The 136,831-nt window shown below is 52.2% G+C and overlaps 8 protein-coding genes and 1 long non-coding RNA gene across 11 annotated transcripts; 4 read left to right on the top strand and 5 right to left on the bottom strand.

Moving 5' to 3' along the window:
- The first annotated feature begins 28,719 nt into the window (after positions 1-28,719).
- On the top strand, positions 28,720-38,956 carry LOC136368690 (BPI fold-containing family B member 4-like). Its single transcript, XM_066331057.1, has 15 exons — positions 28,720-28,828; positions 29,539-29,653; positions 30,097-30,201; positions 30,445-30,600; positions 32,181-32,244; positions 32,600-32,663; positions 33,084-33,175; positions 34,197-34,370; positions 34,978-35,031; positions 35,593-35,760; positions 35,872-35,939; positions 37,023-37,065; positions 37,550-37,613; positions 37,965-38,041; positions 38,582-38,956. The coding sequence occupies exons 1-15, from the start codon at positions 28,720-28,722 to the stop codon at positions 38,603-38,605; spliced, it is 1,377 nt and encodes a 458-aa protein (XP_066187154.1). The 3' UTR covers positions 38,606-38,956.
- Positions 38,957-42,759: 3,803 nt separating this feature from the next.
- BPIFB2 (BPI fold containing family B member 2) lies at positions 42,760-48,338 on the bottom strand. The gene is made up of 16 exons (XM_066330435.1): positions 48,317-48,338; positions 47,575-47,691; positions 47,240-47,333; positions 46,869-46,976; positions 46,591-46,728; positions 46,116-46,161; positions 45,807-45,867; positions 45,471-45,562; positions 45,174-45,350; positions 44,760-44,801; positions 44,477-44,641; positions 44,119-44,186; positions 43,785-43,830; positions 43,456-43,519; positions 43,281-43,357; positions 42,760-43,005 (listed from the first exon to the last, which is right to left on the bottom strand). Exons 1-16 carry the CDS (start codon positions 48,336-48,338, stop codon positions 42,937-42,939), a joined length of 1,386 nt encoding a protein of 461 aa, XP_066186532.1. The 3' UTR covers positions 42,760-42,936.
- Positions 48,339-58,827: 10,489 nt separating this feature from the next.
- LOC136368300 (BPI fold-containing family B member 3-like) lies at positions 58,828-65,187 on the top strand. Its single transcript, XM_066330434.1, has 15 exons — positions 58,828-58,936; positions 59,226-59,898; positions 60,233-60,334; positions 60,444-60,566; positions 60,913-60,976; positions 61,422-61,482; positions 61,840-61,919; positions 62,524-62,733; positions 62,861-62,914; positions 62,995-63,165; positions 63,558-63,625; positions 63,918-63,960; positions 64,347-64,410; positions 64,536-64,612; positions 64,851-65,187. The coding sequence occupies exons 1-15, from the start codon at positions 58,840-58,842 to the stop codon at positions 64,923-64,925; spliced, it is 1,962 nt and encodes a 653-aa protein (XP_066186531.1). The 5' UTR covers positions 58,828-58,839; the 3' UTR covers positions 64,926-65,187.
- An 8,987-nt stretch (positions 65,188-74,174) lies between these two features.
- On the top strand, positions 74,175-79,112 carry LOC136368480 (BPI fold-containing family B member 4-like). Its single transcript, XM_066330709.1, has 9 exons — positions 74,175-74,254; positions 74,691-74,795; positions 75,208-75,354; positions 75,662-75,725; positions 76,341-76,401; positions 77,034-77,125; positions 77,222-77,264; positions 77,980-78,035; positions 78,202-79,112. Exons 1-8 carry the CDS (start codon positions 74,238-74,240, stop codon positions 78,009-78,011), a joined length of 561 nt encoding a protein of 186 aa, XP_066186806.1. The 5' UTR covers positions 74,175-74,237; the 3' UTR covers positions 78,012-78,035; positions 78,202-79,112.
- Positions 79,113-86,058: 6,946 nt separating this feature from the next.
- On the bottom strand, positions 86,059-93,337 carry CDK5RAP1 (CDK5 regulatory subunit associated protein 1). 2 transcript variants are annotated; one of them, XM_066330706.1, is made up of 13 exons: positions 93,319-93,337; positions 91,731-91,834; positions 91,241-91,275; positions 90,457-90,557; positions 90,090-90,300; positions 89,239-89,359; positions 88,725-88,955; positions 88,378-88,475; positions 88,210-88,265; positions 87,964-88,094; positions 86,966-87,115; positions 86,434-86,574; positions 86,059-86,302 (listed from the first exon to the last, which is right to left on the bottom strand). In XM_066330706.1, the coding sequence occupies exons 1-13, from the start codon at positions 93,320-93,322 to the stop codon at positions 86,222-86,224; spliced, it is 1,464 nt and encodes a 487-aa protein (XP_066186803.1). In that variant the 5' UTR covers positions 93,323-93,337; the 3' UTR covers positions 86,059-86,221. The 2 variants fall into 2 exon arrangements, with proteins under 2 accessions (XP_066186803.1, XP_066186802.1); XM_066330705.1 differs by lacking the exon at positions 93,319-93,337 and adding an exon at positions 92,401-92,689.
- Positions 93,338-93,667: 330 nt separating this feature from the next.
- On the bottom strand, positions 93,668-100,470 carry LOC136368481 (bactericidal permeability-increasing protein-like). The gene is made up of 15 exons (XM_066330710.1): positions 100,314-100,470; positions 99,541-99,640; positions 98,799-98,927; positions 98,202-98,357; positions 97,767-97,830; positions 97,250-97,313; positions 96,707-96,798; positions 96,359-96,535; positions 96,092-96,151; positions 95,800-95,967; positions 95,447-95,514; positions 95,183-95,225; positions 94,777-94,840; positions 94,206-94,282; positions 93,668-93,932 (listed from the first exon to the last, which is right to left on the bottom strand). Exons 1-15 carry the CDS (start codon positions 100,426-100,428, stop codon positions 93,885-93,887), a joined length of 1,425 nt encoding a protein of 474 aa, XP_066186807.1. The 5' UTR covers positions 100,429-100,470; the 3' UTR covers positions 93,668-93,884.
- Positions 100,471-104,425: 3,955 nt separating this feature from the next.
- Positions 104,426-113,365, bottom strand: LOC136368479 (bactericidal permeability-increasing protein-like). 2 transcript variants are annotated; one of them, XM_066330707.1, is made up of 15 exons: positions 113,237-113,365; positions 112,165-112,279; positions 111,418-111,546; positions 110,821-110,979; positions 110,381-110,444; positions 108,390-108,453; positions 107,823-107,914; positions 107,475-107,651; positions 107,208-107,267; positions 106,916-107,083; positions 106,563-106,630; positions 106,299-106,341; positions 105,885-105,948; positions 105,314-105,390; positions 104,426-104,701 (listed from the first exon to the last, which is right to left on the bottom strand). In XM_066330707.1, exons 1-15 carry the CDS (start codon positions 113,349-113,351, stop codon positions 104,654-104,656), a joined length of 1,443 nt encoding a protein of 480 aa, XP_066186804.1. In that variant the 5' UTR covers positions 113,352-113,365; the 3' UTR covers positions 104,426-104,653. The 2 variants fall into 2 exon arrangements, with proteins under 2 accessions (XP_066186804.1, XP_066186805.1); XM_066330708.1 differs by having other exon boundaries at positions 110,821-110,976.
- Positions 113,366-120,418: 7,053 nt separating this feature from the next.
- Positions 120,419-121,507, bottom strand: LOC136368477 (uncharacterized). Its single transcript, XR_010744851.1, has 3 exons — positions 120,853-121,507; positions 120,632-120,687; positions 120,419-120,529 (listed from the first exon to the last, which is right to left on the bottom strand). It is a non-coding gene; the product is annotated as an uncharacterized lncRNA (long non-coding RNA).
- Positions 121,508-121,551: 44 nt separating this feature from the next.
- KIAA1755 (KIAA1755 ortholog) lies at positions 121,552-135,190 on the top strand. Its single transcript, XM_066330697.1, is given in 14 exon segments — positions 121,552-121,743; positions 121,746-121,894; positions 122,375-123,671; positions 123,783-123,947; positions 124,480-124,603; positions 124,921-125,038; positions 125,677-125,763; positions 125,848-125,964; positions 126,291-126,389; positions 126,642-126,790; positions 127,720-127,858; positions 128,126-128,248; positions 128,811-129,002; positions 129,082-135,190. Coding segments are annotated over 14 exon segments (3,792 nt in total). The 5' UTR covers positions 121,552-121,697; the 3' UTR covers positions 130,069-135,190.
- The last annotated feature ends 1,641 nt before the right edge of the window (positions 135,191-136,831 follow it).

The raw sequence follows: 136,831 nt of genomic DNA, 5'->3' as shown, positions 1-136,831 counted from the left end.
CCCCTTTCTAATACTAAATGCAGGGCAGGACTAGAACATGATTTTCTAAGGAAAGTGCAAAAGTTTGATAGATATTTAGCAGAAGGATAAATACTCCAACTCCACCACAAGTAGGTGTTGGATTGCAGCTCCCCTCTGCTGTAAGGTCTCTCCATTTCCATTCTTGATTCTGTACTTCCAAAACCAAACATTTCTGATTCTTTAGGGATTATAAAAGTTTTCAGTGAGGTGAAATATAATGATATGAGATATTCCCGTCTCCTACTTCATCCCACTCCCAGTTGCTTTTCTTGGCCTTGTGTCTCTCTCTTCTTCATCCAGAGTGGAACCCTTTGAGGAGTTTTCAGTGTTTGCACACCTGGGTGCTGAGATAGCAGGGTCAGGACAGTGTCACAAGGTGGGAGTGTGCATGGATTGATGGTTGAATATGTTTGAGATAAATACTTCTTGTTTGTATTGCTGCTTTTCAGGAACTGAGATGGAAAACAAACAATTTTTTCATTAATTTCATAGGAGGATCCATTTAAACAGAATCATCTCATCCTCACTTACGTTCTTGCTGGCTGAGCGAAGTGCTCTAGGCTGAGCACGAGGTCACAAGGTTGGATTCTGGAGGGGTGCAATTGGACCCTTGATTCCTGTTTCTCTTCTTTTTGGCATCAGTGAGCTTCAAGCTAACATTGTTTGTAGAGTTTTTCTTGAACTTTTAGTTTGTCTCTAAAGGTTATTGTGGCTGAAAATCATTTGACTTACAGCTCTTTTGGGACAGAGCTCATCCGAGAGCAGAGGCATGAGGAAACCTGTTTGTCACTTTAGGTGACAGTGAAGTCTAGAGAGGCAGATGGTGGCAGCCTTTGCCTGAATTCTGAAACAAACTTGTTCTCTGCAGCCTGGGGACATTAATCAAGGGCTACATCAAAAAATGTGGGTCTGAGCAATGCTAGTTTGCTGTGTGAAACTATTGTCCAGAGAAGCTGTGGCTGCTGCATTCCTGGAAGTGCTCAAGGCCAGGTTGGATGGGCTTTGGAGCAACCTGGAATAGTGGAAGGTGTCCCTGGCCATGGCAGGGGGGTTGAAGCTAGGTGAGGTTTAAGGCTCCTTCCAACCCAAACCAGACAGTGATTCTGTAATATTTACAAAAAATTCTGTCTGTTCTGGGGCCATGCAGAGTCCTTCTTTTAGGGAGTCAAGGGAATGTTGCCTTTGTCAGCTGGTTTGTGATTTAGGGATGTTACCAGCACATCCAATACCCTCCATGCTGTGAAAATGGCTCTGGGTGCCTGAAGTTAAAAGTGTGTGAAGCCAGCGTGGTGTTACTCCTGTGTCACAGGATCTCCCTCTGCAGACCTGGCAACAAATTCTTTGAAATCTGTGACAACAAATGTGTCAGGATCTCCTCCCTCACTGGAGGGACAGCTGTGCCATGGCCTTGGATTACGAGTGGGATGCTGCTCTGAAGGGGTAAATGCCTCCTTTACACCAGGACTTTGGGAATCTGTGCCTTCCTTCTGAGAAAGGGGTCCCTGGGGATGCCCTGAGCATTCCCTGGTGTAAAGCAGTTCTGGCAGCTCCTGGGAACTCTGCAAATTTCTTACTGATGGAGTATTTCAGGTCACCACTCATTTCTCATCTGTGCTTTGCAGGTCATAAGTTTATTTAATTTTTTACTATTTTCTGGGAAGTGATATGTAGAGATGATGAAATATATCTAAAATATATTTATTTTATGCAGAAATTATGTTTATTAACCATTTCTAGCTTTCTCCCAGCCTTACAGCTATGCATTTATCTCTAGCCAGGGCATAATCTTACACAGATTCTCTCCAAAACTCTGGACTTCGAAGGCCTCATGTAAGATAGTGTAGCAAACTGTTATCGTGGCTGTGTCTCAAATGTTCTGTGAATCTTGTCTATAAAATTGTCCTTGGATATTTTTATTACTCATAAGGTACTGGCATAATACAAATACAGATAGCAGTGGATCAGTTGCACTCCTACTGCTCTCCTTGCCATGTACCTTCACATATCAGAAAGGGAATTGTGCTTTTCTGCTGATGCTCCTGCACCTTTGGTGTCCCTGGGAGATGGTGGCTGCACCCCAGGCCAGGAGGGCAGAGTCTTGGTCATGGTCCTTCTGCAGCTCTGGGCTCTACTCAGTCTTGGCACTGCCCCCGGAGGCTCGTGGATCCTCACACAGCCTCTGCTCTCTGGGGTGTAGTGGGGAATTCCTGGGGGAATGTTGCTGCTTTCATGGCCTTTCTTCATTGCTGGGGATGCACCTTCAGCTTCTGTCTGTCTCAAACTTCTGTATGCACAGAAATGCTGTAGCTCCTCTATTCCCATCTGGCTTTTTATTCTGTTTTTCCTTTCTCCACCTTCAGTGGTCAGTCCCCTCTACTCCCTCCTGTTTTCTGCTTTTCCTCAGACTCACCCTGTATTGTTTGTGTCCCGCTGGGCTCTCCTGAGGAAGCAGAAGCAGTGGACTAAACCAAATGGCCTCCCCTGCCATATCCTCCCCCAAAAGCAAGGATTCACAGTAACAGGCATTGAGGCTCCAACCACAACATCTTTCTGGGAGATCCTTCCTCTTCTGCAGGCGTTCCTTGGGAACTGGCGCCGCCAGATAAAGTTCATTCCTCAGCTTGACCTTGTCTCCAGCTCAGACACTGATAAGATCCGTGGTGCTTCCTTTGCTCCCATTAAAATCACACAGGCAGGCTCCTGCAGGACAGATCTGTGCCTCAGATCTGGGACCTCTCCTCTGCACAGTGCAATCAGGCTCTGCTGCTGGGATTTTAACATTATCTTCCTTCCAAGTTGAATATTCTCATACCAAACTTTCCCACCATTTGAACTTCTCTTTTCTTCCCACTTTTTTTTTTTTTTTTTTTAATTCACACTCCTTGATTTGCATCTCATTCCTGTTTCTTAGTTTTTCCCTCTCTGTCTCTGCATTCTCCCATCCCCCTTCTGTGCTGTTTTCAGCCATCCACCAGTTCTCAAGTGCTGGTGAGCTCCAGCAAGGAGCCAGCCCCATGGCTGCTATTTAAGATGCTAGGAACTGCCCAAACAGGGTCCTGTATCTGGGCTGCCATAAAGCTGGGAGATATCTGACCTTTTTTGTATCCACAGCTGTATTGTTTGTGCTGTTTTCCTTGCTATTTCCTCCCTGTTTTCCCTCTTTGGGCTGTGCTCTGCTGTTCAGCAAAAAAGGCTGAATAATGTGTGCCTGGGAACTGGGGGTCTCTGCAATAGTGGGTTCTACTGCCCAATTTTGCAATAACTAAAGATGGGAATGTTAAATCACTTCTTCCAAGGGTCCAAAATACTGATTTCTGGCACCTGGGCTGCTAAATGGCTGGGTTTGATGCTGGTGAGTAGGGTAATGCTGAGCCTTCTGTGGCTGCCATGATTTATCTATGTGTAAATTTTGTGTTATCTTCCTAAAAAAAATCCTTATGCATCTTCTCTGGCATCTGTATAGATGGACTCAAGGGAAATGACATGGGCAAGTAGAGTCTGCTTTGCATGAGGGCTTGTTGCCTTTCTCTCTGAAAAAATAATTTTCCCGTGCTGCCAAACTTGTGTTTTTTAAAGCCACAGCCCCTGGTGGGCCTTGCTGTGCAGGACTGAGCTTGACGTTGGTGTAACACCGTCTAAACCCGGCTTCTTTTACTCTGCTAAATGAATTTAATGATTTTTCTGCTTGTGGCTGTAGCAGAAGAGGATTTCCACCAGGTGGTAATGTTGGGCTTTGGTTTGTGCTCTGACCAGCCTGGGGTTTGTGTAAGGGTTTCAGTGAAGGAGCTGGGAAATGGGATTATATGGTGGGATTAACCTGGGTCATCTCTGCGGAATTTTTTGGGTTTGTTTTGTTATTTGCACATAAGCTTTGCATATGGGGGGACTTTCAGCCCATGAGCAGCTTGAAAATTCTTGAATACTTACAAATATTTAGAATCTGGCTGTTTAAATTGTTTCTTTGGGCTCGTTGCTGTTGTCAGTGTGTACTCCTGGATCCTTTCAAACCCATTTTGGGATTTTTAGGAACCGAGCAAACCTGGGAGTGTGCTGCAGGGCCAGAGCTGCTCCTCAGCCACCCCCCCCCCCTCTTTGTGCTCCATGGCAAGGGAATGGAGGAAAGGTCAAAACAGGTTCCTTTTAGAAATGCCTTTTCTGTTTGCAAAGCAGATTTCTCTAGTACAGGGAGGCACTGATTTCCAGGTATTTTGGTATGTGGCTGAGGTGTGAGCTTCTTGCCTGGGCCCCTTTTCAAAGCCAAAATTTGATCTTGGTTTTTAATCAGTTGTCCCCATGCTTTCTTCTCCATATACTTACAGCATTCACTTCATTTTTCACTGATATTCTTATTTTTAGAAGAAACTGTTTTCCTTCCATTAGAGGACCAGGTGCTGCTGATCTTGGGAGCACTGCTGGGTGTCTGAGCATCCTGCTCAGGGGGTGTCCAGGACCTGTAAGCCAGAGAATTCCCCCATCCCTCCTGGCAGAGCAGCCTGTTTGCTCCTGGTCATTCCCATTCCTTGGCGGGTCGTGGTGAGCAGCTGCTCTGGGAGGCTGGCAGGTCTCTGCAAGCACCATCACTTACACTGACAGGCTGTTATTTTTCTATTAGGACTCTCTGATTTTAGGTTGTAAATCACTGAGTTGCCAGAGCCCAGGCCTGGCTGCTGTCCTGTCCAAGGGATTGGATGAAGAGCAGCTGCATTTGACTTCTGCTTCCCAGTTTTTCCTGCTTGCAGGAAGAGCACATGGTGCATCCTTTTCCTGAGTGACCCTTTCCAAATCTCGTTTCTCTGCTGCCTTTTCTGTATGGATTATGGGATCATGCATTTTTGTCTTTCTTTCTTGCAGTTTTTAACAGCTCCCAAAATTCTACTGCCTCCCACTGCAAAAAGAGATTTCTTCTTCCTCCCATATTCCTCAGAAAAGAGAGCCAGCTCTGTGCCAGACTTCTCTGGTTTTTCCTTCTGGAAGCAGAGTGAAGGATTTGCACAGCACTTGCATGTAGCACTGGCTTTGCATGAAAGGAAGGCCAGGAATGGCCTTTGCTCTTCTGAAATCTTATTTAAACTGGATGTGGATATCACTGATTGAGCTTCACAGTCTAAATCTGTTTAGATCAGGGATTTGTCTGTGACCACTGCAGAGGCTCAAAGTTTGGATATTTTTATAAATTCCTCACCTCTGTTCCTTTCTTTGTCTCACCTTTTTAAAAATCTAACCTCTTCTCTTTAATATTCTCTGATTTTCTATAACTTTCCCTATTTTGCCCTCTTTATTTGCCCTGAAATTCTTCTCCTCCATGCAGCCTGTCAGACACAGGGACCTGTCCCACACAGGCTTGGCTGAGGATCTGCTCAGTGGCTCATGCCCTGCTGTCATTGTCATGCAGAGCTGGATATTTTCTCTGCTCATAGGCCATCAGTGATTGCTTTACAGAAAGGCATCCTCTGTTTTGATGGTTCCCCAGAGATGAATTTATTGGCAAGACACCATAAAAGTTCCTTTTTCTCCATTCTGCAGCTGAAACTGAACATGCTCATAGTGCCTATTATTTCTGGCACTTGCTGTTTTATTAGTAATACTGAGATTTGTGTCTTAATCAGTCAGTTGATGCTGGTCAGCATTCATGGCTGTACTGCTCTAGTAGGAGGGCAGAATTGTGATAAGATTGATAGAAATTTCTGCAATGTCTGCTGTACTGAGCCCATATTCTGTCAGGCTTCTCTTGTAACCTTAAAAATAATTAAGCAGCCTTCATGCAATTAGTTTTTCTGCCTCCTGATTCCTTGTCTTTTTGGCCTCACGATGTTTGGTGCATGTTAATGAGGTTTTCCTGGGCTGTACTTGATGGATCACTTTTGTCTGCAGATAATTCCTGGCAGGAATATGTTGGATCACTCTCTTGTTGTTGATGCTGGCTCCAGTACAGTGAGACTCTTTATGTGCCTCACCTTCCTGGTGGGAGAGGGACATGGGTGAGAGGTGAAATCCTTCTCAGTGTGCCTGCAAGGAGATAATGATTTAGCCTCTGCATGACCAGGATTTCAGTATGTGCTGGGCTTTGAGGGTCTTTTCCTCCCCATAAACACTACAGATAATTTTAAAGGAGAAAGGAAACAGTTACAGAGCATCCAGTCCCAACAAACTGCTTTTATGGGTCCCCTAATCCAGTTATTGTGCCCCTACACCTGTCTGATGGTGATCACAGCCTGTCTCCAGCAAGAGCCAGTCATGGGTTTGCTCTTTTTGCACATTTGTGGATTTGTCTTATGAATAGTTCTGAAGTTGTACCTTATAAAGACTCGGTTGTAGCTGATGGGATGTGGATGTGCTCCCTCCTCCTGGGGATGGCTCACCTGAGCCCCAGCCACATGATCTGTGAGGGATGCCAAGGCATCCTTTGTCAGCCCCGGATGAGCTGTGCAAGAGGCAGGTTTTCCAGCACTGGAAGCATGAGCTGATCTCCTGATGGCATCAGATGTGTGGTGACATCTCCCCAGCCCTGATGGCACAGGTACCTGCTCCCTCCCTCACTGGGCTGTGACATCACCAGCTCTGATGGGAGATTTGGTTGATTCAGACACTCCAGTCACACATTGTCCAGCTCATCAAATTACACTTAAGGGATTTGAAAAAATGTTTAATTTGGTTTTCATCAGCACTGATTTATACACAGAGATGATCTTTGCTACATTATGCTTTATCACTGTTTTTCAGTCCAGGCTGTCTCTGGCCTTGTCTGGGCTGGGACCACTGAGAATGTTTGTAGAGGTATTACAGAATCACAGAATATTTGGACCCACAAGGATCATCAAGCCCAGCTCTTAAGTGAATTGCCCGTATGGGGGATAATGGTTTTGGAGAAGTGCCCACTAGAAACCAGCTGAAGAGTGATAGGAAGGTATCCAAATAAAAGCAGCATGCATGTTAATACTGTTCCAGCAGCAAAGAACAAGCAGAATTAAATGGGCTGTGTTTCTAAGAAATATTTTGACTTCTAGAAGACTGAAACATGAGCTAAATCTACTCACACATCAAAACATAAACAGCTTGGTGTGGAACAAATCTCCTGCCACATCAATGGAACAAATTTAGATTAAAGCTCTGATCATGACTCAGTGCTCTGATGTACATGTTCAGAATCTCTTCCAGCTTCCAGAGGCATTGCCAGCACCTGAGTGGGGCTGTTGTTTGCAAGTGCATCCTGCTGTTTGCCATGCATTTCCCCAAACTGTTTATTTTGAGGGAAGTAGTGGGGGGAGTTCATATTCTCGGTATTTTAATGGATATTGCTTGGTTGTGGAGCTTATCCTGTGCTGAGCTGATGGCTCTGTCCTGTTCCCTATGGAGCCATTAGAAGCTGACTCCAATGGAAATGCTGCAGCCATCCAGCCACACGTGTCCCTAAACAAGGGAATTGACTTTTTTGAGTGCTTCTAGTAGTGGATTCTGTTTCTCTTAGTGCTCTTGGGGCCAATGGGTGGTATTAAATGCATGCTGAAAAATAGTAGAAAAAAAACAATAGAGGCTTTCATGATGAGACACGACTTATTTTCAGTGCTCAGACAGTTACTGAGAATCCAGAGGAATCCATGAGAAGTATTCAAAAGAAACAGAAAGTTTTTGTGTGAGCTGCAAGTGCTCTGGGTGGGCTCTCACAGCCAGACTCCCATTTCCTGTTTTTCTTCTGCAGAGACTTGGCTTTCCTTGCCATGGAAAGCCTGAAGGAGGACACTGCTCAGGCCAAAAGGCATTGCCCAGTGTGGTTCTGGGCTTTGGGTAACAGCTGGAGCCAAGACAGGCTCAATCCAAACCCTGCTCACTGTCCCAGCACTATTGTTGCTTCTCCATGAATCCTGCTTCAAGGAAACAAGCCCTTTCAGAAGTGAGAAAGCATCACCTCCTGGTGTCCTTGCCTCTCTCTCTGTCTTGTCTTGGACAGCAGTATAGCTTTCTAATTCTGGTTATTTTATATCCCAGTAAAGTTGCTGCAGAATCTGTCTTTGCATGACATTCTCTTATGCTTAATCTTGAAAAGAAGTAATGCCCCATCAGAAGTGCTGTCAGACTTCAAACATTTTGAATGTACTTCAGATAAAAGCAGGACTGTGATGGTCCATGGGGTGTGATTTGAAGTGTAGGAGCTTTAGGAATGTGATGATGCTTCTGACATTTGCAGACAACCCCACCAGCAGAAGGTGAAAATGTCAAGATAAGAGCTGATTCTCTCAAGACCCAGAGAGCTGCTGCTAAAGTTTTAAGTTGTAACAAAAACAAAATGAGCAAAACTGGCAGAAAAGTCTGAGGAGTGAAGTAGCAGCTGTACAAAAGGTGGTAAGTGCTGGTTCTGTGCTTCAGCCCACCTGCTGGACACCGAGAAAGGAGAGCAGACAGTACATGAGTCACTGCGTCCTCCCTTCCAGGTGATTTTACAAAAGACATGTGAGCAAAATCCTGGCATGACCATCCTCATCATCAGCACTGAGGAAGGCTGTGATCCTGTTCCATCAGTGAAGGAGGAAGGAGGAGATCTAATATTTTTGGTCTAATATTTGCTGTGAACTACAATCATTTGATATTGCTGTCTACTGCTGAAGTGATCAAAATCCTCCTTTTTCTTTTTCAATTTTTCTTTCTCCCTGCAGATCACTTTCTTGCTGCTTCTTAAAGTTGCAAAGGGTAAACTGTCAAGAATTCCCATAAATCATTGAGTTTGTCCTTAGAGAAAATCTTAAAGAATTAATTCTATCTGTTCAGCAGATTGCCAGTGGTTGGATTTCATCCCTTCAGAGCTCCTGAGATCCTGGAGGGTCACTTGAAGAACATATCTCACATTTTGTGTATAAAAAGTCTCAGGCTTATCATTACTTCAGCAGCAGCTGTGATGTCAGGAGGTGGAAGCTCCTGGGAAAAGAGGCAGGTACAACCCCACAGAATACTCACCTGTTAATAGGAGCTGGTCTTTTGTGGAGTAGGGCATTGGTTCTGTGGCAGAATTATCTCACCTGAGCAGATATTTACCTTCCAGTGTTTTCTTAGCTACTATAACCGGGTTCATAATTAACTTGTGATTTGTTTGTACTCTGTATATTCTTATTTGAAAGTGTGGGAGGATGCCTGGCTCCTATCAAGTGGTGGTCTTGGGTCTGTTATGGGAATTCAGGATCAGGACTGGAGCCCAGCTGAGGTACCAGCAGGTCCAGGGCTTGTGTAGACACTGAAAGAGCTGAAGTGAGGCAGGGACAGAGCAGCCCATGGCCCTTAAGGGTCCCTGACAGACCTTACAGTAGGTTTTTTTTTTTTTTTAAAAAGAAATACATAAATATTTAATTCTGTTTATTTTTAATCGCTTTGCCCCCAAAGAATTAGTTATTTTGGCCTCTGGCTTTTGATCTCCTAAGATGTTGCAAGATCTGTGTTCATGAGCAAACACATCTGGGTTCAGCCTCAATTTAGAGGCAGACACACTTTGGATTTATAAGAAATAAAAATGAACTACAGACTGGCCAAAATACAATTAAAATCAGTGTGAAAATGCTTCAATTCTTATCAGTTCACACTATCATCTTTGACCAGGAATACTTACAGGCAATTTTCATGTTTTCAATAATTGCAGCTGTTGATGAATGTACCCTGACCTGGCTGCTGAGCCCAGGGGGCAGGTTTCTGGAGCCCCCATCACCAGCAGACCATTCCCAGATTGCTCCATTGGGCAGGAGCCACTGCAGCCTTGCCCACTCCTGGCAGGGTTTTCGAGTGCCTGGTGTGGGTGTTCCATCCTCCCAGGGACAGAAGAGACATTTCTCAAAATAGATGATTTAAAAACAAAACTCACTGAGAACTGGCTAAGCGGGTTGCTCAGAGCTGACAAACTGCAGACATGACACTGCCTCTTGTCTGAGAGGGAATTCTGTTGAGGGCAGGTTCAGGATTGCTGGAAGGAGCAGAGATCTGAGAGAAAGAAAAGGATGCACGAGCTTTGTTATTTTTATCAGTGGCTAAAACATCTCCTCTGCAGTCCTCTCTGGCTTTGTGCCCTTCTTCATTTTGGTTCTGTGACGTTATGGGTGTTGAGGGTGATTGTCTGCCACAGCTCCATCTGATGGCACTGGCTCTGGAGCAGTCTGGGGGCACAGGATCTGAGGGATGAGACCCACAGGTGAAACTCAGGGCAGTGGGAAGCAGACCTGGCCAGACATACAGGGGAACAGCTGGTGTGAAGTGCAAATAAACCATTTTTTCAGGCTCATCATCCTTCCTCTGAGCACTTGATCCTTAGAATGCTGGCAGTTTGTTATTTTTATGGCCTAAAATCCCGAGCAGCTGCTCTGGTTAGGGGAAGGTGGAATGTTGGGTGCTGTTCTACTAATGCCTGTGGGATGCTGAGGCTTTGGGATGAGGTGGCTGCTCAGGGACCTGCAGCAGGACATGCTGGGAGGGCTGGTGGCCCTTCTGTGCCATCACCCTAATTGCCAAGGATGCAGTCGTGTTCCCAGGCATTATTTGGTAATTATACTTAGTAGACCGTGGGGGACAATTAGGAAAGCTTAAACATGTGTCAGCTTCCACTTCATCATTTCTGTAAGCAAGGCTTGGATTGCAGCTTTAAAAGGGGCAATGCAGGGGAAGGGGGAGCAGCTCCCTCAGCAAGGCACAGAGGAGCAGCTTTTGGGGGCAGGTGGTCACCCTGGGGGCCTGAGCTGTCTGTATGGTTATAAGGAAATAAAGGGATGCCTGTAAATGCTTTTAACAAGAAATTCATGTTGCTTTTTCTAATCTAAGCCCGAGCTTTACTTGTGTTGAACACAAAGGTAAACACCAGTGGTGGAACAATGCTGTGTACTGTGCCTTGGTTTTTTATTAATTCATGTTTATTGGCTCATTCTAGTGGGAGAGGGCAGGACTTTGGCTTGGTGGTGCAGCTGGGGAGGTCTGCAGGTGGCCTTGGCCTTTGCCTGGAGGAAGAGGGGCCCAAGAGGTGCCTCTGGGAAGGTACATTAGTTCATGGGCCTTGTATTCTACTTTTCCCAACATTTTAGGGCATTTTTTCTGATCTTTTTATGTTCCTCAGCTTTTGCACTGTGGAGCTGTTTGCATCCAGATCTTATCACTCATCTTCCCAGCACTAAACACATTTTTGTCATCCTTAGAGGTAAGAATAAAGCAACAGGGTGAGGTCTGTAATATCCTATGATGGTAATTATATTATTATGAATGTTTTGTACATAATGATCTTTCCCTCACCATTTCGGGAGCTGAGAATCATAACAGCACATGATGTCACACCTGCACAGAGGAGCATGGTGGGTTGGGTTTTACAAGGCACACCCTGAGTGTCAGTTGGGTGGCTGCTCCGTGGGCAGCTCTTGCCAGAGCTGGATTTCAGAGTAGGTGTCTCAGGGGAGGACCTCTGGCTTTCCCCCTCCGTAAGGGAGTGCTCCCTGCACAGACTGGAGTGTGTGAAGTAAAAACAGACTCGTGTTACTTAAACATGTACTTCAAATAGCAACTCAGAGCGGCCTTGTAAGCTATTTCAGTCCCTGAAATTGCAGATGTTGGGTGGGCTGTTCTAGAGGAAAGCTAGGATCCAGCTGTGGCACAGGACCTTAGGGAACACACCTGGCAGTGCTGGTGGTGAGGCTGGCAGCTGGGATGTCCCTGGATCCAAACCCTGGGCTCGGCAGGAGGCTCTGGGCAAGGATTTGGACCAGATTTTGGCTGTGACCTTGGCCAGCCACGAGAGCCTTGAAACAGAGCCTGGAGTGCTTGGTGTGCTCCCGGCCCGGAGGAGAGGAGCAGAGTCCATCTGTTTGCTGAGGCTGCCCTCTCCTGAGGCAGCACTTAAAAACACTGAGTTGGGTTCCGATCGTCTCCTGAAGAATTTTCTAATTGCTCTTTTCTGCTGATGGTTTGTTTTGTTCCACAGAAGTTCTGCTTTGTCTGCAGGCAGCAGTGTTGATGCAAGTGTTGGCAGCTCCTTTCTGATGACATTCCCTGGAGCCATGAGGAGGAGAAGAGGGATTTTTCTCATTCAGCTCCATGATGCAGCCATGGAACGTGAGACACCTTTTGCAAAGCCTCTGCTGAAAGAGGGCAGGACCCTGGTTTGTGTCCCTGGCTGTGAGAATGTCCCCTGCCCGGGGCTGCACCAGGAGGGTCCCTGCGGGAGCTGTAGCAGTCTGTCATACCCTGAGCCCTCTTGAGCATCTCGTGTTTGAGCAGCGTGTCACCCTCTGTGCCCCTCTCTGCAGCAGACCTCCCTCTGCCTGCACTGCTAATGAGCAACAGCCTCTCTGAAACTGTGTGACAGCGCAGGTGAGACCCTGCCACCTCTAAAAGGAAAACAATTAGGCCTGGGTTTCCTCCTGACTTAAGCTTAAATCTCTGAAATGCAATAACATTCTCACATTTCCAGCTGCTTCTGTATTGGACAGGGGAGCTGCTGTACCATGGAGATTGTAAATGATGCTTCTTTTCAGGTGTCCTTGTGTCCCTGCTGATGCTGGTGGGGAGGTGCCCTGGTGCTTTCCTCATCTGTTGGGGTGTGTGGTAAATGGATAAATGAATAAAGATTTGGTCTATTAAAAAGCTACTCCAGGGGGAGATTCCAAGACCTGTGGTGCGAGCTGTGAAACCACAACATTTGTAACAGAAATGACATAACCGGACTGGAGATGGCCCATTCATCAAGGATGGGCCTCCACGTCACAGCTGCTGACATCTGATGTCAATCTTGATGGGGGATCCGGAGGATGATGATCAAATCAGCACCCCAAAGACGAGATCCAGGAAGACTTTCAACGTCTTTTCATACTTACAGGAACCCCTTTCAAGACCTCGCTTGGAAATAGAGATACATGAATATTTGGATTTTCGATGGACTTAACCTCAGGACAAATAAACTGTATAAAAACCGTGCACAGAGACCCAGTGTGTGTGGTTGAGGTTGGACGGTACCGTTGTTACTGTCAGTCTGCCCACCCTGCATTCGATCGATGCTGTCCGAATTTATTGTGGCTTTTTAATTTGGTTTTTTTTGAAATTTGCTAAATAGATTCTGTTATTTTGAATTAGCTTCTTTATCATTTATAACAGGGTGTTTGCTATGGGCTGCAACGCTGTGGGCACCCTATTTGCAGTGTGCCTGTTCCAGCTGCACTCACACCATCACCAGCTTCAGGACAGAGTGTACCATGGCGGAGTGTTCACTGATTGTTTAGACAAGTTACTGTGTTTTGAAATGCTGTGAAAAACTTATGTAAAAGGAGGAAGGAGGGAATGGACCAACTTCGTGTATTTATATATATAAATATAAATACACATACACATACATATATACATAAAGTACCTTCCACAGTGGCTGTCACCATCCAGATATGTGAACAGCTAATTGTGGCAGTACTGAAACTTAGGCATGTAAACGTTCGCTTTCATCCTAGACTGCCTCCTTATTCTCTCTTCAATCAGTTAGCTGATATTTCTGATTTGATTTCGTGTGTAAATTGCTGAATCCCTGTTATCTAAATATAACTTTGAGATGAGCTATAAAATATCTGTCTCGTGGTACATGCAGTTTTTAAAAGTTGATTAAAGGAGCTGTTTTGATTGAGAGCCAAGCCTGCTTTTTTAAACTGGACTGAGAGGTTTTTTAAACAAATATCTCTTATATATATCAAGTAAACTTGTTTTGACACCTAATTAAGTTAATTTAGGTGGTTTAGTGTAGTTCAGCAGCAGCTCAAAATCATGGTCTTCCACCTGGGCTGATATATTGATTCTTCTGCTGTTCCCTCCATAAATCTCCTTCTGTTTCTCTGCAGCTGTAATTGCGTTTCAGAAAGGGGAAAGTATGTGTGTGCCCCAGCCACCCATAATTACTGCTCTGAAATGCCTGGGGAGGTGTGAGCTCAGTGTCTGTCGTGGGGCTGAAGTTTCACAACAGTTTCCTGACATTTTCTGCGAGCAGCTGTGTGAGAGCCGCTCCCAAAGGCTGGGGCAGGGGGGGACAAAGCTGTGACAACGCCAGAACACTTTCACACCAGCTCCTGCTAACGTGGCAATGATGTGCAAAGCCTTTCTCGAGCAACTCTCCTTCCTGCTGGATGTCAGGGGGGAGGATTGCAGCGCTGTGTTCTTGTGACTGGCCTAGAAGGTCATCTTTTGTTTTTCAGATGAGCCTCCTTCAAGATCCCTTGGGAGCTTTTGTTCTGGAAATCAATTGCAAGTCCACACGAATGTTTTCTTCCCTGATTGCTCCTTATACAAAACTGAAATTATACAAACCAAGAAGGGTTTGTTGGTTGGTTGGTTTTTTGTGTGTGGGTGGGTTTTTTTGTTTGGTTGGTGTTTTTTTTGGTTTGTTGGTTGGTGGTTTTTTTGTCGGGTTTTGTTTGTTTGTTTGTTTGTTTTGGTCGTTTTTCCTTTTTAAATTCCCGTTTTGGACCGGTCGAAGTGCCCATCCTTTGCTGTAGCAATTGCATATTGTATTTGTGTTGATTCCTAAAAGTCAAGCTGGGCATTAGGAACCTTGCATACACACAACCATCAGCTTGGCTTTAGGCTGTGCTGTTTATGTGCCGTAACAATGTTTCTGTATATTGTATGAAAATGTAGTTATCTTGGGGAGTGAGCAGTAAAATTCCAAACCTCTGATGTGTGTGTCTGCCTACACCTGACCCGGGTCTGTTTATCTCCAGATGATGCACCAAATCCATCTGTTTCTCTACGTTGAAATAAGATAATTTTACTAAGAATCGATTAAAGGCAGTCTGTTGTCTCTGGGGTAACAGTTCTGTGTTGTAACTGCACATCTGCTTTAGCAAATACAACAGAATTTTGTTCAATATCTTCAGTGAACCTTTCTGGCTCTTCCCTTCACCCTGTGCACTTGTTCTCATGAAATCTTAATGTGAGACTGGGGGAGGCCAAATGAGTGAAGTCTTTGTGTGTGTTAATTCACAGAATCTCAGAGGTGGAAAGATTCCATCGCTCAGGATCTAAGAGTATTTGCTGCCTCCCCGGTGCAGGTAATGCTCTGGGAGAGAGGGTGAATCTCCTCATTCTCTGTCCCAGAGAAAATGGTATTCTAGCAAAGCTCATTTCCTACAGACTTTAAATCCAGAGATGTGTGATGGAGCTCCAGGACTGGAGTGCTCTCCACCTCTGGAATGTCTGGCAAGTCCAGCTGATGTGTTTCCAACATCTGTGTGCCCAGCCAGTGCAGGACCAGCCAGACTTGGGAGGGTTTACTTGCACTTATTTGGGCCTTGAAAGGCTTCTTAAATTGTGTGAAGTTAATACAATGGGAAATGGATTTTTCCTGCCCACCTAAGCAAGCCTTTAGTGATTAATGCTGTAAAATAAAAACAACAGCAACAAATTCAGTTTTATAATGCGCTGTGGATTTCAGGTCTGTGAAAAATGTGTTTCATAAAAGAAATTTTTCCTCCTCCTAGTACTGTTTCAAAAACACCTTATCTCCAGAAAAACCCCTTGCCTCTACAGCTGCATTTGGATGCTAATGGGATACATGGCTTCATAATTCTTTGTCTCCCTTCCTGCATTTGTGCAAAGCTAAACTCTATTGCAGGGCAGAAATGTTCTGCTGGGGAAAAGCTGAGCAGAGGAGAGACTCCGCTCTTTGGTTGTGAAATGAGTTTTCTCATCTGTTTTTCTCAGACAGATGCTTTGTGTGCCACAACTACAGCCAGAAAAAAGGAATCCTGAGGTGCAGTGTGAGCTGCCACAACCTGCAAGAGGCAGCTCTGCGTCATTTGCTGTGGGCACAGCAGGACAGAGAGGCTCTCCCATGCCAGGAGCCATCAGTGACCTCAGAGCTCCTTAAGTGACAAATGTCCAGCCCGGCCAGGTGGGTCCCTGCCCCGCCTGAGCTGGGGGCTTGGCTCAGCCTTCCAGGGGTTTATCCCTAATCCACTGGGCTGGGTGTTAGCCAGGGCTTTGTCTGAGAGGTTTCAGGGGCTCTGTTCCAAGCTGTAGCCAAGCACATTCCTACTTGGAAATAATGGCACGCTGTGAGTCGGGATATTCTTCCTGCTTATGGAGCGATCCAGGAACGGCAGGCACGGATTATATGACTTGAATGCTGCACTATTTATGATGTGTGTTCAGCCACCTGAATCACGTTGGCAGTATTCGAGCTTTGCCTGGATAATTGATTCAAATGTAAATTGAATGAATAAATCCTGTACAGCTAAAATATGCCCTCTCTTTATCTTGATTCTTTTTTCTTCTTTGTGCTGAATGGCATAGAAAATAGGGAGTTAGAATCTCATAAATAGATATTTGACTTCCTTTGTTGGAGGCAGGTAGAGTGAGGTTTGTATGGTCTGTTTGGAAATGCTTTACAGTTCTGTTTATTGAATTATGAACCTGTTTATAACTTGGCTTCTGTATTTCTGGTCAATAATCTGCTTGTGGCAATGTTTGTGCTGCTCTTCAATAGCAAGACCAGGTGGTTATTTATTTCGGTAACTGCACATTAGTCAAGGGCAAAGTATCAGAGAAATTCTTTTTGTTGTTGTTTTTATAGCCTTCGACTGAAATATTGTGGGGAATGTGTGCCCAGCTGGCATCAAAGGCAGCTTTGGTTTGGGAATCTGATGACAGGGACTTGAACTGGCACCAGGACAAGCCTTTGTGAGCTTTTTGTGAAGGTTTTAAGCTGTTTTCCCTTAAGGCTTCCCTGTTTCATCAGACAGGACTGATGTGCTGACTAATACCAACAAAGAAGCGCTTTCCCCCAGCCTGGGTGTGTTTAATCAGCAGTTCCACAGATGGGAACTCCTGGGACTGGTGTCTTCCCAGTATGGTCTGGAGGCCCTTCACTCCCTTATCCCTGGAGACTGCTGCTCCTGGTTCTGCTTCTGGAGAAAACATTCAGCCAGTGTGTGGAATGAAGTGCTTGGCATTCCCCAGGCTATAAATACTGGGGCATTTTTCCTCTCTCAGAGCAGAAATTCCAGTGGTGCCCACACTGGGCACTTGCTGCCTGGTCAGGATTTTGCTCTGCCCTCATCATCTTACCCTTTGCTTTGGCATTAAAAGAATTAAAACACCCAGAATGGATCACCTCTGTCCCTGGGGACTGTCACTCCTTGCTGGCTGCTCCTGCTGTCAGGCCCTTCAGGGGCACCAGCACTTTGCAGCACATGTTGAAACACCCACCTGCCTCCCCTCACTGCTGGTGTTGGAGTCTCTGGGAGCCAGAGCCCACTGAAGTGTGATATCCATGAAATATGCTGCTGCTCCTGCAATGCCTCCCTGCGTCCTTTAGTGTCTGTGTGAATGTCCAGATCTCTTTTGCATCTCATCAACTCCTTGGCTTAGGAGCTCTCCTCTGGCAGAATATCCCACATTTTAATCACTGATGTGAACATCCACTTCCTCCTGCCAGTTTTCCAGAAGCCCCAAATTTCACTTCAGCTGTGTCTGCTGCAGTCCTGTTTGCTGGAGCTCTGCTGCCTCTGTGATTGTTTTTTTTACTTCTCTCCCTGCTCACCTCACCGAGGTTCTGGGGCTGCTGCCCTGGGGTGATGGTTTGCAGGGACATTCCATACCCTGGGGTGTCTGCAGTGCTGGGATGTGCTGCCTGTACCACTCCCAAAGACATTCCAAGATCCATCTTTCCATGACCCCTCCACTCTTTTCTTTCCCACATTCCAGTCTCCTGGCAGTACCCAGAACACCCAAAGCTCCCCTGAGTGTGCTGGACTCTGTTGCTTTTGCAGCTGTACAGAAAGAGCTTTGTCTGTGCCCTGTATCTGCTGCCAGCTGTTGAGCATCAATATTTACAGATTATTATTTTTTTAATACAACTTCTTGTTTGTGCATTTTGTTTATAGGTGGAACATTGCAAATAAAATAGTTCATGTCCAAACTTGCCACTATCCAGAACTTGTATGTCCCTCTCCTGTCTCTGCTGGGCTGTTAGGAATGGGAGATTTCGTGGCTGGCTTCAGAGACCAGCTTTGGCTATTTAGAAAATATCCATTCAATAAATCATAAGGGGAGCAGCTGTGGTTCTCTGCTGAGCCAAGGCACATCAGATAAAATATTGCTCATTTATTTGGTTTGGTAGAAATAAAGTTGCTGTAGTGGAACATCATTACAGACTGTTCTTAATTCACCTCAGGGCTATTTCTAATAGCAGCACACAACTCTCCTGTGACAGCCTGAGTGAATGAGATGGGTGTTTTGATGTCAAGCTGAATGTAAGAAAGGTTTTAGGAATCAAAGCTTTGAGAGAGAAATAACTACTGTTGGTGCTGTGATACTGGAAGAGGTCCTTGTTTTATTATTAGCACTATAGCTATTGAAAGCCCTGACACTTGTTCCTGGGGGATTTGAAGCAATTCAAGCCGCGAAATACCGTTTCAGCTCAGCCTTTTACAAGTCACTGCGTGTCGGTGAAGCCGAAGGTGGCTTTGATCGCTGGTGGAGGCACCCAGGGCTGGCGTTAACTTAATAATATTAGTTTGATTTTCTCAGCTGTGTGGCAGCTGGGAGCCCTGCAACCGCCCAGCCGTGGAGCACAGCAGAGATCTGCTGCTGGCCAGGCAGGAGGGCTGAGGACAGGCTGCCCAAAGCTTCTGAATTCAGACCTGCTGCTTTGAGCAGAGACAAATCGGTGTCACGCTCAGTAACGAGGCCCACGACATTTGTAGGGGTGGGTCCTGCTGGTCTGAAAAGATGCTGGAGACTGTTACTTTAAAAATAATAATAATAAAAAATCAGTCTCAGGATGTCTTATCTCCTCCTTGCATCAGGGCTCGGTGAAAACAAGTGAGAATCTTGTGGCTCTGAAATTGCCACTGTATTGCAGAGGGACAAACAGCCACTGCCGTGGTGTTTGCTGTGTTGTGTCCTTCATGCCCACTCACCTGGGTGAGGCAACAGGTGTTTCACCTTTGTTTGGTGTGGAATGCTGCAGAGGGGAGCCTTGGATCCTGCTCTGCCTCAGGGTGCTGCTTTGCCCTTGCTTGTCTTACTTATTCTCTAAAAAATTAGAGGCAACTGGTGGGAAATGTGTATTTGCTCCAGCTCCCAGAAAAAACAGCTTGTGTTTCTGAGAGTGTTCCAGCTGACAGTGCAGGAGCAGGGCTGGATTCCTGAGTGTGAGCTGTGCTTGGCTGCCAAACCCGTGCCCTTCACTGGGATGGAGGTGCAGTGCTGCCCTCACTGTCGCTGACACTTGGTCAAAGGCAGCACTGTCACATCTCAGCCCTGGGAGGTTCCTCACGAGCATCTTCACCAGTGGCTTTGCAGGGTCCTGTGTCAGAGGCACGTGGGGAATTCAGGATGCCCGTGGTTCCTGGGAAGAAATGGACAACAGGAGGGAAGGATTTGCAGGGTGCTGGTGTAACCAGAGTTTCACATGCAGCAGTGCTCCTGCTGCCCATGGCCGTGTTGAACACACTCCTCCTCTGAGAGCCCAGCTAGCCCCTGCTTACAATAACTTCTGCTGGAAGAGAAAAAACAATCGCATCCTGAAATAGCAAAGCTGGAGGAGCAGAGCTCTCCTGCCAACTGCTGCCAATGACCTTGATTCTGTGTGTGAGGCCTGCAAAGTGTCATAATTCAATGAGAATATTTATACTGAGCTGCACGGCACAAGCTCAAAGATTCCCAGCTCCTCAATTCCATCTGTCTAATTTCACAGGGCATATAGGGGAGTCAGGTTTTTTTATTCAGACTCTCTGCTTCGAGTAAACCTCCAGAGTGCTCATCTCCTGTACATAAAAGTTACTCAAAATAGTGGTGATGGAGCTGTTTAGTTCAGCTGTATTTCCGTGCTATCGGTGACTTTGTTAACAGCAGGCCCCTGCAGACGCCGTCCCTTTGATGCTGGGTGCTGTACGGCACATTAAAAATCCTTAACTTGGTTCTAAAGCCTCACTAAAAACCCTACTGGGACTTTGATGTTGAGAAGATTCCACTCAAAGCGCCCAAACCCTGTGAAGCTCCCCAGCCTTATCTCGGAGGCAGGACAGCGAGCGGCTGCCTCGGGCGAGAAAATATCACTGGAGTGATTATTTACGGTCTGAGCATCTGCAGTCAGGAGAGGCTGTTGGAAATTACCAGATCCTGGTGATGCCGTGAAAAATCCTGTTCTTCATTTTGAGGACAATTCGGAGGGCTGCATGCTGCGGTTCAGTGTCTGGGTGTCAGGGTGATCCAGCTGAAACACCTTGCTGGAACACGTGGTGATTTCACACACAAATTCCAGTTGTAAAACCTGTGCTCCCAACTGTTTACAAAAGGTGTTTCTTGTTCAGTGATGGGATGCTAAAAGCAATTGTGGAAGCTTATTCAGGTTTTAATTAGTCTTGCAGTGAGTTTTGAACCACAACACCTTCCTTGCTGCTGTGCAGGTGAGGGACACAGAATGTGGGGTGGTTGGGACCTTTGGCGTGGCTGTACCAATGAGTGTGTCCCTTCGTGCATGTGAGGAGCTCTGATGTGGAGTTTCTTAATGGATGTTGTTAACAGATCAATCTGTGCTGTCAAAGTTTTGCTTTTACTGTGTGAGTGAAATCGTCCTTGAGCCACATTGTTTTTGTAACTTAGAATCATAGAATGGTTTGGATTGAACGGGACCTTCTAAAGTCATCTAGTCCAACCCCACTGCCATAGGCAGGGACATCTTCCACTAGACCAGGTTTCTCCAACCTGACTTTGAGAACTTCCAGGGATGCAGCAGCCACACTTTCTCTGGCCAGCCTGTGACAGCATCTTTCCAACCTCATCATAAAAGTCTTCATCCTCATCTCTAGTCTAACTCTTCCCTCTTTTAGGGAACAGACCCTGCTGAAATATCTGTTCCAATCACCCTGTGTATCTGTGATGCTGTAGTGTGAGTTATCCGGCCCTGGTATGTGCCCCATGCCCCTCGGCTGTGCCTGTGCTCAGGGCTGGCATTGCTCTCCTTGCCATATGTCAGTCCATGTCAAATACCTCTTCTTAATGAACAGGGAATTAAATGTTCTCTCTTTATTGCGTTTGGTGCACAGGAATCGATCTGCCCGCACTGGGAGTCGCTTTAAGGAGCTTTATCCCCTTCATGAAACTTTTTCCGTGGAATCTTCCTAACCAGCTCATTTTCCGTTCCCGCTCCAAAACCTCAGGGTTTCATCAACACCCTCCTGCCGCCCCGCATTGCCCCGAGCCCCCTTCCCTCGGTCAGTGGGGGCGGCCAGGGTCCCTGTCCGAGGGTCCCTGTCCGGGGTCCCTGTCCGGGGTCCCTGTCCGGGGTTCCTGTCCGGGTTCCCTGTCCGGGGTCCCTGTCCGGGGTTCCTGTCCGGGTTCCCTGTCCGGGGTCCCTATCCGGGTGTCCCTGTCCAGGGTCCCTATCCGGGTGTCCCTGTCCGGGTTCCCTATCCGGGTTCCCTGTCCGGGGTTCCTGTCCGAGGTTCCTGTCCGGGGTTCTCTGTCCGGGGTCCCTGTCCGGGGTCCCTGTCCGGGGTTCTCTGTCCGGGAGTCCCTGCCCGGGATCCCTGTCCGGGGTTCCCTGTCCGGGGTCCCTGTCCGGGTTCCCTGTCCGGGGTCCCTGTCCGGGGTTCTCTGTCCGGGAGTCCCTGTCCGGGATCCCTGTCCGGGGTTCCCTGTCCGGGGTCCCTGTCCGGGGTCCCTGTCCGGGGTCCCTGTCCGGGGTTCCCTGTCCGGGGTTCCCTGTCGCGGGGTCCCTATCCGGGTTCCCTGTCCGGGTTCCCTGTCCGGGGTCCCTGTCCGGGGTCCCTGTCCGGGGTCCCTGTCCGGGGTTCCCTGTCCGGGGTTCCCTGTCGCGGGGTCCCTATCCGGGTTCCCTGTCCGGGTTCCCTGTCCGGGGTCCCTGTCCGGGGTCCCTGTCCGGGAGTCCCTGTCCGGGATCCCTGTCCGGGGTTCCCTGTCCGGGGTCCCTGTCCGGGGTCCCTGTCCGGGGTTCCCTGTCCGGGGTTCCCTGTCGCGGGGTCCCTATCCGGGTTCCCTGTCCGGGGTCCCTGTCCGGGGTTCCCTGTCCGGGGTTCCCTGTCCGGGGGTCCCTCTCCAGGGGTCCCTATCCGGGGTCCCTGTCCGGGGCGGGCTCCGGGTCCCCGCGGGGCCGCTCGCCGCCAGCAGGGGGCGGTACAGCCCAAGGGAGCCGCCCGCAGCTCCGGGGGCCGCAGGTTCGAGTCCTGCGGGTTCCAGCCCGCGCTGGGTGTCCCAGTCGGGCTCTCAGCTCCCGGAGCCTGCCCCGCGGCCTCTCCCTGGTGCTCCTCTGCGCTACGCGGGTGTATATCTCCAGCCGTGCGCAGAACCCTCCAGGCCTGTCCCCAGGTTAGCTCTGGGCCCCTGCACTGCGTGGCTGCTCCTCACTCCCGTCCCTGCTTTCCCTCTCCGGGAGCCGGAGGTCCTCTCTCGTCTTTTGCCTTGGAATGGCTCTTCGGTGGAACATGGGGACCCAGGGAGGATGTGTGAGATATGTGGCATCTCGGTGCATAGGACACGCGATGGGTGCTCACAAATACCAGCACCAGCTGCGGGAGTGAATTGGGATGGTGAGCCCCGTGGGGTCAGAGGCAGGACAGCCGCCTACCTGTTTGGTGTGACCCTGTTCTTTGCCCTCCAGCCTGCTCGGGATTTTAATGCCTCTTTGTCCTTTGATGCCTTTTTGTCTCCTCCTTTCAGAACCACGTCTGTTGTTTTGATGCTTCTGCCCCGAGACAGGCTCGACACAACCATCACCAAATTGATGGAAAGGAAAAGGCACCTGGGTGAGTTAGATCTTATCCATGCTCGTCAGGCTAATTAACTCATCAGCAAGGTTTGTTTAACATGAACTCACTCCCTGGTTTCAGCTGCAATTTCTTTAGAGCAGTCGGTGTCTTCCTGGATATAAGCATTTATTTCCATAACGCTGACTCCAACCCCTGCCTGCCTGCAGGGCTGTAATTTATCCCCTGAGGAGCATCCGGACAAAGCAGGGCACTAATTCTGCCACCTGTGCTGATGATGTGTCCGAAGAGACCATGTCAAGTCTCTATTAAAAGCTGTGAATAAGACAGAAAGCCTGAAATCTTTACTTCTGGAAGATGTATGAATGTAATATAAAGCTGCTGCTAATTCTTCCCAGGGATTAATGGAGACTATCAAGGACAATTTCACTCAATACTGCATTTCTTTTTGTAAAGGAAAGCTTCCCCAAACCTCAGGCAAGGCAGAAACATGACTTTGAGTCTGTGTCGCTATCCTTCAGTCAAATAGAATTAGCTGTCTTTATTTAAAAAGTCTTCCCTGGCACCACAGTGCCAACACTTTCTGAGACAACAAAATGGACAGAAATCCATTTTCCAGCCTGAGAGAAAGGCAAAAAATAAATTGGAAGAATGAAGAGTGAGGAGGAATTGAGGCGTTCACAGCACTCGCAGTGCGAGTGATTGGAAGTGATGGGAAGAAAGCAGGAGAGGGATTCATTTGCTTAAAACATAGAACTGGAATTGACTTTGAGGTGCACTTTGCATCACTGAGGAACCCAGGCTACCGTGGCTCTGCTGGGGGTGTGCTGCACAGCAGCAGGAAGGGAGGGATGGAGAGATGCTGGTGTGGGTCAGCTACTGCAGAAACCTGGGCTGGCTCTGGCCATGCACCCCAAACACAGGGCAGGGAGCTGTGGGCCCCGTGCTCCATCACTGGGGGCTCCAACAGGGAGGTCACAACCTCTTCTGCTCACCAAGTGTGGCTTGTGTGCGGCCAGCTGAGAAAGGATGCTCCAGGGAAAGCTGGAATGGGCCAAACCTGAAAGTCCAGATGCAAAATACCCACCCAGAAAGGTGCTCCAGGCAGCGCTTTGGCTGCACCTTGGTCTTTGCAGTGACAGATAAAATACTGCAAAAATTGATGAAGCCAGTGCCTCTGAGAAGGGATTTGCAAGGCTGCCCAGGCTTCCCTGGGTGTTCCTGTGAGCCCTCCAGCCTGTGCTGCAGTCAGTGTTGTGTTGGGGAGCTCTGGGCAAGGTCTGAACACACGTCTGCAGAAGTGCCTCTATTTTTACACTGCAGAGTGTCCAGCGAGTGGCACTTTTCAATGCATTTCTTTTCCATCTCACTGTGCTGCATCTGACTAATGAAGTTTGTCCCTTTTTGGGGGCTGATAACATTATGTTCCTCTGGCTCCTGCTCGCGTCTCAGAAGAAGAAAATTTCCTGTCTGTAAAATTGCTGGAGACATCGATTTGTGCTTATTTTGTGGCAGTGATTTTACTCGGCTTTGCTGTTTATGCTCGGCATTGCGGATGCTTCCAGAAATCAATGCTGCTGCTCTCCCTCCTCCTGACAGGCAGCGCCTGGGAGCTGCTGCCAGTGCCTCGGTGTCCTTCTGCCTCTTTTCCCTGCCTGGGCTCTCTTGCCTGAGATTATGTTCCTGCTTCTCAAGTTGCCCGTGTAGGAAACTGGCCGGCTGAGTGATCAGACAGGGGCACAGCTGGAAAAGGAGGGCTCTGATGTCTGCCCACTCTGCCACGGCTCCGGGGTTTGTGCGCCAAGGCAGCGGGCCCGGGTCAGCGTGAGCTTGGCAAGGCTGGGCTACAGGACTGATGGGTATTAATTAAGCTGCTCTGCCCTCCTGGGCTGCTGACAATGGGAGCTGCTAAACCAGCTGTAAATCTGGCTCTGGGGATTGTGGGTTTCTGTCAATCCTGGGCTCAAGTCGACTCCCAAAACTTGAGGAGGGTTTGAGTCCTTTAGTTCTTACTGAAACCTTCCAGGTCCTTTCTAGGAGGGTCTAGCTTATGTTTTGGCAAGTCCTATTGTAGAAATTAGTTTTGGAGCCTGGCTCTGGGCAGATTAATCCATCCCAAGCCAACCAGAACACAGGTGACTCTATAGAGACAGTGCTGCACTAATGCCGTGTTTGTGGTGCTGAACTGAGCGTGTTACACTGCATTGGGGAGCTCAGAGACAGCTCCTTCCTTCCACTTCCCTGAGCAATTTCATTAACAGGAGTGGGGAAAAAATCTCCCCTGAGCAAGCCAGCTCTCCGTGAGGCAGAAGAAACAGAACAGTGAGTGACGCTTTTCCATGTGCATGTTTTCCAGGCTCTGGACTGAGCTGCCCCTGGCCAAGGTGCCTGACCCCCACCCAGGGCAGATCTGCTGTGTTGCCATATTCCCCAGTAAAAAGATGGATGGGGAAAACAATTCTTCACCTGAGCTTCAGAGACCAGGCTGGGAGTTCACAGCCCAGCTGCAGTCAGCACTTAAAACTTACTTTGTTCCCTCCGCCCCTTTCCCAGTTTCTGCTCCAGCACAGCAGTTTGCTGTGTCATTTTCCTGCTCAAGTGCTTTCTCCTTCCCCTTGAGCTGCCACCTTCTTGTTGGCATCAGGGAGTTACTCCCATTGATGTCTGGGCTGAGCAGTTCATTAATGTGCACAGTATCAGTTTGGAAGCAGTCACAGGCTTCTAGGAGGCAATCCTGAGAGGAAAAAGGCTGAATATCTGTACAAAGCAGCTCCATCACAGGCTGCAAGTCCTGCCACCAGATTTAGTCTTTTCACCTCAAAAGCGAAGATTCAGTTTATGTATACTTTTAATAAGGGGTATTTGCCCTATTTTCCCATTAAAGAATTTAACACTCTGAGGTTATTCCTTTCAGTTTTAATTTTTATTTTTTATTTGTCACATAACAGTGAAGAAAAGTTGTGCTCCTGTAGCCTGCAAACCTCTGGAATGTCTCAAACCCACCATCCGTCATTGAAACATAGTGCAAAAATTCTGATTTTATTTCATCTTCAGCATTGCTTAGCATTTTAATTTGACCTGTATGGTGCAATTCTCCTAAGTTTTCCTCAGGCTTCCATGGTTCTGAATATTAGAGAAAAAATATCAGCTAATGTAATAATATTTAATAAATTATTAGATTTAATTACTTTAATATTACTCTTCTAAAGATCCTGTTGCTGATCCTTGCAGAACCCCAAGCCTGGGGCGGTGCAGGATGCCAGAGGCTTCTCTGGAGCATTTCTTCTCTGTGGCTGTTGGTCTTTCCTTGAGCCTTTCTACTTTACACCAGTTGTGTTGAGACAATCCCTTCTACAATTTCTTGCAATGCTTTATTTTAATATATCTTCCCTTGTCACTGCAGGACTGAATCCAGCCTCCTGGTAAGTGATATCTAAATCACTGCTGCAAGGAGGGGATGAAATATGGGCACATGAGAGGGGAGACAAGGGATGTGACTGAGGAGGAAAAAGTCACAGAGCAAGAAGAAATATGGAACAGAGTGTGTGAAATGGGCCACGTTCCTCACAGCTGCTGTCACTGCCGTGGTTCAGGTGTGGTTCAGGCTGTGTGTGTGTATGGACACGGGTCTCTGCCTCTTGCCATAGAACAGTGAGAGGATCCGACGGCAGTGCGTGGCTGTGCTGTGCACGTACACACCTGCCTGGGGGCTTATTGCACACACAGGGGCACTCTGAAACCAGCTGGAAATCCACATGTGTCTGTGCTCAGCAGCTGGATTTTGTCAGCAGTGATATTCCTGCAGCATGGTTGAAGCAGTCCCATGGACACTTCACTGTGGGTGTGTTCATGGTGACTGCGTAGCCTGGTGCATTTGAATCTTTGAAAGGGGACAAAAAAGGAGCAGCATGGATAGGTTGCCCATTAAGATAATTTAGTTCAACCCCTGGTTTTGGGACTAGACTGTCACCAGCACATCAAATGCAGTCCTGGTTGAGTGTTAAATAAAACAAGTTTCTGTGACAAGCAAAAGTCTGCTCCATTGAGCCTGAGCCCAGGGCAGCACATGCTGAGGGGCTTGGTGCAAACACTTGGCTTCTGCTACTGCAAGAAAACACCTTGTGCAGTATTGAAGACCATCCTGAGTGTATTTTTCTGCCTTCTGTATTCCCAGGAGACAACTAGCCCTGAACTCACTGGGGTGGTAGCAGCTTTCTCCTAACTTCAACCTGAATGCATCAGCTTGTGTTTGTTCCAGTGCCAGCCTTGTCCCCGAGCCCAGGCAGCTCTCCTCCCTCTCTCCTTTCCTCTCCTTCTCCTCTCCCATGTTTGTGGAGAATGATTGTATCTCTCCTGCTCCATGTTCCATGAGGCTGAGCACACTGGCCTCTCTCCGGAGCTCTCTCAGCTCCCTTTGCTGCCCAGTTTCCCCCCACATCCATCCCAGTTGAACACGGGTGACCAGACCCAAACAAAGTGCCCAGATAAGATCTGCCTGGGGCCCTGCACAATGGAAACTTCTGCTAAGCCCAGCCAAGGCATCTGCTGAGGGGTGAGAGTCTCATTCCTGCAGGATGAGACTTTCCTTTGAAGTCCATGTTGCTGCTACCAGTGTTCAGCTACTGTAAGTGGTGCTTATTCAAAACTATGTTTATAGTTGGCTTTGTGCATTTCAATACAACTTCATTTTTTACAGTGGATTCATGACACTTTACAGATCCATCTGAAATCAATCTAAATGCCAGCCTTTATCAGATCTCAGCAACTCTCCACAACTGCTTTTCATAAAGAAAATCTTTTCCTAGGACTCCACTTGAAACAGGAAAGAGTCTTTTAAGTCTCACACCTCCTCAGGGATTGGCAGAAGTAGTTTCCTACTCTAAGTCTCCTTGAACCCCTGTTCCTGTGCTCTGTGTGCTGCCTCCCTGCACAGGCAGCCCCATCAGCTTTCTGCCAGGTTCAAATGCCTCAGTGACTCACAATTCCCTAAAAAATTCTGTTCCTCAAAGCATAGGGATCCCCACTGGATCCACCATTGCAGGGCATCCTTTGTAAGACAATTTGGGGATGGGGGAAAAGCAGCATCTCAGTGATCCAGGCCACAGAGGGGAATGGCAGCTGGTCAAGCCAGCGGTGACGTTGCCTCGTATAAATCAAGAGAGGTGGCAGCTGGGTGTTGCTTGCAAGGAGCAGGAGCAAAGGGATGGCTGCTTGTGGGCCAGGGAGGCTGAGTGGAAAAGGTGTGTCTGCTTGGCTGCAGCTTTTATATAAGGGCCACTTCTTTCATCTCAGCTGTGAGGGGGGAAAAAGCGACATCTCAGAGTCTCAAGGAGTCCAGAGCAGCCTGAGTGGAGCCAAGAGCCCATCCCAGCTGCCTGCAGCTGTCAGGTAACATCCTCTGTGTGCAGGTTGGGTGGTGATGGGGTCCTCACTCTGGAAGTGCTTGACTGCTTTGGTTGGAGATTGTGCTGGGCACCAAGCTTCTTGTCACTTCCCTGTGTCTGCTGTGTCATGATTAAATTTATGTTAGTAATTATTAAGTTATAAGTTCTGGCCAGCTTATTTTTATCACTTGTGGTTTAGTTTACTGCCTTTGAAAGGTAAAAGGAACACAGATAATCCTCAGATGCTTTCCTTTGGCAAAGCCCCTCGCCAGAACACCTGTAACTGTGCATCACAGGCATATAGAAATAATTTATACATCAAGATTGGCTTTTTTTTGTGTGAACATTTTGGGCCAGTCACAAGGGATGAGGAAAGGGCTTTTATTGACCCACACGTGGAGCCTGTCCATATGTGTGGACATGAAGAAAGTTCTGTTGCTCTGGGCTTGAGCAGAGTCTCCTTTGATCCAGATAAAGAGTAAAGGAGGGGTTCCTTTCTCAGCTTCTTTCCTCATAAAGACACTGGGGTCACTTCTCAGTGCCTTTTTCCTCACTGTCCCCTCTGCTGTCTCCCTTTGCAGCCGGGGAATCTCCTGGAGATGATGGTTTTGAAGCTCTTTGGAATCATCCTTTTCTGCAGCCTCCTCTCGCCGTCGCAGGAGGTTCTGTCGGGTCTGTCGTGCGCCGTCAGCCCGCGGGCGATGCAGAACGGTAACCACAGAGAGCCACGGGCTGGGTTTGCTGTGATGGGGACTAACACTTCCTTCGTCTTTATTTCATAGTTCCTCAGGGCTGCACAGCCCCTGAAAGCCATCACAAGATTCATAGGTCAAGGAAATCTCTGCTCCAGAACTGGGGCATGTTTCAGCTCCAAGCAGCCACACAGAATTTCAGGGCTAGATCTGGGTTACTTCCTCTTTTTGTCTCAGTTTCTCATTTCCATATTGGAGCAGCTGATATTTGACAAGCAGTTGCTGTGAAGTAGCAGACAGAATAATATTTGTGATGTTCAGGCTTGTTTCAAGTTACTTCTACTAAAAAAACCTCCAAAAGCCAAAAGCAAAAATAAAGAGGCAAAAATCAACAAATAAAAAGCCCTTGACAAAGGGGACTCATATGTGAGCGGAAGCCCAGGCCCTAAGTGGGGTCACTAGTGTTCCTGCCAGTGCACAGCCGAACTGTGGCATTTGAATTAGAGTCTGGGATGCTCTGCACTGCTGCCTCTCCTTTTTACTTCACCAAGAGCAGCTTTGGCTTGTTGCACCGAAGTTGTAAAATACCATCCCTGATCCCTGAGACAGCCAATGTCTCCATGAGGAGCTTTGGGGAGTAGAGGGGCTTTGCTGTGCCAGGATGGATCTGCCTGAGTGGGGAGAGGTCACTGCTGCCTGTGCTGGTCCTCACACACAGATGTTTTCCAGTTCTCTCAGATGCCATAATTCATAATGGGCTCATCCACCAGCACCTGCAGGGTCTCGTGGTTCCCAACATCATGGGTGAAGGGAGTCAGCTGAACTCTCCCACCAGCATCACAGAGTAAGTGTTTTGCCATGAGTGCACCTTCAGCATCAGTTCTGAACAAGATGAGCTGAGCTGCCCCTGGCATGGTTGGCCTGAGCTGGTATCCTTCTTTTATTGTGGTACTGAAATTCTGACCCAATAACGTTTGTGTGGTTGCAATGTGGGTGGCAAGGGACACTGCAGGTTATGGGTGCAGGTGCAGAATGACATCTCTGGGGGTGCTGCTAAAGCCTGACAGCACTGAGAGAGGGAAGAGGGACCACAGAGGGAAGCAGCTCAGGGCTCTCCAAAGTCAGCTTCCACCCCAGTCTGGTTCTAGGCTGCCTTCTTTTAGTCAGCTGGCTTTTATCCTCATGCCTCCAGCTGGAGGTGGCTGAGGAGCTGTGGGTGCTGTAAGTTCCTCTGGGTGCAGCTGTCAGCTGCTGGAAGCTGTTTTTAATTTGTGCTGCTGTTCACAGCCTGCACCTCATCAAGGTCCGTGTGCCCAGGCTGTCGGTGGTGCTGCTGCCAGGGATTGGGGTCCAGCTGACCATTGGGGCAAAGCTGCAGCTCAGAGGCAACTGGTGAGTGGGGGATTCAGGATGGATGTTGAGAGAAACCCCTACCCTGACATATTTTGCATCTCTTAAATATTTTGAGGTGTTTCTTACCTATAATAAAACCACGGAGTAAAACAGACACCAAAAGGTGACCTGTGGCATTGGTAATGATCTGCAAGAGATGGAGAAGTCTGTTTCTTCTGGCTTTGGTCAGTTTCTCTGGGTAGAGGCTGAGAGATGGAATAATCCCATTTGCTTTTTTTGCAGCTTGGTTGGCCTGCTCTCAGAACTCATTGACATCTTAGTGGAGGTGAACATTACTGCAAATATTAAATGCACAAATTTTGAATCTGGCACGTTCCAGGTTGTCACTGAAGACTGCCTCTGCATTCTTGGGGCTGTAAAGATCAAGGTCCTTTCTGGGTAAGTGCCTGTGGGTCTATGTTTCCATTATGTGCAATCCTCTCCTCTTTATCCAGCGATATGGACAGTCTGCCAGGACACAGACAGTACTCAGCTGATACAGAGCCAGGCCTCAGGGATGGGATTTCTTTCCTATTGCCAATGACAGTTGCTTCAGTGGAATGAGGGTTAATTTGCCCTGTTTGCTTGTGGAAATTTTAAGATCTGAAGCATGAGGTTTGGTACCTTTCCCAACACACTTTCTCTAGGCTTAGCTAGAGAATTGATATCCAAAGGGTAGGAGTAATAGGGCTGGGAGAATTCCAGGTAAACAGGACCATTACTTTTCCTGGTTTTGTACTCTGCCTTTGGCTGCTGTCCCAGGAGAACGCTGGGCATGTGGAGTTTCTCTCTGACTGCTGTGGCTGTGTGTAATTCCATGCAAATGTCCCATCTTTTGCTCAGTCTTATTAAATTCTTGACAGCAAGGATTTGCCTCATTTATTGATGAACACAGCAGTAAATTGATAATGGGAAATATTTTCTTCTATCGCTTTTGAATTACTCACTTTTCAGGTTCATCGAAATACTCCTAATTAATTTTTGCCTTATGCATTATATTTCAATCAGTGCAACAGCTGCTTTGAAAAATGCTGTGTGAGTGAACAGAGGAACACAACTCACCTGCTCTGGGGGTCATGTTTTAATTTTTAGCAGAATTAAAATGATGGTTTCGAGGAAGTGAACTCCTGGGGAGGCGAAGGGAGTGTAGATATACACAAATGACTTCATGGCAGCCCTTCAGATGCATTTGTAGGCAGAATTTGGGCATAAATAACAGGTGCTCTATGAATTCCTGCTGTCTGTGTCTTGCCAACTCAACAGTCCAGAAATATATTGATTATCAGACAAAACTGCCTCTGTGCTGCTGCAAGCATCGCACGTCCTGAGCGAGTTGTTCAGCAGCAGAGTGGAAATGTCACACAGCAGATTTCTCCTCTTGTTATTCCAGATGCAAATTGTTTGTTCCCAGTAACATGAAGATATTTCCTAACAGCTCCCTCTTCCCTTAACTACAGCACTGATTTAAATACCAGAGGGAGATAGCAAACACAAGGTTAGACTGTGAGAGGCTCACTCCTTTCATGCAGTGAAAACTTTCTGAGAGCTGAAGGAAAAAAATCTTCACAGAAAGGGTTGTCTAGCATTGGAACAGGCTGCCCAGGGAAGTGGTTTTTTAGCACCATCCCTGGAAGGGCTAAAAAAATGTGGCTATGACATTTGAGGACGTGGTTTAGTGGGGAGTATGGTGGTGGTGCAGAGCTGATGGTTGGACTTGGTAATTTTAGATGTTTTTTCCAACCTTAATGACTCTGTGATTCTCAGCAATGAGGCAAATTCTCCCCTCAGTGGGGTAAGTGGCTCTGTTGTATCTCCAGCCCCTGCTCTGGCAAGCATCAGCCACAGCACTGGCCTTAAAGGGATCACTGAGGGTGTAAGAGAATGTAAAATGAAGGCTGGAGATCTTTTGTCTCCTGTCCTGGAGTTTTGTTTGTTCCCAGTTCCAGCTGATTTGGAGATTTTCTTTCTTTCTTTTCCAGCTTACTCACCCTGTCAGTGAATGACCTGGTGCTTCGCCAGCTGACGGCGACTCTGCCCGCTTTGGTACGGCTGAGGATTGTCCTCCTTCCACAGCTGAAAAAGAAATATTGGGACAAAACTGCTTACGAGGCCACAGCAGGATCCACAGCCTCTCTGTGCTGCTTTCCCACATCACTTTCATGGGCCATGGGCTGGGATGTCCACAGGGCTGCTGCCTGTAGGGCAATGCCTCAGACTTTCCCCAGATCAAAACATTCCCCTTCAGTGTGGGGTGCTCCGCTGCCCCAAGTCTTTCACAGCATCCCAGTTGTGTCTATTGCCACACGAGTTTTTTCCCTGGAGGGGAAAGGAGGGAGTCCTGGCAGGCTGTGGGTGATGGTGGTGAGGTAGACAGTCACATTTCTGCTTTTTGTTGCAGCTCTGTCCCGTGGTGGATATCGTGATGAACCTTGTGAACATCCATCTCCTGAGCACTCTCAATGGTGCGTTGCTTGTGGAGGATGAGGCGCTGCTTCCCTGTGTTCCCCACAGTGGGAACAAGACCCATTTCCCACATCAAGTCCCTCAGTACATCAGCAGAGGTCCAGCACTTCTGCAGGGTTGTTGTTGAGCCTGGAATCCACATCCCAGCATTCCAATGAACTGCTCCCACCTTGGCCCTCCTTATTCTATTTTTATGCATCACCTTTGGATTTTTCTTAGTGTTTTTGATGCTCTTTTAGTGCTATATCCTAAAGGTAGATCCCACTAAGTTGAATTTGGGGATGTTCTGGCCTTTTGGGGTAGCAGCAAGCATCCCTCAGCCCTGTTTGTGGGTGTGGGGGCTGGTGGCCTTTGGGACCAGGGGAAGTTGTGCTGCTGCTGATTTCCTGGTGCTGTAACAATCCTTTTCCCGTGTGTAGCTGTGATCCCGGTCGGCACAGCAGGAACAATCCACTACCAGCTGGCCAGCATCCCCTACACCTCTGGCAAGTTCCTGGGGCTGGATTTAGATGTAAGTTAGTACCGAGTAGCAGGACCTTGGCAGAGTGGCTGTGTGTTGCCTTTCAGTGTGTTCACCCCATCCCATGGGAGCTGTAGAATCCCACAAGGAGCTGGGCTAATGACTCATCCTGGAAATACAGCTCCTAAGTGCTTAGATCTTTATCCAAATCCCCACTAAGCGACTGTGTGTGCTTTTCTCCTGCTCTGTATGCCACCTTACCCTGAGTCTGCCCGAGGCTGTGTCTGTTGGATGCAGCTGCTGGGATGAGCAGTTCTCCTCTCGTGGGATGAGAAGTTTTCCTCGTCTCTCCTGCTCTGCAGACTTGGTGTTCGTTGGTGCTTTTTGCCTTTGCTGTTTAGTCTCTGTGATGGGTGGATGCTAAAACAGGCTAACCGATGTATTTTTAACTTCTGTCTCACTGTGGGGGGGAAAAAGGCAGCAAAAAGCAAACTACTTGCAAAGAGGAGAGCTTAAAAAAAAAAAAAAAAAAAAAAAAAGCAAGCAGCTGGAGAGAAGCAAATGGGACATGAGCACTAAAGAGGAGCAGGGGCTGATAGCAAACACTGCAGCCTGTGAAACCCATGCTGCTGAGCTGGTTTTGGTGCAGTGACTTCACTGGGAGGAGCTTTTGCCCCCAAGCCCCCCAGATGATCAGCATCAATTTCCTTAGCAAACACTTGGTGTCAATGTGGGTCTCTGTGGAGCTGGAAGGTGGCTGGGGGGAGGTCTGGGATCACCGGGTGCAGCATCCTCACCCCTTGGTGCCTGCAGTGAGACCTCAAGGATGAAGTGAAGCAGTGATTTGTGATTTGGACAAAGTGTGTTATTAGCTAATAACACCTCAGTTACTCAGGCTCAGCTTTATCAGCTCCTGTCATCTATGGAACAGAGTGAAGTGCTTTGAGTCCTGTGCTTTCCCCAAGCTCTGAGGAGGGAGAGCTGTTCAGCTGGCACAGCCCCGCACTCCTGCGATGATCTGAACATGCCTCGAGGCTTTGAGGACCGATGTCTATGTCTCCTCTCTTTGCAGGGTGTGGTGAAGCAGGTGGGAGGCAGCACCATCCCCCACGACTCATCCCCCTCTGCTTTGCCTCCTCTGATGGACAGGCTCCTGCTCTTGGTGATGCGCGAGAGCTTCCTCAATGCAGTCCTGTCCCTCATGCTCCAGGTGCCACCACAGACCTTCCCCTGCACGCCAGACGCTGTGAGTACAGCAGGGCTTGTATTTCATGCTGGAGGGAGTGACAAGGGACAGACATCAGCCTGGTCTCAGGTGTGCTCAGGGAGGGCTGAGCCTGTCCCAGGGCGTGTGCACTGTTTTTGTACTCGCTGGCAGAGGCTCGACCCCAGCACTGCCTCCCTCCTGCCCCTCTCAGAAAGCTGTTACAGCACCTGCACTGTCCAGCTGTGCTCTTGTCTGTAAGGACACCCCGGGGACACCAGTTGTGGACCACGTGCCATGGACTCCTGCAGGCTGTCATCTGTTTCAAGGAGTCTGCAAAGCGCCACTGAGAAAAGACATTGTGTGTCTGCAGTGCCATTCCCTGGATGTTTGCATTTCCTGTGCCTCTGATCTCTACTTCCAATGGGAAATTTTAGGGGGCCACACACTGGAAGGTGTTGGGGGGACATCACCTTCCACGGCTGGATGCTGTCACCTTAACAACGACCAGGAGTCACCCAGAGAGCTGGGGAGCAATGGAGAGAGTGGGAGGCTCGGATGGCAGTGTAATGGGGTGCCCTGGCAGGATGGGTGTTGTTGAAATCGGCTGGAGGGCTCATGGGGGCTGCTGCTGCTTCTGTCCCCGCAGTTCTCCGGTGCCAGCCGCCTGCGTGAAGCCGTGTGGACCATCGCTCCTCCTGGGGTGAGGAACTTGTTCTGGCACAAGGGTTTGTGAAAACCTCTCCAGGATACACCTGGATGAGCCAAAGGTCCCCAGTCTTCTTCTTCCCTGCTCTTGCACCAGCATGGCCTGAGCCTGTCCTGCTGCCCGACCAGCTGATGGCAGTGGGAGAAGGGATTGGGGCTTTGCACAGCCCCTGCCCAGTACCTGCTCTCCTGTGTGCCATTGTCTGCTCCAGCCTTTTCCTGGTCCCTGAACAGGGGGAAAGCCTTCTCTCAGCTTGTGGCCATTGACATAGCAAGCTGATAAATATCTCCTGTTTCCTTGTCTGGTATATCCCATTTTTGGGCCCCCTCTGTGTCCACCTTTCCTTTCTCAGCCCCTTGTACCCTCATCATGGAGAGCTGATCCATGCTGCTGGTCCTATTTACTCTGTAAATTCGGCTTGTCCAGGATGTGTGTCACCTTGGTGTGGCCCTGTAGAGCTTGGGGCTGTGGGAGTCTGCCCATGGACTGCCAGTCCCCTGCTTGCCTGGTGTGTGGGGTGCCAGCAGCCACCTCCAAGCATCCCAATTCCCACAGTGCTCCGCCTGCAGCGGGAACAGTCCTCTGAGCATCAAACTGGTGTTGAGAGGGAACCCACTCCTCCTCTTGGAAGAAAACAAAGCCAGTGTCAAGCTTTCAGTCCTGATTCAGCTGTTCAGTAACCACTTAGATGGATCCATCCTCAACTTCCTGCTGCTGAAGGCTGTAAGTGTGGAGGGAGGTACCTTTGAGGGGTGCAGTGTGGAGCCTGCTGGGTGAGTGGTGGCTGGGATGGGGATGGTTCCATGTGCTGATCCTCTCCCTCTCTGCTTGCAGGACCTTGCTCTAAACGTGCGTGTGTCGATTGTTGGGGGCAGGCTGGTGCTGCAGCTGGCCTTGGGCAGGTGAGCTGTCCCCTCATACAGGTGGGGACATTCTCTGTGCTGCAGTGCTGGCTCTGGGGCTCCTGACTTGAAATGTTTTCTGTGTCTGTAAACCAGACATTTCATCTCCTGAATGTGAGGATTTCATAGCTGACTGATGGCATAAGGTGGATGGGGAAGTTCAGGAAGGATTGCAGCAGTTGGAAAGTTTTAAGAGGCTGGTGGAAAAGTGTGTCAGTTTTATAACAAGGAGGAATGAGGTAACCTGAATAATTGTAAGACTGTCAGCTTGACTTTGATCCTGGGCAGTGGTTTGAAATGCCTGATATTGGACATGAATGATAAAGCAGTAAAGGAAAGTGCTGTCATTAATGCCAGTCAAGGTATGATTAAAGATTGGAGAGCATTCCTTATAGCGGGAGGTTTGAGGATTTGGGGCCATTTAGCTTGTCAAAGAGCTGGATTTAGAAGCAAAATTGGCATAGCTTGTATGCAGCGATATAGGGAATAGAAATGCGTCAAAAGGCTTTTAATTCAATAGACAAGGGTATAACAAGATTCAATAGAAGTAGAAAAGAGAAATTGAAAGTGGAAATAAAGCATCCGTTTTAGGTATGGATAGTCGTGTGATTGCAGTGATAGATGAGGAGCTCTAGCAAATTCACCAGGTCCTTAAATCCAGACTGTGTGCTTTTACATAGAATCACAGAGTGGTTTGGGTTGGAAGGGATCTTAAAGATCATCCAGTTCCAGTGCCTCTGCTACAGGGTTCCAGAAGCTCTGCTCTCAGCTGGCCAGGAGCTGCCTTCTTCCTCAAAGTGAATAATCTGGGCAGGGAGAGGGAAGGTGCAGCCAGGAGCTGTGTGTGCCCTGCTGCAGTGCTGCATCATTGACAAGCAAATAAAATTAGGTTAAGCTTTTCTTTTCCTAGTTTCTTTTTTCTCTTGCAAGTGTTCCAGTCCCTGTTTTCTGTGTTACAAGGCAGGTGTCCCTTTGTGGGTCTCTGCCCATGGGCTGAGTGTGCTTGGAGGTGGCCAAGGTCTGGCTGTGAGCTCTGGCCAGTGCCTTGTGTCTGACCTGATGTTTGCTCTCCTTTCCCTGCAGCACTTCCCTCTCCTTGGAGTCTTCTGATGTTGGCATCAGTAATGTAAGTCTCTAACACTAGTCTGGGCTTTGCTGGGCAGGGAGAGCAGCCAAGCATGATGCCCTATGGCTCTTGGGGATGGAGGGAGCCAGGCAGTGGCCGTGGGATGCTGTGGTGGATTACTCTGGCTGATGGTCAGAGCTGTTAGCTGCTCTGTGGTGTAGGTTGTAGCAATTCCTCTGTCCCTGGGGTTTCTTTTTCCCTTCTGCCTTTTCTAATAAAGAAAATGTAAAGCTGAAATCTGTTTATTCACCTCTCCTTGGGCAAACTCACATCAAGCTGCAGCAGTAGTGTCACGAGGCAGAAGTTTTTCTAAAGGAAGGACTGAATACAAATTGAAGAAGAAAAGTAGATTCACTTTTGAGAGAACAGGGAGTGTTCTTTTGCTGTGTCACTGGGCAGTGGTTTGCAGTCCCGAGGGTCCTGTCTTGCTGCTGGGCATGGGCCAGGCAGTGCTGCTCACATGGTTGTTCTTTCTCTGACCCAGATCTCCAGCCTGAAGCCCCACTGCAGCAGCTTGTTTGTGGAAACATTCCTGCCTGCGATCAATGGTGAGGTGACCTGGATGCTGTAATGTTGGGAGCACTTCGAGTTCTGGGCAAGGAGGGAAGAGGGGGTTGTGAGTGTGTGTGTGTGTTTAGAAGATGTACTAGGAATGCTGGAGCCATTAAACCCCTGAAGTCCCCATTCTGAGGATGTAGTTAAAAGTCTAACGCTATATTTGCACCATCCCACCCCAGCATCAGTTCTGGCAACAGGCAGTGATGGAGAACCCAAGGAAAGCCAAGCACACAGTGATGGCCCTGAGAGGCTCTGCTCCCTGTGCCCTCCCTGGAGCAGCTCTGTCATGGGGTGTGAGCTGGCTCAGCATGTCTGTCTGTCTGTCTGTCTGTCCCCTGCAGGTCTCCTGGGCATGGGGATCCCACTGCCCAAGGTGCTGCGCATTCCCTTGGTGAACGTGGATTTTCAGATAAAAGCGGTGAGTGCTCAGATGGGCTGTTCCCTCCTGTGAGGCACCAGGGCTGTTTACAGGACCCTGCCAGTGGTGGCTGTGTGTGCAAGAGCTGCAGATTTTCATCCCTGAAAGGGCTGCTGTGTCTGACATCCCTCAGGTCAGGGAATGCTACCTGAGGATGTGATGCCCACACATGGTGTGGACTCAGCTGCATCATGAGCTGTGCTCAGGCACTGGGGCAGGTTCCAGTGCCCTGTCCAGTTCTTTTCTTTCTGGAGAACTCACTGGGAGCAGCTCTGATGTGGATCCAGGCATTCAGGCAAGCCTCTCCAGCGGCACCATTCAAAAAGTCTTGAATGGCCCCAAGTTCCATCCTAGTTCACTCTGGAGGTGTCCTGAAGCAGCTGAGATATTCCCCAACCCCTCCCAAAGAGTTCTGTGCCCTCCTTATTATGAGCTGGACATGAGAACTTTTGCAGGAGGGTTCTGTCTTTGCTGTGTATTGTGAACCAACATCCCTTGATGGGAGATAATGTGTTTGTGTTTCTCCCTGCTCTCCTCCAGGGCCTGATAGCGTTTCTGGTGTGAGCTGTGGAGCCTGAGGCATGGAAAGGACTGTGGGGGCAGAAAGAGGGAGAGAGCAGCGAGGATGGAATGCCAGGACCAGCACTATCTGCTTTTCTTTACTAAAGCTGATTCAAGATTTTTGATAATATTTAAGACACTTTAAAGAGAATTGGCTTGTGTGAGTACGGTGTGACACTTGCGTAAGCTAAACCTGACTGGCAGCTCTGTGTACAAATATTTATTTAGAGAAGTTGGTGTGATTTTGGGGTCACAGTCACAGCAGTTGCAGGTGGTGCTGCAGTGGAATTGGGAAATTTGTTCTGAGGGAAAGCTTTTCCTGATAGAATGAAAAAATGGAATTGTTGCATGTGGCTTCTGAAGTGAATCTCCCCATCCTTGTCCAGGAGGATGTGAAGTGCTGAGTGGGAGCTCAGAATACATTTGTCATATAACTCTTTTAATAAATGTTGCTACATTTTTAGTGCTTGGAATGAGATTCTGGTTTCTGATGCTTCTTGGGGTGAACTTCTGTCCTGCCTCCACTCTGGGATCTTGTTCCTTTGTGACAATATTTTGAGTTTGGGTTTGAAAACTCTTCCCACTTGAACTTTGAGAAAAAAAATTGAACTTTCAGTGGCTCCTCCTGGCCTGATAACCTGCTGACCAAATGCTAATCCACAAGCAGAAATCAAAATTAAATCGAATTTCCAAAGGTCATGAAGCATTTCCTAGTAGAATCTGGAGGGAAAACTTCCTTACCAGAGGACTGAGAGGTCTGATAGCCCTGGAGAACACTTGTCTGCCAAAGCCATGTCTGCTTAGGCTGATGTCACAGCCTGTTGGTCTCTGCATGTCACAGTGACAAGAATCACAGCATTTTGGATTTTAAAAAGCCCAAATTATCCTGGGTTAAAAAAAAATTACAAATCTCAGTCTTTAAATGGCCTCTCCAACACCAGTTTTTCCCAGCACTGGATGTTATTACGAGTGTGTTACTCACTCCTTGTCTCCCCAGAGGTTGTGGCAGTCTGGCACTGACCAGGTGAGGCATGGGGCAATATTCCTCTCTGCATTTCTGCCTGAAGGTAGGAATGGCTCAGGATCTGTGGTGCCCAAACCTGTGGCTGCTGCATGAGCTCCCAGCATTGCTGTGAGGTGATGCAGAGGAATCACTGAACATGGCAGAGGAGGTGCTGGACCCGTTGGGGGTCCCTCCTTGTGTGAACTGGCCAGCTCTCTCCTGAGCTGTGCCAAACACAAACCTGGTGTCACACACTGTCACCACATGGGCTGGCCTGCCTTGTGTCCAGCAGAAAGGCTTTGGGTGGGTTGAAGTCCGTGGTAACATTGAAGATGGGTGTCCTGGTGAGTATAAACAGCTCCTTTGTCTCCCAGCACGGTGCAGGCTGATGCTGCCTGTGGGACTGTGCTCCCTAGAGACTGTTCAGCTGCTGGTGACACTGGTGACACAAGCCTTGTCCTGTCCCTGGGCAGAAGTGGTGCTCCTGTGTGGTGACAGGATGCTGCACTGAAGCAGCTCCATGGCCAGCTGAACCCCTGGGGTGTGAGGTGCCAGCAAGAGTGAGCTCTGTGGAGCTTTGGAATCTGCTCAGGAGCCAGGGGCAGGGAGCTCAGATCCCGTTGCTCCAGCTCTCTGACACCAGCATGCCCTCAGAGCTGACAGGGCAGGGTTTGAGGGTCTGTGTGACCCTGTCACCTGGAGGACGGGATGAGTGACAACTGCCCAGCACCCTGTGCTGCAATCTGCTTTTTGTGCCACTTCAGGGCTCCTGCACTGGGACTTGGTGTCTCCATCCACCCTTTTTGCCCACAGGTTGGCAGAACAGGCTGTGTTGATACAAGGTTTTGTTCTGGTTCCTGAGCAAACACCTTCCGGACAGTAAGTAAAGTTTAGGCCCTGTTTTCATTCCCGTTTGGCCATCACTTCTGTGTGTATTCTGCTCTACTGGGAGGCATTCATTTCTCTGGCACATTATAGAGGGCTCTGTGATCTGGGAACTGTCCCAGGCCTCTGCCTGTCTTGAGAAAGAAAACAGTGTGGTGAGAGCATGTGATGAGAGCTTGCTGCTGCATGGAGCGCTGGCACAGCGAGCCCAGGGTCACAGAAGAGTGGAAAAGTCATCTTGTGTCCCTGGAAAACACTTTTCCTCTCGGGGTCTGGCCTCCATCATGCTGCTCATCACATGGGACTGAGGGGCAAGCAGCAGAGGAGCCTTTTCCAAAGGAAAGGGCAGCATCTTCTCAGTGTTACCTGTCACTTCTGCAACTTGTATATCTAATGCTCTAAATTTCTAGTGGCTTCAGGAGTATATCCAGAGCAGGAAACTGCAAACCAGAACCCTTAAGAGCCGTCATAATGCTGTTCAGGAAAGTTTCTTTAACACTGGAACCTTGACAGGCTGGAAAATCTTTAGCTGGGTGAGCAGCAGAAGGGCTTGACAGGGACTGGCTGTGCAGCTGGTGGTTTGTGGGTTTGTTGGAGCTCTCTGCCTCTTGCCCCAGCAATGCCCCTGGTAAAAGCTTCATCCCTCTGCTGTTTTGTGGGGGTTGGAGAAGGGGCTTCTTCCCCCTGCTGCAGGGTCTGAACCATCTGGTGCACACTACTCCATGTGTCAGTAGTGAGGGAAGCTGGGGGTCACCAGGCAGCTCTTCCTGCAGGACTGCCCAGGAAAGTGATGGATTTTGTGCTTGCCAAAGGGGCTAATGCAAACAGTTTTTTCAGCATTCCTTTTCCCTGGCTGTGCTGGGGGTCTCAGGAAATGGGGTGACTGGAGGGAGGAGCAGAAGACCCTCATTCTCCAGCAGGAGCCAGCTCTACTCTAAGCCTGTGGCTATTCCCAGGTGGGGCTGGCAGTTGCAGGTGCAGCTCCCGAGATTCCAGCCCTGCACTGTAGTCATGCAGTGAAGCTTGGAGCCAGAATATTTCCTACCAAAGAAATGCATATTTTCTTTGGCAGGAAATATTTGCTAAACCTCTACTGTAGCTTATTCCTTTTGGGAAACTGGTTTAACATATATTAGTCAACGAATAATGGTTGCAGCTCTACCAGGAAACTTTTATTAGGAGCTGTCATGGCCAACCTTGGGCATTAACATCATTAGTCAGGTCCCTACTCTGGGCATATAAACCTTCAGGGTTCTTTACTCCTTGCAGTAAATCAACCTGGCTTGTTTTGTTTGCTTTCCTATTTCTGAGCCTTTGAAATACAAGGTTTTGAAGTGTTTTTCAGCAGCTTCAGAGGCTAGAAATGATGGCTACAGTTGTAGCAACCGAAAGCAGATGTAGATGTAATTAATAAGGTTTCATGGCTGGAGTGTTACGTGAAGCATCGCCATGGGAGAGCTGAGGTGGGAGCTGCATGATCAGGGGTAAGGATTGTTTCCTGGGCTGCACAGTCAGGGATGAGGATGCTCCTCCTGGGCTGCATGGGCAGGGACAAGGATTCTCCTCCTGGGCATCAGCACAGCCCCATGTTCACCCTGTCTGGGGTAGATGCCAACAGCACCCAGTGATTGAGTGACCGGGGCAGCTTTTGAAGCTCTGTTACCACCCACCTTCCCCTTTGGGATACCTGTGTCTGTTGTGGGTGGTTTTTTTCCCCCCTTTATGTGTCTGGACAACCAGGAGATGTATTTGGTCAGTAGGAAAGAGCATCCCAGTGCCAACGACGGCGGCGCAGTCTGACGCCTGCAGTCACCTCTCATTCAGCATTTTCTCTGTGATGAGCTTTCTCAGAAGCAAAGTGTTGAAAATATAACTGCCTTCAGGTCTAAAATTAGAAACCATTCTGCAGACTGATTTCCTCCCCCTCCTCTTCTTTCTGACCCAGGAAACTCAGCAGTTGTAATGTTCCCATAGTAACACGAGACATGGAGGAAAAGCAGAGGAAAGATCTCTCGTTGTAGGGGTTATGTTGTTCTGCAGCTGAGAGGCATGAGTCTGTTTTGCATCCTTGTAAATGAGTGGAATTAATTAAATGTAGGGTCTGGACATGATGGGTAAAATTAATCTGTTTATAGGTACAAATTGTGGAGGGGAGAAAAATGTCAATAGTCACACCAGCAAATGCAGAATTAAAGAGAAATATTTAATTAAACCACAGAATGTTGTTACAATACATTCTGTGCCAAAAACCAAAACAAAACCACAGGATCAGGGCTGGAAGAGAAAGGTGCTAGTGCAACACCATTATTATCCAGAGTATAAACCCATGATATTTTATTAAGTCAAGAAAGAAGATTTTCAACATTTCGAGCAATGGCAAACCACAGAGCATGATGTGAGAGTCAACTGAGTGATTCTGCCACTGTTTTACTCCAGACACTGGACTTCACTCCCAGGTGCTGGTCTCTCTAGTCCTTGCCTCTAGCTGGAGGTTGCAGGGGATCAAGACATAATCCTGAGCAGGGAAGGAAGGAAGGAGGACTGAGCATGGTGCCTGTGTGGCTCCATCAGCCCACACAGGGCTTCACTATCACCAGCCCCAACCACTGCCTGTGTCCGTGGGGCTGAAGAGGGGCACGGCCTATTTAAGGCAATGGGACTTGGCCCTGCAAGTGACCGGGGCTGGAAGATCAGGCTCTGATTTATTCTGGAGCTGGGAGGTCAGCATTGCTCCCAGGCTTCCTTTAAATCAAGCACTGCAGGGAGCAATTTAAGTGTCTTGTTTCTTACCTTGTGAATTGTGATGTTGACATCGGTGTAAGTGAAACTGGCAATGTGGGGCAGGAAAACACCTTGTCTCAGGACCGCTGAGAAAGAGAAAGAGGGAAAGTTGCCAGCTGGGTGCTGTCTGGGTCCTTGTGGAGCATCCTGCATGGCAGCACCCACAGAGCTCCCATCTGCTCACCGTTTATCTGGGCTGGCACCTCTTCACGGATTGTGGGCACGAACAACTCCTCCAGCAGGGCAGCCTGTGGGGGAAAGTCAAAGTCAGCTCATGGTGTGGGGCTAAAGAAGGAGGAGAGGGGCAGAGACCCGTGAGAGGGTCCTGATGGTCACTGCACCTCTTCCCATCCCACAAGGACACAACTGTCCCTCCCACCAGGTGCAGCAAGCACCCAAAGTCACTATTTCCATATTCCTCTGGCACCCACTGCCCAGGATGGCTGGGGCAGCTGAGGGGGAGCAGGCTCTGAGAGGGTGGTACCAGGAGTGGCCACAGCTGGAGGTACCTACCAGTATAGGACCCACATCAGAGGTGGCCAGGCTGAGCTCGATATCCCTGGAAAACAAAGAGCAGCAGAGGAGCTGCTGGTGCTGAGCTGTAACTAAGCAGTTTCCCCAAACTCCCTGTCTGGGCTCAGGGCCTTTGTGACAGTGTGGAAGCTGCAGTTCCCACTATTCTCCCTAGCCATATTCCTGGAATTTCATGTCTCCCTGGGGAAGAAGCTACATCTGCAATGCCCAAACTCTAAGAGCCAAAACCCTCCCCAGACCACTGCCTCTCCTTTCCCCGCTGTGACAGGGACGTGTCCCCTCGTGGCTCCTGCAGTGCAGACGGGGTCATTACTCTATGGCTGCCACAGAGATGATCATCCTCGTGTCGGCAACGCTGAGGTGGAGCCTGGCAGTCACATCCTGTGAGGGGAACAGAGAGTAGGATCAGTGAGGAAACAGTCCCACTTGGGCTTTGTGGGGTGTGATGAACCCATCCATGGGCTGCCTCCTGCAATGTGCTCCCTGCATCCTGCACGATGCCACACGGGCAGACGCTGCTGGGAACTGGGAGCACTGTGATGGAAAAGGGTGAATCAGCCCCTGCAGCGGCTGCAGTGGGGTCAGGGCTCACAGGAAAGGGCACTGCCCGTGGGCAGCAGGGACACACTCACAGCACACACTTCCCAGGCTCAGCACGCTTCCACACTCACCACGTTCACACTCAGGAAGCTCTGGAAAAGGGATGATCTTGTTCCAATCTGGGCAGTAAGGAAAAGCTCCACGATGGCTTTGTTTTCCTCCAGCACCACATGAGGTGAACTCCGGGACGCAGCTTGAAGCACCACTGGTAGGTCCTCTTGGAAGAGGGAGCCCATCTGCTGAGGGAGTGGGGTTGTTTCTGGGCATGGCAACCATCCAAGGCAACCATGGCAGCTGGGGGACACTGCCCTAGTTGGGGTTGTGCCTCTTGGGGCCACAGTGACAGCAACACACCTGAGTGATCCTCTCAGCCAAGGTGGCAGTGGTCAGCGAGCTCTGAAACACAAAGCACAGCTCATGATCAGGCCCGTGGTTTCCTGGGGCTGCTGCTCCAGGGCTCATGTCCAGCATGGCCATGCAGCCTCTCTGATGAGCACCATCCCACCCCTGGGGACCTGCAGGAGCCCTGCTCACACCAGCCCATGCCAGGAGCAGTGTGCAGGTTACTTCTCATGGCAAACTCTCCATGCTCCATTAGACCAGAATATTTTTAGGAGCTTGGAGGTGAGGGACTGTGACTCCTGCAGGTGCTTGGACACACTCTCACTTCTGTGTAGGGCTTGTGGTTTCTCCAAGACATTCTCAGGGCAAGGCCATCCCTCCAAGTGTGTATCTCCCACTCCTTCCTCCCTCCCTTGCTCCACTCACCAGGAGACTCACGTTGAGGGCTCCAGACTGTTCCAAGGCAGAGAATAAGCTGGTGTAGAAGTGCTCAGAGAAGGCCAGGATGAGGTGGGAAGGGCTGGAGCTTGCTGGCTCAGGCATGCTGAAAGGCACAGGGCTGACTGGCAGGGGGATCACTGTCCCTGCCACTTGGAAAGTTGTCTGCAGAGACACAGGCAGAAAGAAAATGAATTTCAAGTGTCTCAGGGCTGCAGCACTCAGTGGAATCAGCTCTTCCAAGAGCTAGAGCTGGGCTGTAAGAGCTGGAAAGTGAGGACTTACTTGCAAAGAGATGATGATTCCCTGCTCAGAGTACATGGGGGCAGCCAGGGGCAGGTACTGGACTTGGCAGTTTGGTGTGATGGGGAATGGAGCTGCAAATAGAGCAGAGGAATGCTCAGGAAGAGGAGGGAAAGAGTGACAGGCTCTGGGAAGTGTCTGGGTTTCCAGAGTACAAAAGACAGGGAAAGAGCTGGGAAGAGAGAGCAGGTCCCCAGGGAGATGATAGCAGCAGAGCCTCTGCTGCTGCAGGGCAGGAATCTGTCCCACCTCATAATCTGCTCCAAAATGCTCCTTGAAACCCTCAGTCCATAATGGGACTGAAAGCCAACTGCCCACCTGCCAGAGACATCAGCCGTTCATTTGGAAAAAGCAGCAATTTGGAGACTTCCAGGCAAATCTATGGAATAAAGAACAAAAAGAGAGGTGACAGATGAACATGGGGAGTCCGTTGGCCTTGGGTTTCCCTGGAAAGCCTCTGAGGTGGGTGTTGCCATCTGCTGGTAGCAGGAGCCAGGGAATGATGGCAGTGTCCAGTGAGCACGGAGCTGTGGGGGAGAGCTGGAAAAGCACCAGGCACACATAAAGTGCTCTAATTCTTACAAACCTGTATAATGCTGTCTTATGCCTTTACAAACTTTATCTTACTTTTTCGACGTTGATCTGCTTGTCCACATCCGATCCTGAGGGCTTGCTGGGTAAAAACAACAGAACAGAAGTTAGGAGAAAAGCACATCAGCCAAAGGTGGGGGAGTGTCTTATCTGATCCAAAAGGCATCCAGAGACAGAATTACCATTGCTTTCTATCATCTATTAAGCTCTGATTATAATTCAGAATCCCAAGCCATTGGAGAATTGCCACTGGACTTGCATTAAAAGCATTCCAGCTGCACAACTTTAAAAGTACCACACCCTTGTGACAGACTGAAACTCTCTTCAAATGGAGAAACCACTCCAAAAAATTCCTCCCATGAAGATAAACTTTCAGTGTTGGCCTTTATTAGCTTTGAGGACAGTGAGCAAGTCTCAATCCAATCTCATTGCTGCCTAGAAACACTTGTACCTCAGTTTCTTCTTTCATCCATTACCCAAATCCCACAAGGAGGAAAACTGTGGGGCTGACCTGTCCATCTCCTCGGTGCTCTGCACCTCCTCCAGGGTGGGTTTGCAGTCAGAGGTGACCAGCTCCAGGTTCTCTTCGGGGTTCATCTCCACATGGAGGTCTGCCACGATGGACAGCCTCATCTCCTTGGTGGCTGAGCTGTGCCGGGGAGGAGGAGGAGGCTGGAGCTGGGGAATGCTCCTGGCCACCCTCCCCCAGGCCACCCTTGCTCCTGCAGGTGCCTTGTCACTTCAGCCAGGAGCTTGGGCTGGCTCCAGCCCGGCAGCCCCAGCACTCACGGGCCAGATGTGATGCCAAGGTCCACCTCGATGTTCAGCCGCATCCCAGCGTCGGGGATCAGGGTCAGGGAAAACTTGTCAACTTTGACAGAGATAATTTGGCTCCTGCTGGAGTAGACAGGAAGGTTTTGGGAGACCAGCATAGACCCTGAGAACGCCCAAATGTTCATGAGATCTGCAGAGATAAATCCACACCCTGAGAACAGTATGGGTTCTACTGCCTCTGGACACCAACAGAGGAGCCAGGACCTCATTTCTAAACCTCCTGGTCTGCAGGAGTATTTTTGTTCTCACTGGCAAAGTGCCTTTTGTGACAATATTCAAACACCAGGGGTATGGCAGCACAGCCTGGGCAATTGAGGGCAACTCACCTACTTGGGGAGGTGGGAGATGGATCTGGGGCTGGCGAGGCCATGAGGTCTTTCCTGAGGACTGACTCTGCATGCGGCTTTGAAACTTCAGCAACTGCAAAACAGGGCAGAGGTTTTATGAGAGCCTCTGGAGCTCGTGTCCTGCCGGACAGACTGAAACCCATTTCTGTCCCTTCCCAGCCCCCAGCTGGTAGCAATGGGCGGGGGTGAGGCAGGCAAGATGAGGAGTGGCAAGGAATTCTGGTGCCAGAGTTTGGTGTTTTCACCACCACAGTAGAAGATGTGACCGCCTCCTCTCCCTGCTGCTGGCATGGGAGCTGTGGGTCTGCACTCACGGTATCTCAGTCCAGAGGGGGTGAGGATGCCGCCACAGTCGGGTGACCTGGTGGTGTGAGCTGGGACCAGGAGGATCAGGAGGATGCTCAGGGTGCGGAGCAGCGCCATGCCGGCACCTGGAGGGGGAGGAGGAGAGAAAGAGGAAGAAGAGGAAGGGGAGGAAGAGGGCGCCCACAGCAGCCTGGTCAGAACAACGTGGCCCTTGCCTGGCCACTGAGGCACGGAGCCACAGATCTGCTCCTTGACTGGGGTTGTGGTGTGGAGCTTGTCGGCTTGGTGCAATAACAACCCACAGCTCCCATGTGGTGTCTTAAAAGCACTGACAGAAGGCTCAGCCTTGAAGAGCCTCTGCAATCTTGTGAGCTAGAACAGTGCCTGCGGGGATATCTCACTTACTGAGGAGCACAGAGTGGCCACAACTGGTATAAAACCAGCAAACAAACAGAAGCTAAAATTAATAGAGGAAGGAATGGAAGTTATGGAGGAGTTATAAAGTCAAATGAAAAGGTGAAAGTGTTATCTGTCTCTGAAAAACATTTGGGAATTGCTTATAATGTCTGTAATGCTCTTACAATATTACCAAAACAAGTAATTCAGAAAGTTTAACCTGCAGAAAACACGCATATTTATCTCAGTCTTTGCAGAAAGCATCACTTCTGGTGAGTGCTGACCCTTATGGAGACACACAGAAGTAGGAGCAATGCCTGTATTAAGTTATTCAGTTTGCAAAAGCATCGTTACCTCTCCTGGCTGGTCTTCCCATTCGTCTGACTCAGTCTGCGTCTTGCTGTGGCCACACTGAGAAATTCTGTGGGTTTTATATATCCTCTCAACCAAAGCTGATGGGGCAGGAATTGGCAAAGAGGGCTGGGAACCAGGGCACTGGGAGGACACTTCGTTTTCTGTGCCGTTTTTATTGTTTCCCCATAGAATTGATTGCTTTGGCCGTTGACCTGGCGAGGTGAGGGATTGAACAGCAGGTGCTGGGGCAGCTTGTCTTCACTGTGGTGTTCCTGAGGAGCACAAAGAAAGGCCTCTGGGTCGAGGGTGCCAAGAAATCAAACATTGTCAGAAAACAAATGTGGATTTCTTTGCTCTGCAGCCACCCTTTCTTCTGAACACCACAGGGACAGCACCTCTGTGTCCACCTCTGCTATGGACACGCTGACAGAGCTTGGGTTGCTCAGCGTGGAGAAGAGAAGGCTCCAGGGAGATCTTTGAGCCCCTTCTAGTGCCTAAAGGGGCTTCAAGAGCGCTGCAGAGGGACTTGTGACTAGGTCATGGGATGAGAGGACAAGTGGTAATGGCTTTAAACTGACAGAGTACAGGGTTATGTTAGAGATTAGGAAGGATTTTTTTGCTGTTAGGGTAGTGAGGCCATGGTACAGCTTGCCCAGAGAAGCTGTGGCTGCCTCATCTCTGGAAGTGCTCAAGGCTGGATGGGACTTGGGAAAGTCTAGAGGAAGGTGTCCCTGCCCATGGCAGAGTTTGGAACTGGATGAACTTTAAGGTGATTCATAGCCCAGACTATTCCAGGATTCTGTGAGAGGCTGCTGTGGTTTGTGTCGCTCTCCTGGCTGGGCAGCTCAGACCAGAAGGGATGAGATTAGGACAGGACCTGAAGGAGATCCTGGCAACTTATTAAGGACGTTCCCTGGTTCCATCCAGGCTGGGTAAGTCTTTTGAAGGTAACAGACGTGTTTCTATTGGGTTCAGTGAGTTTTAGACCAGACAGAAGATCTGAAATGGCCCATGTGCAATAATCCCTTCCTCTCTTAAACCCATTCCCTATCAAAAGCCACTGGCAATATTTATTACAATTGGCTGAAAATATAGTCAGTGGCATCCGCTCTCTTTGATAATATCTCTACAAACAGTGAAACCCTTCAGGGGAGGGAATAGGAGTTCCTCTCTTTCCTGTGCTTGATGTCCATCATGTTCTTCTGGCTTCCTTTTGGCCTGGAGGACAGAGCATGGACCACCTGCAAACACCAGGTACACACCCCCTGCCTGGCCTTTCCAGTTCCCCTTTGTGTTCTGACTCCCCCCATCCCTGCCCAGTGTTTGACCTCAGCGTGCCCAGTCTCCCAGAGAGGGTTGAGTTGCCCATTTTGGTGTGACTGCCTTGGCAGTGGGGTGAGGTGTTCAGGGCTTGTTGAAACACCTGCAGCCTGGCCAGCAGCCTTTGTCCTTTGTGCATGGGTGATGTGAGGCACCGGCCGCTGGCTCCAGGTGCATCTCGACATGTTCAAAGCCCTTGGCTCTTCCCAGCACTGTGTTATTTTCCTGCTCAGCATGACAGGGAAATGCCAAGGGCAGCAGCATTGCAGCCATGCTGTGCATTTCCATCGAAGACATCCTGGAAGCAGCGTCAAGAGAAAACACAAAGATCGAGCAGCCTGCCAAGGGAGAGCAGGATTTACACTTCCACGCTGATGTAGGCAGCCCATGGAGAGCCAAGAAATGTGCTCAGAAAAGTAAATCCATTGAGAAGGTTGTAACCCTCAAATGAGTCCCCTGTGGCCTTGGGAGGTGTTTCGTGGGATGTGGCTTTGGTGGGGACATGGCCACAGCTTAGGAAATCTCTGAGAAATGAGCCTTTGCTGTGTTTTAGAGAAGCAGTTGGGAATTTGCCCCTGTGATTCCTTTTTCCAGTGCAGGTGACATCGCCAGCTCTCCCTGAGACTGGGGATTTTCTGGGGAGCGTTATTATCTCTTCCAGCAGCGCAAAGGTTGGGGATAAGCTGCCACCACGGTGCTTAGAGGTGGATTTTCTCCTCCTGAAGAGCTGTTCTGGACCTGATGATGCCTGTGGAGGCTTAATTAGATGTCAACTCACAGCATAATGACTGATCAAGTTAGTAGCACAAAAGTGTCTTTCTGGCATGATGTGCTCCTTGTCGGGAGTTATCCATAAATCTTACACTCCTGTTAGATAAGATGTAAATCTCCTTGTCTGGGCTTAGCAGCGGGCCACTGAGCACAGCTCTGGGAGGGAGGTAATGACGGATTAAACCTCATGACAAGTTTTATACAGAAATGAAGAGAGGAAATAAATTACTTTGTGCTGCATTACCTCACCAGGCTGAGCTCCCAGAGCTGGGTCCTGCTGGGTGGGATACCCAGGAGGGGATGGGGGAGGACACAGTGGTGGCCACAAGTGTAAGGGGTAGCCAAAGGGGCAGCAGAAGCCTGGAGGAGAGTTCTGTGCAGTCTGTTTGCAGTCTGGTGGGATGTGTGGATATCGCATGGTGGAATTAGGACAGGGTTGGCGCTGAGGAGTCCATTCTCTGGGCAGGTGAAGGTTCCTCTCATCCTCACTCTAACACTGCCTGAAATCAGTAAGAATATTATGGAGACATGTGTGTCTCCAAGAGCAGAATTTACCACTGCCCATCTTAGGTTGCTTCTTGGTCCCACTTCTGTACCACATAATTAAGCAGATGAGATTTTTCTTTCAGACTTGGCTCCCAGTCTCTGTTGATTGGGAGCTCTCATTTGGCACCCAAGACTGAGAGCTTACCCAGACTTTCAGATTTATCAGTGAAATTATTTGTACTGGCAGATGCTGGAAACCCTCAGATAGCAGCTCACAAACAGTATCACCCTGCCCTTTAATTCTTTGAGTTCTCCTCTTTCTCAGTCAGGTTTTATAGACTGACTGTTCCTTCCCTCTCTGCAGAGGATCAGCAGGGGTCCTGGGTGTGCTGGGATGGGATATGTTAATAGAGATGTTTTATATGATACACGGGTAGCGCTGTAACCCCTCGCCCTCCAGCACAGGTCCTCCCTGGGGCTTTGTGCTGAACTCCTCGTACTCTCCTCGCAAATTCTCCAGCAGTCTCAGCTGCTGTAAATGGGAGTGATGTTCTGCAGAAAATGGCAGAGGAAGCTGTGAAAGAAAAGCCCAACACCAAGTCCATGAAAAGTCTTGGGGTGAATGATGAGCCGCAGCCTCACACTGCGAGCCCAGAACCGGGAACAAGCAAATAAAAGTGGGAGGTTGGGAAGTGTCAGCCTGAGACAGCCACGAATCACTCCCTGCTAACAAGTGGGATATTAAAGCTGGTGATTTTCTGCATGGTTGTGTCTACAAACACACACAGAAACCGTAACTTAAAGGCAACAAAGCACATCAGCTCCTGCCTCAGCACTATCCAGGGCAGGTGTCGTAGCTCTGCAGTGTGAGGAGCTGCCCAGCTTTTGTCCATGATGTCCCAGTGAGACCCCTGAATTTCTGAGGGATCAGAGCCAGCTCTCCATCCCCCAGATCCATGCTGCATGGGGGCATGGAGATGTTTCGAATGCCAAAACAATTTTTTCCTGATTTTTTTCAAAATTCGACCGTGTGATTATTCATTGGGAAGAAAGATGTTTCTAAATTTAAAAATAGATTTAAATGGAAAGTTTGAACTAGAAAGGGAAGAAAATGGTCATGAGAATATCAGCAAGAGGTGACTTTGCTGTAAGCATCAAATCCTGGGCATCAGGCTCTGACTTTCCCCTTCACCCAGCTCTTTTCCTCTGTCTTTCCTTCAGGCGGAAGGTGAAAACTTTCTGTTTCCTGGCGCTCTTTCTGGTGTTCTTTCCTGGCTCAGGGCTATTCATAGCTTAATCCAAATGAGAATCACTGGGAAAAGGTTAATGGGAGCCAGTGCCCAAGAGAAGCATAGCTGGGGGATCTGGGGGGCTCACTCATCCCTGGGCTTTATCCTGTGCTGACCAAACTCGGCTCTGAGCAGCTTTACAGATGGAAACATGGAAATCACTCTGGCTACAAACTTGATGGTCGGGGGGTGGCTGGGGCAGGACACCACGGGCACCCCGAGGTTCAGCCCCAGGAACTCCCTCATCACCTTTGTCAGTGTTAGAACCAACCCCCAGTGGGTAAGTCTCAAAGGACATATCACTGGTTTGCCAGGATTGACAATTCCTCAGGGGCAGGTAACAGCACTGTTAGATGTTTCAGTCTTCAGGTCTGGATTTCTACAGCACACAAATACTTTTTGCAGGTTTTTTTGTTTTTCCACTAAACAAAGTTTTTATGGACAAATTCAGACTAGCTCTAGTTGTGCCATTCCATGCAATGTGCAAATTTGCCTGCTTTGTACTCCCAGACTGTCAGAGCTTCTTTTAGAGATGAAAACCTTCAGCTTCGTTTAAAACCAGAAGATGGCATTCTTGAGAAAAGGTTTGCAAGGAGAGAAAACACATTTTATTAGACACGAGGCAAATTTTGCCCTAATCCGTACCAGATCAATTTCTTTAGCCAATGACTTTCCCACCTTTTGATCTTCAATAAATAATTATTGCTGGCTGCATGAGGGCTCTGAGGGTGACATGTTCTCCCTGCCCAGCGTGCAACCCAAGGTCCTTCACGGCACCCTTCAGAAAGTGCTGCCAGCTCTGCTAAGTCCCATCCTCCTCCCATCCTTGTTTCCCAGAGATCATCTCCTCCCTCTCCTCCTTTTCCTCCTCCACCTCCTCCGCCTCCTCCTTCTTCTCCCTGCACTGTAACAGATTTCACAGTTTTGCTACACAAAGGAGCTTTCAGACCGGCGAAAAGCAGCGTTTCCAGCCATTCCTGGGTTTCTGCAGCAAAGGCACTGGTGCTGCTGGAAGCCTCCTTGTCCCAGTCTGGCAGGCAGGGATGTGACAGAGCTGCCCTTGGGGCTGAGCACCTGATTCCCAAAGCCTTGTCAAAGGGCAGACTTGCAGCCCCCTAAAACATCATAATGTCAGTCCATTTTAGTCAGATACCTGTGGGGATCTGGCCCTGCTCTTCACCCAGTTTAAAGCAGGTTTAATCCACACTAACCCAGTCCAGCCAGGGACAGAGAAAATTGAGGCAGGCCCTGGTTTGTGTAACCAACAGTGGAGGCTCCTGGTGTTTGTGGGTGGGATCTGCACTGGTCTGGGAGCCTCAAAGCTCTGCTCCCAACAGAATTGCATCCCGAAAATGAGAATGTTATTTCAAGGAATAATATTTCAAAGAATAACAAATGATAAATCAGCCTCCTAAACTGTTTTCCCACAGGCACAAATACTCGGAAGTGATCCCTTCTCCCAAGGTACAGTGTGCATTCCTGGGAGTGTTTTGGCCACCAGTAACTCTCTCAGGTGTGGCACCTGTGGGGTGGCACACTCCTCCTGTCCCCGGGACTGCCAGGGGTTCTGCCAGGACAGTCACTTGCCATTCCATTGCAGTGGACATGGAGGAGGGAAGTGTTGGGCAGTGCCTCCAGTCGGGCTCTGTCTGCCCAGTCCTGCAGAGGCAGGAATCTGCTTGCATGGACAGAACCACTCCAAAGGATGCAGACAGCTTCTCTGAAGCCTGTTGGAAAGTTGTTCTTGTCCTCAGAATCAAACTATCACAGTTTTTTGCCTTTCTGGAATCTCCAAAAATCAACACATCTCCCTTAACCACGCCTAAACCCAGCTGAAATGGCAGAAAAATTCCCCACCTTGCAGCATCCATTTATCTACTTAACTCATGTGGGAAATATGCCAAAAGCAGAGACTGAACTAAAATATACAAACCAGGAATCCTCGCCCTGTTGATTTTCCCTCTGAGTATTCCCCAAATGATTTGGTAGGCAGGGAAATGTTGGAGATGCTGGCAGTGCCCACCCCAGCCGAGGTGTCTCTGGCAGTGTCTCCTACTCACAGGGATCCTGTCTGACCTGCTGGGCAGCACCTACAGTATGAGTGGGGGCAGGGTAGGGACACTGCCATGGTGGCTTTGTCACACCCTGGGCCACCCCTGGACTTTGTGCTGTTAGTCCGTCACACACAGACACAGAATCTGCTGTTAAATCCCACCCAGGTGCTTTTTGCTGTTAAATCCGTGGAACATGCTGGTGCTGGACATGCCTGTGGCTGAGACTTGAGGGATGAGGAGTCTGTGGCTGCAGTCCTCAGTCCCCACTGTGACCAGGACTCATGGGAATGGATGGGAGAGGGAGCAGCACGGTGCTGGGCTTCCTGGTGTGTCTCTTCCTTTCTTTGGCTTTCCAAGAGCTTGACTCCACAAATTGAAATAAAAAGAGCTCATGACACCATAGTGAGACTGTCAGATCCAACTGGGCATGGCTGGGCAGGCCCTGTGTGTCCTGAAAGAGCTGTTCCCTAAATAAATCACATTTGCTTTGTCAGGATGCACCATCCACACCTCCCAAAAGACAGGGGTGCAAGGAAGTGACCCCCTGCTCCCAGAGTACACATGCTGTGAGGAGTGGGGAGTGTGCCCAGGGATTAGGACCCCAGAAGGAGTTAGGTTCAGGTTGGTGTTGGTATTTATCAGCTGCTTCACTGATATTGATTCTGAGTGTGTAACTCACTGACTCCTGGATAATTTCTTGTCATTAGTAAGTCGATAAACAGCTTTGATCCTGACTTCATCGAGCTGACATGATTTGAACATCTTTTCCTGGTGACAGGAAGCTGGCGCCGAATCGAGGATATCTTTGGAAAGACTGTCGTGTTTTTAGGAAATTACTCCCAGGAAAGCCTGCTGGGGAGGCAGGCTCCCAAACCCCCGTCTGTTCTCCACAGGGATTTGTTCTGCAGCATGTGTAATGAATCATTCTCCCTGGGAGTTCTCAACAGTGAGGAAGCAGCTGTAAAACCAGCTCCAGGTGAAAACTGGGGTTTGTGATGCCTCTCTTCATGTCACTGCAAGCATGGGCTAGATGTCCCTTATTGTTCTTGCATTAGCTAGCAAACAAATTAAATGGTTTGAATCTCAATCCTGTGAGCAGAGCAAAAATAAAATGAATCAAATATCTGTCCACAGCTTTCTTAGAGAATTCAAGGCTGGGAATCTCAGGGAGCACCTAGTGAATTTTTCATGGAGCAGCTCTGCTGCCAAGCCACACTAGCATGTCACTGGTACTGGTGACCTGGGGTGGAAGTGCAGCCTTGTCCAGTGCTGTTCCCTGGAGCCCTACACGGACCCAGGTGCCCTGATCCCTCAGCAGCAGGCATGTACCAGTCTCTCAGAGGGATGGTAGGGCAAACCTTGGTTTCCTCAGGCAGACAGGCCATGTCTGAATGATGCCATCAGTGGGAGAGTAAAGCAGATCCACCTCATTTTCCAGCCATAAGCTAGGATGTTTCCCCCAGCCTGCTCTGACTGGAGCCTGCTAATATCAAGGTCTCAGACTCTTCCTGGGAATATGTGCCCCTTACTGTTTGCCCAACAGCTTCGTTTCAGATGATCCAAGCACAGAGAACTGAGGCAAACACGTCTGTTCACACCAGGTCTTTTCTTCTCCCTTTGACCAAATCCGTTCTGGTTTGCTCTACATTTCTGTCCTCACTCAGCAATTTGGCTTTGTGTCCTTGGGGCTTTGAAAGTCACTTTAGCGAGACCTGGACATCGCCATGTCATTGTCTTTATGGGAATCTGCCTCGGTTTTTCCAAAATATCCAGTGGTCAGAGACCTCTGCTTTCAGCAGCCACTGGGGAGAGGCCAAGTTACTGCCATGCCTGAAAGGTCACTGCACAGGAGCTATTCCCAGAGCTGCCACCCTGTCCCTTCCCTGTGCACTGACCAGTGTCAGGGCTGTCTTCATGGTCATTCAGGTTTTGGACAGTGGCTCCTGGAGTATGAAACGATTCAGGATGGATGATAACTTAATACCATCTTGTTAACACCCTCATCCATCTTATCAAAGGTCATGATCTCACCATGACAGCCAGGCTTTGTGCTCCAGAGGTCCTGGCTGATCAGGTTGCAGGGAGAGTGACAACTCCTTCAGTGCTTTGACATCTTTGCCACCCCTTCCTTGGCCTGTAACTAAGATATTTTTTCAAAGCTGCAAATAATGTGTGTCCAAAGCTGGCTAATCTGCTGGAAATATTTATTTCCAAGTTTACAGAAAGTATTAACACTGAGCAAGCAATTTTTTCTGGATTATTTTTCTGCAGAGCTGTGGAGCAGCCATTGCCATCCATTCCTGTTGTCAATGACATCGGGGAGTGAAGAGTTCACCCCAGCCCCCTCAGCTGGTGCATTCTCCTTTCAGCACAGACAGCTTTTGCTGTGCTTCTCGGGATGTGCTCCATGCATGGGGACCACATTTGGTCTGGGACCCATGGAGGAAGGTTTTTTTTCCCTGCCCCAAAAATCTGCTGCAGTGTCTCTGTGTGTCCTGGCAGCAATCAGGGCAGGGGGCTGGAGAGAGCTGCAGGGAGGAGGCAGAAGACCCTGGGCAGCTGCAGCACATCTGCTGCATGGGATGGTATGACAGGAAAATATCATCCCACAGGGGAATCAACAATCCTTCCAGAACTTCAAAAAGACCCCAAACCAACAAGCTCTGGCCTGGGAGCTTCCAGGTCAATGGCATCAGCTTCTCAACAGTGTCCTCCTGTAAAGCACATCCTACCTCCAGCCCTCTGGAGCGCTCTGAGCAGAGCTGATGGACTTGGAAGCAATTCCATGCCAGTTAGATAAGGGCAATATTTCCCAGTTAGGTGGTTTCTCTCTGAAGTTTCTGTCAGCTCAGGGTGTCTGTTAGGCCGTGACATCTGATCAGGCTGTAGGCAGGTTGGATGGGAATGCTGGGCATGTCCTGGTGGCCTGGACAGGGAATACCTGGCTCTGTGACTATCTCCACAGTCTGTCTTTACACTGGAAAAGGTGCTGCCTGGTCCTTCATTTATCATAACGTGGCACATCCCCACACAAAGGCTTGCTGCTCAGTACTGCAGCCCTGAGAACTGCAGAAGTATGAGCAGCCAGGGGTGGCCAATGTTTTGACACATATTTTTAGTCAGAACATCATTTTTATTTTAGGAAAAAAAAAACCAAACCAAGAAAGAAAAGTATTTTATCAGGCCATGACATCTCAGCCACGTCCATATCTTGACAAGCTGAAAGGATGATGTACCAAACCAGGCACCCAGAGCTGGCTGAGTCTGCACCTACAGGTCGTTGCTCAATGATTTACCTAACTCCTAATATCTCCAAGGAAATATTTGCAGTGGAAGTCACCAGAAACAAGACCTTGTTTGTTTTCCTCCCCACCAATTATTTTGGATGTCCCAAATGACATCGCCTGCCTTTTTCCTGCTGTGAAGCTCTATATATGAAGATCCTGGATCCCAGTGATCTTCACAAGGGACAGGGACATTGGCTGGAGAGAGAGCTTGGCCAGGTAAGAGCAGACTTATTCCTCAAAAAGTGTGCTCCTTGCTTCTGCCTCTGCAAACCCTCAGTGTTCCTTTGGGAGTGTTGGTCTTTTAACAAAAATTGTTATTCTTGCCTGCTGCCTGCCTGAATTATGCTCTGAGAAGTAAATGGTGCCTTTCAGTGCAGGTTTCTCCAGAAGAGACGTGCGTGCTCATTGGATTTGCAGCCCTTGCAGAAGAAAGGGTATTTCAGGGTTTTCATAAACAATTATCACTTAAATTATCTTTGGTATAACTCGATTATCTGCCATAGATTTCTAGCTAAGGTGAATTAGACCTCTCACACTTGTTTTGATCCCTTTTTGATGAGTTATTTACATTTAAATAGATTTGGAGCAATGAAGTTCATTTTGGTTCTTTAAAAAAGAAAAAGAAGCTACTTCAAGTTGTAGGTCCCACAGAAATAGTTCAATCACACTGAAATGTTAAAGTTTACTTTCTCTTTCTTACAATTCTATCAGGTTTGTCTATGCAGAGGGAAGCCTCAGAATTTGATGTTTGTGAAGTTATCATGACATTCACCCTGGAGGTTCTCTCCTTGTTAGATATGTTGGTACATTTGTACTCTGTAGATGTTGTTGCTTTTCTTCTAGGGACAATCATGTTGTCAGAAATGTCTTGTTTACCTATTTTGTGGCGTGCAGGATTTGTTTCTTGGAGAAATCCTCATCCAGAAAGGATGTGTCCCAGATCACACAGCTCCTTCATGCCATTGCTCACCAGCACTGGGGGGGGGTCACAGCAGGAAAATCCCAACAACCCTTTGCTTTCCCCTTGACTGCTCTGGCCATTGGTCTTTGGAGTAACTGGTGCTGACATTCTGGTTCCTCCTGCAGGAAAGTGCCACCAGGAGGGTTACTGTCCATCATCATCAGTGTTGATGAGGAGGCAGGAGAGGTGCCAGCAGCCTCCTCCTCGATTTTGTCTTCCTTGACAGGCATTCCTTCTTTCTCCTTCCTCCCTCCTTTCTCCTCCCTCCCTTCTCTTTCCTCCCTCCATAGGCTGGTGCTCACTCTCCCAGCACCACACTCATAACAATCACTTCCCACAGTTATCAGGATCAAAGATGTCGGTGTTGTGGACTGTTGTCCTCCTCAACAGCCTGCTGATCCCTTCACAAGGACTTGTAATCCCACCCTTGGCTGCCAGAGCAGATATGAATGGTAAGTGTCTGTAAAACACAGGATTTATCATTCTTTTGAGGCCAGTTCTTCTCTTTTTGTCTCTTGACCATGCTCAGAAAATCAGAAGCTGGTTCAGATCTTCCCAGCAGTGCTGGTAATTTGCATTTATAAAGCACTTTGAAAATGACACTTCAGATACTTTACACTGGGTGGTGCCGCCACCTCTTTTATATGAAGAGGGACAGGGGAGGGGAAGGAAGAACCAGGATAGGACACCTTGTGCGCTAAGTCCATGTAACTCACAGTGACCTCTCATCCTGTTCTTCAGGTTTTAGAGATTCACAAGCCAAAGGTGTTCCCCAGGGAGCTCAAGGTGGTCCCCCTGGTGGCAATCTGCTCGGCAGTCTCCTGGGCAAAGGCAGTGCTGTTGCCGGTCTCCTTGGCAAAAATGGAGTTGCTGGAAACCTCCTTAACAAAGATGGAGCTCTTGGTGGTCTCCTTGGTGGCCTCCTTAGAGAAGATGGTGCTGTTGGAGGTCTCCTTGGTGGCCTCCTTGGAGAAGATGGTGCTGTTGGAGGTCTCCTTGGTGCAGATGGTCTCCTTGGTGGAAATGGTCTCCTTGGTGGTGTCCTTGGTGGAGATGGTCTCCTTGGTGGAGATGGTCTCCTTGGTGGTGTCCTTGGTGCAGATGGTCTCCTTGGTGGAAATGGTCTCCTTGGTGGTGTCCTTGGTGCAGATGGTCTCCTTGGTGGAAATGGTCTCCTTGGTGGTGTCCTTGGTACAGATGGTCTCCTTGGTAGAGATGGTCTCCTTGGTGGAGATGGTATCCTCGGTGGTCTCCTTGGCCAAGGTGGTGTCGTTGATGGTCTCCTTGGCAAAGATGGCCTTGTTGACACTCTCCTTGACACTGTCCTTGAGCTTCTCATTGGCAAAAACGGTCTCCTCAGCAGAAATGGTCTCGTTGGCAGCCTTCTTGGTAAAAATGGTGAAGAACTCGTGGGGTAAGTGAGAGTGGGAGATGGTGTCCCTGAGCAGCCTGGTGTGCCTGAGGCATGCTGGGGAAAGGAGGTCCTGCTCTGGAGCCTGCACACACAGGGCCTCCTCCCTCCCCTCCTGGGGTGTGTTCAGAAATGGGGGTTCATCTTCTGGGAGTTCCTATCTGTTCCTGGCATCCCAGGATGTCTGTAAGTGCCACAAGCTGCTCCTGGCTGATGGGGGTCTCTGATGACCCAGGGGGAAGAGGACCCCAAGAGGACAGCTGCAGTGCTGGGGGCTGAGGGGACAGGGCTGTAAAAATGTGCTGTTCACTGTGTTTTCCTTGTTTCAACCACCCAGACTGAGAATTCTGAACAACACCCTCCCCAAAATCAGTTTGCGCTCCCTGCCGGGCTTTGGGCACCAGGTGGACTTCAGCACGCAGCTGTTGGTAGAGAGCAGGTATGGCACGCCCATCAGGAGCATGGCTTGGGGCAGGGGGTCACCATCTCTTGGGAAAGAAGATGGTCAGCAAGTGTCCTGAGCTGCCTGCTGTGCCTCCCCTGGGCAGTGTGCCGGGCCAGCCACTCTGCGAGCAGGTGGACGTAGACGCGACCGTGCTGGTCCAGGACACGTGGACGGCTCACCAGAACGCTCTGAACTGCAAGACTGTTGACATAAACACCTATGTGAGGTATGAATCAGGGGTGAGGTAACGTCCATGTGAGTGGGTGGCCCATGGCCAGCCCATGGCTCCCCTTGGTGCTGTTGGTCATCGATGGGAGCAAGTGTCTGCCTGGTGCCTCAAAGGTGATCAAGCTCTCGATCTCAGAGGGGAAATGTTGATCTTTTTCTAAAATTTGGGCTAAGAAAAGAACATTTCTGGGTGTGGGGAGCCTAGCACTGGGCAGGATTCAGAGGGCTTGGGAATGCTGGTATTTTGACACTGAGCATGGGCCTCATGTTTCTCTTGTGTACAGCTCTCTTAGTTTCCAGCATTAGGCTTTGTCACTTGCTATTTCCTATTTTCCTGTTACCAGACCCAGACTGCCACTTCTGGATGAGCCTTTGAAACGCCTCCTTAGAGGTATCCTGCAGGATCTGGTGAGTCTGCAGAGCCACCTTCATGCAACCCACCAGCACAGTGCTGGGTGGGCAGGCAGCAGGGGCCGGGCAGGCAGAAGGCCAGGCTGCCCCAGGGATGTGGGTATTTGCACAGCTGTGAGCTCAGCGGGGCGGTCAGCCTGTCCTCCTGCTGAAAGGCAGCGGCACCATCACCTGTGCCAGGCCCTGCTGGCAAACAGATTTCTGAGCCAGGTGCTGGTTTAGCAGCCACTAACCCAGGTGAGACCCACGCTGGCTCAGAGGGGCAGCTCACCCACGTGATGCTGAGTCCTGTGTGATGGGATGTGCCCCCCCAGCACTGCCTGCAGCAGCTCTGCCCACATGTGCAGCCCAGCAGAGTCCACTGTCACTGGCTGTGTTGGTGCCATGTCACCCACTGGTGCAGCAAGTCCCAGGGCCCTCTCACTCTCCTCTGCTTCCCCAGGGCTGCAACATCATCAATGCCAAGATCAAGGTGTTGAGCTCCCTGCTTGGCTCCAGGAACCGTAAGTGTTGACACCTCCTGTTCCCCTCGTCCCTGTGACATCCTGCCCTCAGCTTTCTACATTAGGTAAATACAAATATTTTAGCAATTTTCTAAAACCACAACTCCCAGCTCAAACCCAGCATTCGGTTTCCCTGGCCTAGCAGCAGCACCGAGCTCTTCCAGCAGAAACCCACCACAGGAATGGTTGCTTTTAGAAACAGTATTTTTTGGTGCAAAATATTGTTTTCTAGTGGCTTTTCTAGCTGGGAATGCTGTGAGCAGGAGCTGCTGCTGGTTCCAGCAACTCTTGGGACCATGGGATTTGGGAGCATCTCCTGCCATTGCAGCTGAAGAGTTTTCTTCCCTGTGTTCACAGAGGTGCTCCCCCTCGGGGCTCTGGGCGACCTGCCCTCCTTCTCTATCCTCAGTGGTGATGCCATCCAGATGGATCTGAATGTGAGTGCCACTATGTTCTCTGGTCCCAAAACCTCTGACTTTGGGGGATTCATTGGAACATGGTGGCTGTTTGTCAAAGGCTGCAAAGATTTCAGCTGCCTTCAGGCACATGTTCACGGGAAGGTTCTGATTAGTCTACTCCAGCCACATCCCTGCAATTGCCACTGCTGGGTCTCTACTTTATTTTTTGCCTGTTAATCTTTGAAGGTGGCATGAGCAAGAGTGGTTTGATGCTACTTAATTAAGCATAATTGTAGCAGTCTCATAGTTTTTAATCAGAAAAGTTTAATTTCATACAGGAGCAGCACTCACTGCTCACTGTTTATAAGTGGTTTGTCAAAAGTTTGGTAATTGACAGGGACTAGAATCATGCATAAAATATAAGCAATGTGTCTTTCCAATCAGGATTTGTGGCAGTGTTTCAGTGGGGAGGATATAGCAGATGCAGCCCTTGCCTGTGCCAGAGCAGCCTGGAGCAGCCCTGCCATCATTTAAGTGCTGACAAACCTCCTGTGAGCCTCTCCACGAGGTCCACAGGCAGGCAGGGCGCCCAGTGCAACCCTCTGAGCCCCACCAATGTCCCTCCCTGCTCTGTCCCCTCTAGCTCCTCTCCGAGAATGCCAGGCCTGGCATGATGACCCCCACACGGGGACTGCCACTCACTGCCAGCCTGCGGCTGGCCACCGGCCGCCCACCACGGCTCAGCCTCTCCCAGGACACCCTCAGCACCCTGCTGGAGCAGGTCCAGGGGCAGGGAGCCCTCAACCTCAGCATCACCAGCCTGATGGGTAGCAGATCCCCTCTGCAAGGCCAGGTCAGTGCCCTGCTTGCTCTTGTGTGACCCACCTTTGCCTGCTGGTGTTTGTGGGGTCCAGCTGAGCCCAGCGTGGGCTTTGCACAGCCCTTCCCAGGCAGCGATGTCACCAGTGCTGTTCCCACAGGTTGCCCAGAGCAGCTCGCTGACCACGTCTGTGCTATTGCCGTTCATCCCCCAGGTCAGTCCCCTTCTCCATGTGCATTGATTCCAACCCCATCACTCACCCCAGCCTTGCCCTGACCTCCTCTGCCCCCGCAGCTCACCCGGGTCCTCCCTGGCTCTCTGCCCCTGGAGCTGCGTGTCCGAGTAAGCAACGAGCCAGTAGTGACTGTGAGGGATGGAAAAGCCACTGTCACCCTCAAAGCCACTATCGACTTCATCAGTCCTGCCCTGCAGACCCCTCGGGGGATCCTGTTCTCCCTCGATATGGTGAGTGAGCTCTCAGGGCATGAGATGCCATCCCAGAGCCACGGCTGTGGCTGGAGGACTGCTGGCATCCCCTTGGCTTGCCCTACCCTGCAAATGCCCTGCAGCATTTGTACTTTTGTATTTACTGCATCATCAAAACAGTGATGGCCAGTCCTTTAAACAAGCTCATAACCAAGCATAAAGCGTAAGTGAAATGTTTCAGGAATAACACAAAATAAAGACAGGAAGGTGAACCCTGGGGAAAGAGATACATGATGCCATCTGTCACAAAAATGTGTCTTCTCGGCACAGACAAGTGTTTTTTCTCAGAATGGGTAATTTACAAATACACTTTTCAGTCTTGGGAGCTGTGCAGGGGAATAACCTCATTTCTTTCATTGTTCCATTTCCAGGACATCGTTCTGAGCATTAGCCCATCAGTCTCTGATGGCAAACTGCAAACCTCCCTGGCTCTTGACAGGTAGAGCCCAACTCTGTGGGTGGGGGTGCTCTGCCTGGGGACAAATGGGGCTGGTGGGGAACAGTGATGTAGACGTGATAAAGATGTCAAGGGTGCTGGAGCCTTCCTGCCTCCTCCCAGCCCCAACCTCAGACCAACTGCACGGCTGACTTGATGAGAGAGTTGTAAAACGGTTGTTCTGATTTTAAAATCCTGTATTTTTATGAAGGTGAAAAAACTTCCAGACCAAGAAAGGGCCTGGAGGAGGCTGCACCAACACACCCCAACTCTTCCTTGTTTTTATCTTTTGTAGCATCAACCTGACACGTTTCCCCCCGAGTCTTGATGCTCCCACCGTAAGTGCATGCACTGGATCGAGGTGCTGCAGTGAGTGATGCAATGGCCAGAGGCTTTTATAGGGGAGGAAAACCAAAAGCAAATTCCACTTCAGTTTTCACCCTTCTACTTCTGTTGGCAGAGGGCAATTGCATTGCAGATCCCCTGTACCCTACAGCATTGACACTTGTTGGCAGCACCATGGGGGTGCTTGGAATGGGGGAGGAATAATTAAAAAGAAATTACCTAAAGAGCATATCCACCCTCAGTCCTGGGAGTGCTCCACTGAAGGAAGCTTCCTAGTTCTTGTATTTCATGGCAAACTCAGTAGAATTCAACTGATAACTCAGACATGTCTCAATAACCACTACTCTCTTCTGCTACTGACACATCCTCTTCCCTGCAGGCCTCCTCGCTCGCAGAATGGCTCAAGGAGGTCCTCACAGCTGTATATGTACCTTCTCTTAAAGGTATTGGGGGTTAGGGTCCCCTCTCATCTCAGATTCAGCTGGATTTGGGGCTCTCCCCCTCTCCTTGCTGCCTTCATTCCATGTTTCAGCCCTGTGATGAAATTCTTACACACCTGTTTTTGCAGATGCCTTCCGTGTGTCTGTCCCACTGCCAAACGTCCTCAACACCAACCTCAGGAACGCTGAAGTCGACATCACTGATGTAAGGACCGAGTTTTCCCACTGTGCTGTGTTCTGGGGAGCGGGAATGTGCCCACCCAGGGCTGGGACACGCAGATCCCACAGCCCTGCACCACCCTGGCCAACCTCATTTCCCACAGGCTGCTCCCAGTTTCCCTCTGCTGGTGTGGACCCACAGGAAAACCTCACCTGGGATACAGAAAAAAGCTGGTGAAAATCTGAATGAGAAAATTGAGTAGTTTTTGTTCTGCTTTTTCCAGGTGGACGAGTTTTCCGGCCAGACCACTCTAGGAAGAACCTGCTCAGGAGGAGCCTTGAGGCTGCTCCCTTTCTGAGGCAGCATATGCAACTCTAGCCCTGCTCTGCTCCACTCTCTCCCTCTTCCTTTCTCTCAAGTGCTGCTCTGTGCTGTGGCTGTGTCCTGAGCAGGACAGGCAGCAGCCCCTGGCCAGCATCAGGGTGGGAAACCTGCTTGGCTGGTGGATGTTTGGGGGCTCCTGTGGCCACTTTTAACATCCAGAGCCAGGAAGCAAAGCTCTGAAGCACAAAGGTTGCTCTCATATTGCTCTTTCAATAAAATCTCTCACTGTCACAGTATTTTCCTCTCTGGGTATTTATTTATATGTGTTCCTGGCACCCCACAGCTGTTTGCCTGCTCCAAGCCCCTGTGCCACATGGCTCACGGTTGGGTGGGGAGGCTGTGCCTGCAGAGGACAAACTGGTACCTTAAGAGAGTGTTTCTGAAACTCAGCCTGTGGCACCTGGTGTGAAACAGCCTCTCAGAGTGGCACAGGGTTGGGTGCACGTGGGTGTCCTGCTGCAGCCTGCCTGACTGGTGGGGGGCAGAGGGGAGCTTGTGATGCAGTGCTGGCACAGCTCTTGCTGGTATCTCCCTCTCCTTTGGAGCAGCTCCTGCTGGCAGCAGGTCCCACGTGGAGCCTGCTGGGGCTGGTTGTGCAAGGCTCTGTCCAGAGCCAGGCACAGATAACGTGAGCACACACTCCACAGGGATTTATTTAGGTGTGTATTATCCCCTTGTGTTGTGTAAGACGCACCAGGTTGTCAAAAAAAAGGCACATTTGATCTCACGAAGGTATTAAGTGTTGAGGGCACCAGAACAAAAGCACCCTTATGGCCAGGAGTGGCGTGGAGTTGTCCTAGCACGGTTTTTTTCAGAGGAAACACTGTCTGCTGGGAAGGAGCTGGCAGCTGCAGGATGGGTGGGACAAGCCTCAGGAAGCACTTCTCGAGGTTCCTTGAGCACTAAAGGAGACAAAAATCTGCTGGCACTATTCCAAAGCCTCCCCACGCACTTGCTGGAAACTTAAAAAACTCCTCCTGATACTGAAACCTGCGTGTGCCAGGCTGTGTGCAAGTGTCAGCAGGGATTTCTGTGGGAGAAGCTGATTTCCCAGCACGGCTCTTTCACGTCAGTGCAGCCTCATGTGCTGCAGCCACAGACTCTCAGACATCTTTTCCTTCCCTTTTGCCCTGCTGTCCAGTAATCTGATGCTCACTGCTTTTCCCTGGTTTATAAATCCTTATTTATAGTGAAATATATGAAATTCACAAATGATGCTTTAGACCATCAATCCACTAGCCTGCTTTGAAAATTTAAGCACCTTTCCACTTTCCTGCAGCACCATCACTACAGAAGAATCTGCTGTTAAAGCAGAGGTGCCCACAGACCAGCATAAGGTCTCGCCTTAGGAGGAGCTGAGCAAAGCTAGGCTTGAAATTCAGGATAAGGTCAGGTAAAGAGAAAGGTTTAAAAAGTGGTAAAAGGTATTGTGAGCTTGGGGGAACAGAGCCTCTGTTCTACCCCCAAAGCCTATTATATACTTTGGTGAGCCAAGAAAAAACATGGGAATAAATCCAACAATAGTAGGAAAGTGGGTGAGTAATTCTAGTTTATATTTAGTGACTGGTCTGAAAAATCAGAAAATAGGTTGTTACTGCAAAATGAAAACTCTTCTGAAAATCCATTTATTTAACATGGAAGTTTAAGGAGGTTTTGTGTAGTGATATCCTTTTGAGGTTCTAGTTATTTTTATCATTATAAGGATAAATGGGCCATTTTAATAAGAAAGGCCAACATGAGTCACTGATATAATTTCAACCTTAATTTGCACAACTCACCTCAGTGTGAGGTGGGCTCAGGTTGTGCTGTAAAGTAGTAAAGTAAAGTAATTTTGAGTGATGGTGGGTCACCAGTGCCACTCTGGAAGACAGGAACCACTGGGGATCCTTTGGGATTGACAGCCTCATACCAGCACCCGTGATCAGCTAGGAAAGGAAAGGAATTGCGTATGGAAGGGGAAGAGCATGATGCTTGTGAGCAAACCTCTCCTTCCAAACTGAATCTAGAGTAGTTTTGTCCATGTAATTAAAATTTCACCCGACCAGGCTCTCGAAAGGAGAAAGCTGTGTGCAGGATGTGGTGGTGGCTGTCTTGGTTCCTCGCAGTTCTGCAGGGCAGGAGAGGCTCCTGGGGCGGCCGGGGAAGGGCAGCGGAGGCGACAGGCGACACGAACTCAGCGCCGCAGCTCCTGGGGACACCGCGCCCGGCTCCGCTGGGAAACCCGGCAGGAGCAGAAGTCAAAACAAGGCAAAAGGACCAAGCCTCTGAAAAAAAAAAAAAACCAAACCAAACCAAACCAAAACAAAAAACCCCAAAAAACCCCCCAAAATTGGAAAGTAACCTGAAGAGGAAAATAAACGAGAAAAGTCGGTGTTTTTGGCCATCTGTGGTCTGACTGGCCTCTGACTCCCTCACCCCCTGAGCCGGGCTGTGTGCGGGCGGTGCACAGCCGGGCTCAGAGATGTCACTCGCAGTGTCCCTCTTGCTGTCCCTGCAGGGTGAGGATCGTGGGGCTGACGGTCCCCAGGGTGTCCCCGCAGCTCCTGCCTGGGATGGGAACTTACCTCGACCCCTCCACTCCAGTGCCCTCAATGGCAAGAGAGGGGTCAGGCTGGGGCTGGAGCTGTGGCTCTTTGGTGGCATTAAAATCAGACTCCTGAGAGGGTGAGTGACGGAGGTGTCCTCCCCTCCTGGCATGAGCCACCGTGCCGTCAAGTTCTGCCAACCCCAACCCACACCCTGTTAATGGCAAAGGTATGAGGGCATTTCCCTGTTACACCTGTCCCTCCCCACCATCCCTGCTGGTGACAGCCACTCACCGTGTCACAGGGCCAGCGGTGCTCACCCCTCACACAGCCACAGTGAGTGATGTGCTGTCCCAGAGATCTCAGGGCACATGTTCTGTCCCATGTGCCACGTTCAGACGTTATTTTAATGGAGTGAGGGTCTTCTGAGACGTGAGCACATAGTGTAGGAGCCACTGAGCCGGAGATTTTCTCTGCTCATTTAAGGAGACTATACACTAGCAGATAAAAGGCAGCAATAAATTTCCCATCGGCTATTTTGGGATGCAAATTACAGTTATCTCATGCAAAATCCAAGCAGAAACGATTCACTCTGCTGCTGCAATTGCCTTGCTCCGGGAGGTCTGTGCTCCACGCTATTCACAGGGAATTGTTTAACAAGACCCATTTACTTTGCAGCAGGTTGTTTTCATGGTGCTCCTTTATTTTTCCACAGCCTGCTCCCAATTGTGGATAATTTATTGGCAAGTGTCCTGAACAGACTTCTTCCTAATCTGGTAAGTCGGAAAAATAAAACAATCCAGGAAGGAGCAATGAGTCTGAAAAGATGTGGTGCAGCTCCCTGTGGCATGGCTGGTGCCTGGAGCAGGAGCAGAGCCACTGTCCCAAGGCTGCTGCATCCACCCAGTACCTTGGGATTAATGGGAGACAAATTCCACATCTCCATCATCTTGGGAGAAGCTTCTCCTTCCTTCCCAATGCGAGGTCTGCCCAAATCCTGAGAGTTTCTAATGATGTCCTGGACTGTGCTATGGACTCATGGAATCTCTTCTCCTCCTGAAAGCCCCAAGGTCTTTCTAGTCACCCTCCATGGGCTCCTGGGTCCCCCCATTTCTCTGAGGAAGGTGCCCAGAGCTGGTGGAGTCACCAGCAGGGCCACCATTCCAGGTGCCCAGTGATCCCACGCCCAGGGAAAGCCTGGCAGAGCCAAGCAGGGCTGTGTGTCCTCCTCTGGCTCTGAGTGTGGGTTCTCACTCACCTACCCCAACTCTTGCAGCTCTGCCCAGGTCTCAGCATTGCTGTGGGACTCGCCAGTGACTAGCTGAGACTCTTGAACTGTGAGCACATGATGGGTCCCACTCGTTGTCCTGCCTTGTGTCACCCACTCCAGCTGAGTGAGGACTGGGACATCTTTCCCTCCTCTGCTCCACCCTGGCCCCAGATCTGCCAGGAGCAGGTCCCCAGGAAATCCCTGCCCAAACCCCACTTGAAAGCCAAGGTTCTTCTGGATGAAAAGGAATTTCAGGTAGGGGAAAGGGATTTGCAGCCAAATCCAACAAGGTATTTCTGACTCCCTTCTCCCGCCAGCATTGGTGCCCCTGGATTTACTGGACAGCATCCAGAACACCATGTCCAGCCTTCCCCTGGTAAATGGCCAGTTCTCAAGGTGGACTTGAATGTGAGTCCTGCATCTTCTCCTTCCATTTGTGCACAGGGCTTGGAATGTTTCCCTTAGGTTCATCAAGGTCTCCCTCAGCCGTGTACAGCGGGGCAGGGGGCTGTGGAAGCTGGCAGAGGTCCTGGCTTCGTGCCTTGCTCTCACCTCTGTCATGGGAGAGCACAGCAGAGTTCAGGTTTCACAAACTATACAAGCTTTTGGAGAAGGAAGTGTCACGGGCCCTGACTTGGCGAGGCCGTGTGTGTGCAGCCATTTCACAGCGAGGGAACATGAAGTTGACCGTAAAGGCAAATATTGCAAACATTTTGACTTGTGTTTCCTTCCCCTGTGAGTCCAGACTGTCATTGGGAATGTGGCTGGAGGCCTGGTGGACCATCCATTGGGAAAGCCAGAGACTGTCCCCAAACCCCCACGGGCCCTGTGCCACCCCTGCCACCCACAGATGACACCAGCTCCTCCCACTGGGCCTCTTGATGAACATCTTCAGCTGAGATACCGCTGTGCTGGGCTGCAGAAATTCAGGATCAGACCTGTCCTGGAGACCAGCACTGTTCAATTGCTGCATTTTTGGGTGTTGGCAGATTCTCAAGGCATACCCTGAGCCACATGAATTGCTGATGGAAATTGCAGTCCCCAAAGCACTGGTGGTGACCTTAAAGAAAAATACAGGCGTGATCCAGCTCACAGCTACAGCAGAGGTGATGGTGATCCACCCAGGTGATGCCCCTCTGCCTTCTGAATAACATATGTATGAAAGAACAACCCATGCAGGAATTCCTCCCATCGTTTCCCCTCCCCACAGGGCAGTTTCCCCACAGATGGCACCTGCAGCCAACATGGCATGGCTGGGCTACAGCCTGACCTCTTTGTTTGACCACAAGACACCTTGAGGAGACAGGGGCTGCTCATAGAGGGGATGGAGTTTGGGACTGAGACCTGAGGAGAAGTTCAGGAGTGACCCCCCGTCCTGTGGCACTGTGTTGGGCTGGTTTGTGTCCCATAGGTGTGTTGGGAGAGGGAGTTCCCCTCCCCAGGCTGCTGAAAATTGACTTCACCTGCCCAAGGATCCCACTGAGTGTCTCTCTTTACCCAACACAGCACAACAGCAGCTTGGTGTTATCCCTGTAAGTGTTGCATCCTGCCCGCTCTCTTGAGCAGAAGGAAGACACATGTTTTTTCCAAGGAACATTGTGTTTTGGACTCTTTTGTGGGTGCTCGGAAGGGTGTGGGTGTACTTTGCATTCTTGTGCTCAGGTTCAATAAAGTCCAGCCCTCTCTGCAGCCACAGCAGGTGTTCAAGCCTGTGGGGCTGGCCAGCTCTGGTGAAATCCCTGGGCTCAGGACAGACCTCAGGTAGGATGGCTGCAGTCCCCTTTGTCCACCCCCAGCTCAGGGGGTGCAGAGCTCTGCCAGCAAATGCCGTGTCAGACCCAAACATGTCAGACTCTTTTAGGGCCTGGGCCCAAAGCTGTGGGGTATCTTGTTCATGTCGAGCACCCATCCTTCCCTCACGTGCCCTGGGCTTTACTGGAGCTTTCTTCTGGGAGAACTTAGGGCCCTGGGGGGGATATCACCTAGCAATGCCCATGAACTCTGCATGAACCACATGAAACTTCTGCTAATTTAAGACTCTAAAGCCACCCATTGTTCCTGGGTGAGAGGGAAGAGCTGGGACAGCTGCAGCACCACTGCTTGTGAGACTGTCCTGCCCTGGTCCAGCCCAGATCCACCCTGAAACACATCTGGAAATTCAGAATCAGATTTTTCTGTCACCTCTGATGTTCCTTTTCCTTTCCCCTCTATTCATTGCCCTGTTTTCTTTTATCTGTTGTCTCTCAAGCCTCTAAACTGTGGAGATCTTTCTTGGATGCACAGCCAGCTTGCCTCTGGGGCACAGGCACTTTTCTCAGAGCAGACGGTGTGCCACAAACCCACACTCTCTTTCATCTGTTTTGCAATTTGTGAAGTTTCTGTATGTAATTAACTCATTGGGAGGTAATTGCTCACTTTTTACTGTCCTTGGACTCCTTCTGCTCCATATGATGGTGCAGAGATGTCCTGGACCAACCCGGGGACACTCCCCAGAGCTGGGTGGGCACCACACCCAGGGTGAGGGGCGAGCTGCTGGGCGGGCTGGATGCTGCTGGCCAAAGCAACGTGTGGTGTTCAGGATCAAGCTGGTGCAGGGGTCACATTTCACAGCCAGCAAAAGGGAATTGGTCCTGCTCCATCCTTTCCTTGGCTTTCCTCATTCCTGCAGCTCGGGTATATAAAAGCAGCTGCCAGCAGCCGTGACCATGGGCAGCTCCACCTCGACATCAAAGGGTCCAGGTAAGTGGCACTGAAGGACCATGGCCACTGTGCTGGCTCCATCAGGCGATCTACAGCACAGTGTAACTCAGCTTGAGAAGCAGGAATTTTAATGATGCTCTCCTTTGATTTCTGTAGCAGCATTTAATCATTTATGAAAATTAATTTTTAAAGCTAGCAGAGCTCTTGCTTGTTAAATTCCACGTTTATTCCTGTTGTTGTTAAGTTTGTGATAATGACTAAGCTGGCAGAAAGGACTGGGAGTTTTTTTCATGATCTTGGTGACTAGAATCCAGAGCAATTTTCAGCTCCCCAGACCTCATCTCAGCTGGTGTAAAATAAGTGTTTATCTGCAAAGCCAGACATGCCTTTTGCATGTGCAAGATGCTCGGCTCACTGAAATGTGTGTGACCAAGGAGCAGCACCCTGGTAGATATTGTTAATAACTGCAGAGATAGGTGCCTGCATGGTCACGTATTCTCTCTAAGAGCTCTTCTAAGAGCCCTGACATCCATTTTGGTACCCTTTTGCAATGCTGCACACGTCTTTCAGAGCCCCTCCAACAAATCCCACTGATTTTATTTGACACGATTTTCAATAGAAGCTGCTCGAGCCTCTCTCCTTCTCCCCTGTTCAATAATCGCAGCTACAGGAGCTGTGCATCATTACGTGCTGATCAAAGGGAAAATGTAAAAGACAGTCGAGTGAATTAAAGTCTAATTTAATTGTGCCGAGAACTGTCATAGAGGGATTTTTTTTTAAAGTATCTGGAAGAGATAAAGAAGTTGTTCGGGCTGACCTAAATAATGTTATTTCTCAGTGCTGAACCTCTGCAATCTGTACCCTGTACATTGTTTTTCTCGGTAGGGACAAGCTGAGGTGTCTGTCCAGGACACAGGCTGTCCAGGAAAACGCTCCTGGAGCTGGAACCCCTGGCAGTGATGCAGAGAGACCATTTTCTCATTTCTTTGCAAATACCTTTCCGTGCATAAACATACACTCCCCAGGCTGCATCGTCACCCTGAGAAGCCCAGCTTGGGCAGGATCAGAAGGTCCTTGAAAGTACTTTCTTTTGGCTGGGGGCAGATCAAACACAGGCAAAATGGACTCTTTTCACAGCTTGAGTGGAACAAGATGAGAAAAACAAACAACCTGCCCACGGGAAAGTGAGTCTGATTCTGGCCATGCTTTGAGCTTTAATAACACAGGGTGCTCTTCACAGCAGGCAGAAGGACACGGCTGTGACACTCGTCATTTTTTATTTGGCTGTGCCCCTGTGAGTGTTCCTCTTTCAGGGCCATTTCAGAGTGGTTGGAAGCCATCCATCTCTCTCAGTACAAGGTCCTCCTACCTCATCTCCATCCCTCTTCCTCTCTTAAAATGGCATTTTCACTTCCTGGCAGTGTCAGGTACCCAGCTCTGCAGTGGGGGAGCCCAGTCAGGCATGGAGACATGGATGGCTCTGGAGCAGTGTGGCACTGGGCTTCAGCTGCTCCCTGATAGCCAGAAGTGGGAAAAGGGGGCTGCAGGTCGGGGCTGACCTCCTGGGATGGGGGGCATGGTGTCTGGAGCCTGTCCAGGAGGAATCACCCCACCACCCCTGGGCAGTGCACATGATGGACGGAGAGCTGGACCAGTGCCCAGGCTGTGAAAACCCATGTGAAACTGGTGCTTGGGCTGATGTGGGTCTTTCCACAGGTGCTGTGTCAGGACATGTCACCCTTCTGGTGTCTCGTATTTCTTGGGGGCCTCCTGCCCCCATCCCAAGGCCTCCTCAACCTGCTGAACCCAGCAAAACCCAGCAGTGGTGAGTTCAGATATTTTCTGTGTTTCCAGTCATGGCACAGTCCTGTGCCATTTTGGGCTCATGGCATGTCTCTCTGCTCATCAGGGAGCTGCCTCCTGGCAGGCCCATCTCCTTAGGGAACCCAGCTTTGTTCAAGAATGCTCAGGGGTCCCTGTGAGACCTCACCAGCAGAGCACCCTAACGTGGCCAAACCAACCTTTCCTGCCAATGAAATCCTCCCAAGAGTGCAAGTCCAACCAGTAATTTGGATTCTCTTGGTGCAGGCCTGCTTGGGACCGGTCTCATTGGCGGAAAAAGTGGGTTGCCTGGCACAGGTGCTCTTGGTGAAGGTGGGCTGCTTGGCACTGGCCTCCTGGGCAAAGGAAGTCCAAGTGGAGCAGAAAGTGGAGGTCCCCTTGGTGCAGGAAATGAACCCAGTGGAGGTGGGCTCCTTGGCACAGGCCTCCTAGGTGAGGAAGATTGGCACAGGGTGGGGTCGGGAGAGGAGGATTTCTGGGTGGTGAAGGACAGGAGAGTAACAAAGTTCTGGCTGTTGCAGGAGGACAGGCTGGCAGCAACGGGCTGCTTGGCACAGGCATCCTTGGTGGGAAAGGCCTTGGAGCAGGCCTCCTTGGAGAAGGACTTGGCACAGGCATCCTTGGTGGAGAAGGACTTGGCACAGGCCTCCTTGGGGGAGAAGGACTTGGCACAGGCCTCCTTGGTGGGGAAGGACTTGGCAATAATCTCCTCAGCAATGGTCTCCTCGGCAATGGCCTCCTGGGCAATAACAGCCTTCTTGGAGAGACAGGTCTGCTTGGCACAGGGCTGCTTGGAAAAGGAGGTCTCCTAGGCAATGGAAGTCTGCTTGGACTCAATGGTCTTCTGGGTGGAGCAGGAGGACTTCTGGGTGGAGCAGGAGGACTTCTGGGTGGAGCAGGAGGACTTCTGGGTGCAGGAGGACTGTTGGGTGGTGGAGCCTCCCAGAAGATGACACGCTATGCCTGGTGAGTCAGAAGCCCCGTGGTGGGGCTCACTGCTGGGTGACCCATAATGTCTAGGGGATCAGACCCTCCCTCTCATACAAACCACCAGTCCTGGGCATGTTGTAGCTCACATGAGAATCTGCGACAGGGGAAATTCCAACCAGAAATGGGAGAAGTCTTACCCGTGGGAGTGGTGTGACACTGCCACAGGCAACACAGGAGGTGGGGGAATCTCCATCTGTGGAGATGGCTGAGACTCAGGAGGACATAGCCTTGAGAAACCTGACCATGTTCTGAGATTGGCTGTTTGCAGAGTGGAAATTGGTTCTTCCCCAACTTCACTTTTACCTGGGAATATCCACAGGTCAAATGATGAACAGGAAGAGATGGGACTATAGGATCTCCTCCTGCTGATTCTGCCATCTCAGGGTGGGTTTGCCTTGGTGTCAATCCCCAGGCTGAAGGTGCTGAACCTTGAGAACGCCCGAGTGTCATGGAAGGTCCTTCGTGGGACTGAGCTTGTGCTGAACCTGTATTCAAAGCTGGTGCTCCGCTTTCCAGGGTGAGTGAGGCTGGAGAGTGAGGCCATGGGGATCTGAAGGCACTGGGGAGGATGGGACATTCCTGAGTGCTGGACAAACATCCCCAAACACTGAGCAAGAGGCTGGTGAGGAAAGCTGTGCTGCTGACTCTCTCTGGAACCATTTCCAGCTGTCCTCACTCCACAGACACTCACCATCCATGGAAGTGTTCCATAAACACGTGGATATGGCTCTTGAGGATATGGTTTAGTGAACATGGCAGTGGTCCTGGCTTGATAATTGCATGTATTGATCTTAGGGGTCTTTTCCAACCTGAACTCTTCTATTAGTCTATGATCTGCTACAGGACAAGGAGCCTGAGAGCCAAGGCTGTGCTCTCCTGTGCTGCTTTGCCTTCCTCCATAACCTTCCATGCCACTTCCTTTATTACAGGATTTTTCAGTTTCTGAGTGGATCCTCAGTAGAAGCAAACATCACATCACACATCACCCTAACCCAGGACTCCCCTGGTGACCTCAAGTTGGTGCTTAAGGATTGCAAAAACCTCCTTGGTGGCTTCAGTGTCAGCCTGCAGAAGGGGTGAGTGTGAGGGTCAGCTCCTGCAAGTTGGCAGTGGGGCAGAACTTCATTCTCAAATCTGGGCACGGATTGACAGCATAGCAAGCAGATGTTGGGATTCAGATAACCAAGTTCTGAGCACCTGTAATTCCTGCTGAAGCCTGGGGGAGCTCTGGGCTTGCAGCATCTTTTATCAGAGAAGAGGATGGGGCTCCTCTACAGAGGAGCTCAGTTTTGAGCCGCACAGAGGAGGCTCAGGTTTTCTTGATATCAAGTCGTGGATTTTGACAACTTCCCTAGTAATTTTTGTCTGTCTTTTCCCTCCCAGTCTCCTCACCAATCTGGTGAGCAGCATGCTGAACAAGTCTCTTAAGACCCTTGTCCCTGCACTGGTGAGTGTCTGAATATTCTTTGCTGTGAAGCTGCATTTCAGCTGCAGTCAGTTCTCTTGCCAGAACTGCCTGGTAGATTTACACACACACACAGAATCACAGAACAGTTTGGATTGGAAAGGACCTCAAAGGTTGGTTAGTTCCAATCCCCCTGCCCTTGGCAGGGACAATATATGTTATACATATATATATATATGTGCACATACATACACAATATATATTTGTGTATGCACAGATAAATGCCCGCAAGCCCATAAGTGAGTTACACAAAATTGCTTGATCTTCCTTACAGTCAGAATTTATTAATTTCAATTTCATCATGCCATGTTATGGGGTAATTTATACTCAGCTGCTCCTTGTGGAAGCAACAGCCCTGTTTAGGGCAAAGTGGCCTTTTAGAGGATCTTTTACCTTGTTGAGTAGAACCTGTGCCATTTTGAGAAGAAGCCTGAACAAATTGAATAGCTCTTTTTCCATGGAAGAACTATGCTCTAGGATGAAATCAGGATGTTTGTCCCATCGTCATTTAAATTTGTGAAACTCCAGTGGTTCTGGGGAACACAGTGCTGCACCCACAGTGTTCTCACTGAGATGTGCTGCTTGTTGCCATTGCAGCTCTGCCCATTAGTGAACGTCTGGGTCAGCATCATCAACATTAATCTGCAATTCCTCAACCGTAAGTCATTAGATTTTCTTTCCATATTAAGTTTTAGAATGACACTCGGGGTTTATGTGTCTGGCCACCTCCATGGGCAGCAGGTGTCCTCAGGAGAGCTGGAGTTGTGGAAGCAGAGATCTCTGCATGGAGCAGGAGCAGCTTTTCTCTGCTGGCAAAGCCACTGGCTCTTCTGGCTCACCACCACTGCCAGACACCACAGTCCTGCTCTTCTTATGGGTGTTTTTCTAACCAGGACTAGACCCAAGCTGCTGCCAAGAGCTGACTATGCCAGGATCCCCAGGTGCAGCCTCACAGAGCCAAAGGGTTTTCCCTCCCCACCTCTGTTCATGTCAAACCTCACACACAATTGCTGCTTCACTGAAAGCAGAATTGTCCCTCCCCATTTACCCTCAACATTTCCCTTGTGATGGGATCTACACCTGGGAGCTCCAGGGCAGCAGCTTTCATGAGAACCTTTGAACCCCAGGGAGTCTGAGGTCTATAGGAAGGACAAGGAGTTTTTCCTCCTTGCTGGGTAGGACAATGCTCCCCCAGTATCTGCCAGATGCTCCGGGTGGGCACAGGGCTCCAGCAGGCTCAGTACCCACAGGCAGCTCTGCCCAGCCCTGATGGCCTCTCCCTCTCGCCAGGCGTCATCTCCTTTGGGCTTCTGGGGAAAATCTACTCTGCCCTCTCCAAACTGCCAGTGACATCCGGGCACTTTGTGGAGCTGGATCTGCAGGTAGAGCCACGTCCCATCCTGTTTTCCATCCCATATCCCCACACTGCTGACCTCCCTCCACATTCACATGTTTTAACACCTCCTTGTTCTTTGCAGAATTCCCCATTCCCAAGCACCTTCATTGACTGGCTCCTTCAGAGTAAGTCCAGCCCCAGTGCTGCCATGGGGATCCCCACTGGTGTCTGTGAGCCAGAACAGGGCAGCTGCAATGGGGAGACACAGTCCTGGGCAGTGGCCAAGAGTGGGGAGGGTTCTCATGGCTCTGGGGTGCAGCCAGAGCTGCCAGGTGCTGTGCGTCTCAGAGCAGTCCCACAGAGCACTTGTACCTCCCAGGGCACAGCAGTGCTGGGGGTGGTTGGCACCCCTGGTTCTCAGAGATGGCCCTCAGCTCAAATGTGAGCAGCTTTCCCCTGTGCAGTGGCAGGTCTGAAATACAGTAGCAAGAGAAACTCTGTGCACTCCTGCTTGTGCCCTGCACAGCCCTGGAAAAGTCACTTCACCTCTTATAAAAGGATTTAATAATATTTGCTTAATAAGAGTGAATAATGGTCCTCAGGATGCTGCGAGGATTAATTAATATTTGCAGAGGTGATTGGAAGAGCTTTCAGCTTCATATGCATGGAAAGTTAATATATATAGGAAAGGGAAGGAAGACTTGGAAGTATTCCCAGCTTCCCCAGAGTCGTATTCCTGAGGGCACTAAATCATCTCTGCCCATAAAGATGGAGCCTCTCAGGCCACTGGTACACCAGGCACCGCTGAGCCCAGTCCCGTGGGAGGGGATACCAGGGGACTGTCAGGCTTTGGGGACCTGGAGAAGGGAGTGCACTGACCTCTGGGTGCCTCTCCCCCAGCTGCAGGCGTCGATCCCGGGATCAATCCATAGCCGTGGGACTGGCAGCACCCTGCGGTAAGGAGGATTTGCTGGCTGGGGACCTGGCTCAGAGCTCTGCTGCCAGTTGTGCCGGTGCCAGTACCTGGGCTGGGTGAGATGAGTCCTGACCCTGCTCTTGGTAGTGGGAGGTGACAGAGGTAGAACAGGGCTGCCTAAAATCTCCACTCTGGTATCCTTCCAGGTTCCCCTGCAGCCGATTCCCAAGGAGGAGGAGGGGAGGGAGGAAAACAACTCAGCAGGTGGAGAATAGACATGAAAATAGAGAAACCCAACCAAGAAAAGACTCTTTCTTCTGCTCTATATTTCAGCCTTCTCAGATTTTGGTGTCTCTGTCCAGCCTAGAGTTATCTGTGCCAACGATAATCTGTGCCAATGATAATCTATGCCAACAGTGATCTACGTTGATAATTAGCCATATTGATAATTAGCTATGTCAATGATCAGTCATGTTGATGATCAGCCATGTTGATGACACTGTGACTGTGGAGCCAAGAGCCCCAGGCCCTGCCTGTGTCCCTCCTGGCTGTCATGGCCACAATCCACTTGTTATGTCATTGACTGATGAACGATGATCTTGATCCGCTGGTTTTTCCTCACACCCACCCCAGTTTCACTTGGGCTGGGGTTTAGGCTGGGTAATGGCTCAGCACAGAGGGGCATTCCAGGTGCTGGATGATACAGACAGCTAGGCAGGGGTTTGGTCCCCTCAGGAATTTCATGAGTTTGCACCAACTGCACAAATCCTTCTGAGAAGGGAAGAGAGAAAAGGGAGGAATTCATTGAGCTGTAAACACTTTGTCTTTGCTCTCCTTCTGCTTCTTGATTGGCTTACCATTTCAAAAGGGAATTTTGCTGTTTCCAGTGATTTCACACTGTTAAAAAGAAGAAAAAAAGCCCCCAGCCTAATCCAGGCTCACACTCAGCCTATTTGTTCCCAAACAGCGACGCTTTGAACGGATCAGAGTGAATGCTATCCCGCCTTGTAATCTCCAAGTGGATTTGGATGTGCTGCATTGTGGGTGAGGTGGATTTGAGGCAGATTCACACCCTTCTGTTACTCCTTACAATAAAAATGATTTTTCTTCATCTGCATTCAGCACGTGACTTGGTTCCATTCCAAACTGCCAAAGGATTTTTGCATTTGCAAGGGTTTTGTTATTTATCTCTCCCATCAGCTACAGGAGTAACTCACATGTGAGGAATATTGAATAGGTGAGTCTGCTGGAAAGGTGGGGAACCATAGGGGCTGCAGCTCCAGAGCCAGGTCTGAGGGGAGCCCAAACCCTGCCCAGGCTGCCAGACCTCCACTCTCACAGCTTAAAGTAGCTACAGAAATGTGGTCAATGTGGCAAATAAATATTCCCCTCATTTGTATTTATGCAGATTTATTCTGCCCCTGTCCCTGAGCTGCTGCTTCTTTTAGTGCGTATTCCTGCTCCCGCCAGTTGCCCAGTGAGCTGGGAGCTGTTTAACATGAACAAACACATCCCTGGGGTGCCAGGGAGACAGCTCTCCCCTAGGCTGGGGCTGGGGGCCCCAGGACCCCGGGGAGGGCACTGGCAGTAGCCAGCAAGTGCTTGGGCACACTCCTGGCTGCACTGGCTTCAAACCTCATCCCAGGGCTGGCTGTGCCACAGCCCAGGAGCAGAATGGCTGCATGGTGAGAGATGCTGGGCCCAGGGACAGATGCCCAAGCCCTGCAGCCTCCAGATCCACTGGCACAGCACCATGTGCCACCAACCAATTCCAAGTGTCCAGTTTGGCTCTGCCAGGCATTCCTGGTGAACAGCACCTACATCCCTCTCTGCCTCTGCCTGGCGTGGGTCCCTCTGGTCCTGCCCAGGGCCCAGAGCCTCATCCAACAGGCACAGGGGAGTCCTGGTGCTGTTCGCTGGGAGTTTGCAGCCAGCATTCTCCTGGTGCTATGCTGTCAGGACCAAGGCTCCTGCTCACATCTTCTGAGTGGCTAAATGTTCCCCTGAAAAACCTGGAGGTTCTCACTGCTCTTTTTCCAAGGTACTGCTGTGGCTGATGTGTCACCAGTGCGATAGGACCACAGCCCAGCCTCTCCTGCTGCTCCTTCACTCCCTTTACCTCACTACTGTGAACGAGCCAAGGCCACCCTGCCCTGCCAATTACTGGCAGAGGTAACATGGCTAATGAGATGTGGGCACTGGGCACATCTGGGCTGTACCCAGAGCACCTCGCTCTGGCTGCAGTAACACCCACACACTGGGGGCTCTGGGAATGGATCTTGGTCATGATCCATGTGTGCTCAGAGCATAAAGATGAAGGGCAGATGTTGGGTGCCCTTTGATGACAGTGGTAGAGCTCTGTCAGAGGAGGAGGACAGGATGGGTGCCAGTGCTTTGGGCCAAGCTATTGAATCCGTAATGCCTCATTGGGCACCTTCAGTTTCCAGTTCCTAGGGAAACAGAAGGAGGAGGATGAAGAAACGTGCCAAGCCCCATTCTAGGCCCACTTACTGTGAGTGATTGCAAAAAGAGGTGTAAATACTCCCTCAGTAACCCTAGAGCCAAAATGCCAGACCCCAGCCCTCTACAGGTGGCACAGTGCCATCAGGCTGGGTCCCACCTCTGCTGCCACAGAGACAGGGGTGGGCAGCCACTGGTCACTGTGAGCCCTGTGGGGACAGCAGCAGCCCCTGCACCTGTCTGGCCCACCAATATTAACAAAAACGGTGCCATGGGGGATGTCCCTGCTGCTGGCACCACACAGCCCCAGCGTGGCAGGATAGGGGACTGGAACAGCTCAGATCTCTGCCAGCTCTGGCTGCAAGGGCACTGATGGGTTTTTTCCTGAGGTTCCTCTCACCCTGCTGTTCCCCTGTGGAGCCTGGTCTGACTCTCTCCCAGGCTTCTGCACCCAATACCTGTCTGCTGTGCAGAGCATCCCAGGGCTACTGTCAGTGCTGCCACTGCTCCTGCCAGACTCTGCTGTACTGGCTGCTGAACATGGGATACGGAAAGCTTTCCCATGAACAGTACAAGGGATTTTCAAAATGGAGTTTGGATAAGAAATTGTAGAAAGAATCTTTCCTTTAATGAAATGTCAGAATGTTTCCCTTTTTAAAACGGAAGCTGATTTTGGAATTGTCTCCTGTTTGGTTCTGATAGCTTCAACCAAAGCCTCCCACTATTCTTTTTAAAACTTTCTGTAATTAAATTACAGAAAGACATAAAAAAAAAAAAAAAAAAAGGGAAATATAAAGAAAAGAAAAATAAAAAGGAACATATTAAAAGACACTAAATAGCCCAAAGAAAAGGGGGCGCCTTGTCTAGTCTCAAAACCCATGATCAGCCTGACCAAAAGTGAATTTCATTTTTGTTCCCCTCACTGTCTTCACAGATGGAGGAAGGGAAAGAGGACAATCTTTTTTGGCTGTTCATTTTCACAGCAGTGTGCTGAATATTAATCACCCTCAAACCCTCTGCTGGAGGCACTGCTGCAAATTGCCCATCGTACAGCTGCTCTGTAATTCCTACATGGGAGTCACAGCCGGGGTGGGCGAGGGATCCCGTGGTGACCTGGCTCTGTAAGTGGCAAACACACACCCAGCAGTGTCCCTGAACACCCTGACAGCCCCGTTAGACATGCCACTGTGCATCAGACTGTTGTCATCCCCAGGTTTGCTCTCCAGGAATTAGACACCTTTCTCCTCTGCCTTAATGCAAGAAGTAAACGTAGGGCAGTGAGGTTGAGATTTGGGTGTTTTGAACACTGATGGACTTTGCTTTTGACACCTTTTGAAGACATACTAAGAAATATAGACATACTGTTTTGTCCTTGTGCTGACCACCCTGCCTGTCCCCAGGCTGCCAGTACTTTCACCTCCATGTTACTGGTGGCAGTGGCAGCCACCCCAGACTGGCTGTCAGGGAATACGGCTCAGATCCAGCAAGAACAGGGACCTTGGGCAGGAGCCTGCTTGAAATAATGTGAAATAATTCCCTTTCGCATTTCCTAGTGAAAGTTCTGCTGAAGGGGAAGAGCCCCTGCCAGGCACATGAAGCACAGAAAGCAGTCCTCTGTTTTCCACAGATACAGCTGTCCAAGGGAATTGCAGCACCTTCGCCTCATGGGAGGCATTTTAATTACTCTATTGACTCATGCTCCTGAGAGCCCCAGGCATGTCAGAGCTCGGGCTGGGATCAGAGGGATTCAGAGAGACAGGGAGGGAATGCATGACCGACCCTGACAGCCCCAGTGCAACCCAACTGCTGCCCCATCACAGTCCCAATGCTCTGCCCTCCACACCAAGAGGTACTGGGCCATTCCACACTGTCTCTGGCCAGCATCAGACCACCTTCATGTCTCTGATCTGTGTCTGACTGTTAAATAACTCAGCTGCAGGAGAAAAAAAAAATACTTGAAAAAATATCTGGAAGATATAGAGCTATTAATGAAAAACATCAGAAAATAGATATCAAGTAATGACACCACGACGAGAGCTTATTAATAGGAAAGGCTAAAGATAAAACTAATTTAAACCTGATGAGACAAGACATCTCATCTTCAGGAGAATAAGTCAATAGTTGTCTGTCAGTAAAGGAAATAAATTGCTCACAAAGGAGGAGGGAAAGCGGCAGGACTGCTGGGCCCCAGAGAGCAGCAGTGCCTGTGACAGACTGCGAGATACCCTGTGAATTCACAAACCCCAGAACTCGGAGCTGCCACTCACCACCAGTGCCTCTGTCATTGCCATGCAGGTCACAGCCCAGCAGTGCTCCAGGAAGGCACGTGGACATGAAGGGACGCTGGGGACAGACAATGCCAACCTGGGGGGCCTGCAGAGCAGCTTGGGGCTGGTCTGGGGGTGCACCAAGCAATGGCAATGGAGAGCTCGTTGCCTTTCCAGCATAGCACAAAGTTCAGCAGCAGTGGAGCCTGTAGGAACAGCTGTACCTGTCCTGCCAGAACCCAACCACTGCCAGTTTCAGAAAGGACTGAACTAAAGATAGAAATGGTTTTAGAAGTGGAAAACAGTTTTGAAAGTTCTTTATGATGCATTAAATCCCAAAGCTCTGTGCAAAGAGCTGGCTTCAGAAACGATGATGAAAAGCTGATGAAAGAAAACTGCCTGGACCCACAGCCCACAGCAGTCCCAGAGCAGGGAGGAGGAGGCCTGGGGGAATGGGCTGGCAGGCACATGGAGCCTATCTGCTGAAGTGAAAACCCATGAGAAGAGGAGGGTGGCAGTCTGGCAGGCTACTGACATCACAGAGGCAATGCCTTGTCACCTGCCACCCCCTCAGCAGAACGAGGCTCCAGCTGACCTAAAGCAAACTCTGCTTACAGGCTTCCATCAGGGAAAACGCCCATCCTTCCCTCCACCAGCACCATGACACAGAGAGGGAAAACAGACTACAGAGCTCGAGGGGTTCTGGGGGGAGGACATGATAACACCACCGTCAGCTCTGGCACTTGGAAAAGCCTGACTGCTCTGCCCAAGCTGCTTCAAAAGTCTTGGAGAAGGGAGCAAGTTTGGGCAGGCAAGTGTAGGCAATAATAGGCATCAATTTTGAGGCTGTCCTTAGGCCAATAAAAGCCAGCGCTGAGCAGGGAACAGGGGCTGTGAGCTCCTGCTGCTCTGTCCCTCCACTCCCTGAGCACAGCCAAGGCCTCAGGACAAACAAGTTTATTCTCTGATGGGGGTCCGGGCAACAAACGGGCTCTTGTTCTCCCTGACAGCGACCTTTCTGCCAGGTGAAGCTATTTGTACGTGCGGGTGATGTCCAGCCTCGCCCATACAGAAAGGAAAGTGCAGGCTGTGTATTATGAAATTCTGGTGTCAGGAGACACCCTCAGGGCACGGCTGCTGCTGGAAAGTAAATGTCATCCCAGCACTTGAGGTCTGTACTGGGAAACCTGATCTGCCAAACGCCTCCTTAGGTGTTTGCCCATGGGTGTAACTGGAGCACGACTGACTGGAAGGGCACCACTTCAACCTGCAGAAGGCACAAGTGTACATCAGGGAGATGAGAGTCCGGGAGAGCTCAGCACTCTCATCCCTGCTCAGGGTGGGAACAGAAACGTGCAAGAAAGAACACAAGGTACGAGTTCAGCTTTCCCAACAGCTGGATTTAGGCAGCAAACCTGACAAGCAACAGAACCCGCAGCACACCTCCCGCATCCCACCTCCAGGCCTCAAGGAAAACAACACATTCCTTCTTCCAGGCAGTGCCAAAGGACTGACTCAGCCTCCAAGGTCATCGCAAGCACTTCCTAATGGATGCTTTGCTGCCTTAAAACCTCGGTCTTCATTCCCGAGGCCTATAAAAACTAAGGAGGCGAAGCAAATGGTGAGTGCTACGGCTCCCCGGGGAGCCCGTGCAGTGAGCATTATCACCTCCTCATCAAAATGTAAAACCCAGCTCTTCTCCTCATTAGTCTCCCGCTCTTAAAATAATGATTGTAAAACGGCCACAGCTGGCCTCAAAGCAGGATGGAAGAGGGAGGGCACACTGTCGTCTGCATTTCCCGCTTGGAATAGGTGCTTCTGGGGAGGTCAAAATGAGCAGGGAAAGGTGGATGTCAGCCCTTTCCAGGGTGCTGGCTTGAACCCTGGTCCCAAAATGCCTGGGAATCGTGAGTTGAAAGATTTGCCATAGGGCAGTCGAAATTTGCTTGCCCAGTGGGCTTGATGAACCAAGCATGGCCCCAGTGCCCATCAGCTGAGGGCCATTGCTTACACATGCTGCTGCTGCCTTTGGTATTTCATCAAAAACTGCTGCCTCTTCCTGAAACCCACCCCAACCACAGGCTCACCCTCACTGGGCAGCAGAGGTTCAAGCCCTGGTTTGTGAACTTGGGCCAAAGACACTTTCCCCATGTGGAAGCAGAAGGGCAGACCAGCCCTGTGTGCCTGTCAGCATCTCAGAGCCCACACAGACCGTGCTGACTCTGTAGATTCACTTCGAGGAGAAGGGACTCAGCTCTGAGACAATAAGCAAAATGTATTTGTTTCTTGAAGCCTAATGAATATTCAGTGAACCATGCTGTTTTCAAAGAGATACAATTATAGCCCAGAAAGAGCTGAGCAGCACAGGCGGCTTTCGAGCAAAACCCTTTCAAGTTTATTTTAAAATTCTGCAAATTCATTTGGTGACTGCCCTTGTACCAGCTGTTCCTTCAAAACTGGTCACTGGCTAGAGCCTTTTACAAGGATTTATTTTAATGACCTCATTATCTGTATGAAAAGGGATGATCCTTTCTCACATCTCAGTTTACTCACAAGTGCAGGTCACAGGTCCTTGTTTGAATTTCACAGAGCAGGCTGGAATGTGACACTGTGCAGCCAGGGTCAGCTGCAGGCTGATGAAAACAAGGAACTGTCAGATGCACTTGAAGAACTTGCTGGCCATTTAAATCAATACAACCACTTCTCTTAGTAAGCAAAGGGAAGGACACCCATAGATGTTTGGATTTACAAAACTGCACCCCAGGTTTTAACAGGCCAGAGATGATCCTCAACTAGCAGCCATCTCTTCCCCTGCATCCCCCAGGCCTGGAAACAAGGAAATCTTCTCCAGACAAGATCCAATCCTCTCTAGTACCAGGGCAAGGCTGCATTCCTTCAGCCCCAGACACAACAGATTCACTGGTGCACATTAAACACCATTTTTCATTCCACAGTCCAGCGCCACATTCCAATACACAAGTGTGGTGTGGATTCTTGCATCCCCTTTCCAAGCATTTTGCCAATATTCGGAAAGAATTAATCAATCTTCTAAGTTTTGACAGTACTCCTGCTATTCTCCAGCAGCTACTGGGGTTGTGTTTTGTAGGTACTACCAGCTTTTGCAGCTCTAAAATTCAGCTGAGCTCACAGGAAGGAACTGCTCTGCACATCCATCTCTCAGGCTGGGCTGTGACAGTCAGAGGACAGACCTGCAGCACTGTGAGGGTGGGACAACCATCAGGGCAAGTCAAAATACACAATCTCACAGTACTTGGATTTTGCAAGTTCACACACAGCTTCCACCCCCTTGAACCAGCACACATCTGTGAGGGGTAGAGTTGGCATCAAAGCAGAAATATATATGTATTTTATTATTTCATAAATAAAATTTAATATACATATATATCTCCCTGATTCTACCATAGCTGCACCTGACCACACTTCCTTGTCTCTTCATGGAGAACATGAGCTGCTTCCACCCAGGGGCAGCAGGGAACCCTCAGTGAGAAGCAGCAGCACGGGACAGGGTGGTCCGGCAGAGCGGAACTCCCCGCAGGGTCTGCGAGCTGGCAGAGGTTACCTGAAAGAACCAACACAGATCCTCAGGCACAGAAAGGCTGGGGAGGATCCATTCTAATTTTAGGCTTTTCTGGCAGCAGCTGCCCTAGAGAACAGCACTGTGCAAGGAAATGAGCAATGCAGGTAGGTCACCTTCACCATCACATAGTCCCCTGGCTGGGCTCTGCCTGGAGCCCTGCACTCAGCAGCATCCTCCAGCTCGGTGTCGGGGAAGATCACCTTGATGTTGCCATCGTTCCTCCCACACAGCTCCGAGGCAGAGCGTTTGCTGGGCTGGAAAGAGGACAGGGAACATTACCTGCATGGCAATTGCTCTGATTCACTGTTGGGCTTTATTGCCTAAGGAATTAATTGAGCACTATTGATGGTATTAAACCCACATTAACCAAGCCCTGGAACAGCACACTGTGGCCAGAACTGTTGGGTGACACTCGCACACCAAAGCACAAATTCTGTGCTTGGCCAGAGATGCATCCCTAACAGATCCCATCCCTTGTGCTCAGCTCAGTGCTCTGGAAAAGTCCAGCTGTCTGCTTAAGTGCGAAGAAATAGTCTTGGGAGTCCTGAGATTACAAGGGGGAAGTGAGAAGGGAAGGCAGAAGTGACAACTGCTGTGCAGAGCCTCAGATCCAGCAGGAGAGAATTCCATTCCAAGCCCACTCACCCCTTCCACCAGCACCAGCTGGGCCTGTCCCACCAGCGCCGCGTTGGCCCTGGCAGCCTCCTCCCGGAAGGTGGCAATGAGCTCCTCCAGCCGCCGCTTCTTCACGTCTGTGGGGACGTCGTCCTGCAGCCGGTGATGCGCCCGGGTCTTCTGCACACACAGAGCCAGTGGCCCCTCAGCACCCAGCCTGAGCTCAGAGCCTTGTCTGACCCCAGCTGGCTCCACTGCTCTGCCAGCAACAGCCTCCCACATTCCAACAGCATTTCAGTTTGTATCACAAAGGAACTATTCCAGTGCCAGCCACGTCCTCGTGCTCCTCACATCTTTCTTCTCCACCTTTTAGACAGAAGGGCTGATGCAGGGCACTGAGTAGCAGTGGCTGTGAAACAACTCTGCAGCTCCTGTGTGTGATGTGCCTGTGCCTGTCTGTCCACAGACAGGCAACAGATTCTACTATTTCTAATTTGTATACTGAATGGTGGTCCAAATCCCTTTGCTTCCTTACATTTCCCAACCTCCTGTCCTCTTCCCCAACAGTATCACACACTCTAGAGAGCATTCTAATGGAGACTTATCAAATACCCACTCTTCTCAAATATTCACCACTTCCCTCCAGACTTGACTGCCAGACTCTTACAGCTGGGCTCCAGCCCAGCTCCATCAACACATTCCTCATCAGTAAATAATGTATTCGCAGCCTCTGCTGACACAGTTGCTTCTCTGCAATAACCCTGGAGCATCTGTAGAGCCAGGTCACCAAGCAGTTACCAACCCTGACACTCCTACAGAGAATCTGGAAGCCTCCCAGCAACAATAGCCCTTGCAGAACCAGGGACTACAAGTGCTGCCTGGGGCAAATGACATCTACCAGTATATCAAATCTTCGGATAGAATTTTCAACAGCTTTTAAAAAAATGTGCTATTATGAGAAAGAGCACTGAGGAGTTTAGGGGACACACCCAGACATAACAGCCTTCTCCATTAGGACCTGCACTCACCTGTCTCATGCTGTAGGCAAACAGGAAGCCGACGTTGTAGCGGACTTCCCGCAGCAAGGACACCGTCTGCTGGTGATCCTCCTCTGTCTCTCCACAGAACCCAGTGATGAAATCACTGCTCAAGCTCACTCCTGTAACAGGCACACAGCTGTACACTTCCCTCATGGAAGACAGGAATGCTGCACTCAGGCAAGGACACTGAGATGCAGCCGTGCCGAGTTCAGACCAAGCCAAAGGAACACGCACCTGGAATAGAGTCTCGCACGTGGTGCACAAGCTCTAAATACGCTTCCCTTGTGTATCTGCAATGAACAGCACATGGATTTGCTAACTACAAACCCACAACATCAGTGAGGAGAAACCAGCAGCCCAAATCAGAGGGCAGGACACAGGGCTCCTCATGGGGTGACGCACCCTCGCCGCATGGCCTCCAGGACTCGTGTGCTCCCACTCTGGGCTGGGAGATGCAGCTGTTTGCAGATGTTGTGTCGCTCCTGGATGAGCTGCAGGACCTGTGGTAAGGGATCAGAAGATGTCTCAGATAGCTTCACTGTACCAGGGTGCCAAGGGATGAGTCTTCCCTGGGTAAAAGCCAGCGAACTGCAGACCTGCCAGCTTTAGCCCCAACTCCCAGGAGCTGCTGTTCTCAGTTTGAGAACCCAAATTCTCTTTGTTTGGGAAGGCAGCACAGCTCATACCTCACATTTGAGACCTGCTTTGCTGCCTGCAAGCAGATCCCAAGCTGTTTATTTTACACTTGCCTCATCAGGAAAATCCTTGGGGTGTGGAGAGGTGAAACGGATCCTCATTTCTGGATCAATCCTAGAGACCTGGTCCAGCAGGTGTGAGAAGCGCAAGCCTCCCTCTTTGGCTTTGTAGACTGTGCTAAAGCCACGGCTGAGGCCTGGGGCAGCCACTGACCGAAACTGCACCTCAGACAGGTCCCGAAAGCTGTTCACATTCTGACCCAAGAGGGTCACTTCTTTCACTCCCTGCAAAATAAACAGAGAGGAAGAAATATAACCTGGGCAAGAGGCTGAGCTACAAGGACACTCATGGTTTTACTCCAAGGAGTTTCCAACAGAAGCCCTCCTTTCCCTGTCTGTGATAGAGTATTACAAAGACAATCAAAAAATCACTGGTGGAACCCCACCACAACCTCAACTCTGCAGACAAAGGCAGTGACACTGGTTACAAGTACCACTGAAAACACCATTACCAGGAACCACCCTTTCTCCAGTGGTTTGGGGCAGGTGGGAGGAGGCTCTACCTCACCTGATCCGAGAGCATCCTCACTTCCTGCAGAATGGAGGCGATGGGGCGGCTCCTTTCCCGGCCTCGGGTGAAGGGCACGATGCAGTAACTGCACATGTTGTCACAGCCCCGCATGATGGACCTGCCGAGAGGTAAAGCACAGGTCACACTCTCCTCCTCCAGAACCATCCACGCTGCATCCTGCCCAGGATGAGCCCAGTACTGCTGCCTGTAACCAAGCTCCACACACAGGCCATCCACACTGCATCCAGCTTGCCCTGAGCTAACACCTCCTGATTTTTCACGCACATTTCCAAGAAAGCTGGAAAGAACTAACGAGGCACAAACTGCCACTGCAGCCTGGCAGTGATCAAAGATTCTTCTACATCCCACTCCTGCAGCGAGCAATACTGTCCTTCCATACACTACAGCCACGCTGAGCAGAGTCTGATTACATGTCTGACAATGTTATCACCAAAACTAAATCAGAAGTAATAATCTGCGGAGGATTAGAAGAATAAATAGCAGAACCTGAGGCAGGGAACCACAGAAGGCCAGGGATGACAGAGGCATGGACTTCAGGAAGGGACAGTGGCACAGAAATCACTCAATGCAGCATCAGGCTGAGAGTCAGCATTCCCAAAGCAAAGGGAGAGAAGTCCACAACAGCCAAAGCTCAGGGCACACTCTCCAGAGCTAAATCACACAGCAAAGCAGCAGCAAACACACACACACACACACACACACACTCTAGGAGACTGTGCAGCCAGGCACTGCATCTCCTGGGCAGCTGCTGTCACTGACACATATGCTCTGCACAGCAGATTTCCAAACTGAAGCCACAGAAAAAAGCACTGGGAAAAGATACTCACACAAACGCTGTCGTGCCACCTGCACTAGTCTGGACTGGGAGAATGTCAGCATAAGTCTCATCTAGGGACAGCAGGACATTGGCAGCTTGCTGGCCAGACTCTGCCACTGCGAGCAGCCGGGGAAGATCACGGTAGGCATCAGGGCCTGCCACAACATCGACCAGCTTCTCCCTGTGCAGAATCTCCTCCTTAAGCCTCTCGGCCATGCATCCTGCCAACACAGGAGAAGGGTCCTCAGGAGGCAGTGCCCCGCAGCCCTTCCCAGCTGCTTGCACCCCAGGGAAAGCCAGATGTGGCAGTGGGACACAGGTGTGGCAGTGGGACACAGGTGAGGCAGCGGGACACAGGTGAGGCAGTGCAGCCTTACCCAGGATCCCGATGCGGAGCGGAGCTCGAGCCCGGGGCCGCCGGGCCTTCAGCGCCTTGAGGTGCTGCAGGCGGTTCCAGATGGCTTGCTCTGCCTTCTCCCTGGGGAACCAGGAGAACTGGGCATTCCAACTGCTGCTCCTGAGCACTGCCCCAGCCTTTAAACAGCCCAAGTGCTTTGTGAGGAGAATTCAGCTAAAGGCAGGGAATCTACTGGCACCTGAGAGTGCCCTTTGTGGTGTGGGGGTTATGCCTTGGCTCTCTTTCTTATCTTTGCTTCCCTGAGAGCATCTCCATAGCAGAAACACCTCAGGGACTAAGCTCTTGGGGACAAAAAGTGCCTTGGCCACAGTACAAAGTACCCTGCAAGTGACAATGAGCATCTGGTGTCTTCTGCATTCAGAAAAAACAAGCAAAGCTTCCTTTATATCAAGCTGCTCCTAAACATATTTCTCACATTTTTAAAGTATAGACACTGTACTAGAGAGTCACTTCAAGATCGACAGAATATTTAAAAATAAAATCATTAATTGTGCAGGTCTCTCACTGCCCATTGCATATACACAGAGCTTACACTACCAAAGAACTTCTCACTACCCAGAGACGCAATTCACAGCACAATTAATGTTGTAAATCATACAAAAAATCATACAGCCCTACCCTCAACTAAACAGCCAGTTTCAGCAGCTGCACACCCCTTTCCTCATGCAACACCTTTATTGCCTTGGTTTTCAAATGTTAATTCCTTAAAAACTGTCCCAAACCAGTGACAAACATTTCCTTACCTCACAGAACAGGTGACAAGAAGAACCACATCTGCCTACATCAAAAACAACAAAAAGAGAAGAATATTTAAAAGCCAAACAGTAAGTTCTCATGCCCTGCCCAGGTAACCTGAAGCTATAAAACTCACTTAACTCAGGGAAAAAGACCTGCCTGAGTACACGGCAGGTTTCAACAAAAGGATTTGCAAGAAAGAAACAGAAGACAAGCAGAGTCTTCACTAAATGGTAAAAGTAAACTCAAAGATGAGACAGGAGGATCCCGCTGTGTCAAATCCCTCTCCAACTGAGATGGAGCCCAGTAGTTAAAAGAAAAAAGACAACCCACAGCTTTCTACCACACTTGTTAAGCAGTTTCCTTCACTTCACAGAACTCAGACTGCAAAACTCATAACATCCCACAGGGTTGCGCTCCCGAGAAAAGCTGGGACTTGCAGGCACAACCAGGGCATGAGGGCTGTGCTCCAGGAGAGCCGCCAAGGTGCTGCCTTACCTCATCCAGCTCCTTTGTCCTGGCATAGCCACTCTTCTGCAGGATGGCCCAGGCAATCTCTGTGTCACTGACGTTCATCTGGCAGCCGTAGGTCTCCAGGTATACTACAACAAACGGTGTGTGAGCAGGAGCCTGCTCAGCTCCCATCCACAACCTGTCCAATCCCTTGTTCTACGGGAAGAAGCCTTCAATCCCACCACTGGAGTCAGGGAAGCAGTACAAAAGCTGCCTGCACCTGCAACCCAAAAAAGACAAACCAAAGGACGTACTCTGGGAAACCTGTGTGCTCTGCAACACAGCAGGGTTGGGCTGTGACCGCAGAGCAGCATCAGCTGTGTCCTTACTGAGAGACAACACTGATGGCAATGAAAACCACCCCAGTCCGGGCACCAGAGCCCCACTGATGGCCCAGCACACACTGCGGGCAGGTACCACAGCAACCTGCTTTCTGCCCAGCTCCATGGTGGAAGAACACCCATGACTTTGCAGCCAAGGACTAAACTCCTTCCAGCGTCAAAACTCCCTCAGGGCCACAAAAGCTCCCAAACAACCCATTTTCCCCACTCTGCTCCAGCTGTGGAGCACCACTGTCTGCGGTTGACTCGCAGCACAGGCCACAGCAGCGGGGTTCGGCTGACCACTAGAGCTCCGGCCCCGCAGACCCACAGACCTTTCGGAGCCCCGGGGGCACAGCCCGGCTCAGGCGGCAGCTCCTGCGACGGCTCCGGCTGCCGCGCGGCAGCTGCCCTCAGGAAGTGCCGCAGGTCGGGCCCCGTGGGCAGCGCGACGCCGCGCCCCACCAGCCGCTGTCCCGGCCCGCAGCGCGCTCTGCGGGCGGCCCCGGTGCGGGGAGCGGTCCCGGGCGAGCGGAGGAGCCCCGCCGCCCGCAGCGCTCGGGCCCCGGGCAGCATGGCCGCGGCCGGGGGGGCGCTTTAGGGGACGGACCGCCCGGCCACACACGGGGCAGCCTCGCCGTGCGCCGACAAAGCAACCCCACCGCTGCCTCCGCCCCTTGGCGCCACGTTCCGCCCCGCCGCCGTTCCGGGCCCGCCCCGCCGCTGGGCGGTGCCGTCGCGGGAATCCCAAAATCACAGAATTAATTAGGTTGGAAAGGACCTCCGAGATCATCGAGTTCAACCTGTGACGCAGAACCAATATGTCAACTAGACCAGGGCACTGAGTTCCCTGTGCAGTGTTCCCTTAAACACCTCCAGGGATGGTTACTCCACCAGCTCCCTGGGCAGTCCATTCCACAGTCTAATGACCCTTTCTGTGAAGGAATTTTCGCCAATATCCAGCTTAAAAGTCCCCTGGTGCAGCATGTCCTCTTGTTCTGTTGCTTGCTGTCTGGAAGCAGAGCCCGACCCCCACCTGTCTACATGCTGATGCTGGGGAGTTTTGAGAGCAAGAATGTCCCCCCTGAACTTCCTTTTCTCCAGGCTGTCTCCCCAGCTCCCTCAGCCTCTCCTGGTGCTCCAGCCACTTCATCAGCTCCAGTGCCCTTCTCTGGACGTGCTCCAGCACCTCCATGTCCATTTTGAAGTCTGGGACCCAGAACTGGACAAAGGACATGAAGCGTGGGCCTCACCCATGCCAGGGGGACAATCCGTTCCCTGGTCTGGCTGCCTCACTGGTTGCAGGCCAAGTTGATACAGGCCAGGATGCCCCCGGCCTTCTTGGCCACCTGGTGCTCGTGTTCAGCTGCTGTTGACCAGCACCCCCAGGACATTTTCCACTGTGCTCTTTCCAAGCACGCTGCCCCAAGGCTGGAGTGAAGGGACAGGGCAGCAGAACAAAGGTGTTCTGTGGTGCCTTGCCATGGCCATGGAAACAACCAAACCAAGTGGTCCCAATCCAGCTCTCACCTGGCCCAGTGTAGCCCCAAGCACAAACAGTGACACTGACACTCAGGCCCCAACACCAGCACCTTTATTGCTGCTCAGAGGAAGGAAGGAGGACTGGCTCAGGACAGGGCACCCCCAGCTCATGGTAGCACCAGGTGAGACCCCAGCAGGAGGATGGAGGGTGCGGGCAAAGGCAGCAGTGCAAGGCACAGGCAGGAGCAGTGACCATTGGCATTGGGATCAGGGGTAAGGAAGGGCAAAGGAGTGAATGGAGCATATTCAGTACTGAAGGGCTCCCATCGCCTTATCTTCATTTCTGAGGCTGGAAGTGGACGTCTGCTCCAAGCAGCAGGAAATTCTGGGAGAAAGAGACAAAGTGCTGAGCTGCCACTGGCACAGACAGCTGTATTGCCCAGCATCTACCACATCCCTGCTGGGGATGTGAATGGATTGATGGGTAGAGAATGGATTGACACGTGTGCTCTGGTTTGCCGCCGTGCCATTGGAATCTTAGTAATGAGCATCACTTCCCACAACTAGGGGAACTGGATTTGGAGGCTCTGCTGGTAAGCAGGGCTTTGGGGGCAGCAGGATAAGCCCCAGCTGGAACCAGGTGCTGCCTCTCACTCACCTGGCGGTACTTCACGAGGATGTTGGAAAGCTGAATCCTGTTCGGCAGTGCCAGAGGGAAACCCTCGTCTAACCGGGCTGGAAAAGAAAACACATGTTCTCTGCATTGGGATGGGAATGGGAGTCAAGGGAGAGCAGAGAACAGAGGAGGTGGCCACCTCCTTCCCCCCAGCCCTTCCCTCTCCTCCAGTGCTCCTGGGGCAGGCAGAGGAAACTCCCTCCAAGCTGCTGGGGCAGGGCTGTGTGTTGTGCCATGACGGCCCCCTCGGCCCCTCCAGCCACCAGCTCCACTGTGGTCTGAACTGCTGGCGAGGCAGGGGAAGCAGGGATTGGGGGAGAGGGTCTGGAAAGCATTAAGATATGCATAGGACTCATTTTTTCCATTGCGTTTGCTGCTGGGAGCCTGTCAGAGCAGCAAGAGGCTCCCAGCACTTTACTGCCGCCAACTGCAGGCACTTTTCCCTGGATCAGCCTTGGCAATGAGGATTTAATTAGTGAGCTGGGACCACTTGGATGGAGCAACCCGAGTGGAGGTTGCTCCAGCACACCCATTCCCCCCAGTAGATTCTCACCATTGACATGTGGGAGCAGGACATTGGAAGTCAAATAGTTCATTATGGACTGCAGAAATTCCACCTGGGTAGAGGGGAAGGAAAAGCTTTGGCTTGTGGGACAGGAGACATGAAGGCAATGAAGGATAATTAGGAAAAGATGATGAAAGGCTGGGATGGGCACACGCTTTGCCAGAGACCAGCAGATTTGTCTGGCCACACTGGCAGGGTAGGAAATGTTGGGGTGAGAGCAGCAACTGATCTGGCTCGGCATCCTTCCCAGCCTTGCAGGCTAAGGAAGGAGGTGGCTGCAGGGTAAATGTGTGGTCCCATATGGGGAGGAGGCAGGGAATGAGCCCTCATCCTGGCTCCCAGCAGGCTGCCAGCTCGATGCTGAGGGCTCTGGTCATGGTCAAGGATAGCTTACCTCAAAATTGCCAACAGCTGAATCCTTCAGAGAGAGCCTGATCCTGTGCAGGGACAGAAGTGGTGCTGTGGAGGATGTCCCAATGGAGGGAGCCATTCTACCCAGCGACGGCCACGTAGATCCCACTCCCTCCAGCCCCAGCTCATTCCCTCCACACCAAGCCCACATCCCTGGCACCTTCCCACCCTCTCTCTGTCCTTGGGCACCCAATTCAGAAACAAGCCCTGCCACCCCTGCCCAGTCAGTGGCTGCTCCCCTCTGTACCTGCCCACATCCACGCTCCCAACAATGCGGCCGGATCGCACATTGATGACAGCGGACACGTTCCCTGTCTGGGGAGAGAGTGCAGAGCTCTGGCAGTGCTCACCCCACCTCACCCCAAAGCAGACACCTGGGAGAACGGCTCTCACCAGCTGAAACACACCACTGCCCATCCAGGACTGTGTCTGCACACAGCATTAGACTGGTATTTGTCAGCTGAGGAATTGTTCTGTCAGGGACACCCCCAGTGTGCCTGGACAGCACCTGGCACCTTCCCTGGCAGGATCTGGGCGACAGGAGTGAGCACAGCTCAAACTCCCTTCTGCCCCATTGCCACTGGCTGTGTCTGAACTCACCAGGCTGAGGAGGAAGAGAGGAGCCAGGCTGGAGTTGGGAAGGATGGCATAAGCCTGAGCATCCACGGTGGGCTGGAAGGAGATTCCTCCTGGTCCGATAGTCAGGAACGGAGCAGTGGGAGCAGACAGCCTGAACTTCATTGTCATATTCGGGTACATCTCCTCCAGCTGTGGGGGAGGAGGGAGAGGATGGGAATGACAGCACAAACCCCTGGTCCTGAGAGAGAACACCTGGCACAGAGCAAAGCCTGTGTGGGCAAGAGCTCTGGGCAGGCAGGGCCAGACTGCTCACCTGGGGAATGAAGGCTGAGAAGACAGAGGTGTCCAATCTGAATCCCGCATCCTTTGGGAGCTGCAAGGGGAGGACTGTTACACTGGGGCAATGTGGCACAGAGGAGCCCATGGCAGGTCCTCCCGTCCCCAAATCTGCCATGTCTGACAGCCCAGCCCCATCCCACAGCCCCCATCTCTCTCACTGGGACTTCTCCAAAAGTGCTGCTCCAGAGCACTTCAGCAAATGGAACCTCTTTCCCAGCCCTGTCCCACTGGTGCCACTCACCATGGCCTCTGTGATTTCAAAGACCAGTGCCCCAGCCTTGTGGTAGGCAATGCCAGCTGTGTTGAAGAAGTAGCTGGAAGCTCCAAAGTAAACCATGCGGTTGTGATCCGAGGGGAAGGCCAGTGGCAGTGGTGAGAAGGGGACAGTGGAGCGGTGGTCCAGGGAGTAGAATTCACCCTGGGAGGAATGGAGGAGAGGTGTGGAGAAGGGCTGCCAATAGCAGTGGAGTTCACCTGCTCACTCAGGCTGGCAAACAGCATTGGCAGCAGGCACCAAAACCTTGGTTCCCATCTGTAATGTGTGGCAATGGCATTGGCCAAATCAAGTGTCCCCAGGGCTGCCTCTCACCTTCAGGTCCAGGTCCAAGGACTGAGCAGTAGTTCTTGGGGGTGCCACCAAGGAGTAATCAATCCCTGTCTTGTCATCTATCCTGGCTGTGACTGTAAACATGACAAAGAGAGAGGAGTAAGAATGATATTGTTGGGAAAGCAGGGTGCAGATGGCTTCTGCTGGCATCTGGGCAGTCCCATGCCTGGGTTTTGTGGTACATCATCTCACTACCAACTGCCCCTGTGCTTGCTCCTGCTAAGAAACAAAACTCCCATTTTTCTCATGGCTTTTTCACAGCCATTTCCTGGACCTGAGGAATTGCCTGGACCCCCAGCTAAGGCAGCCCAAAGCCCTGCCAGCCCCTGAGCACAGATTCTGAAGGGATCTTCAAAGCCAAACAGGACACAGAGTGATTTGTCTTTGCTGAGAAGGTGCTCCCCAGCTCTCAGCTTGGGTGTCAGAATGCCAGGAGATGGGGAGTGGACCCAAAGTAAAACATTCCTCATGGCTGGGAAAAGCTAGGAAGAGCTGCTCCTAAACCCATTTGCAGGCCCCCAGTACCTGGCAGCGTCTGGATGTGCCTCTGGAGCTCGTTTTGTACGGACCTGGCCACATTGTCACAGAGCTGTGGAACAGAAAGGCCACAGAGCTGAGCAGGGGCAGCCGTGTCACAGCCCCCGCTCAGAGCCTCAGCCACGCTCCCTGCTCCATGACAGAGCCTGCTTAAATAAAAGAGCACACAGTGATGATTGTCTCCATTCATCAGGCAGCCCATGAAGTGTCCAAGACACAAGCAGGGTTTATATCTACAAGCATCTGCTTGCAGCAATTTCCCCTTGGCACAGTTCAGCTCTGGGGAGACCCTTGGAAGGAATCTCAGGTGGCCCATGCAGGAATGAACCATGCTGAGCAGCCAGGAGTCAGCCAAAGCAGAGCAACTGAGAGAATTAACACAGCCCACAGGTGTATGCTCTGGCTCTAGTTACATCCCTCCATCTGATCCTTCAGCACATCACCCACAAGTGAGGGCTAAAGACCGCCAGAAAACCCAGGGCCTTGCTCTCTACTGCTCACATACCTTGCTCTCCAAACTCTTCCGCAACTTGGATGCAATTTTCCCGCGGAACAAGTTGTAAAACCACCTGCAGAGAAACACAGAGAAGCCCTGTCTAGCTCAGATCCACACTGCAGAAGTCTGTGCCCAGGAAAGGGAGACCCTAGAGAGGCAACACCCTGGGAACATCACTCCCACACCAATTTGGCATCTGGCTTTGCCCTAGGGTTTACATTTGCAAACAAACTCGCTGGTGGACCACAGAAGTCGGTTGTCTGCCTAAACCACACCCATTAAATGAGCAGCCATTGCAGGAGAAATTCAGGCCAGATTTAGGTAACCTCTGATTTACCAACAACCTGCTCCTTGCACCAGGGCCACATTCAATGGCAGAGCCACATTGCCATGGCAGGTGGGCCAACACACAGTGTTTCCAAACCTTCCAGTGAAGTTACATACCCAAACTTGCCCGAAAAGCGCACACGGACGTTGGAGATACGGGCACTGCAGTCCGAGGTTCTGATGGTGGGCTTCCCAGTGGTGTCACTGCCCAGCCTCAGGGTGATTTTGATGTAGACATCTTCCACCTTCAGGTTAAAAGATCCGTGGCTGCGACTGCAGGGAGAAGGGAATGAGAAAAGGACATTTTTCAATGCCAAGGCCTGGTGAAGAGACCTCAAATCAACTTAAGGATGAACCTATGTAAATCAGTCTCCCCCTTGTATGGTGCACCCAGGGGAGACTGGAAAAGTGTTTAAACTCAGGGGAAACAAATTTCATTGGCACATAAACTAGGAGAGGTAACCTTTAAATAGAGGGAAGTGAGAACAAGTAGGGGAGGTTGAAGAGAGGGTCCATGTATAGCTCCCCCATTGTGTGCCTTATTCCCACCTCCCACCCTGTTTTATCCATCCTATCCATCTATCCATCTGGAGAAGCAAAGTGACAGCTGCCCAAAACACAAGGGAGAGGGAGAGGAGAAAAATCTTGTCAAGATCCAGAGAAGGAGACACAGAGTGATAGCCTGAACAGAGAGAAGAAGAGCTGGGTACTCACACGAAGAAAACCTTCACCCGCCAGTCTCCATCCAGCTCGGCAAAGGCATTGGAGATGGAGACCTGCAGGCCCACGTTGGGGATCGGGGTAATCCGTGAGTGAGGCAAGCGGAAACTGGGAATGCGCAGCCTAAAAATACATGAATAATAAAAAAAGTCATGTTACAATGCTCCCTGACTCCCAAGCACAAGGCTAGGGAGGGACAGAGCGAGACAATAAGGGAGGGAAGGAGGGTGAGCAGGAGGGAGTGGAGTCACTGCACTGGCAGCATCCCCAGCTGCAGTTGTGCTGCTGCAAAGCTATGCCTGGCAGGGACACACACAGCAGAGTGGCACCTTTGGGAATGTGGCCCTTGCAGCCACCCACAGCAGTTCCAAACGCTGCACTGCAGGAGCAGAGAGGCACCCGGGGCAGTAGGGAACTGGCATTTCCACAGGGGCTGGGCTTCTGCTCCACATGGGAATGTGTGCCCTCATCCCACAGGCAAGGCCATCTCCACTACCCAGGCTTTGATTGCACACAATCCACCCATACCCCGCGTGCTGTGACCCCTGTTCCCTTTTTCCCCTTGGGCAAGGAGTGAAAGGGGAACATATCTGCCTGCACCAAGGACAGGGTCAGCATCTCAGGCAGTTATGGAGGGGACAGGATGGTCCTCACTGTCTCGGGGACTCCCCACCTGTCCTGCCCCTCGCTTGTGTTGGGGGGCAGTGGGTGGCTCCAAGGCACTGGCAGGGCTCACCTGGAGACTGTATAGCGCAGCTTCCCCGATTTCCCCGAGATGTCTGGCAGCTTCAGCTGGGCCAGCTCCTTCTCCAGGATGGCAATCCCCTGCTGATTGGCTGCAAGGACACAGGGAGAGCGTCACTCCACCACTGCCACAGGAGCTGGAGCACACACCGGGCATGCAGCAGAAGGATCAAAGGAAAGATCCAGGTGATGCTGCCTCCCAGGCTGGCTTTAAAGCAAACCTCTGTGCACAGAGCCCTGTGTGCACATATAACTGCTGTGTGCTTCTCACTAAGTGTATTTCAATCCATAACTGCACTCTGCTGGAGCTTGAGCTCCAGCAGCTTCAATAAAAGTAGCATGGGGCCCATCCATCTCTGTCACCGCCCCATCCCAAAGCTCCCCAGCTCCTCTCTCCTCTGCATTTCCCTCCAGACTCACACATTTGCTACTTGAACATCCTGTAAGACCAGGACCCTCCTCCTGTACCTGTCTCCCACATTGCATTACTGCACCTGCCTGAGACCCCATAGGGCTGGTCCCCTCTGCAGGGGTTCCATCAAGTTGTGGGGTGTGGGGCAGGCAGGTGCAACAGGGGAAGCTCGGGGCGTGCGTGTGGCACACCTGTCCAAGGATTTCCCCATCCTGCCCCTGTACTCCTCACATGAGCACCCATGGCAACGATCCCCCATGCTGACCTGGAACCTGCACTTCTCACAGAGCCCCTTTCTCCACACCTCTGCCACCGGCACATCTGTGAGGAGAGAAGTGAAAAGCAGAACCCACCGTAGTCCAAGCCTGCCTGGGTGATCCTCACCACGAAGCCGGGGTTGGTGGCTGTGGTGAGTGCCAGGCACAAGGCCAGTGCCCCGCAAGCCACTGCCAAGCTCTGCACTCCCATCCTGGCTTTCTGCAATGCTGCGCTATGCTGGGCTCTCCCTGCCCACACCACCTTTATATCCCTGCCAAAACAGGAACTGCGGGCAAAGGTGATGTGTGGAGCCACGGGGGGCGTCCCCAGGACTTCCTGCTTGGCCACCATCCTGCTCCTCTGTGCTGCTGGCACCATGGCCCAGCACAGAGGCACACCTGGTGCCATTCACTGAAGGCAGGGATGGGGCAGTGGAAATTGGGAGGCAACAGCCCAGTTTCCAGCTCTCTCTCAGTGCCAACAATCCCTGCCTGTGGCAGCAGTGGATGCCCAGTGGAGCAGAGCTGGGTTTGGCACTGCCAGATGAGCCTGATGGAGCCACATTCCTGCAGCTGCACCCAGCAAAAGGTGGCAACAGCCTGGGCTGCACGGGAGCAGTGTCCCAGCCCTGCTGCTCTCCATCTCTGTTCCAGTCTCATGGCTCTCCTGGCTACTCAGTGAGCTGCTTCTGTCACACCACAGACCTGCCAAAGGCACCAGAGCAGCTGTGGGCCACCAGAGCAGCCTTGGGCCACAACAGGCAGGTGACAGGTTCCCACCTCATGTGAGGACACCCTGGGGACCCTCACACCCAGCACGCCTGGCAAAGGGGCACCTGCCTGGGCTGGGCAGCTGCACCAGGACAACTTCCTCACTGGGGTGCCCTGCACCTCCACACCCTGTCACAGGGCTGCTGCACAGAGCGGCCATGCACAGGAGGAGCCATCCATCGCCCCAGCATCAAGCTCCAAAGACAACACTTCAGAGGCCTGATATGTCACAGCTCTTGCCGTGATGGCTGGAGACAGGGCAGGAGCTGGGGGCAGCCAGGCAGGTGTGAGGGGGGAGCACTCCTGTGCCTCCCAGCCAGGAGAGTTGGGCTGGCTGGTCTCTTCTTTCAAGATAAAGGTGATGGAGGAAGAAATGATTCAGTTACTTTCATCTCCTGTGCCTGGTGTCCAGGCCAATGAATCACACAGCTGTTGATGCAGGCAGATCTCATGCTGGATCCAGGGAAGACCTGGCTGCTAGAGGCAACATCTGTGAGCCTGGAGCCCATGGGCAGTGCTCCTTTTGCCCAGTGCTCCTTTGGCCCAGAAAGAAGCATCCAAGAGCAGAAGAAAAAGGCAAAAGGCGAAATCCCCACTCACAGCCTCCAGGGCATTGTGACCCTCCCTGTCGCCCATCATCAGCGCACATCTGAGTCTGGCTCAATTTGGAGCAGGGGTTCCCAAATCTCCCGTAGTGACAATCCCATCTCACTGAAGGGCTGCATCAAAACAACATTCAGGATGTTATGGAGGAGCATGGAAGAACCAGAATTCTTCCATAAGAAGAAATGAAAGAATTCCATAAGAAGAAATGAAATTTTATAAGGAATAACACAGAGAGGAAGCAAAACAAGGAAGTCTTCCCTCTGGCTTTAAGCAAATTTTGAATTTGAACTAAAAAAAAGCCTTCAAAGAGCTGAACCCTGACCAAACACTGCCGTGTTTGGCAAGGAACAGCCAAAACCACATCTAAAGCTCAACATATGTGCCGGTCCCGGTAGTGCTTCCTGCAAGTGCTGACAGAGGGGATGGAACATGAAATCCTGCCCTTTACCCTTTGGACAGGTAAAGGCTTCTCCTGCAGAGCTTCTCTGCCTGTTCTGGGAGTGTGGGGTCTGCTCCACTGGGGAAAGGCTGGCTCCCCCAGGCTGCTGGAGAAGGAAGGGGAATGGTCAGATGGGAACCAGGAGCCCAGGAACTTGCAGGAGTCCTGCGCTGCTGTCCTTTGCCCAGGACTGCAGGTCAAGAACCCTCTCTCCACTGTCCATAGGCCACCCCCTGTTCCCTAGGTCAAGAATCCCTCTGGCCCCACACACTCCTCAGCACGTGTGGGCAGTTCTCCATCCTGCTCCAGCTCTTTCCACATCTCTCTCGTGATGCCATGGCTCCAGCCACCCTGCAGCCACATGCTGGGGCTACCCAGGTACTATGGATAACCCAGCTACTATGGAGACCAGACTGGGGCAGTTCTGCTCCTTGGGCTGTGAGCAACCAAGGCATATTTGCCATCTGCAAGGAAATCTGAATACATCTTTGTTCTGTGGTGCCATAACCTGCCCATTTGCCATCTGCAAGGAAATCCGGACACATCTGGGTTCCTCACTGCCATTACCAGCCCGGGAATTCCCCAGGCAGCTTGTGCCAGTGCCAGAGGCATGACTGCTGCTGCTGCTTTCCAACCTTCCACTGGCTGATGTATCTAGGAGGGGGAAACACCAGGGAAAACCCAGAGACTCAGCAAGAAAAATGAGAGCAGCCTGGCCGGGTTTAGAGAGAACTTGGAAAGAGAAGGCATCAGCCTAAAATAAAACTTATCTTACGCATTTCCACCCAGGACAAGTTCACTGTCACCCACAGAACTGGGCTGTGGTCAGGATCCGTGGCAACTGTGGCTTTCTCTAGACCAACAGGGATGTAAGCACAGAGAGGTCACAGTAGGCATCAGGGCCTGCCACAACATCGACCAGCTTCTCCCTGTGCAGAATCTCCTCCTTGAGCCTCTCGGCCATGCATCCTGCCAACACAGGAGAAGGGTCCTCAGGAGGCAGTGCCCCGCAGCCCTTCCCAGCTGCTTGCACCCCAGGGAAAGCCAGGTGTGGCAGTGGGACACAGGTGAGGCAGTGGGACACAGGTGAGGCAGTGCAGCCTTACCCAGGATCCCGATGCGGAGCGGAGCTCGAGCCCGGGGCCGCCGGGCCTTCAGCGCCTTGAGGTGCTGCAGGCGGTTCCAGATGGCTTGCTCTGCCTTCTCCTTGGGGAACTGGGAAAACTGGGCATTCCAACTGCTGCTCCTGAGCACTGCCCCAGCCTTTAAACAGCCCAAGTGCTTTGTGAGGAGAATTCAGCTAAAGGCAGGGAATCTACTGGCACCTGAGAGTGCCCTTTGTGGTGTGGGGGTTATGCCTTGGCTCTCTTTCTTATCTTTGCTTCCCTGAGAGCATCTCCATAGCAGAAACACCTCAGGGACTAAGCTCTTGGGGAGAAAATTGCCTTGGCCACAGTACACAGGGGTGCTTTGGCGGACAGACCGGCCGGCCACGGACGGGACGCTCCCGCCGCCATTCCCAGCCCTCATCACTGCATTCCGCCCCGCCGCCGTTCCGGGCCCGCCTCGCTGCTGCGCGGTGCCGCCGCGGGAATCACAAAATCACACAATTCATTAGGTTGGGAAAGACCTCCGAGATCATCGAGTTCAATCTGTGCCCCAGAACCACCGTGTCAGCTAGACCAGGGCACTGAGCGGCACATCCAGTGTTCCCTTACACACCTCCAGGGATGGTTACTGCACCGGCTCCTTGGGCAGCCCATTCCAAGATATAATGACCCCTTCTGTGAAGAAATTATTCCCAATATCCAACCTAAAACTTGTCGTATGCAGCTTAGGACCATGTCCTTTTAACCTGTCCCTGGTTCCCTGTGAGCAGAGCCTGACCCTGACCTGGCTGCACCCTTCTGCTGGTGAGTTGTGAGGGCAAGAAGGTCTCCCTGACATTCCTTTCCTCCAGGCTGAGCCCCCCCAGCTCCATCAGAGGTTCCTGGTGCTCCAGCTTCTTCCCTGCTTCTATTGCTCTTCTCTGGACATGCTCCAGCACCTCCATGTTTTTCTTGAAGTGAGGGGCCTGAACTGGACAAAGCACAATTCCTTCCTTGGTCCTGTTTCCCCTCTGTGGTTGATACAGGCCAGGATGCCCCTGGCCTTCTTGGCCACCTGGTGCTCGTGTTCAGCTGCTGTTGACCAGCACCCCCAGGACATTTTCCACTGTGCTCTTTCCAAGCACGCTGCCCCAAGGCTGGAGTGAAGGGACAGGGCAGCAGAACACAGCTGTTCTGTGGTGCCTTGCCATGGCCATGGAAACAACCAAACCAAGTGGTCCCAATCCAGCTCCCACCTGGCCCCGTGTGGCCTGAGGTACTGACAGTGACACCAACACCGTTGCCCCAGTATCAATGCCTTTATTGCTGCTCAGAGGGAGAAGGGGAGCGGTGGCCCAGGGCAGGGAACCCCCAGCTCATGGGGTAGCACCCAGTGAGGCCCCAGCAGGGGTCTGGACCAAGGCAGCAGTGCAGGACAGTGGCAGGACTGGTGGTCTTCAGCTCAGGCAGGGGACAAGGAAGGGCAGAGTGGTGAATGGAGCATATTTACTGCTGAAGGGCTCTCATTGCCTTCACCCCCGGGGCTGGAAGTGAACGTCTGCTCCAAGCAGCAGGAAATTCTGGGAGAGAGAGAGAAAGCGCTGGGCTGCTACAGGCCATGGCAGCTGCATTGCCCAGCACCTACCACATCCGTGAAGGGACAATGGATTGGCACATGTGGCTCTGCCAACCCCTGTGTCTATTTTACCCCCTGGCAGGCTCTGGAGACAGTTTCACAGCCACGCCTCACTACAGTTATTTGGAATCCCCATGGTGACCCCGCATTAGGGCTTCCCCAAGGCACCCCTCCATAGGGGTTCTCTCTGCTCCCCTGGACCTGGTACAGCTTCTTCCACCAGGGCAGGCAGGGGCAGCATCCTAGCAGGCATCACAGCATCCATCCGGGCATTGCCAGTCAGGGGCAGTGGGGATTTAGGGGTGATGCTGCTATAAAAAGTGTCATGTGAAATTCAGACCCCAGGCTTAAGAACTGGAGAATGATATGGTGCCATCCCAGACTCCCACAATGAAGCCAGGAAAAGCAGAGCACTGGTTTACTACTGAGAGCACCCTTGCATCCATCACTTCCCAGAACAGCTAGGGGAACTGGATTTGGAGGCTCTGCTGGTAAGCAGGGCTTTGGGGGCAGCCGGATGGGCCCTAGCTGGAACCAGGTGCTCCCTCTCACTCACCTCGTGGTACTTCACGAGGATGTTGGAGAGCTGAATCCTGTCCAGAAGCGGCAGAGGGAAACCCTCATCTAATCGGGCTGGAAAAGAAAACACATGTTCTCTGCATTGGGATGGGAATGGGAGTCAAGGGAGAGCAGAGAACAGAGGAGGTGGCCACCTCTTTCCCTCCAGCCCTTCCCTCTCCCCCAGTGCTCCTGGGGCAGGCAGAGGAAACTCCCTCCAAGCTGCTGGGGCAGGGCTGTGTGTTGTGCCATGACGGCCCCCTCGGCCCCTCCAGCCACCAGCTCCACTGTGGTCTGAACTGCTGGCGAGGCAGGGGAAGCAGGGATTGGGGGAGAGGGTCTGGAAAGCATTAAGATATGCATAGGACTCATTTTTTCCATTGCGTTTGCTGTTGGGAGCCTGTCAGAGCAGCAAGAGGCTCCCACCGCTTTACTGCCGCCTCCTGCACGCACTTTTCCCTGGATCAGCCTTGGCAATGAGGATTTAATTAGTGAGCTGGGGTCACTTGGATGGAGCAACCCGAGTGGAGGGTGCTCCAGCACACCCATTCCCCCCAGTAGATTCTCACCATTGAGACGTGGGAGCAAGGTACTGGAAGTCAAGATGTTCATTAAGGACTGCATCATTCGCACCTGGAGAGTGGGGAGAGGGGAAGGCAAAGCTTTGGCTTGTGGGACAGGAGACATGAAGGCAATGGAGGATAATTAGGAAAAGATGATGAAAGGCTGGGATGGGCACACGCTTTGCCAGAGACCAGCAGATTTGTTTGGCCACACTGGCAGGGTAGGAAATGTTGGGGTGAGAGCAGCAACTGATCTGGCTCGGCATCCTTTCCCAGCCTTGCAGGCTAAGGAAGGAGGTGGCTGCAGGGTAAATGTGTGGTCCCATATGGGGAGGAGGCAGGGAATGAGCCCTCATCCTGGCCCCCAGCAGGCTGCCAGCTCAATGCTGAGGGCTCCGGTCATGGTCAAGGATAGCTTACCTTGAAAGTGCCAACAGCTGAATCCTTCAGAGAGAGCCTGATCCTGTGCAGGGACAGAAGTGGTGCTGTGGAGGATGTCCCAATGGAGGGAGCCATTCTACCCAGCGACGGCCACGTAGATCCCACTCCCTCCAGCCCCAGCTCATTCCCTCCACACCAAGCCCACATCCCTGGCACCTTCCCACCCTCTCTCTGTCCTTGGGCACCCAATTCAGAAACAAGCCCTGCCACCCCTGCCCAGTCAGTGGCTGCTCCCCTCTGTACCTGCCCACATCCACGCTCCCAACAATGCGGCCGGATCGCACGTTGATGACAGCGGACACGTTCCCTGTCTGGGGAGAGAGTGCAGAGCTCTGGCAGTGCTCACCCCACCTCACCCCAAAGCAGACACCTGGGAGAACGGCTCTCACCAGCTGAAACACACCACTGCCCATCCAGGACTGTGTCTGCACACAGCATTAGACTGGTATTTGTCAGCTGAGGAATTGTTCTGTCAGGGACACCCCCAGTGTGCCTGGACAGCACCTGGCACCTTCCCTGGCAGGATCTGGGCGACAGGAGTGAGCACAGCTCAAACTCCCTTCTGCCCCATTGCCACTGGCTGTGTCTGAACTCACCAGGCTGAGGAGGAAGAGAGGAGCCAGGCTGGAGTTGGGAAGGATGGCATAAGCCTGAGCATCCACGGTGGGCTGGAAGGAGATTCCTCCTGGTCCAATAGTCAGGAACGGAGCAGTGGGAGCAGACAGCCTGAACTTCATTGTCATATTCGGGTACATCTCCTCCAGCTGTGGGGGAGGAGGGAGAGGATGGGAAGGACATCACAAACCCCTGGTCCTGAGGGAGAACACCTGGCACAGAGCAAAGCCTGTGTGGGCAAGAGCTCTGGGCAGGCAGGGCCAGACTGCTCACCTGGGGAATGAAGGCTGAGAAGACAGAGGTGTCCAATTTGAATCCTGCATCCTTTGGGATCTGCAAGGGGAGGACTGTTACATTGGGGCAATGTGGCACAGAGGAGCCCATGGCAGGTCCTCCCGTCCCCAAATCTGCCATGTCTGACAGCCCAGCCCCATCCCACAGCCCCCATCTCTCTCACTGGGACTTCTCCAAAACTGCTGCTCCAGAGCACTTCAGCAAATGGAACCTCTTTCCCAGCCCTGTCCCACTGGTGCCACTCACCATGGCCTCTGTGATTTCAAAGACCAGTGCCCCAGCCTTGTGGTAGGCAATGCCAGCTGTGTTGAAGAAGTAGCTGGAAGCTCCAAAGTAAACCATGCGGTCGTGATCCGAGGGGAAGGCCAGTGGCAGTGGTGAGAAGGGGACAGTGGAGCGGTGGTCCAGGGAGTAGAATTCACCCTGGGAGGAATGGAGGAGAGGTGTGGAGAAGGGCTGCCAATAGCAGTGGAGTTCACCTGCTCACTCAGGCTGGCAAACAGCATTGGCAGCAGGCACCAAAACCTTGGTTCCCATCTGTAATGTGTGGCAATGGCATTGGCCAAATCAAGTGTCCCCAGGGCTGCCTCTCACCTTCAGGTCCGCGTCTAGGGACTGAGCAGTAGTTCTTGGGGGTGCCACCAAGGAGTAATCAATCCCTGTCTTGTCATCTATCCTGGCTGTGACTGTAAATTCAAGAAAGAGGGATGAGTCAGAAGTAGATGGACAGGAAAGCTGAGTGCAGATGGCTTCTGCTGGCATCTGGGCAGTCCCATGCCTGGGTTTTGTGGTACATCATCTCACTACCAACTGCCCCTGTGCTTGCATCTTTTTGGAAGAGAGAAAAAGCCATTTTTCTCCTTGATGGTTCTCAGCAATGCAAACCAACTCTTGGAGCTGAGGAATGGCCTGGTTCCCCCAGCTAAGGCAGCCCCAGCCCCCAGCAGTCCTTGAGCACAGATTCTGAAAGGATCTCCATAGTACACACAGTGTCCAGACAGGACACAGAGTGATTTGTCTTTGCTGAGAAGGTGCTCCCCAGCTCTCAGCTTGGGTGCCAGAATGCCAGGAGATGGGGAGTGGACCCAAAGTAAAACATTCCTCATGGCTGGGAAAAGCTAGGAAGAGCTGCTCCTAAACCCATTTGCAGGCCCCCAGTACCTGGCAGCGTCTGGATGTACGTCTGGAGCTCGTTTTGTACAGACTTGGCCACATTGTCACAGAGCTGTGGAACAGAAAGGCCACAGAGCTGAGCAGGGGCAGCCGTGTCACAGCCCCCGCTCAGAGCCTCAGCCACGCTCCCTGCTCCATGACAGAGCCTGCTTAAATAAAAGAGCACACAGTGATGATTGTCTCCATTCATCAGGCAGCCCATGAAGTGTCCAAGACACAAGCAGGGTTTATATCTACAAGCATCTGCTTGCAGCAATTTCCCCTTGGCACAGTTCAGTTCTGGGGAGACCCTTGGAAGGAATCTCAGGTGGCCCATGCAGGAATGAACCGTGCTGAGCAGCCAGGAGTCAGCCAAAGCAGAGCAACTGAGAGAATTAACCCACTCTGTAGGGGCAAGAGCACTGACTGCACTGAACTTGAGCTTTGCTGAGCTCCTACAGCTCTGTGCCAGGACAGAAGAGTGCATACCTCTGTCTCTGTCATTCATGAGTGAAGCCCTGGCATTTCTAGGGATTTTACTGCATGCTCACCACTAGCCTGGGAAATTTACTGTGGAGCACTGTCTTGCAGATAGCTGTGGAAATCTGCTCAAGCTCCTTTCAATGTTTTCACTGTAATTTCACAGAAACCATGGGCAGAATCTGTCTGTCATCTGCCTGACTGGGCATGCAGCCCAGAGAACTGATGGTGAGATGCAGTGCTGCAGAGGGGCAGTGACCACACTGATAGAGATGAGGAGGAGGAGGCAACAGAGCGCCTTGGGCATGGCCTTAGTGACAACAGGTTGCAGCTCTTCTCCGTCCCCAGTGATATTTTTCTGTCTGTGCTGGAAATGACCCATCGCTCCCAGTGAGGATGTTGCTGCAGGCAGGAAAATGCAGCCCTGGTCCCAGTGACTGGGATTTCTCTATGACCCAAATTTCCCTGTGACCTGGATTTCCCTGTGACTGGGATCTCCCTGTGACTGGGATCTCCCTGTGAATGGAGTCCTGAACTGGGAGTACTAGAACTGCCCAAGCATTCCAGCAACAGCAGGAGGCAGACACAGGCTGCCTGGCCTGGACTGGGGCCTGGCTGTGCCCAGAATGTAGCTCAATCCCTGTCCCTGCTCTCTCCTGCCCATTGCCCCTTACACCGTCACTCCACAAAGACAATGAAGAAGGTGTGTGAGACAGAGGGAACTTGAAGGAGGAGCAGAGGGCAGTGGGGTCCCTTTGCAGTTCCAGAGCTGTCCCCCCTTCAACAGACAAAATGGCAGAAAAGGTCTCTAAGCCCTGGTGTTGCTCCTGCCGCTAGACCATCTGCTGCCACAGACCCCAGGGGATTTGGGAAAGGTGTTGCATGGAATTGGGAATAGTGCCTGGGCAGAATGGGATCTGCTGCAGGAGTGAGATTTGCCTATTCTCCAGCTGTCTCCTTCCTGAGCAAGGTTCACATCCAGAGAGGCTGTAACTCATGCCAGTTATCCTTGTAGTAATTATTGCTAACAGCTTGTTTCCATGTCTTGTTGCAGGTCTCCTGCATGTCAGTGTCTGTACCAGGCAGCGATACCAGAGCTCCCTGACCCCCCTCAGTAAAACAAGAAAACAAATGTCTGAAATCCAGGAATCAGTTTCCCCCCCAGTTGTTCCCCAAAGCACTCCAGAATATGGCTGGTTAAGGGACAGCTCTGATCAGGTTACAATGAGTTTGGCTGAGACATAAGATCTAATTAACTGACCACATGGAAAGAAAAGTCTTTGTTAATTAGGAACCAATTATGCTGGGCTTTGGCAAAGGCACCAGGTTTCAAATTCAGCCTGAGTCACACTATGCTATGGAGCCTGCAACGCCCATTCCTTTGGTTTTTACTGAGTTGGCAAGAGAGTCATGTGCTCTGGCTCTAGATACCACCCTACATCTGATCCTTCCAGCACAACACCTACAGTTGTGGGCTAAGGACCGCCAGAAAACCCAGGGCAGTTTTCTGCCTCACATACCTTGCTCTCCAAACTCTTCCGCAACTTGGACTCAATAACACTGTGGAAGAGGTTGTAAAGCCACCTGCAGAGAAACACAGAGAAGCCCTGTCTAGCTCAGATCCACACTGCAGAAGTCTGTGCCCAGGAAAGGGAGACCCTAGAGATGCAACACCCTGGGAACATCACTCCCACACCAATTTGGCATCTGGCTTTGCCCTAGGGTTTACATTTGCAAACAAACTCGCTGGTGGACCACAGAAGTCGGTTGTCTGCCTAAACCACACCCATTAAATGAGCAGCCATTGCAGGAGAAATTCAGGCCAGATTTAAACCAGGTAACCTCTGATTTGCCAACAACATGCTCCTTGCACCAGGGCCACATTCAATGGCAGAGCCACGTTGCCATGGCAGGTGGGCCAACACACAGTGTTTCTAAACCTTCCAGTGAAGTTACATACCCAAACTTGCCCGATAAGAGCAACCGGACTTTGGAGATACGGGCACTGCAGTCCGAGGTGCTGATGGTGGGCTTCCCAGCGGTGTCACTGCCCAGCCTCAGGGTGATTTTCATGTAGACATTTTCCACCTTCAGGTTAAAAAATCCATGGTCCCGGCTGCTGGTAGAGGGAAATGAAAAAGAGATGTTTTTCAATGCCAAAGCCTGATGAAGAGACCTCAAATCAACTTAAGGATGAATCTATGTAGATCAGTCTCCCCCTTGTATGGTGCACCCAGGGGAGACTGGAAAAGTGTTTAAACTCAGGGGAAACAAATTTCATTGGCACATAAAGTAGGAGAGGTAACCTTTAAATAGAGGGAAGTGAGAACAAGTAGGGGAGGTTGAAGAGAGGGTCCATGTATAGCTCCCCCATTGTGTGCCTTGTTCCTGCCTCCCACCCTGTTTTATCCATCCTATCGATCTATCCATCTGGAGAAGCAAAGTGACAGCTGCCCAAAACACAAGGGAGAGGGAGAGGAGAAAAATCTTGTCAAGATCCAGAGAAGGAGACACAGAGTGGGCACCAAAACAGAGAAAGGAAGAGCTGGGCACTCACACAAAGTAAAACTTCACCCGCCAGTCTCCATCCAGCTCGGCAAAGGCATTGGAGATGGAGACCTGCAGGCCCACGTTGGGGATCGGGGTAATCCGTGAGTATGGCAAGTGGAAATCACGAAGGCGCAGTCTAAAAACACATGCATAGAAAGAAGAGAAATTACATGTTACAATGCTCCCTGACTCCCAAGCACAAGGCTAGGGAGGGACAGAGCGAGACAATAAGGGAGGGAAGGAGGGTGAGCAGGAGGAAGTGGAGTCACTGCACTGGCAGCATCCCCAGCTGCAGTTGTGCTGCTGCAAAGCTATGCCTGGCAGGGACACACACAGCAGAGTGGCACCTTTGGGAATGTGGCCCTTGCAGCCACCCACAGCAGCTCCAAACGCTGCACTGCAGGAGCAGAGAGGCACCCGGGGCAGTAGGGAACTGGCATTTCCACAGGGGCTGGGCTTCTGCTCCACATGGGAATGTGTGCCCTCATCCCACAGGCAAGGCCATCTCCACTACCCAGGCTTTGATTGCACACAATCCACCCATACCCCGCGTGCTGTGACCCCTGTTCCCTTTTTCCCCTTGGGCAAGGAGTGAAAGGGGAACATATCTGCCTGCACCAAGGACAGGGTCAGCATCTCAGGCAGTTATGGAGGGGACAGGATGGTCCTCACTGTCTCAGGGACTCCCCACCTGTCCTGCCCCTCGCTTGCGTTGGGGGGCAGTGGGTGGCTCCAAGGCACTGGCAGGGCTCACCTGGAGAGCTCATAGTGCACCTTCCCCACGCGCAACACACGAGAGTCACCCGAGATGTCTGGCAGCTTCAGCTGGGCCAGCTCCTTCTCCAGGATGGCGATCCCCTGCTGATTGGCTGCAAGGACACAGGGAGAGCGTCACTCCACCACTGCCACAGGAGCTGGAGCACACACCGGGCATGCAGCAGAAGGATCAAAGGAAAGATCCAGGTGATGCTGCCTCCCAGGCTGGCTTTAAAGCAAACCTCTGTGCACAGAGCCCTGCGAGCACACTGGTGCCCTACTTGCAGCCCCAGCGAAAGATGGTGGCCACAGAAAGGAGAGGTATGTCCCACTCCTTGCTCTACAAGCTGCCAACCAGGTGAGGTGTGTGGGAGGTCCAAGGCATTGGGCTGCTCCATGCCCATTGCCAGCAGGCAAAGATGGATGGAGTTTAGTTCCAGGGAACAGCACGGTATCAGTGGGTGCTGCAGCCCTGCCTCCGTCTGAGAAGGGGAGTCACGTTCTCTCCCACACGGCTGGCAGAGCTGCCGGGTAAATGAGCCGTTTCTCACACAGTATATTTCAATCCATAACTGCGCTCTGCTGGAGTCGGGGCTCTGCCTGCTTTGCTAAAACTAGCACGGGGCCCATCCATCTCTGTCATGCCCCACCCCAAAACTCCACAGCTCCTCTCTCCTCTGCAGCTCCCTGCTCCAGGGTTCTCAGCTCAGCTATCTGGACATACGGTGAAACCAGGACCCTTCTTCTGTGCCAGCCCCCCACACTGCCTGGCTACAGCTTCTTGAAGACCCCATAGGGCTGGTCCCCTCTGCAGGGGGTCCGTCAAGTTGTGGGGTGAAAGACAGGCAAGTGCAACAGGGGAAGCTCGGGGCATGCATTTGGTCCCATCCTGCCCCTGTGCTCCTCATATGGAGCCTTGTGCTCATCATAGCACCCATGGCTGACGATTCCCCATGCTGACCTGTGACCCTGCACTTCTCACAGAGCCCCTGCACTTCTCACAGAGCCCCTGGCTCCACACCTCTGCCACCAGCACATCTGTGAGGAGAGAAGTGAAAAGCAGAACCCACCGTAGTCCAAGCCTGCCTGGGTGATCCTCACCACGAAGCCGGGGTTGGTGGCTGTGGTGAGTGCCAGGCACAAGGCCAGTGCCCCGCAAGCCACTGCCAAGCTCTGCACTCCCATCCTGGCTTTCTGCAATGCTGCGCTATGCTGGCCTCTCCCTGCCCACACCACCTTTATATCCCTGCCAAAAAGGGAACAGCAAGTGAGGGTGGTGTGTGGAGCCACGGGGGGCGTCCCCAGGACTTCCTGCTTGGCCACCATCCTGCTCCTCTGTGCTGCTGGCACCATGGCCCAGCACAGAGGCACACCTGGTGCCATTCACTGAAGGCAGGGAAGGGGCAGTGGAAATTGGGAGGCAACAGCCCAGTTTCCAGCTCTCTCTCAGTGCCAACAATCCCTGCCTGTGGCAGCAGTGGATGCCCAGTGGAGCAGAGCTGGGTTTGGCACTGCCAGATGAGCCTGATGGAGCCACATTGCTGCAGCTGCACCCAGCAAAAGGTGGCAACAGCCTGGGCTGCACGGGAGCAGTGTCCCAGCCCTGCTGCTCTCCATCTCTGTTCCAGTCTCATGGCTCTCCTGGCTACTCAGTGAGCTGCTTCTGTCACACCACAGACCTGCCAAAGGCACCGGAGCAGCTGTGGGCCACCAGAGCAGCCTTGGGCCAGAGCAGGCAGGTGACAGGTTCTCACCTCATGTGAGCACACCCTGGGGACCCTCACACCCAGCACGCCTGGCAAAGGGGCACCTGCCTGGGCTGGGCAGCTGCACCAGGACAACTTCCTCACTGGGGTGCCCTGCACCTCCACACCCTGTCACAGGGCTGCTGCACAGAGCGGCCATGCACAGGAGGAGCCATCCATCGCCCCAGCATCAAGCTCCAAAGACAACACTTCAGAGGCCTGATATGTCACAGCTCTTGCCGTGATGGCTGGAGACAGGGCAGGAGCTGGGGGCAGCCAGGCAGCTGTGAGGGGGGAGCACCCCTGTGCCTCCCAGCCAGGAGAGTTGGGCTGGCTGGTCTCTTCTTGCAGAACAAAAGTGAGGGAGGAAGAAATGATTCAGTTACTTTCATTTCCTGTTGGGGTCCAGGCACAGGAAACCCATAGCTGCTGATGCAGGCAGATCTCATGCTGGATCCAGGGAAGTCCTGGCTGCCAGAGGCAACATCCTTGAGCCAATCAAGGATGTTGTGAAATGCAGCTGTTGCTCAAGCACAGCAATCCCTTGGGGCTGCAGCCGCAGGACACCACAAGGGATGAGGCCATGGATTCTCTGCTGTAGGAACTTGGCACGTGGAGATCAAGGCTGGAGGCACCAAGGCATTCTGTTCCCCTTTGCCTTTTGTCTCACAAGTTTTCAGTACAGTCATTTGCAGTGTGCCTGCCCACCGGCCTTGTATGAGTGCCTATGGCTTTGGAAAGGGGCACTGCAGTCACTGTCAGCTCTGGGATCTGGGAAACAGGAACATGGCAAGGATGGTGCCTAAAGAGAGGGACAAACCACCCAGGGCAGAGCTGTGTCCCACAGTCACACACCATCACTATCCCTAGAGTGTGACTTCATCAGTGCCAGCCCAACCCACCATTGGGAGCCAGGAGCCCATGGGCAGTGCTCCTTTTGCCCAGTGCTCCTTTGGCCCAGAAAGAAGCATCCAAGAGCAGAAGAAAAAGGCAAAAGGCCAAATCCCCACTCACAGCCTCCAGGGCATTGTGACTCTCCCTGTCGCCCATCATCAGCGCACATCTGAGTCTGGCTCAATTTGGAGCAGGGGTTCCCAAACCTCCCTTAGTGACAATCCCATCTCACTGAAGGGCTGCATCAAAACAACATTCAGGATGTTATGGAGGAGCATGGAGGAACCAGAATTCTTCCATAAGAAGAAATGAAATTTTATAAGGAATAACACAGAGAGGAAGCAAAACCAGGAAGTCTTCCCCCTGGCTTTGAGCAAATTTTGAAGTTGAACTAAAAAAAGCCTTCAAAGCGCTGAACCCTGACCAAACACTGCCGTGTTTGGCAAGGAACAGCCAAAACCACATCTAAAGCTCAACATATGTGCCGGTCCCGGTAGTGCTTCCTGCAAGTGCTGACAGAGGGGATGGAACATGAAATCCTGCCCTTTACCCTTTGGACAGGTAAAGGCAGAGCTTCTCTGCCTGTTCTGGGAGTGTGGGGTCTGCTCCACTGGGGAAAGGCTGGCTCCCCCAGGCTGCTGGAGAAGGAAGGGGAATGGTCAGATGGGAACCAGGAGCCCAGGAACTTGCAGGAGTCCTGTGCTGCTGTCCTTTGCCCAGGACTGCAGGTCAAGAACCCTCTCTCCACTGTCCATAGGCCACCCCCTGTTCCCTAGGTCAAGAATCCCTCTGGCCCCACACGCTCCTCAGCACGTGTGGGCAGTTCCCCATCCTGCTCCAGCTCTTTCCACATCTCTCTCGTGATGCCATGCAGCCATGTGCTAGGGCCACTCAGGGACGACAGGAGCTGGGCTGGGGCTGCGAGCAAGGAAATCTGGACACATCTGTGTTCCGCAGTTCCACTACCAATCTGGGAATTCCCTGGGCAGCTTGTGCCAGTGCCAGAGGCATGACTGCTGTTGCTGCTCACCAGCTTTCCACTGGCAGATGTATGTGGGCTGGGGAAGCACCAGGGAAAACCCAGAGACTCAGCAAGAAAAGTGAGAGCAGCCTGGCCAGGTTTAGAGAGAACTTGGAAAGAAAAGGCATCAGCCTAAAATAAAACCTCTCTTACGCATTTCCACCCAGGACAAGTTCACTGCCACCCACAGAACTGGGCTGTGGTCAGGATCCGTGGCAACTGTGGTTGTCCCTAGACCAACATTGACTTCTCCAGAACTCAGAGAAACCCTGTCATCAAGATGTGGGGAGCTGCAGCTCCTACCCACTGCACCATGTGTGGTGTCAAAATTTGATGCTGTCCACTGTCACCTGCACATCTCTGACAGCCTCTGACCCCGCAGCAACTAAAAATACAGCTGAGGAACATGTGCAGGCTCCTCCACGGTTGTTTTCTCAGCTGCAGGCTCAGCATGACCCAGCCTCGGCTGTCTCTGGAGCTGGGAGGGCTCTGGGCCAGCGTGGGGTCACTGCTGACGCCAGCCCTGACCACTTCATCTAACACAGGCAGTGGGGACACCCGGGGACCCCAGAGCTCACACAGCCAGAGCCCCGTGGGGCACAGCCAGCAGCAGATGCGGGAATGGCCCCTGGATGTGGGAAGGAGCCACCAGGGTCCCACTGGGAGCCAGCCCCAGAGACCAGCCCTGATGCTGGGCTCACTGCTCTCACCCTCATCTCAGTGACATCCCAGGGGACTCTTGGGACCAGCACTGCACTCACTCAGTGTGTCTGTCTCCCCCTGCCAAGGGCTGCATTCCTCCAGACAGGCGGGCTCCTCTCGCAGCACGCCGGCTTGTGACACAGTCTGTGGGCCTCATGGGAGACAAAAGGGGATACAGAGGGCCGAGGAGGTTGATTTTGCAGAAAAGTAAAAATAAAAATGCAAGAATGGTGACCTCGGGCAGAGCCTGGGGGGATCTGAATGGTGGCTCTGTGCCGGAAGAGGGGCAGGGCAAGAGGACACATGCAGCCTGTCCCAGCAGCTGCTTGGGACAAACAGGACATGGAGAACAGGAGCAGCAGAGGAGGGTGAGCTCATGGGGTGAGGGGCCCCAGGGGCAGCCGGGTGGCCCCCAGAAATTCTGCCTTTTGCTGGACTTGCTCCCCAGCACTCTGATCCCAGCCTTGCTGTCTGAGGCTGGCCGGAGAGCAAGAGGAACTGCTTCGGGGGATGTGGGGATGCAAAGCTGGACCTGCTAGTTACATTTGCAAGTTGGCCCAGCTGACCACAGATGGCAAGAGACACCTCAGGGTGCAGGTGGGAAGCTGCTTCTCTGGGTTTCAGGGTGGTGAGGTCCTTCTGGGCTCAGCTCCACATCTGTATTTCCCTGCTCACCCAAATCACAGAGGAATCGATCCATTGTGCTGGTGCCAGGACACAGTTGCCCTCAACTGCCCTCTCCTGGCCCTGGTGTCCATCAAGAGATGCAAGAGCCACGGCTCCTGGGTCCATTTCAGAGGTGACCGTGCAATTAAAGAAGATCACAGCCTTGAGCTCACCTTCCCCTGCACTCAGGGGAACTATGAAAAATCTGAAGCTGGTAAGGGAATTAACACAATTACAGGAGCAATTGGCTGCTGGTGGGGATGAGGAGCTGCCCAGCTGGTCCCAGTTGGCACTGGGGATTCTGGCTTGGAGCCAAGGGCCAGTCCTGCAGTGGGCTCAGCTGGGCACCCCAGCCTGGTACCCATGGCCAAGCCTCTGCCCACCCACACGACCACTGGTGCCTGAGCACTTGCAGTACTTGTGATCCGCACGGGCAGCGGGAGGGCTCTCACCAGCTCCCAAGGAAGCAAACGCGAAGGCCTCGCTGGCACTGTCCTCCCTCCCACACGCCAGCAGCCCAGCTGCACCTCCTCCCGTCTCGGCTTGTTTTCACAGCGTGTCCTTTGGCCGCTCGCTGATCCCTGGACAAATGTTCACTAGCGAGACTGCCCCGGCAGCCTGCAGCCCACGCTGTGGCCGTCCCACCCGCCCTGGTCCTTTCCCAGCCGCAGTCCCGGCCTTGAGCCCATTCCCACGAATACAACAGTGGAAATGACTCCAGCCTGAGCAAGGCGCAGAGAGGCTGAGAGTGCTGGATGTTGTGCAGGGCTGGCAGAGCTGGTGATGCTGTGCTCACAGTGCCTGGGGCTGGGAGAGCTGTGCCCAGCATGCCTGGGGTTGGGAAAAGTGTCTGTGCCCAGGACTGGCAGGGCTGTGTGAAGGAGCATTGCCTTAGAAGAAACCAAATCCGTGGCTTTGGCTCTTATGATGTTGTTTTTGTACGGTTCTGGTTGCTGAATCCCATGATCCTGCCCCTCAGTAGGTTCTTCCCATCCCTGAAACAGCTCAAAGTCCCCAGAGAGGCACTCATTTTGTCCTGCTGCTGCACTTTTGGGGCAACTCAGGAATGGGAACTGGGAGACACAGCTCCATCCAGGACACAGACCACTGCCAGGGAAACACACTGACCCTGAGTGGATAGGAAAAGAGGGGCACCCCCGGACAAAATGCATGTTTGAACACATCTGCACACATGTACGCATGTACACACACATGCACATGCAGCTCTGCCTGTTCCCGGTGTGTTCCAGGACCCTCCGCCTGGAGCTGCTCGGCGGGGGGACGGCGGGGGCTGGGGGAGGACCCCCGGTACAGCCGCCTCCTGCCACCCGCTCGGGATTTCTTTCTCCCTCCACTCCGATCCCATCCCATCCCGCCGGGGGCCGCCTCCCCCCGCCCGCGGGGACACGGGGACTGTCCCCGATGACGCCGCGCTTTGGGAGCGTACGGGGGGCTCCTGCCGGCGGGCACAGGAAAGTGGCCCCCGCCCCCCCGGCTCTCTCCAGGCCACCCCCCTCCCTCCCCCGCCCCGCCCCGCTCCCGCTTTCTTCGCCTTTTCTTTCTTTTCCTTCTTTTTCTTTTCTTTTCTTTTTTTTCTTCCTTTTTTCCCCCAGAAGAGGCGCGGCGGGCGGAGGGCGCCGGGGGGGCCGGGGCTGTCCGCCCCCGCCCGCTGCTCCGCAGGCGCCGGCGCCGGCAAGAACCGCCGGTGGAACGGGGACCGGCCGGGATTCTCGGGCCGGGGAGAGCCGGAGAGGAGGAGGAGGGACGGGACGGTCTGTGCCGCGGCCCCCGGCCCCTCTACCACTTCCCGGGAAACATGGTAATTCCTGGGGCATCCCTCCCCCTGCCGCTGCCCCTCCCCGTGGCTGCCGGTCCCGCGGGCACCGGGTGGGCACGGGGTGGGCAGCGGGAGCGACAGCAGAGGGAGGTCGGGAGCGAAGGTGGAAGGAGGTGCAAAGGCAGAGGTGGGTGTGGAGGAGGGTGTCAGGGCAGAGGTGGGTGGGAAGGTGGAGGTGGGTGTGAAGGTGGAGGTCAGTGCGAGGTTGGGGATCCGCTAGGGAGGAGGACGTGGCCGTGGTCGCCCGGGCAGGTGTGTGCGGGGGCTGCATCCTGCGATGCTTAAACTTCCTTGCAAAGTTTGTTAGGGGGATGCGTGCAGCGAGTGGGAGCTGCCGTGTGAGCCGTGCCAGCACACGGGATGCTCGGCAGACCGATTGGATCATTCGTCACCGCAGCCGACACGTGCCGTTGCCCCGGGCTCTGCGCTGAGCCCCCGCTCTGGGCCAGGCTGAGCGCTTGCATCGTGTCCTGCCAAAGCTGGTGACAGCAAAGGCTGCGGAGAGGCAGAGGAATTGGTATTCAGGACTGGTCCCAGGCTCAAACCTCGCTCCTTCCTGAGCAAGGGGGAGAAAGGAGCTAGAGCTGAGTCACCCTGTGGCTTTGGGCACGGGTTTAACAACTTTACCACACCAAAACCCCAAAGCCCAGCCTGTCTTGTTGATGTAAACCAGTTTAAAAATATGGGTATTTTGGGAGAAATATCAATCTCTATTTAACAGCACTTTGGCTTATTAAAATGGAAATAGCTTTGCAAATGTAAATCTCCTTATGGTCCCTAATGCCTTTGTTCCGGCTCCCTCCCAGCGGGTGGAGGGACTGGGATAACTGGCTGCTTTTGGATTCCTATGGGCTCCTGGCCGGCCCGGATGTGGCCTCGCCTACAAACTCGGAGATGCTGCACCATGGTTACCCCAAAAGCCTCCCCCAGTGATGAAGTGCTTTGTGACACTCCATGAAAACATTTTTAGTCAATCATTCCAAGCCAAAATATTCTCCAGCACAACTCGGGCTGCGTCTGGTGCTTCCATCAGTCCCTGGTTCTCTCCTGACACTGGCTCACGCGGTCCCTGCCACTGGATGAAGTCCTGGGTGATAGGGCAAGAGGAAACAGCCTCAAGTGGTGCCAGGGGAGGGTTAGACTGGATACTAGAGAAAAATTTCTTCACTGGTTGTCAAACCCCGGCACAGGCTGCCCAGGCAATGGTGGAATCACCACCCCTGGGAGGATTTAAAAGACTGTTGGAGGCAAGGCAGACAATTCTGGCTCATCTCTCATGGCAGCATTCAGAGTTGGATGGATCCTCCTGTGCTGTTGTGTCTCCTTGCCTCGTTGTTGGGATAGGGAAGAAGTCGAGCTCAGCAGTGCTGGGCACGGAGATGGTGGGCACTCAGCTGGGGCTGCACCAGGGGCCCACTGGAGCAACATGGAATGGGGTGCTGGGCATTGCCCTTCACCAGGGATTTTCCAGAGTAAGGTCTCCAGTCCATTCTAGGAACTGTACACGATAAGACAAAGCTTGAGGAGAAAGATCCAAGAGCAGAAAGCCTGGACAGGAAACACAGTGGCAGATCAGGGCCCTGAGAAGGAACTGGCTTACCTCCTCTTCTGCCCTGCTCTGTGGCTTCTCCTGTCAGGTGCAAGGGCAGGAGATTCCTGTGCCGAGACATGGAAAAAAAGACATGAAGAATTAACTAGAGCATGACTGCAAAGTGCTTTAGCTAAAGCGCATTAAAACTAATTAAGGTGAATTAACCGTGGCCCCTTTGTCTCTTTATGGGCTCCTGGACCAGGGATTAGCTGCCTGAAACTAATGCTCACCTTGAGTTAATCCCACCAGATTTCCTGGGTGCTCCTACAGGAGCAGGACTCAGCTGCTTGGAGGATGCTCCTCTTCCCCACTTGCTGATGGGATCCTCTTGACAGCTGTGCCAGACTCATCCCCACGTTGCCTGGAGCGCAGCCTGGGCATCACGGGAGCCATGGGATGGCTTCTCTCCACGTACCAGCTGTGCCACACAGCCGACGGCTCCTGCAGCACTGAGAGAATGAGCTGGGAACTGCTGGTTCTGAGATGGCACAGACCCAGTGTCCTCACCCTGCTCTGGGGCAATGCGGGAGGATGCAACGCGGCAGAACACTTCCCAGAAAATACAGGAATAATTTTGGATTTGGCGAATTCAGCAATTAGTCTGGACCAAAACCACCCGATCCATCTTCAGATGTTTGTCCTTCCTCCCATCTGCTGCATTCCTGCAGCGAGCTGCGGAGCCCAGCACAGCCCCACGATCCGTCTGGTCTGACTCCTCTTAACCCCTCGGCTGCTGCGGCTCCTCCGCCTCCACATGGCTGGCGGCCGAGCAAGGCGGCTGCTGCCTCGGGGCTTATCCCAGGCTCCTTAATCACAATCCGGCGCTGGGAACCGGACCCGCCGTGCTGCACGCCCCGCCTGTGCCGTGCTTGCTCTGCTCCACTCCCGGTTACCTGCGTTTTCAGCCCAGGAGGGTTTGGAGCCCCCGAGCTCAGCAACATTGCCATTGTAGGCATCCCAGGGCCCGGACAGTGGCATGGCGCAGAGTGGGATGGGTGGGCACCGGGTCAGGAGCAACAGTGTCCCTGCTGCGGGGCCGCTCTCCCACCACTGACACTTGCCTCCCTCCCGCAGGATGCCGGCTCGCTGGATGCGGCGGTGCAAAGTGCTCTGCAGGCCCTCTACCCGCCCTTCGAAGCCACTGCTCCCACTGTCCTGGGCCAGGTGTTTCGGCTGCTGGAGACCAGCTACCAGGGGGATGGGCTCTGCTGCCTGCTCCAGTTCCTCATCCCGGCCAAGCGGCTCTTCGAGCGCCTGCGGCAGGCGGCCTGCGTAAGCCCCCGTGCCCCACAACACTGCCCCCATGAGCCACTCCCAGACACGGGGAGTTTGCCCTAAGGAGTCCTGCCCGCATGGGCACGCTGACCTGTGGGCTCTCTCCCTGCTCATCCACTCCTTGTCCCAACCACTCTCTGCAGAGGGGACTATGGCACACCCAGCTCCCTGGGATTTGTCCAGCATATGTGGTCCCTGCAATAAGGGCAAGGGTCATCTTGTCTTGGTCCTAGAGAGGCTTAAGCAGGGGTGTTCCCTCTCTAAGCACGTGGGAAGACTACACCCTGGGAATAGTCATGGCTCAGGGTGGTCTTGCAGGGCTGTGCTGCAAGGGCTTGGCTCAGGGATGTGCATTGGGTCACCAGGCTCTTTCATCCTCATCATGGGAAGCACAGGGCAGCAAGATCATGTGGGGATGGCTGGGAGGCACAGAGCTGGCAGGGCTCTCTCATGCACTGTGTTCTTCCTCCCTCCCAGGCTCCCTACTTTAACCGCATCTTTCTCCATGAAGGCTGGCCCTTATGTCTGCACGAGAAGGTGGTTGTGCACCTCGCGCCGCTCAACCCCCTCCTGCTGCGCCCTGGGGACTTCTACCTGCAGGCAGAGCCCTGTGAGGAGCACGCAGCCCGTGTCACCATCAAGCACCTGTCTCTGGACCTGCGCTCAGTGGAGGAGACACCTGTCCCCGAGGCCACCCACGCACTGCTCTTTACCAATGCTTGGCTGGAGGAGGTGAACAGCAGCTGGGCTGGAGCTCCCCTGCACACCTGCCTAGTGGCCACCGAGAATGGCGTCACCCCCATGCCGTGGAGCCGGATTGCCACTCCTGAGTTCACCGACACCCCCAGGGCTGGAGCTGACAGTGTGCCCACTGGTGCCCGACATGAACCTGACACTGCATCTGAGCCGGGAGCACCCAGCACACCTGTGCCCCATGGCACAGCAAATCTCCCCACACCCTACAGTAACATCGTGGGCACCATCCCAGGCTGCAAGGCCACCTCTCGGAAGTCAAGCCAGGGACGATACCCGGGACTGATCAAGGTGGAGCAGGCAGGTCTGCGGAACAAGCCGGCCATGCTGGCTGTGCCCAGCCTCAGTGACATCATCAGCCAGAACCTGGAGGGGGAGTATGTGGACCTGCTGGAGCAATCCCAGGAGGACATGGATGTCCTGACCAAATCCCTGTTGCCCACCTACCCTCCAGGGAGAAGAAGGGCTGGGGCTGAGGAGATGCTCCCCTGGGCAAATGGAGGACCGGGAGCAGACGCCTGGCCCTGCGGGGGAGCACTGAGCTCAGAGGAGAGTCCCTGCAGCCCGTGCACGGGGAGGAAGCTGAGCCAGGAGCCAGGGCCACATGTCCCAAAGGGCCGCCAACGTGACTCCTACATGGCCGCGCTGCAGAACCCGGTGAGCTTCGGCTCTGGGCTGATGGCAGCCATCCTGGAGGAGCCAGACAGCCCTGGCTCTGAGCTGCCCCCTGCCACACCCCGGGAGACCTCCGCACAGCACAGGAAGGGGGCTGGCAGCCCCACGTTCCTCACCCGCCAGTCCCGCCGGGCGACTCCTGGTGTGCCGGGGCAAGGGGGGTTGGTGCAGCGGGGCAGGCCCCGGCTCCCCCCAGGTTCCAGCCACAAGTTCTCCTTCCTGAAGGGCACACGGCTCGGGGCAGCCCCCGAGGATGAAAGAGTCGCCAGTCAGCATGAAGGGGCCTGGAAGAAGATGTCAGCCATCTACTCACCCAGGATGGGCAGAGCCAGGGCAGCAGGGAAAGGTACCACCATCTTGTGGGGCTGTGGCACCTGACCAGGCACTGCTGGGGCTTTGCTATTCCTCTGCTTTGTTGAGTGTTGCCAGCTTCTCTGTCCTCTATCCCTGTGCACAGGTACGAATGCAGTCACTGCTGCTCCCATGCAGGAACAGTCCCTGGAAAGTGCCAGCTGCAAGAATGGTCCCTCTGTGCCCAGCACTGGCACTGTTGGTCAGGAGCCTCCAGCCTGGCAGGACCTGCACGCTGGGCTGCTCCGCTCAGGCATCATCTGCCTGCCAGGTACTGCTGGCACTGCGAGCCCAGGGAATGAGCAGGAGGGGCCTGTGGATGGAAACACAGGCTGCTGGAAGGGTGTTTTGGAGGAAGGTTTTAGGGCTTTACTGGAGGCCAGAAATACTCCAAGCGGAAAATTTCCTTTCAGCTGGGCAAAAACATTAAAAACATAAATGCAGGCAGCCTGTGCAGAGCAGCTGCCCCGGTCCCAGCCGCCCCAAGCCCTCCCACACCATTCCTCTCCAGTGAAGCTGTTCAGCTTTAGCTGCCAAACACTAAACATTTGGCTCCTTCTTTTTCCCAAGAACCAAAAAAGCAGTAACAAACCCCATCTTTTTCTCAGGAAAAATGTCCCCAGCAGCTCTGGAATTCCAGACAGTCATGCCAAGAGCCCCCTTGGGCTGGCTCTCCCCCTCCAGAAGGGCCCAAGGGGCTGCACCATGGTGGGCCCTTAGCTGAGTTACCATTGATGTTTACCCCAGCCCATTGTGGGATGCTCAGGTGGCTGCCAGAGGGGTCACTCAGCCTTTCCCCACAGGGAGCTCAGACAGGCTGGGCAGGGCCCTCCTCCTGGTGACCACCAGTGGCAGTGCCTGGCGGGCTGCGTGGTGCTCAGCTGCCGAGCTGGCAAGGCTCATCCTCTACCTCTGCTCCCTCCCCAGGTAAGGGCCAGCAGGACCTGGCAATGACCCCCAGCTGCTGCCTGGCTCAGGGCTCCCAGGCAGCTCCCAGGCTAAGCTGGGATGGATGCCCAGAATCTCACACACTCTGATTTGGGCACATCCCCGAGGACCCTGGACCATGCCCCTGCCAGAGGCAGACGCTCTGAGCCCTTGGCAGGGGCCGTCCCACAGGGATGAGACCATTGCCTGTGGCTGTGGGTTCCTGCCTGCCTGGGGGTGCAGAATGTGGGAGGGGGCTTTGAGAGGGTCCTGCCCCAGGGAAGGACCCCCACTCCTGCTGTGTTTCCCCTCACTAGGCAAGAGGTGAAGAATGGTGAGAGGCGAGAAGCCAAGGATGTTGGGCTGACAGTTGTGGTGGATGCCAGGAAGCAGCCGCCCTCTCCTGTCCTGTTCTCAGCCCTCCGCTCTGTCCAGGTACACCAGGCTCCATATGCCTGTGCCATAGACCTGCCAGGTGTGTCCCTGTCTGGGAGGGAGTCTGCCACCCTTTGGGGGTCCCTCAGAGTCTCCCCTGTGCCTGCTCTCCATGCAATCCTCCCCAAGGGTCCCTTCTGAGCCCTGCCATCACCCGGCAGGAATCACCAAGAGCCCTCCAGCATCCTGCTATGGGAATTCACCAGGAAATGGGCTCTGCAGTGACAATCCACTGTTGTGGCAGAGTCCTTGTGCCAGTGCCCAGGTAGTGCCACAAGAGCGCCCTGTGCTATCCAGGGGCTCTGGGCTCCCCCCTGCCACAGCACCCTTTGCCTTTGCATGCCCAAATAAAACCCAGGTTGGCCCTGATGGTCCTCACATGGGGAAGTGTCACTGGTGTGAGAGGAGGGGTTCACTCATGAGGCGCTTCCCATGGCCCTTTGCCAGGGAGCTGGTGGCTGGGACAAGGTCATGGCCTGAGTGACATGCTTCCATCTCCCACATCATTGAAAGTGGGAGCCTTTTCCTTTGCAACAAGCTCACAGCCTCAGCCGACCCAGGAAACTCCAGCACTGCCTTGGGTGACCTGAGGGCTGCATGTGGGGTTTGCCCTGGTGATTCTCCCCTGCCTCCCACAGAATGTGTCTCCAGGCTGCATCCACAGCATGCTGCTCCTGGCCGAGAAGGAGCTGGTCTCCCACCGTGAGCGGTTGTCTGGGGTGCAGGTGAGCCTGTCCCTGTCCCCTGGGCTGGGATGGTTGGGGGTTATTCTCTGCCCCAGGCAGCCTTACAAACCCTGTGCCCTGCAGGTGGAGACTCTGACATCGCTGAAGGCTTTGGGCCGTCACGTTGACAGCTCCCAGCTGCCCCCAGAGCTGGATGGTGCCTTCCCCTACTGCCACGGCGAGTGGGTTCAATTCTTCCAGGTGTCTGTTACCACGCCATGAGCCATTGCCTCACCTCCCGTGTCCCTCTGTCCCCACCATGTCTTACATGCCCCACACACATCCCTGGAAAAGCAATAGGAGGGGCTGGGAGAGGGGAATGAAAAGGAGGGCTGTGAGTACAGGAAGGTCAAGCTCCTTCCTACCTGCTCCTGCCTGCAGCTGCCCATCCACCTCCACATTCCCTTCTCATCAGCTTTAACCCAGTGTCTCACAGTTTTTCCTGATCTGTCCTGGCACTGCTCCTCCTTCTCCTCCTCCTCACGGGCAGGCTGTCCCCACTGACCCACCGTGTGTGTCCCCCACAGAAGCTGCAGCCCTTCACAGCCAGCCTCAAGCGGGCATTGGAGCTGCTGCAGCGCTGCATCCAGGCACTGCGGGACACCGACGCACTGGCAGGGACACAGGTAAAGGAGTGGCAGCAGCACAGGCTGGGGACATTCCCAAAGTGCCCATCTGCAGTGCAGCCACAGCAACATTTCACTCCAGTTGCCCAAAACTTGGCATAACCACTCCCATGGCTGCTCCTGGCCATGGGGCTGTTCCCTGTTCCCTCTGCTTCTACCTGGGGTGCAGCCCCAGGTACCCGTCCTGTGCTGGCTGAGACCCCAGGTGAGGCCCCAGGTAAGACACATGTGTGACCTTCCCTTCCTCCACAGGATGCGGCCACGGGCATCAGGAGGCACCAGGAGCTGATGCAGAAGGTGCTGAGTGACCCTCAGCTGGTGCGGGTGCAGCGCGAGGGGGGGTTCGTGCTGGCCAAGCTGCGCAGGGAGGCCGCTCGCCTCTGCACCTCCGACCACGTCAGGTAGGACGGGGCAGCTCCGCTGGTCGTGGGGTGCCAATGTCAGGGACTCCCGGCTCCTGCTGGCTGACAGAGCCACCTCGCCATGGACAGCCCCGGTCCCCATGAGCCCAAGCTATTGCTATGCTCGGTCCTGCTCTGGAAGCGAGAACCACATGTCTGGGACAGCCCATTGCAGGAGTCCCCTCATTCTCACTGGTGCCAGATCCCTGAGAGGGTCTCCTGCCCCAGGCCAGGCCGGATCTGCCACTGCTCCGCAATGCCGGCAGCAATGCCTTGGGCTGGGCTCGGGAAAAGCCACTAGGTGGGGCCAAGTCCCATCCATACCACACCCGCCCAGCTGTGCTGTGCTCACCCGGCCCCGCCGTGATCGTCCGGTGATGTCGTACTTGTCTGGCCATGCCACACTCATCCAGTGATGCCATAATCTGGCCATGCATGGCTCCTCTGACCATACTGTAGTCATTCAGTAATGTCACCCCACCTGGACGTGTCATACTCATCCGTACTCATACTCATCCTCATCCAGTGATGCCGTAATCTGGCCATGCTGTTACTCATCCAGCCATGCTGTAATCGGGCCATTCCATACTCACCCCGGTGATGTCGCTCTCGGCCAGTAATGCTGCACCCATCTGGTGATGCTGCACTGGTCCAGCCATGCCCTGCTGCGCCGTAGTCCATGCATTCAGGCAGCACTGGTGCACTGCTCTCTCCTGTTCCCTTCTCTCACTGGGGCTGGGCTGCACTGATAGATGGGGCTTTCCCATCCTGTGAGCCCTGCCATCCATTTGCTCCATGGGCTGGGGTCCAGGTGCCTGCAGGGCTGGGGTCAAGAGCTGAGCAAGAGACCTGTTCCCCTCCCCCTTGTGAATCCTTGAGCTTGTCTGGCAGCCCCTGGCACTGATGGCACCTCTCCTCCCAACCCTCAGGACCAGTATGGAGTTGGCTGAGGGGCTGTATAGTCAGCTGGAGGAAGAACTTCACAACCTCGTGTCCCAATCCAACAGCTGCCTGGAGCACCTGGAGTTCCTCCGCAAGGTCCGGGAGCTCGAGACTGAGTTTGGCAAGGTGAGCTGAGTGTCCCTGGGGTGCCACAAGTTGAAGTTGCCCTCTGTGGTGTTCCATGGTTGAGTGTTTTGAGGTCACATTTCCTTTGTTTTTGATGATGACGGAAGCCTGAAGAATGGCAGGATTGCCTGAGCTTTGATTTTCATTCCGAGTGACTGTGTGTGACTGAGCCTGGGCTGGGATGCCTGGCTGGGCAGGAAGGGGAAGTGCTGTGGACATACTGCTGCCGTGGCCATCCAGCCTGATCCCTGTTCTGCTCTCTCACAGCTGGGGTCCTGGCTGGATGGGGAGGCAGCGGCTCGGCTGCAGGAGATGGGCACCGAGGATTGGAGCCAGGACAGCTGCCAGGGCTCCACCGAGCGCTTCAAGGAGTTCCTCGCCCAGGCCACAGTATGTCTGGAGGCGCTTCTCTGCAACAGACATCCTCTGGGTTTGCAAAGAGGCTTCTGGGCAGAGCTGTTGAGTCACATTGCGGTTGTCAGGCTCAGCATTGTGGGAACTCTAGGCAGTCCTGCTGAAGTGAGGGGTTGGCTGGACTGTTCCTTGATGTGTGCTGGGCTGGGACTGCTGTCCCTGCTGCACTCCAGCCATGCAGCTCCTTTTTCCTTCAAATCCTGGGCATCCATCAGACAACAAATAACGTGGTGATGAGGATCTTCTGGTCCCCCAGGATGTGTAGGCCCCTTAGTCACATACGCTGCAGGGAGGGAGGATAAAGCATGGTGATCCCACTCGGAACAGGAGGTGCATTTGGTACATTTTGAACCAGTCCAGGGCAGAGCAGAGGTTTGGAGAATCGCATTGCTTTGTTTCTGCTCACTTGCCCAGAAATGTTTCCCATCCATCTGTAATGGGCATGTCAAGTGCTACCTGCAGCGCATCATCCTGTGCACATGTCCCAGGTCAGCACCATTCCCAAGTGTGGAGCTGTTCCCTCCTCTTGTCCCTGCAGGCTCAGTACCAGCATGGCCTGACCCTGTGCCAGGAGGCAGCTGAGGTCCGAGACACGACGTTCCCTGAGGCAGATGCCTTCCAAGTGGCTGCAGCCCTTTTCCAGACAAAGCTGATGAGCTTCTCCAAGCAGCTGGAGCGGCGGCAGGCAGAACGGGAGCTGCTGCAGGAGCTTGTCCGGTTCTCCAACAAGGTGGGTGAAGGGGATGTTCCCCTGCAGGACATGGTGCTGCTGGTGGCCATGAAACTGGCCACTCTCTCCTGTTGTGTAGGTGGCAGGGCTGAAGCTGGACTGCCGGCAGTGCTCGGCCCGGGCGCAGCGCGGGGAAGGCCAAGCACTGCGGTGCCTGCAGAGATCCTTCCAGAAGCTCTCGGTGGAGTTCGCCCTGGAGAAGCTGCAGGACATGAAGGCTCAGGTGCGCAGGATGCAGAGCAGCCAAGGGTTGGCAGCCTGGACAGAGGCACAGCACAGGTACCAGGAGACCCGGCAGATCCTGGAGGAGATGCTGGCAGAACTGCAGGAGGCCTGGGGAGCACAAGTTGACGGGAAGGGAGACTCCTCCAGCCCCCCCAGCCCAGGGTCTGCAGCCCCTCACTCAGAAGTCCTGGTGTGCAGAGCAGCCCACAGCCCTGAGCCAGCAGTGTTGGATGACAGGGGGTTGGCAGAGCAGCCAGAGACCAGCACTGAGGGACCAGGACAGCCCCAGGGGCCAGGACAGTCCCAGCCCAGCAACACTCCTGGCTCCACGCTGGGTGTGGAGCAGAGTTCTCTGCAGCCCCACTGCCGGCTGGGGCCTCAGGGTGCCCACACCTCTCACCACCACATCTCTGCTGACACCCCGCATCCCAAAGCCAGGAGCAAAGCCAGCCTGGGAGCTCCAGGACACCTCCTCCAGGAGCACAGCCAGGCCCTTCGGAGGCGTCCCTTCACTCTGCCTCCCTGGACACGCTTTCCAGGTGCTGACCCACCACGTCCCACTGCTGTGCCCCATGGGACTGCCTCAGATCCCAGCACAGCTGGTGCACCAGCAGGGCCACAGGCAGAAGCTGCCCAGTACTTCCAGATTTCCAGCCAGAGCAGTTTCTCCTCTGAAGATTCAGATTCACAGAACTCCATGGAAGAAGCCCCAGCAGCAACCTTGGCTTTGTCCAGGGACCTCCAGAGTCCCAGACCATCCTGCCCATCCGAAAAGGCCCACCAGATCATTTACCTGGAGAACCACCACACTGAGAGTTCAGCTAAAGCGAATACCAAGTAACCAGTTCCTCCTGCTGGGGCTGTTTCTGTCTAGCTGCATAAGTCTCAGTCATGGACTGGATGAGACTTCCATGCTCAGAAGTGGGATGTTGAAACTTCTTACCCCACCCTCAGTCCCAGAACCTTTGGTTCCCTGTCCTTAGTGCTCTCCCTGCTGTGAATCAGCAGTAATTCCATCACAGCTCACAGGCTTCATTCACAATCTACCAGATGTGAATGAAGTGCCTTTATCCCTACCATAAAGTGTCTTTATCCCTACCAGTACCAGCCTTGTCACAGGCAGTGGAAAGAGTTCCCACATTAGAAGCTGTGCCTGGAGCATCCCAGAGGAGTGCAGACCTGTGAGATGTTCCTGTCACTGACTGTTCTCCCTGTTCCACTGGATGGTTTTACCATTCTTGTGATGCTGCTGCAGCCCTGGCTGAGCCCCAGCGGTGGGCCCTGGGTTTGTGTGTGCTCATTAACACGGGACTAACTCCATTACATTAATAAACCTGAAGAGAAACACCTGGATGGTCCTCATGGAGGAGAGGGAGAAGTTGTGTCCCACTGAGAGCCAGCTGCTGGGGTTCTCACCCAGGTTCCAGCTGCTCCCACCACCCCAGCACAGTGCCTACAGGCAGCTGGTGCCACCAAGAATGTCCCCTGTGCCGTCTACAAGGGCTGTGCCCACAGCCTGGCTCTCCTACTTGCTGCCAGCACCGTGGTCCTGTTCAAAGCACCCTTTTGTAAGGGTTAAGTGCCTCGGTCTCCTCTTCTCCCTCCCAGTACATGAGCAGAGTGGTGTCATCCTGCAACCTCCCCACTCCTGTTTTGGGAACGCACTGTCCTGAAGCCTTTGGGACCCATTTGGCCTGGGTGCGACCTTGCTGATCCCAGTCCAAAGCAGCCTGAGGTCCCCAGAGACCCCATCCCTGCAGGCGCGTCCCCGCTCTGGCTGTTTGGGCGTCTGGGAGTGGGTGATGGCAGGCGGGACCCCGGCTGTCGGGGCTGCAGTGGCCGGCCGCCCCCCTGGGCAGCCACAGCATGAGCTAATCAAAAGACATCAGAGGAGAAGCAATCTCTGCCTTGGAGGCCGTTCCAGAAAAACACACTCCTCCTCCCAGCCCAGCACGGTCCTGCGGGATGCTGCGCCTCGGCAAAGGGCACTGGCCCATCCCAGTCTGGCCGAGCATCACTCATACCCCCCTCAGCCTTGTTTTTGCCAGATCCCGAAGCCAAGCCCCGCTGAGCTCCTTCCGGCCCCAGCTGCCCCCTGCGGGCGCCACGCTCCTCCTGTCTGGGTCATTATTGAAGCATTAACGGGACCGAGCCTGGCCCTGCCCTGCCGCAGGACCTCTGCCTGTCACCACTCCTAATCCTACCCAATTCTCTTTACTTCTCCCTATAAATTTTTTAGACTCCATCTTCCCCAGCTCAACACTGATTTCCCTACCGACAGTTCTGTCCCTGCTCCACTGAAGTCTTGGTCACTGTGTCTATCCCATTCCTTTTGGTTTAGAAGTCATTGTCCTAGAGAACCCAGACAGGTCAGTACAGCCTGTTCTGGGTTCTGGGTGAGCCTAGAGTTTTGCAATTCTTCTTTCTCCAATAATGCCACGTCCTGAATGGCACCAAGATCACTGAGCCAGGACATTTCTACCTCTTCATGACATGTCCCTGCTGCCCATCCTCATGTCCTATAGCTGAATGTGCCCACTCCCCATCCCACGTGGCCAGAGGAAGCCATGACCACCTGAATGGGGCCCAGCTCACTGTGAGAGCCAAAAATATTTTCTCCCTCCAGCATCCTTCCAAGCCAAGCCTGACAGTTGCCTTGCTCAATTTTCCGCTCTGTTGAGACCTGATCCCCCATTACAGCTTTTAGGTTGGAGAAATTGCGCTTTCCAGTGAAAGAGAGAGTCATTTTTCAAACCAGATGGAATTATGATTCTTCTGAATAAAGCAAACAATGACTTTCCTGTTGGGTTTTTTTTTGTTTTGTTTTGTTTTTTTGTTTTTTTTGTTTTTTTTTTGTTTTTTTTTTTTTTCCATAAGTAAAATAAAAAGGATATTTTGCAAATCCTGAGTTTAACTGATAACAGAAAGGGGAATTTCCGGCCTGTGGCTGGAGGGTGAATCGTTTCTCTGGAAGAATCCTGTGGACCGAAGAGCCACCAGCCCCCACAGCTGGGTGGGCATAACCAGATCCCTCCTTCCCTCCTATCAAAAAGTGTTTTGCAACATTCTGGAAAAATTTTCTTATCTCTGCTGATCCTTCAGCACATGATTCATGACTCCCAAGTTTGACCAATTAAGCCATAACCTTTCCAGAAAGGCAAGTACAGGAGTTAATCAATGCCTCCTTTCCCTCATGAAATGGCAAAATCATTTGTCAGGAGCTGGCAGGGGTCCAGCAGTGTGGGCTGGTCAGGGTCTGGCAGTGCCAGAGTGCAGAGCACCCTCCAACCTTGGAGGGAAGCTCCCATAAGACCCCAGGAAACACTTTTTTTCCAAGAGAATAAAGGTCAAAAATGTTGGATGCAGCAGACAACAAAACCAGCTCAGAGAAGTGGAGGGCTCATGGATCAGGCACAGATCCCAGCCTCAGGGAATGACCTTCTCTTCCCCTTGTCAGTTCCTGGTCAGCCATTCCCCCTGTGGTTCCTGAGCCCTGCTCCAGCAGAGCAGACAGTACGTGGGTTGGCACAGAGCAGGGACCAGAGACAGCCACAGCACCCTTCTTCCTCTTTCTTCTCCTCTTCACCACCAGATTCCCATCAATCTCTGCCCTAAAAATTGCAGGGGCTGAATAATCACTGGGTTCAATTGTGACAAGACAGAGTGAAGAGGAAAATAAGAAGAGGAAGAGCAAGAGGCACTGGGGCTCCCACGCTCCCAGCCACTGCCACAGCTGTGCTCTGTCCCTGTCAAGAACAAAGCATGGGAAATGGGTGACAAGGCAGAGATGCATTGATAATAGCATGCGGGAAAATTCAGAGCCCCCCAGATGGGCCCCCCAGCAGTTCTGGTGCCAGCAGAGCCACCACCGGCCCATTCCTGTCCTGGCAGCCCCTGGAACTGGGGTTCAACCACAAACTGCCATTGGAGTTCAGAAGCACAAGTTGGGGGTTTGGTCCATGCCACAGTGGGAATGCTGTCTTGCCTGGATTTGTCCTCCTGGGTGACAGCCAGGGCAGTGGGTCTGGTTTCAGCAGGTAAACACAGATGCAGCTCTGGGTGCAAGAGGGAGCTGAGCTGTGGGACAAAGACACCAGCTCAGTCCTGGCATTGGGACATGGCTGCAAGAGGTATCCCAGAGAAGCTTCATTATCTCCAAGTGCCTGCTCTGGCAGAGCAAATGGTGGTCTTGCTTGTCACTGAGCTGGGGTTGCTGGTGCTCTGGGGAGCTGCAGGATAGCCATAAGAAATGGAAAACCAAAGAAACCAGTGATACCAGAGGAAAACAGGAAGGGTGAAGGGTAACGCCAAAGGGTAGAGCTCCGAGGGCTGGACGTAACTCAACCTCATCTGAGCTGGCCAGGGAAAGGCTGACCCAGCTGCTTTCCAAAATCCCAGCTGTGCTGCATCCCGAGGGATGGATGGATGGAAAACGCCTTTGCAGGGCTTGCTCAGGGTCTCTGCAGACACCCACCCTGCGAAGATGATGATGATGACAGGACAGACGGGTGCAGGTGACCTGCATGGGGGACACAACATGGCTCATGTGTTAGCCCTGGGGGAACCACTCAATTTCAGGGATGAAATCTGGACATGTGAACTCACAGAGGAGCACAAACACTCTATGCACCAACTGGGGAGCACAGACCCTTCTGGTTTCCCCCTGCAGACCCGTTGGAGCCTGCAAGCTCTGAAGGTGGTGAGGGATTAGCGGGGAGCGGCGCCCTGGGGGAACAGGCGCCCTGGGGACGGAGGCCTGGGGGGGTTCCAACAAGCTGCTGGGAAATGACAGCCGGAGGCTGGAATTCAGTTTGCACCAGGTACAGCCAGATCAGTTTGCAAAACATTGTGCTTGGCTCGTGACTATCCTGGCAGTGGACGTGAGCCCATCCTGCAGCACTGCAGCTCACTCTCAAGTGCTGTAGGACCCTGCCACAGTGGGATTGGCCTTGTGGCCATCTTGGGGCCACCAGCAAGGAAAAGTTTGGCACAGCTGGAGAATCCGCCTCCCCTGCATGCATTGCTGCTGTCCAACACAGGATCCACCTCCCAGGGGTTTGCTCGGGAGCCTTGCCAGGGAAGCTCCCAGCTTTCCTGCCCCCACTGTGCCTGCAGACCCAATAAACTGGAGACTTTCGAGAGGAATTTTTTCTCTCATTTCTTTTAAATAAAAATATAGACTCCACCTAAAAACAAAGACAGTTACATAATGAATTCCTCTTGATTCCTAGGAGCGGGAGGGGGGTGCCTTGCACCAGGACTCCCAAGAGAAGCTGGTTATCAGCTGCTGGCCAATCCCTCCAGACCATGCTGGTTCAGGCTCCGCATTTTTCGGGAAGAGCCTCTGGCTCAGTCTGTGCCGTGAGCCGGGAGCCAGAGCCCCGACACCAGCGCACATCCTCGCCTGCCCCGTGAGCAGCAAACACCTCAAACTGCACGGGCTACCTCTGCCCTGTGCCTGTGACACAGGAGCACACCGCCCCTGCCTGGGGGGCCAGATGGAAAAACAATCGGCTTTTCCTTAAAAAGCCACTTCTCCTCCCAAAGGAAAGGCTGCAGTGCTTGTCCTGGCAGGCAGCCGCCCACAGCTGGAACAAGCCCCCCTTGATGCCGGCTCTGAGCCCCACCACCTCGGGAGCCCCGCACTGAGCCCTTGCTCAGCCGCTGGCCCAGCGCCAGAGCTGCCCGTGGCAACAAAAGCCCCAAACCAGGAGTGATACCATCACCAAGCCCATCGTCCCTCGCCCCAGCCTGTCTGCCCTTATGGACCCTTATCTGCGGCTGTTACCGGGTCCCTTGGCTCTGCCGACCACATGTGGCGCAACCACACGTCTTTCAGCCCAGCTTCGGGAAGTACTTTCACAGATAAGAGGTGTGAGAGGGGTAGTTGCTGCGTCTTGCCCGCCAGGATGCCCACAGAGCCCCCCGAGCTCCCCGCTGGCCCTGTCACGGTGGGCATAAAACACTTTGTCCCGAGGTCACATCCCTGCAGAGCCCCTCCCAGAGCCTCTCCCCGGGCCGATGCTGGGCTCCCCACCAAGAGCACACAGGTGCCCTTGGCCTCGGGGGACTGCAGGAGCAGCGGCTCGGCTGAGGGCTGAATTTGGGAATACCCGGAGCGGGAAGCACATCAGGAGATGGGCAGAGCTCCTGAAATCGGTTGACGACTTAACAGAGCGACTCAGAGCAGACACTGTCCTTTTTCACGGGTTGTTTATCTGCCTGCACAAGGAACTGAGTCAGGATGTGTGGGCACTGGAGGGGCTGCAGCAGCCCCGGCACACACCCAGCAGAGCAAAACAGCGGCTCTGTCTGTGCGGGACACACGGCAGGGACCGGCACTGCAGGCACCGGCACGCTTTGAAGCAGCTCCAGGAGCGGGGTGGGGGCGAGGAGAAGTGGCAGCCCTGCACTGAACACCTTGAGCAAATGAGGAGTTATTCTGGGCTTCAGCAGTGCAAACACCCTCTTAATGGAACCTTGTCTTAGTAAGGAGAGTAAAAATAACAGCAGCAATGTGGCTGGGCTACCATGGGCGGCATTTTCCAGTGCCTGGGCAGACAGATGCCTCCGCGATACAAGGTGGTGAGTGAAGTGGGCACTAAAGCTGGAAACAAGGGAGGTTTCCTCCTGGTGAGGTGCTGGGACCAAGCCCAGAGCTCTCTGAATAGCCCCTGAGGCACAGTCCTGACAGCACAGAGCCAAAGGGATAGCCCTGGGAGGCGGCCCCAGGGGACAGCTGGGCACTTGTCTCCCGCCACTTCTGCCCGAGGTGCTAGGGCAGGGACAGGTACTGTGAGTCGTTCCTGCTCTGTGCTTGGCCAGGAAACCAGACAGATAATCCCAACAGCCCAGCACCAGACACCCCAGTTTGCCCAGTCCCACACATCCCACACACCTCTACAGCCCTCAGGGTAACAAACTGCTCGTGCTTCCAAGCCAAGTGAGAAATGGCCCTTCCCAATTCCTCCACTGGCGAGGTGCTCTTCTGGCTGTTTGTCACACATTAACTCAAGCAAACAACACTTCCCGAGTGTGCACCTCCGCTGCAGAGTGCATCCAGAGTTCACACTGGGTACAGGAGGAAGGGTGGGCTTGTGCAGGCAGAGCTAAACCCAGCACCCTGCAGAACAAGCCCAGACAGAATGGCACTTAACACCAGTGGCAGAGGTTCCTGTGCCCAGGAAGCAGCCTTAGGAGCAAGGCCAGCTCGGGGCAGGTGACACCAACTGTGAGCTCCCAGGGCCACCAGCCCTCCCCAGCAGCCTGGCAGTGGACAGCAATTCCTGTGGCCCTGACACTCAGAGAGAGCCCATGGGACCCTCGCCCCAATGATCCCTCCCTGCATCCATGGGAACAGCTCGACCCATTGCTGCCCACAAGGACCAAAGGGTCTGGGAAGAGGAATGGTGTTATTTTCAGTGTCTCTTCTCAAATCTGAGCAAGGGAAGCAAGACCTCAGCACGAGAGTAGCACACTGACAGGGCAGCACTGTCAGGCTGTTCCTGTATGGATCTTTCTGCGGTGAGGTGGCACTGCTGGGGTGAGGAGAGCCCTGCTGGCACCAGTTCTGCACTTGGCAAAGGCCCCCCCACCATGACCTG

This window comes from Sylvia atricapilla, chromosome 16, assembly GCF_009819655.1.
Source record: "Sylvia atricapilla isolate bSylAtr1 chromosome 16, bSylAtr1.pri, whole genome shotgun sequence".
NCBI lineage: Eukaryota > Metazoa > Chordata > Aves > Passeriformes > Sylviidae > Sylvia > Sylvia atricapilla.
This window is presented reverse-complemented; position numbering and strand designations above follow the sequence as displayed.

Bases quoted from the DNA above. Each gene is read 5' to 3' on its own strand.
- BPIFB2 (XM_066330435.1), bottom strand. From the start codon at position 48,338: ATGGGAAGACCAGCCAGGAGAG. The intron at 45,868-46,115 runs GTAAGATAAAGT...TTTATTCCATAG, and splicing joins AGCAGATCAACGTCGAAAAA to ATTTGCCTGGAAGTCTCCAA. The intron at 44,642-44,759 runs GTGTGTTGCTGT...CTCCCTCAGCAG, and splicing joins TGGCTGAGAGGATCACTCAG to ATGGGCTCCCTCTTCCAAGA.
- LOC136368479 (XM_066330707.1), bottom strand. From the start codon at position 113,351: ATGGGAGTGCAGAGCTTGGCAGTGGCTTGCGGGGCACTGGCCTTGTGC. The intron at 110,980-111,417 runs GTGAGTGCCCAG...TCCCTCTACCAG, and splicing joins CGGGTGAAGTTTTACTTTGT to CAGCCGGGACCATGGATTTT. The intron at 105,391-105,884 runs GTGAGAATCTAC...TTTCTTTTCCAG, and splicing joins CTTGCTCCCACGTCTCAATG to CCCGATTAGATGAGGGTTTC.
- LOC136368481 (XM_066330710.1), bottom strand. From the start codon at position 100,428: ATGGGAGTGCAGAGCTTGGCAGTGGCTTGCGGGGCACTGGCCTTGTGC. The intron at 99,641-100,313 runs GTGGGTTCTGCT...GTGTCCTTGCAG, and splicing joins CCAGGCAGGCTTGGACTACG to CCAATCAGCAGGGGATTGCC. The intron at 96,799-97,249 runs GTACTGGGGGCC...TCATGTTTACAG, and splicing joins GCACATCCAGACGCTGCCAG to TCACAGCCAGGATAGATGAC.
- LOC136368480 (XM_066330709.1), top strand. The intron at 75,355-75,661 runs GTGAGTGTGAGG...TTTCCCTCCCAG, and splicing joins AGTGTCAGCCTGCAGAAGGG to TCTCCTCACCAATCTGGTGA. The intron at 77,265-77,979 runs GTAAGTCCAGCC...CCTCTCCCCCAG, and splicing joins CATTGACTGGCTCCTTCAGA to CTGCAGGCGTCGATCCCGGG.
- LOC136368300 (XM_066330434.1), top strand. From the start codon at position 58,840: ATGTCGGTGTTGTGGACTGTTGTCCTCCTCAACAGCCTGCTGATCCCT. The intron at 62,734-62,860 runs GTCAGTGCCCTG...CTGTTCCCACAG, and splicing joins GATCCCCTCTGCAAGGCCAG to GTTGCCCAGAGCAGCTCGCT. The intron at 64,411-64,535 runs GTATTGGGGGTT...CTGTTTTTGCAG, and splicing joins ATATGTACCTTCTCTTAAAG to ATGCCTTCCGTGTGTCTGTC.
- CDK5RAP1 (XM_066330705.1), bottom strand. From the start codon at position 92,641: ATGCTGCCCGGGGCCCGAGCGCTGCGGGCGGCGGGGCTCCTCCGCTCG. The intron at 88,266-88,377 runs GTGCGTCACCCC...TGTTCATTGCAG, and splicing joins CTGGAGGCCATGCGGCGAGG to ATACACAAGGGAAGCGTATT. The intron at 87,116-87,963 runs GTGAGTGCAGGT...CTGTGTGTGCAG, and splicing joins TTGCCTACAGCATGAGACAG to AAGACCCGGGCGCATCACCG.
- LOC136368690 (XM_066331057.1), top strand. From the start codon at position 28,720: ATGGTTTTGAAGCTCTTTGGAATCATCCTTTTCTGCAGCCTCCTCTCG. The intron at 30,202-30,444 runs GTGAGTGGGGGA...CTTTTTTTGCAG, and splicing joins CTGCAGCTCAGAGGCAACTG to CTTGGTTGGCCTGCTCTCAG. The intron at 32,664-33,083 runs GTGCGTTGCTTG...TCCCGTGTGTAG, and splicing joins TCTCCTGAGCACTCTCAATG to CTGTGATCCCGGTCGGCACA.